This window comes from Cygnus olor, chromosome 9, assembly GCF_009769625.2.
Source record: "Cygnus olor isolate bCygOlo1 chromosome 9, bCygOlo1.pri.v2, whole genome shotgun sequence".
NCBI classification, from domain to species: domain Eukaryota; kingdom Metazoa; phylum Chordata; class Aves; order Anseriformes; family Anatidae; genus Cygnus; species Cygnus olor.
Window position 1 is genome coordinate 4,961,426 of NC_049177.1, and position 142,769 is coordinate 5,104,194.

Genomic DNA, 142,769 nt, shown 5'->3' on the forward strand with positions numbered 1-142,769 from the left:
GAGGTCACTAAGGCACTTAGGGAGAAAGTTTGATAGAACGTGTCTCATTGTATTTTGCAGGAAACAAATTCAGAGAAACATCACAAATTTTAGCAACATGTAAAACATTGTAAAACAGGTTAGCTGTCAGAGAAACTGAGTGTACAAAGGTAACAAGAATTTCATGATCCCAGCATACTTCAGTGGAACACCTCTTCCTCTTTGCACTGCACAAGGCCTCTTCACAGGCTTTCTCTATTTGTGAAACTTACCTTTATGATATAGAGGGAAACTAAAAAGGATATGGTTCTTCTTTTACTTACTCTTTTAGATTGATACACTTATCCAGCACATTCATATTTTAAGTAAATTTCCTCCTTTTTCTCTTATCTTCTTTTTCTACAGCCATGTTCTGTCTGTAGAACTGAGAAAAGACAAGGGGCTGCTGGATCTGCACTACAGGCAGCACTCCAGCAGCTTAGCTGACACCGAATTGATACAACCATAAGAAATATCAGCTGAAAAGCTGTCTACATCCTTCAGCCACCAAATTCCCTTCACGGTCAACTACTTCAATATGGAGGTAACATTATTTAGCAATTACAAGCACCTGTGATCAGCATTTGTGTCTCTGAAGCAGTTCAGAAAGCAAGAAAATTCAGTTGCACTCCATTCCTCATTTTTCTCTCTTTCTTGCTTTATGGGTGTAACTTGTTTCTTTTTAGTATTTCAATAAAACTAAAATGTGATGTTGATGCATTGATAAACCGTGACATACCTCCCAATTACACACACAGGTGTAATGAGACTACTTCAAAGCAATCCAAGGCCACTGCTTTTTATTCTTTATTCCCTTTATGGTATGCAGAGATGCAAAGTGGGATCCTTCCATAAAGAAAATATTAAAACAGTAAAAAACCATCCTCAGCCTTTCTCAGGCTTAGGGATTCATACTTGCCAGCGGAGCTGTTAGTATAAGCATTGTTTTGTTTGTTTGTTTCGTTTTGTTTTTTTAATATAAAAACTAAAAGGCATCGCTGTTTTAAGGTGGTTGTTTTTCCTCTTCCTGATAGAAAAATGCTATGTTTTGCTGTTGTTTATTTGTTTTTAATTTAATTTAATTTATTTTACTTCAAGCCGCTATTTTGTTCCCCAGTTTCTAGAGTTTTCTAAGTGTTTCTAAGTGGAGCCTCTACAGGGTTTGTTCTTCTTTCTGGGGTTCTGATACTAACAGTTTGACTCATCAATACAAGTTTAACCTAAAATTCAAACTTATTCTTGAACTCAGTTGAATTCAACTCTAAAAGCTCTATCACCAGTTCTTCAGGGGAGTCCACCCACCCTCCTGTGCTCTGGCTTGCCTGTTGCATCTCCCTGGAACTGCGTTCCTGGCTGCGGATAGCTGCAGCTCAGCCTTTTCCCTGCCATGGATCCCTTCTTCCTCAAGCCCTTTTGGACCATCAGCAGGAACCTGGCTTCAGGTGATTGCTCAGAAGTTTGCAGCAAGCAATCCATCCATCTTCACTGACCCCTTATTTAAGCCTTATAGCTAGTCTAATATGACCTCGAGTTTGGTTAGGCTCCTGGTGTCCGACGGATGAAGTACAAATCCTTTATCGAATAGTAGTGATAAATATTTGAATTCCAGTCCACACAAGCATTCTTTGGTACAAACTTTTATTATCTCACACCATCTTGCCACATCTATCATTGATACAACTGACATTCATATTTTTCTGGTGCCATACAGAGTTACAAAGAGTGTAAAATATGCTTTGTAGTTCAGAAAGTAAAAAATCTTAAGGACTGATGCTTAAAGACTTTTTGTGAATCGAATTTGGTAGAGATGTTCACTCACAAGGCAACAGGCAGGCATTGCCAGCTTGAGCACATCAGAGAAGCAGTATTTGCATGGTAAAAATGCAGAGCATCTATCTTTTTAATAGATGACTAGCATCCCTGGGATTACCCATCTCATTAAAAGGCACTAAGAGTAACACACCACAATGCAGGTCACAGTAAGTGTGGGCATCCCACCAAAAATCTGAGCACTACCTGATCTTCTGATCACAGATGGGGCAGGGGTTCGTCACCATTGCTACTAGCTGCCTGCTCTTGCTTTGTCAAGCATGAACTGCAACTGGAAACTACAATGATATTCTGATGAATGTGGGAAGCCTCCCTATGGCTGCAGCAGGTGAAGCTATTCACAACAGATCTACAGTTTCCAGGTTGCTCTGAACCAACCTGGTGTTCAAGCAGGGCTGTTTTACAAATGCAAATACTAACACAGAGGTAAATATTTTAGAAGACAGCATGCCTATTAGAGATTGATATTCTATTTTAAAATAGTCCTAGACATATGGAAAATTTAATAAAAGGTAGTTTGTAAGGACCATCACAGGCAATATGCAGTAGTTATTGAGCAAGAATATATACTTATATTGCTCAAAGACTTCTTTTTTCCTCCATCTTCCTGTGTTATAAAGCATAACAAATGCTAGTAGTCACAGTAACACAATCCGTACTTGTTCTAACTATGCCAGTTATGAATGATATTCAGAGCCCACAAATAATTTTCTCATGGAATTCAGAAGTAAGCCTATTTGTGGAGTACCCTCTGGACCAGGTATTGCCCCCAAATCAGTATCTTTATATTCCTCAGAATTTTTAGCTAAATTGATTTTATTACAACCCAAACACTTCCCACCCTCATCCCAATGCTAATGTTTTCAAATTTACCTTAATGATATAGAAGCTCAGGATGTATTAGGAAAAGAGCAGGTTGAAAATGAGAGGAAATATCTCACTAGAGCAGATGATCTAGGACGGAAGCCTGACACAGACTCCAAATTCTTCTTTCATGACTGTATCAGCACTCCTCATCAGGACAGGCAGCAAAAAACAAAACCAAAGGAAATTTCACATAGCTGGCTAAGCCAAAATGGGTCAGTGACTATTCAGGGCTCATCACTTACTACAGCATTCAGGATGCTGGAGACCTCTTCCCAGGTATCAAACCTGCCATGTTTGACTTCCCTAGACACATGCCCTTCCAAGAGCTGAAACAGTCCTGATCTTAAGTTCATGTTAAACATGCACACTCACAGTGCTTCCTCTTCTCAAGCTCTGCTCGTAAGTCCCCTGTTTCTCCTGAATGATAAGCCAATATTCATTCTTTTGTATGCATACACAGTTCTTCAGAGATCTTAACCCAGGGAGAGATGGACAAAGCAGGAAGAAGTAATATGTCTACACCACAGTGATCATCAGGCACCAAAAGCATTGGGAAGGCAACGGCAAGAATTCCAGCTCTCATCCTGGCTCCCAGAGAGACATCTGTAGTCCTAAAGAAAGTGAGAGCAGGATTCACTGGCTGGTCACCTCTGAATGACTGCTATATACCAGAAGGTATACATCGGCCCTCCTAAGGAAATCAATCTGCTGCTGGAGGTTTTCTAGAACTCCAGACCAACATACATCTGGTCTGTCTGGCAATAGCTACACAGTTTTGGGGCTTTGGTTCATAAGGAATCCACTCCTCAGGAGTCAAAATATTTTGACCCTTTTCCTTGAAGACCTTAATTCTGCTAAGATCTTTTCTTTTCAAAGGTTTAACTTTTCCCAAAATGCCAACTGCGTTTCTCCTGAGGAGAATCAGATGTGTCCAATGTAACTGTGTTTATGGAGCCAGCCCCACCATTCCCAGAGCACACCTGTGCTGAGCCAGCCCAGCTGCAGATGCCCCATGCTGCCCAATGAGCAAAAACTGCTTACAGCAAACCAAACACTTCAGTAAAACCAGGTCTGCTAAGTCCACACACAGATGAAAAGCATTTACAAATACAAGAATTTCATTTAAATATATATATATTTATACTATAATTCTCTTTACAAACCATCTCAGAAACCTAGGCACTTTAATTGAAAAAGAGTTTGGCTAAGATATTTTTTCTTCTTCTCTTAGATGGATATCCACATTTAAGATAAACCTCTCAAATCTAGGCAGCTGGTTTGTACACCAAGCATCCTCTTAACCTGCCGCACCCTGCAGCTGTCCTCCCACTGCTTTGGCAGTTATAGCTGTCACTCCAAGGCACTGCTTTCCACGTACTTCCCCACATCTATCTGTGGGGAAGAAGAGATAAATCAAGTACACTTTCCTTGGTAAAATTTCGGAACTAGACAGAACAAATTGGGCTCCCCTTCCTTGTGTGGAAGTGCTTGGCATATGATAACTTTTTATTTGCAGAAGAGGTGAAATTCACAGGATTCCCACACTAGCTTCCTTGCTATACTTCTGTCCTGTGCCTGCCATCTCCTTTGAGACTAAAACTACCGAACAAAGCTGATTCATCTTACAAACCGATGATCCAAAGTACAGCTTGTCCAAAAAAGTCACATTATTCAGTGCTTCCCACCACCCAGCACATACATGCGCACAGAATAACCCAACACTCTGTTCTTCCTGCAAACAGCGTTTGGTCTGCTCTAATAGTTGGACAAATTAATTTTGCTGATATCCTGTTCAGGGCAGAAAACTCTTATTTATTCGTGATTTCACATGCAAATGGCTTGTAATAGCCATCTACTGAAAATATACAACTTTGTTTGGAAGAGCAGCAGGGTGTGGTTTTTTTTTTTTTTAACATTAAGAGGACAACTTGCGTTTGATACATGTTGGTTATAGTCCCAATGTCTAACGACAGACCTCTGTGGTATATACACTTTTCCTGCTCTTGCTCTCATGCTGGGGCAATTTCCTCTGCTCAAGCTATGGTAAAGTACCGTGGTAGTAAGAACGTCAGGGTTGAGTCTCTCACTGGCATTTCTAGTACAGATGAACCTAAAAGGACAACTCGAAACAGCACTGGCTTCGAGGCTCGCACCCTAAAGATGCTTTTTTTGTATCCATAAAATAAAGATCAATAAACTATTTAATAATCCCTTCTTAAAATTATTCCTTACACAAGGATAATTACAGATTGCAAAATACAGATTGCAAGAAAACTCTTTCGGCATACAATATTTTTTTCCATGAGATTTAGAATTACAGATTGTGGTTTACTACTCAAAGATAAGAGTTTTATGCTCAGGGATCCCATAATTTCCTTTATGTTCTTCAAACAATTTTCTTAGTTCCTGTAGATATATCGCATGTAGCTGTTCAATCTCTTCAGTGGTGGGATTCAAGTTCCGTTTTACAGGGATGGGGCTTCCCACTGGAAGTCAAACACAATAGCAGGATTAGCTTCATTGACATCTCTTTTCGAGTAAAACTGCTCTCTCTCCTGTAATGGCTCTGCCCCAGCTCCCAGCAAGCTGGCAGAGTCACAGCACAGTTCTCTTGCTCTCAGGCCTCATCCTGCCTTTCACAAACCTAGGCTCTGGGTCTGTTTTTTCCCTCTCTGTTGTTCAAATTCAGATAAAAGAGTGAGGCCTGCAACCTCGCAAACACACGAACACTGAAGGAAATAGAGTTTATTTATACAATTATACAATTTATACAATTTATACAAAATGGGCGTCACTGCACCTGTGCCAGAAATTTCATCGGTTACCTCAGCTTAGGGAGTGGTAGCACTTAAAACCCCCAAACACTGTAAGGTGTCTCTGAACCAAAAGTTGCTCACAAATATCATTCCAACCTAAACATTCCCCACACATGAGACACCGTGTGAAGCCTGCTATCACACTTCTTCAGTTGGAGTAAGGTCTGGAGGGAACATGAGGTAAGCCCACAGAAGTCCAGAGGGCCGTCTCCTCCACAAAATGCTTTAGTTAAAAAAACTCCAATTTGCTGACAGAGACTTCCCACGACCTCAGTCTTACGTTGTTCAATCACAATTTTTGACAGCTGCTCTTCTTTCACTGGAAATAAATGGAGGCACTGAGAGCATAATAGACTTGACAAAGATTGCAGAGGAAGTAATCTTTAAATCTTCTTTTAACTTCCTTCTAGAAAAACAGAGAGTTAAAAGCACTCTCCAGGAGCCTTTACAAAAGCACCTGAAAATCCCTTTCAACACATATTGCCACTTCAAATTGGGTGGTGTTGACTAACGGGAAAGAAAGTGCAGCCAGAGCCACTCTGCATATTCCTGCTGCAGGTTCAGCTGCCAGGAGCTCTCAGGGCCTCTCACCGGGTGAGAACCCAGCCCAGGCTGGAGCAATACTTTGAAGGGGGGGGAATCACTACACATCAGACGCAGAAGTTCTTGGAGCTTGACTGGAAACATCAAACCACCCCCCAAGCCTTTCTGCAGAAGTCTGTTCTCCTGGGAGCAGAGAATTTCTTGTGGAATTAGAAATTACAGAGATCTCCCTCAGATTCAGCTTTAAGCAAAATGCTCAAATCAATACTCCAGAGCTGATTCTATTTCTGAAAAGCAGTAATAATTTTCCGGAAAAGCAAAGTTACTCCACTCGTGAAGCCCTAAACATGCACACTTAGACTTCAGGGACCTTGCTTTTACTGAATTGTCTCTCTTTGCTTTAGGGACAACAGCTTTTGAGCTAGCATCTGCTCCAGGAGGAGGAAACTCAGATACCTGGCCACATCGTTAACACAGCTAACCGGCTTGGGTGGAGGTCAGTAAAACTCTGCAGCTTTCAGTAGGTGAGCTAACGCTTTCAAGCCTGCTTTGAGCCATACCACAATCCCCCCCCACAAATGCAGGGAGATGGTAATAAATCGTTTTCAAACATGAGGAAACAGAGACACCAAAGGTAAAGGATTTCATGAGATCGTACAAGTTTTGTTGCAAGAAAAATCTCTTCCAAACTGCCTGTCAACATGGCATGCATGTTCTTAATTAAACATGGATCTTTCCATAGAAAAAAAAAAGGGGGGGGGGGAAGGAAACACCACAGGGAGCTGAAGGCCATCTAAGCAGCAGCCTGCTGAAGGGCTGCAGCAGAGCTACTGCAAGGCGCCCTCTCTCTTCCCTCCTCCGTCCCCCTCAGTCCCAGTGAGCACCAGCTCAGAACAACACCAGCTCCTTCCAGCAGCCTTGCCCCGGAGTGCCGCTGCAGTAGCTGTGCAATACCAGGAACATCCAACTGCTGCTTCTCTGCAGGGCTAAGAAATGAAGATGCTGGGCATCTTACAAAGTAACTGCAGCACCCAGAATCCACAGCAGTGGCTGCAGAGCTGTGCCAGCCCTCTGGTATGGACTGGACAACCTCTTTGGTTTCCTTGAGGACTGCTGCAGCTATAAGCCTGGGAATAACTGTGAATGAACAATACTATTTGTTCTGGGACAGCAAGGGAAAAGGGAGAAAGGATTTCCTCCTTTGACATGGGGGAGGAGAGGAATTATATATATGTATGGAAAGGTATATTTTAAACCTCACATACTTGTTTTCGCTGCACAGTAGCCAGATATTTGTTAGATTTATAAATTTACACAGATATTAGTAGAACATCTATGCATTTTTAAACATTTGCAAAAGCATTAGAAAAGGCACAAGGAACTTACCAACAGTATGAATAGGTTGTCTGAAGGGTATTAAGCCAAAACTGTATTGAAATATTCCTCTAGCATGAAACAATGGTAAAGCAAAGCCCATTATCTTTTGCAGCTTCTCCTGTACATTTCTGAGCCATGAACCTTTGGGGTTTGCAACTTGCTTGAACAGCTCATTTTCGCCAAAGGAAAACACCGGGACCAAATGAGCCCTGTAAAGCAACACAATGAACAGTGAGGATCCCACGCCAGCCAGCATTTGCACTGTGGTTCACATCAGCAGTGTGGAAACTTTCCCAATAACCAACACAGAAATCTTCAGCAGCTCTAGTATTTATCAGTAGCAGGTATTCAGTTCTTCTGATGGGGAGCCGCTTTTTGGCTGTGTAGGGTTTTTGGGGTTGTTTCAAAAAAAAAAAAAAAAAAAAGAGTCATTCACACACAAGTAGCATTGAGTATTTGGACAGTATTTAGCTGTTTGCTACCCATTACAACCTTTTATGATCATTCATAATAATAAAAATGAATAATTGTATCCATCATAATTATGGTTTTATCCACCACTATTTCAGCAAGTCCACTCTTGTTCCACTGCATTTTCTCCTTTGGCAAGGAAAGAAGTCTCATTGCTAACCTTATAATGCTCCCAGCTGGGTGGTGTCAGAAACAGACCTTAGCCTTCCTCTGCCTTTTGACTAGAATAATGCATGCACTTGATTTCAGCACAAAAAGCATGATAAAAAACAGACATCCATACAAACATGAGTACAATGCCAAACTCCCCCACTGTCCAACTCCCAGTGAAATCCTACTTCCTCCAGACTTCTTCGAAAACTAGCCTTGATCTATTTTTATCAGGGGTCAAATCATACTCACAGAAATTATATTAACTCACTCTGGCTCCTTCACAGCCTAATGAATTTTCATTCCATTCATGAACTGGCTGGGAGGAAGGGCACTGACTAGCTCCTGGACAAACAAACAGCTTAGGCAGATGGAATCAGTGCAATCATCTCCAACAGGCAAAAGCATCACTATATTTAAAGCCTCAACTGCAGTATGTTTTAGATAAATTCTTAGCTTGATCAAACAGTATTCTACACAGTTTAAGCTTAAAAAACAAAAACGAAACAACAAAAAACCTACCAGAGTAATCCCAAGCAGTCTCTGAAGGATACTGAGAGGTTTTATTTGCTTTACTGAAGTCTTAGTTTCATTCATTCCATTCAGCTCACACTATCTTTCAGAAAACACTTACTGTAAAATAATAGCATTGCCATAATATTGTTGAGATGAGTTATCACAAAGCTCTGAATGCCTGAGGAGGATACATTTAGGACAGAGCTGTCTGGAAAGTACTGTGGACAACCAAAACTCTCCCGTATGGACAAAACAACTGCTTCTATAGTTTCTCAAGTGTGAGGATCCCCAAATACAGTCATTCCCACTCACTATCCTGAATGGTGTCTTCTCATACAACATATGACCCAGCCACCTGTAAAGAAAATATTGGAAAGCCTGGTACATAGTGTGCTGTGTAAATACTCCATTTTTTACTACAACATTAAGACAAACAGGAAAATCTGGTGGTGCAATAGCACCCCGAGACTGAGAGATTTCTTCTAATCGGGATGGTAAAGACTTTTGCAAGACACTATGTAGGAGGTTGTGACAGAGAAATAAGTAACTTCTGATTGTGAAACTAAGGATAAGTTAGCTGATTCATCACTTCTTTCATATCTTTAGAATTTCTTCACTTCATATCAGATATCTGTATTACCTTGGACCAAAATGTCTTCCAGAAGTGCAGAGGACTTCAGCTTTCATACATAAGAGCAAATTTGACAAGTTCCCAGCTGAGGAATGAGAACTTCTCTGTACCGGCAGTGTAAGAGCCGGGGCCAGGGAGCATAGGACTCCTGGTCTGTGCACTGCCCTTTCCTCTCCTGGTATTTGATGCTGTGGATCACAAGCACCAGAAAGATATGCAGGCACTTACAGCATGTGTTCTTTTCACCCTCCTCACACTGCAAACCTCCCTTGCCCTTTCATTTCCACAAGTTGGAAACTCATTTCAGATTCTGTTAGCTGTTAGAAACAAATTATAAAAGCAGAAGCGACTACTGGATGCCTTTGGCACAGGATCTCAGGTCTGCCTACAGTGCTGCAAGAGCTGTAGCTGCTAGAGTCTCATCATGTCCTATCGTCACACAGTCTAAAACCAGGACAGAAATACAGAAATGAAGTCAGGTTTCCTACAGTTCACATAGAGGCTGTTTGTCTTGAAGGTGCTCAGACCCAGAATAACTCATAGTCTAGTGGTTAGGATGATCGTGTGTGAGGTGTAGGTAAGTCAGTCAGGTAGGGCATTATTTCTGGACACTAGGCCTTTCTTAAAGAGGAGAACCATTACTTGAAGCACTGAACTTAATACAGAACAAAGTGGCCATTATTGTGTTTTGTAAGTGCCCTGATAGTGTTGTCATGTGGTGGGGATGCTCTTGAAATCAAGGCCCTGAAAGGCAGAGGAGTATCCAGTTTCTCAATCCAAATCAGTTTAGATGAGAGATAAATACCAACCTTTGTGAACTGACAGATCAGACATGCTCAAAAAAAAAAAAGGACTTAAATAATCTTCCAAACATTATGGTAATAAATAAAAACTACTCATAAATTTAGTAGTGGTTGACCAGAGATTAGTACCTATATGTATCTTTGATCAAAGTCCCAATTTAAATACACAAGTGTTGTTTCTGGGTACAAATTCCATTAAAATGTTACTTTATCAGGGTACAGCTCTTTTCTGAAAATCCTAGTGACATATATAGAAAAAACCCTCTTGGAATATTCTGACACATAACAGTTTCTAGAAAAAATTTACCTAAGCATCCTTTGTGAAAGCAGAGCACTTCTCAGAGCCCACCTTTTTTCTTCTAATTAGTAATTTAAAAACTGTTACAGATCCGTCAAGGATTAATATTGTTTTCTTATCGTTTTGCATGTCAATGTATAATCCTGGGAGCTTAATAGACAGCTTAGCAGGAATAAGTCATTGGTTCGAATACTTCCAGTACATTAGATTTCTAGACTAGTTCAGTATAAACAGCAGCTCACGCTGTGTAAAGCATTCAAAAGATATTAATGCTCTCTCTGTTTAGTTACATACTGATAGATGTTTGATAGTAAAAAGTAAGCTAGTTTTTCTTGAGATTCATTCCAAATTTCCCCAAAACTTACTTTTGTAAACAACCATCTTCAAAAACAAAAAAAGTCTTCAGAATAAAGGTGAAAAGAAATCTTCCTGGAATACATTTTACAGTGATTTAATAAAACAGGGTCTAGCTTTCTAAATTTTTTTGGCTTGGAGTGGTAAGAAAATTCTATCTTATTATAACTCCAATTTACATAAGAGAAAACAACGTCTGCATCGGTCAGCAATAAAAGCCAAGGTTTACTGATATTGTTTCACAATTCTTACTTTTTGCTACTGCAACATAGAACAACTAAAACAGATCACCAAGATATGCTAATAACTCCACCTACTGCTCATAAATTATGAAAGACAAAAGGGATTTTTCGACACACAGATTGGATCTAGGTGTACAGACTAGCTCTTATGTCAGATATTTGCATGTTCATACACAAATAGCTCTTTCAAATTCTAATTCTGAGTTTACTACATACAATTTGTACTATATTTAAGACTCTGTATTCAAAGCGTGCTTACTGGGACAGTCCAGACGGGAAACCTACCCATGTTTCAAGGCCATTTTAATAAAGCCTTTCCTCTTGAGGATGTTCAAAGTCAAACTTCCAGGATGTGCATTCAGGGATTCCTCGGCTCCTCCGATCACAATGATGGACGCATGGCCACCTCCTTCATTATTCAGCACGTACGAGACGCTCTCCTTGGAGGCAGAAACCATTCCTTTAGGAGCAAACATTCCGAGAGTCACTCACTGATGCTTCACTTACAAGTACAGTGGAATATATAAATTATGTCTAAATCATGTTTCTAAATAGTTACAGCACGACTGATTTGAAAGATTTGGGTTCAACACCCTCACTCTGTGACAGATTTGGTCTTAGTTAAGTCCTTTAATTTCACACTGATGAGCTAAAATGCTGCTTGCCTACCACAGAAATTTGAGATCTTTAGGAAGAGTCAACTTTCTGTCTCAGCTGGCTGTCTGCTCAACTCCACCTCAGGTTCTATGTCCGAGAACAGTACAGCTAAACTGAAGCAGCAGCTAAAGCCATAAAGCACAGAGGGTTTAAGAGAATGACTAGAAGACTTGTTAAGTCAAATGAGGATCTACAGTGCCAAGCTGTACCCCTTCTCAAAGCTACAAGCAGCAGCTCCACCTCAGGCAATGGACACAGCAGCGTCCGAAGAAGCAGGAAAGGCTCAGCTGCATTATTCCCAATGATTGCATTGGCTTATTCTCTAGTAACCAGGACCTGTCACTCAAATTTATTCAGGCTAATCTCTTTAGGCTAGAATAGCAGTAGTTTCCTGGTGCTCCTGCCAATACTAATACTTCTAATCAGCGGCACACTGATGTATGAATCTGTAGCATCGACTCAGACCTTGCTCTGAAATTGACATTCCGAAAAGTGTCCTTTCTAACAGAAATAGCTGACCCCTCCAGAGCAACCTTGTGCCATAAGTCCTATTTAAAAGGCTCATAGCGGTACCACTCACCCAGAAGCCATATTTAGTTATATTGTGTTGAATTAATATATTCTAAATGACAATCTAGAGATCAAATCTAGGTTGTTGTGGTTTTTTTTTTCCATTTTGTGTGTTTTTTGGTTGGTTGGTTGTTTTTTTTTGTTGTTGTTGTTGTAGTGTTTTGGGTTTGTTTTTGTGTTGTTTTTACAGGGCTAGTATCAAACTGTGCTCTTCTGGATGCTGAGTGAAGGATTCACCTCCTTTTTTCCCCATTACCGACATTACAAAATGGATTATGAACATGTCACAACAAAGACAATGACTGTGATCTAGTTTTGAGAGCTAGCCACCAAGAGAAATAGCTGGATCTTGGGGCAAGTTCAGAGAACTCAGTAAAAAGCTATTTCCATTTGCCATATACTCCTTCACAGTCACTGTTACTCTGAAGAAGGCAGCTGACCCAGGACACAAATCATGTGAGTGATGCTCATTCACTAGTCAGCATGCATTTTCCCTGGAAGAGAAAGCTAGAGGCACTGTCTTTCCCCAGGACCAACTCTTCTCCTTGCTGAAGTGGAGGCAGGGGACTGCTCCCCTCTCTCTCTCCCTTGCACAGCAGCTTGGGTAATGCTGTGACTGGTCTTCCAAAAGACAACTGGCAGACTTGAGGCGGGGAGCAAAAGATCCCCTTTGGTATAATACAGGTTATGAGCCAAATTATAAAACACTGGTTTATCAGCTACACACTGGTGAAAAACAAGCTAACTATTTATTTAATGCTGACTATTCTTTTGCATGATTTTTACTCAAGTCATTTCTCATCTAGCACAAATGCTTGTTTCTACAGGTCAAGATGGCAAAAAGAGGTAAACTGACCTCCAGGCTACGCAATGTTCAAATTTGTCATCTTGCAACATTACTAATCCCTTAACCTTGCAAGCCTTAGAAAAACTCTAACAATAACACTTGCACTGAAATGCGCTTCTGGTATGCTGAAGTGTACGTGGATTTGCAATTCTGGTATCAATCTGGGCACCCTTGGCATGTTTCCACGCATGGAGCAGATAGTTAGTCTGAAATCACAGTGTCCATGTTGTAGTCAGGACTGAAAGCTAGATCTGTCTCCCAAACCTTCTCTTGTCCAGCAGACCGTACTTACTCAAATGCTGTAGTTTAATGAATTTAAGTAAAATAATTCCCGTATTAAACCACTGTAGAGGAACACTAGTCCTGATCCACTATATATTTTTCTATTCCCTAAACTCTATTACTTATTATTTGTATCTTTTATTACTGCAGTACCAATGACAACCATGACCCTTTTATATATAACAAGTGCTGGAGGCTCCATTCTCCTTCGCTGTTGGGCCGGGGAAAGTCAGCAGATGAAATCAGTTCAGCCACCGGCTCCTTAGCTCCTGTTCCTGCTCCCCTTTCTACCCTTCTTGCCACATCTATAAGTATTAGGCAAAATTTTGCAGTAATACTCTAATGACCAGCAATTACTTGACCTTATCTGTTTAACTCAGATGGTGTTGTAAAGGGTAGAAATATGGTGTTTGACCATAACATTTCAGATTTAATAACTATCATTAACACCCAACAAAATCAAACTATTAATAGACCTTATTCTCTGAGTAGTCTTGCAAGAAGAACAACTACTGTGAACCGTTCCTGCTGTAAAGCTCTTCCTTGCACTGGACCCACCTGCATTGCATATGCCACATACGACGCAATAGAGTAACTCAGACTTCCGGTAGGTTCAATTTTAAATATCGATGCACGATACAGTTTAGCAAAATTAATAAAACCTTTCAAAGTTATTTTGCAACAACAGTTCATCATATAACAGTTAGCGCCAGTGCTCTAAATTCAGTACTGATCATTTGAAGTGAAATAACTTATAGGTATAGCTTATAGGTACAGGAGAAGACCTTACGTTTGAAGCAGAAGCTCTAATATGGAGAACAGCTGAGACACTCTGATTTTACCTACCAGCACTCATTATGTATTCTCTGAAGAAGGGACAGCTGAACCAGATGGGCATAATATGAAGATACGGAGTAAGCCCAGGAAATAAATTTTTGAAACTTGGGCCAGTGCAAAAGTTTCCAAAGGCTCCAGCTACCAGGACCCCATGAGGGTGAAAGCCAAGTAAGTAGTTGTGATTTGGATTTAAATCTGAAGTTTTTATAAGCTGAAAAAGAGAGATGGTGGAGGACGTTTTAATATTCGTTTCACAGGGATTCTCAAAAACAACGTGTGGAAATTGCAGGTTGACGGGATACAGAACCAATGACAATTCATTTCTTTCTTCCAAGCACTTTACTGGTCTGTTTTAGAGCTGAACAAAGTTTAAATAGATAAATCTCAAAAAATCACCTCTGAAGCATTTACTGTGCTGAGGCACTGTCTTGTGACCCAACAGTCCAAGCAGAAATCCAGCCCGTTCCCCCTCCCCTGCCCCTTTCTGACACTAAATCTCAGGTTTCCCATGTTTTAAAAAGATTTTAAATGGCATAACCATTAAAAACATACCGAAGATGAGTCCTAGGCATTAGTCCATGTTCATGGCTATTCAAATTGTCTCTGTTCAAATGTTTACAGTTCAGTGAGAAACCTTTTACTCACTTGAATGGGGAAGTATTCCCTGAAGTACTTCCAGACAGTCCAGCTCCTGACCCACTGGGACCGTCTGCCCCCAGCGCATGGTGTTTCCCAGTCGAGGTAGAGCCACAGAAGGTACAGAACAGCAAGGAACCAGAAGTTGCCCAAAATCAAGATCACAAAGAATCCACAGCAAAACTGTGCTGCAAAAGAAAAAAAAAAAAAAAAAGACATCACAACTACCATTAATCACGACTGTCTTTTTCAAGATCTTGAATTCCCAGCCCTCACATTCTTACCGGGGATGCTACTGAAAACGTACACAAATTGAAGTTAGCTTGTTTCACGTTGTGTGAATGTTGTTTCACTGAGGCAATTACCTACAAGGATGCATCATCTCAGTCTATATTTCTTACTCTGCACAACGGGGGGAATCAGCCTAAGATGATGCTTGCTTTTTCTAATAGAACAAAAGCACGAGCTGAGAACCAACACACCTGTCTTCTCCCTGTGGTGAGGATGAACACTAACATTTGATAGATAACATCTGGATTATCTAGGACAGACTAAAAGGAGACAGCAAGAGCTAACAAAGATGTGATGCTCCCGTGAACAAGAAGATGGGAGGAGGGGTTTGAAAGGAGGGGGCTGCAGCAAGATTTCTTTTCTAATAGGAATGCTGCTGGGCAATCATTTTCCCTTTCTGCTTCTTAATTTCTCTACTTATATAGTAGGGATAGTGCTTCTACTCCCTGCAGAAAGTGCTCTGGGGCTGACGAAGAAGATGTGCTAGACAAGACCAAAACATTAAGAGGTTTCATTTCAGCCTCTGAACATGTCACTGCAATCAGAAACTCACCATTTCTGTGGGAGCACAGTATCAGTTTTAAGCCCTGCTACTTTCAGACACAGGTTAATGAGGATTGTAGCATCCTACTACAATACCAATATGCAAGAAGTGTATTATACACAATTCAAAAAGACAGAAAAAAAAAATTATTACACGGAATGTGTTACTTTGGGGCTCAAACCTGAAATTCAGGGAAACTCCCTACGGAGACATTAACCTTTGTAGGATTTGCAGAATTTTGCACTCTTGCAGCAAATTAGGCAGATATAAGCAGTGAGGTAAAGCCCGTGCAGAGGTGCACGCTGCTCTCTGCCCTATAGTACACCTTACATCAGCCTGCTGACTCTGGCTTCTTGTGAGCAAAAGGCATCAGGTCATGGATCAGAGTACGGCAGCAGATGCTGAATTCCAGGGAGCCTGGGCTTTGGCACCCTATATTTGTATGACGGCAAGCAAAACAGGACCCAGTCCTCACTGGCAGACTCAACAGGCAGAGTCGCACAAAAGAGGCATTATTCTATGGCATTTTACACGGCAGATTTTTAAGAACTGTTTTGTATGTCCCACATTTGACTGGCTTTCATGAGGGCAATATCCTGGTATGTCCTAAAAGGTGAAACATATTGGGCCAGGCACCTAAGTGAGGAGAGAGGAGTGAAACCTTGAAAGAATTACATCAGGCAATAATTTGACTAATACAGCGTTAACCTTGGCAGAACCAAAAACTTTGGAATAAGCAGATGAACCAACAATAAAAACCAGTTGTCCTACTTAAGATCAGCCTCATTAAAGATTTTCTCTAGCAGGGTTTATTTGGGAGTTGAAAACTCTCAGCAAATTCCCTCAAGCAGGTTTTGAGCTGCTGAAATCAGAGCCTAACTTGGCCTATGCACACTCCTGTATTTCTTCCAACGCGAATACTTATTTTTTTCTGAACTTCTCCCAGCTTATCCCTGCTTCTAGTCTGACTGTGCCTTCAGCACAGAACAGGATATATTGTTACGAGGTAGCTGAGAAGCGAAGAAAGCAGGCAAAGCTTGCCTGTTAGACTGTGTAGGAAAGGAATGAATGAATATTCCCATTTCTGACAGGAATCAGCAGAAAAATAAGGAATTGCATTTGCTCAAAGGAAAGAAGGGAACAACCCTAAGTCAAAACAAAAGCAGGATCAAACGCCACTGTTTGAAGGACACTCCGTGCTTCGGTACTATCAGTACAGAAGCCCACTGCTTCCTGCTTAAACAGGCAAACCTGGTCTCACGCAAAGAAACACCTCAGCAAAAGCTCTAGAAAAATACCACAGCTAACTGAGACCCACAGACCTTCAAAGTCAATGTGGAAAACTCCCCCAAACTGCAACAGTGAGTTCTAGGGAACACTTTTAACAGAGGACAAGTAACGTGGGTGAAGGATGACACTCACCTGCACTGCTCCCAAGGGAGAACTCCCTGGGTACCCCACACTGGCAACACTTCAAAATAGGGAACAGGAGTATTTGGAGGAAAAGTCATTATCTATTCTTTAAAAAATGAATCCTGAAACTACAGAAATTCATAGCAATGATAATCTGGACAAGATGACAAGGTTCATGCACTAAGCTGGAATAAGCACAAGAAGTTTTTCAATTGCCCTAAGTCAATGAGTTTCAAGTTCTCGTGAAGAGTCGGTGAGTATTTGTATTTCTGAGCCTTCCTTTCAGAAGGACTTTTGGCTCAGTGCAGAATCACGTGGCTTTTAAGTATCTGTTACCTAGCCAAATAGCTGAAAGGGGCTTTGGATCAAAGCATCCTTGCTGTGAGAGCTAATTAAATCAGCAGCGAGAAGTGCAAGATAGCACTATTCAATGCTGTGCAGGCAAACATGCCGTGGAGATCAGCACGCTTGCTGCTTTGCTTTAGCAAGAATAGAGCTGGAGGCAACGTTACTGTGTGCATCTAAGGGGCAGGGAGTTCAGTGTGCTCTCTGCATCTCCTGAGAGAAGCTCAGCGTGCTGTAGGACAAAACCCATTTATTATTGCACTCACAATGAGACATGCAAAGCAAATTCCTTGTACCATACCTCCTCATTATTTCAGCGCATTAACTCATAGCAAGGTGAGCTGAGCACCGATGACTCAAAACCAACGTGCCTATAAACACAAAACCAGTGTTTTCTCCTTCAGAGAAGACATTGAGCAAAAAAATGGCAGCCGCTTTACCTTATTTTATAAACAAACTCTAGGCAAAAGGTAAGTGACTTGGAATTTGTCACTTTTTTGTATCCTCCTGAGATGTACTTCCAGTGTACACTGCGAGTGCAACTGTTTTGCTTGAACCTGAATTAATAACAATAGTGTTAGGTAGCAGCACCAGCAACTGTACTGCCCAATGATGCTCAAACACCTGATGCTTCGCTCATTAAATAGGTTCTGAGATTGCAGCAGTGGGCACGAAACTCATAAAACAGCTAAACACCACAGAGAAAGGAAGTAGGAAACCAGCACAGTGGGTGGGGAAATAAAGGTGGCCTAGGCAGGTGGAAGCTCCAAACCTATTTGCAGTTACTAAGGAGTCAAAACCGTCTGAGCAATACCTATTGTGATGGCCACCAAACCTAAGCTCACCCACTGGAAGAAAGCCTCCCGTTACTTTCAGAGCAGCCACAGACCACGTCCAGCCGATGCAGGCGTATCCTCAGTGGCCAGGGTGCTGGTCTCAATCCAACCTGCATTACGGGCTCCCCAGAGCACTGGGGTAACAAGCGACTTCAGCCCATTTGCTTTCCAAAGCCGAGCCGCTCACACCGAGACCTCTGGATTGCTCGACAGCTCAGGTCTGAAGTACGCCACAGGTCCTGCTGTAACAACAGCACGCGGATGCCCTTAGCAAAGCTTTTTGGAAACACATTGTGCTGCCACGGCTTACATCAGTTGGAGGCTTTCAGAGTTGACCGATTTGAAGCTCATCCCACAAAGGATGCGATAAGCAGGACATCTTTATGCCACTGGCGTTCCGGTGAACACACACGTAGAGATGTGATTTTTAATATTGCTACTCCTCTGGGCTTTGAGCGCATGTGCACGCAAATACATAAAGCATGCCTAGGGAAGAAAGCAAGCTGAAAATCTTGTGTCTTACTTCTATGGCCACAGGGGAAAAATGAAAGATGGCATTTTCTTTAACAAGCACAGTGACGTACCTAGGGCAGAACAGACCTTTCTTCAGCCTTATTCTTCAGAGCAGCAATGCTTCCAAGCTGGCTGCTTGAGGAACAGAACATTGGAGGGAAAGCAGAGAGTTGCACAGTGATGATTTAGTCCCTAATGAGCACTTTTTCCTGTCTATTATCTCTCAAGGTAACAGTGATAAGTTGATTTTGGCATTACAAAATAGTTCTGCCTGCTAGTGGCTTCTTTCATTAGAGAAACAAACAAACAAACAAACAAACAAACAAACAAGCCATCAACCTTAGCTTCTGGAAATACTTTCTGAGTTATGTACAAATGGTAAAGCAAGGGGTAGAAATTCAAATGAAGTAATGCATACAGCAAATGAACTCCTACAGTCGCACCCAAGGAAGACTTAACAGGAGGCAGTCTGCAAAGACAACAGTGAGCAAGCTCATGCCCCTGCAGAGTACTGCTCTGCAGCTTTTACCCTCAAAGTCTCTAAAATATGGAGTATGTGACGTTAATACCACCCTGTTTAGATGCTACTAGTCTGTACAATTCCACCTACAAGCACGTTTCCACCAGAAGCACTTGAACTTGCTGCCTCTTCCTACCTGTGGCAGACTGCCAAATAAAAAATATTACCCCAGCAAAAATAAGGTGGGAATTTATTTAAAGTAACTGCACTGGAAAATTGTTGAAATCCATGTGAAATTAGTAGCCATCTGCAGGACTGAGGTGGTAAGGAGGTGAGCATGTGTTGAATACGTACGTACCCGTCCCTTCTCAGTGTATCTGTCACAGTCAGGAGCCCCAGTCACAAAGATATTTCAGCATTCCTACCAAGTGAGCTGTATTTCAACACTACTGTGATAACAAATACAAACCCTCGGATGCCAAGGTTCGGAGGCTGGTTTAAGGGCTTGTTTACTCTGGAATTTGGTTGCTGTTCCCAAGGAAGCAGACCTTCCATTGATAAATACTGATAAACAAGAGATATGGAGCATTAGGCACTATTGACTGTTAGATAGAGCGGCCTGGATACAGTAAATCCCCGAGTTACTGATTACCAAATCCTGAGACAGCAAGCCAAATAATGTATTAGTCTACATATTTCCTTAGGCATTCAGTACTAGTTATGCTCACATACATGATGCCACAGTAGATGGTCCTCATGCCTGATGCAGCACTGCCATTTTTCTGCACTTACATACCCACAGACATGGCTAAATTCCCTCCCTGAGACGTAGGTAACAGAGCTAGCATTCCTAGAAATACTAGTCAGTCAGGCATCGGCAAGTACCCTGTTATTCCCTGCGATCACACATCGATCCCTGCCCGAGGGCCAGCAGTGCACGTCAGGGAGAGATGAGCACAGAGAGGCGTGAAAACAAGCAGCAATATCAGCCAGCTTGCCAGGAAGGGCTCGGAGTACTGAAAGCAAGTTTAAAAAAAAATGAATAGTGGCTTTAGTTAGCCAGCTACAGCTGATGAATCAAACCAGCACCAGATAACAAAACATCAAGACATGTTTGGGGAAAAGGATTTTTTTTTTCCCCGCTTTAGCACATCCCACTGCACACCTGCTTTCTCACCACTGAAGTCACTTATTATTACAGCGGCAATATCTCACTCTGTGGCAAATGTTTCATCACTTCTGTTATTTTGGGGAAGCCGGAGCCATAACTCAAAGTTGTCTCCAGCCAAATTCAGAGTGTTTCATCCTACATGCTGCATGCACAGAAGTTTAATCACTAGAAAACAGGATGCACATTAATATACACCAGTGCCTTTAGCATATTATTTTGTGGCTTCATGCATACTAAAGTATAGCTTTTATTCTGTATTGATTTTGTATTATTAAGTATTTTGCAAATAAACACGGGTACATACACAACAGTCACTTCCTAGATCCCCAGTAAGGACAAGACCAGCCCCACCACTGCTGGACGTAGAAAACGAGCCGTGAAAGAGGTACCATGCTTCCCTACCACCTCCTCACCTCAAAACAAAATCCCAGTAACCTTGTCTGACAAGGTTAAAAACACTCTCTCCCCCACCTCTCACCATCTGCACCAAGAACCACCCCTGCCAAGTTACTTAGTTCTGCACCTGATTTTGTACATGCCCAAATCCCTCTGTCCCTTCTTGCACCACGTGCACAGAAGCCGACAGAGGAGAAGCTCAGCAGCTCGCCTCCTAGCTTTATGTGGTCCAATTGTCATTTGATTTCTGCAGATCAGAGAGCATGAAAAACAAAAGGTACAGCACCTGCAAAGCAGCACCGTAAGCAAATCTCACTGACTTTTGTTTACGTTGCTTTGTCTTGAAAGGAACACTTCGACCTACCTGCTGCTGCCCAGGCACTGAGCACCTCCTGAAACAAAGCGAACCTCGCGCACAGGTGGGCAGTGCTCAGGCACACGGCTCGCCTGTGTAACTCGTGTACGTACTACGGGTGAAGTGCTGCTCGGTTACTGTGCAAGAGAAAGAAAACCTACACTGGTTCCTAGCGGGAGGATATCAGATGTTCTACTAACTGTAGTGAAACGCGCTCAGTCAGGACTCTTAAGGAAAGGATTTCCAAGCTTAAAAACAAAGATTTCGCACTGAACACCAGTGACACCTGTTGCATTTATTGCCTGTCACAGTTGCTTTTGGGAATGGGATGCAAGATGGGAGCGGTGCAACCTCTCTGCTCTTGCCCCTGCTCATCTCAGCAGCACTTGTGGGCTTGCAGGTCTCCTTTCTCCAGGTGACTTTCTGCCTGGGGTTCGGCTGGACAACAGCACAGGCAGAGCAGAGGCAGACCCCAGCGCGCAGCATCAGGCGCTGCAGGAGCTCGGCACGGGGCCAGACCTGCCCTGGGACTGTCAGTCCCTGGCCAAGCCGATGAACATCCAGTGACAGTAATTACAGACAGAAAAATGCATTTATCTAAGTTGTAGCTTGCAGCTTTTTTTCCAAAATAGGTACTCTGAAATTGCAACACTTCACATACTTGCTGTTTCAGCAGTGAAACCCTTATGACTTGAAATTATGCTCGAGTCTGAAGCTTTTTTGGATTTCTGCTTAACACAGCAAGAAACAGCAGTTTTTGTCTTTCTTGTTTTTCAATTTTGATAGCTTTAGTTTCCTAGACTCCAGGCTGGCAGTTTTCTTTTAAAAGCAACAAGCCCATTTGAGACACTTTTCTCTTTCATGGAACTTTACCTAAACTATTTTAGCCTGTTGCACTTCCACATGGCAGTTTCAAACAGCACAGTGTAGGAAATTGTTAGACTAGCTCCTAGACATCGCTTACAGTATTTTAGAGGTCATTTTTGCTTCTGGACTCATGCTCCTGGATAACCAACAGAAGACCCACTGCTACAATAAAAACTCGTCTTTTCTGCTTGAGGGGAAATGTTGGCAGCTTACAGTAACAGAGCAGGAAAGCACGGGAACTTACACCCTGAATTTTAAGGAGGTTCCTTTTGTATCTAATGAAACGCTGTGTACATCTATGCAGCTTTTTGGAGGCAGAGGCAGGTTTATTCTGCCTACGCTCTAAAGCAGAAGCAACGCATTTGTAGCGCAGACCTAGCCCAGGCCAGTAAGCAGTGCGAAGGAGCAGAACTTAACCAGTTGTTCGTTGACTGATTAGCTCTTTCTCCGAGTGGTGGTAAGCAACTGCAAACTGAGGTTTGCCGTCTGAGGCAGCTATCGCGTGCACGTACTTCAGGCCAAATTGTGCAAAGCCTTTAGCCACACAAGCAGGAGGGCATTTTCAAACATCAGCTCCAGGATCTAAGAAAACCATGCAGCATTGCAACCAAGGTGCTGGGGAGAACAAGGTGCAAACACCACCACAATGTACTTTTTACATTAAATTTAGCTACTCTTAAGGGTCTGAGCCAGGAAGAGAAAAACAATGCTGGATTTCCAGAGTTTTCTATCCAAGTCACATCACAGATTCAAAGTTACAACCTACTCGCATCCCCCTTACAGCTTAGTCTGCACAACAAACCACATTTTCCCATGCCACCTACCAGATTTAAAGGATGTCATTACCTGCTTCAGCTTCTGTCTTTCCAGGCACTAATTTTTAGAGTTCTCTTACTTTATGATTCATCCTACTAGACTATTTTATTCAGCTATGGCACCTCACCACATCCTCAATGGACAACTTTATGGACTAAGCCAGTACCCTATTTATTCGTTGCTCTAAACAGAAACACTATATGATACCTGTGATACAAATCACTGGTTATCATCTGGTGTTACCAACTGATTTTTATATAAGAAACACTGAATCTGCAGAAAAGTCTTGCTTGGTATAAACTAGTTCCAGCCATATTAGAAAAATAATGATAACACCCACCCAAACACCACCAACCCCCCTCAGAATTCCCTGTGAATTCGTACAGTATTTCATTTGTGCCTGGGTATCGCCTGCACGATCTGGAAGAGTCACTTTTGAATTCGAGAGCTTAAACAAACACTCTTTCCACATCTGTTAGCTCAGCAGACACAAAAGGGTAAAGGACATCTACGTATAACTGCAATCCAGGACATTAGGAACCAACATCTTTTTCAGTTCTTACAGTCACTTACAGTTACTAAAGCCAACCAACTGATTTTTCCTGGATCCAAATGAAATTTTTTAACCAGACCATCCTGACTGACTTGTAACTGCAAGGATGCACATACAAAATGACAAAGTCACCCCAGAAAGCTCTAAAGATAAATGAAAGCAGATTATTATTAGCATCAATTTGTCCTCTGTGGGGGCATTTGCCAACAGAATTTTTCATGGTCACGTGCACTCACTGTATTCAGTTTAAGCAGCTGTAAGACCCCCTCCTTGTTGACTTTCCTTGACACTTATTCCCAGGCAGTGCCAGCTGCAGAAGACAGCTGCCTGCTGCCCCCATTAACTGCAGCAAGGGGGAATTCTCGGCTGCCCACTCACTTCAAGTGAGCACAGAGGGATGGGACTTCACATATTCCTCAAAGAGGTGGCAGCATCGGTACCACACATGCCAGGATAAAAATTGTTTCCTTCCACTGACGCTCATATCCACTGCATTATTTAGACGGGAATAATGAGATGTGCGAGAATTAATTCAATAACAGAGAATAAAAAGCACAGGCTATTTACAGGGCAGCCACAAACATAAACAGTTTATAGTCCAACCCCATATAATTTAGAGGTAACATAAACCAGCCAAATGCTAGGGATAAGTCTGTGAAGATGCTCCATATCCTCCGTGCTTCCCTCACGTACATAAATGACCTGGGTATGGCCAAATAACCTAACAGTTGTCTGAAACACATCAGAGCAGCATCTGAATGATAATGGATTTCCAAGATGTACAAGGAAGATATGCATGCAGTCCTTTTCTCCTTGTAACCCTAAAGCACAGGTTACTGTAAGGTGTTCCAACGTTGCCAGCTAGGCACAGGCAGGCAGTCACTCCACCCCTCGGGTCGGGGCTGTCCCACACACGGCTCTCCCTGACGCCTTGCCAGCCTGCACGGTCGGGGACCTGGTCCCAGGGGATTAAGGGTCAGTTTACCTCATCGAGTGGCTCATTTCAACAAGTTCCAGATAACTACCCGTGAGATTTGCTGTTGTGATTAGATGTTTAATGATAAGAGTCTGTTAAGATATTAGGAAAGTTCACTACAGAAGAACAATCAGTGGAATAAGTTTACTAGGTAAAATTGTTAGGAAAGCTTTCTTAAAGTGTATTTTGCATAAGTTTACCGAAGTGGTCACGTTACTGGCTCTCAGTCCACTGCCAATCTTAATTCAAATTCATCACGTATTTAAACAAAAAGTTTATTGAACTATGGTACACAAAGTTATTTGACAGGATCAGTAACGAGCAGCATTAGTGATGTAGCAGTCTTTATGGTGACAATCATTAAACATTTCTCTCAGAAACCCAGTGGGCAGCCCAACGAGATTCTGTCACTAGCATTTTAGGAACGTATTTTTAAAGGATTCCACGGGAAGAAAGAGACCCAGAGGAGGAAAGGCATCCAGAGCTCCCCGCGAAGAGAAGACCCCGAGCCCAGGAGCCAGGGGCAGCCCCGGCACCTCTCTGTCCCGCCGTGGAAGCAGAGCACGAAGCAGCCCGACGCCCGGGGGTGCCGGCAGTTAGGGAAAAAGAAGGAAAACCCTCTCCTTTCCCCTTCCTTCTGGGGCAAGGCGGGGGGAGGAAGGCTGTTACCCAGCAGCAGGAACGAGAAGATCCACTGCAGCACCGCGACCGTCTGGATCCTCCTCTGCAGGGGGACGTTGACGGGGGCGAAGCGGAGCTCCATGCTCGGCGCACGGCACCGCGGGGCTCCGCGCCGCCACCACCTGTCCCGGGCCGGGACGCGCCCCTCACGCCAACGGCCCGGGCGCGGCTCCGGCGGGCGGGGACGGGGAGGTGGCTCCGGGCACGGCTCGGCACGGCTCCGGAGACGGCTCAGGGCACGGCACGGCTCGGCTCCGGGAACGGCTCCGGGAACGGCCCGGCCCGGCCCCGCACCCGCAGCTCCCCCCTCAGCCGAGCCCCCGCTGCCACCCCCCGGTGCCCTCGCAGCCGGGCCGCCTCACGATAAGGCGGCGCTCAGCCTCGTGTTTTTAACCCATAACACATACACACAGCCCCCCCCCAGGCATGCAGACGACGCAATTAAGGAATAAAATAATTTATTTACAAAACACACCCCCGTTCCTCTCAGCTCCCCTCATCGCGCTCCTGCAGGCGGCAGCGCTGCGGCGAGCGGCCGCGCAGGCGCGGGGCGGGCAGGGGCGGGCCGGGTGCCGCCATGCCGACCGTCAGCGTGCGGCGGGAGCTGCTCTTCCAGGCGCTGGGCCGCAGCTACAGTGAGTGCGGGCACGGCCCCGGGGGGCTGCAGGGATCGGGGGCCGAGCACGGAGCCGGCACGGCCCGGCCGCGGCACCGGGGCACGGCCGCAGGGCGGCCCCGCGGGCCCGGGCCTCCCGCCGGCGGCTCGCCGGGCGCGGGCGGAACCGGGCGATCCCACAGCGTGGCTTATAGGGGCAGCGCGAGGAACGGGTCGGGGGGGAGGCACAAGCCCTGTGCTCGCGTCTCTTCAGAAACGCGACTGGAGAACTCGTTTCCTGGCCGAAGCAGCGGGTTTAGTTCCCCAACGCGCGCCGGTGGCTGTAGGCTCCTAAGGCACGGCGGGCATGTGCTGCCCTGCCGCAGCGGGGCGGTGTCACGGCGGGGCTCCGCTCAGGGGCGAGCCCGGCCCGGAGCGAGGGGCTGCCGGTACAGGGTGCCCCGCTGTGCCACCGCGTCCTCGTGTCTGAGCGGGCCGGGGTGACTCCGGCACGCAGCCGAACAGCTGGCAGCAGAGCTGGGCTCTGACACGCAGAGGCCCTCGCTGTAACTGTGAAAATAGCGTGTCAATAAATACACGTACTAAAGAAACTGCTACTCAAATGCAGACAAACAAAATTCTTTACGTGACTTTCGCCCCCTTTTCAAAATTGCCTGTTACCTGCTTTGAAAACGTTCAAAATAAATGCAACAAAATAAACGCAACAAAATTTTGTTTTAGAGTTCTCAGCGCTGCTTGTAAACCAAAACTCACTTTTTTTCCCGCCCCCCACAGCTGATGAAGAATTTGATGAGCTTTGCTTTGAGTTTGGTCTGGAGCTCGATGACGTTGTAAGTCATGTTTTTGTTACTTGATCAATAGATGGAGCAGAATGACAGCATATGTATTTGGTAAGAGCCTGCACTGCATATTGCCACTGGATTCCCCAGTATAGTGCTGGACAATGCCCTCCACTATGCACCAAAAAAAATATCTAGGCAAGGTCTGGAGGGTACCATGCCCATGGGGCTGTTCTGAAAAAGTGATGTGGACAGGACTTCAGTGTCCCCTTTAACCTGCACAATCCCTCAGCAGTATTGCAGCAAGCTTTTCAACCGGAAACGTTCTCATATATCTTTGTAGCACAGTCCAGAGTATGTAATACATACCTTTAGGGTCTTGTATAAAATACTATTGTAACAGATTGTTTTAACACAGGTGGTTTGAATCTGAAAAGGAGACCCCAAAATTACTGTTTTAGGGGGCAAGAGACCCCAATGTGGCATAGTGCTACAGTTTGTGAAGGTTGCCAATCTTGGTTGACAAATAATTTGTTTAATTTAGCAGCATAAATAAGGCCACAAGGCAAGTATGGCAAATATTAAACATATTTGCAAGGTCTTACTGGCTGTGTTTTGTATGCATTTTTGTGTGCAATACCACAAGAATGTTTGCCCTGGACATTCTATTTTCTGAGTTGTAACTCATTTACATTTCAAGTTTTGAACTAGATTCTGTACTTGTGAAAGTTTGCTGACCCTCTTGCTTGTATCAACATAAATCTTGTTCCAGTAGACCCCATTCTGTTTTTGCTTTTTGAATTAACTGCTCTTTTAATTAGGTTTTTCAAAAGACATCTAAACACTATACGTTATGTTGTATTTCAGAATAGACCTGATAATACCAATCTTTCCTGATCTGTAGCTGTAAATAAGGTCCTAGTTCTCTACTGGGATCTGCTAGCCTGCAGACTCGTGCTTCTATCTCTGTTTTAACAATTCAAATTCTAATAGTGATTTTTTTCTTTTGATATGTTGCATTACAATCTTTACATCTGAGAAGGATATTGATTTTACATTATTTTAGATACTTGGCATGTATACTTGCTATATAAATCCAAATTATAAACTTCTACTTAATGGTTTTTCCATTTATATTATTTCACTGTCATAGTGCTGTCAATGTCAAGATATTTCAGGTTAAAAACATTTTTTTTGCTTAATTTCAGACATCTGAGAAAGACATTATAAGTAAAGAAAAAGGTGAAGGAAAGGCAGAGGGTGCATCTGACACCATTCTCTATAAAATCGATGTTCCTGCCAATCGATACGATCTTCTTTGCCTCGAAGGGTTGGTCCGAGGACTGCAGGTCTTTAAAGAAAGGTAACAGAGTTGTGAGATCTGTGTGTGTTTTGTTACTTGTTTGAATACCCGTCCATTTCTGGTCGATAACCTTGCCACTTGACTGGATTTTGAGGACAGTCTGATGTATCGATCAGCTGGATTTGTCAGATGTCCATATGCTTCCCTGTTGTTCCTCTGGAGAGGGCCTGTTACATACTTCTAAGAGACTAGACTAGAATCTTGCTACATTTTGGATCTGTTCTACAATTTTTTCAACTGCTGTTCCAGTTGATACTCATCCTCTGTAAACAACGACTGCAGAGGCATTTTGTTGTGCTCCTGTGTAATAAATACTGATACAAATAATTTATTTCACTTTTCTGCTATGACTTTATCTTCATGAAGGCATCCTTTCTATTTTAGTTATCTGTTCACTATTCAATAGAAAACTTAATGTTTAAGCAGCATAAATAAAATCTACATGCCCAAATCCCAATGTCCAAAACCAGGACAGTTGCTAACAAAATTTTCTACATACAGTTGTTGCCACATTTCTAAAGTTTCCTGCATTTTGCAAATATTCTGTTTTTCAGTTACAGACTTACTTCTATTTTTATTCTAGGATAAATCTCCCTAGGTATGAAAAGATAATACCAGCTAAAGGTGAAGGTCAGAGGCTGATTATCACTGAAGAGGTAAAAGTGTTTACTGCACTGTGGTATATTTATTGAACATTTCTCAACCACGAAGATAGCTATGGAATTGATTATCAGGACTGATTTTATAGCGGCAGTGAGACTGGAAATCTTATTTGCAGAACAAGAGCTAAAGAAATTTAAATATTTCTACTTAGTGTGATTTATTTTTAGGGAAGGGGAGTGGGGAGGAACAGACAAATTTTTCTGGGTGAATTTAGTAGCAGGTCAAATCAAAGTTTCAGGTAGTCAGATTGCGTTTCCCTTCTGGGCTGTTACAGGGTACATTGAAAACCTCATTGCCTCTACCAGACTTGTTTTGTTAGCTTTTTTTTTTCCCTTGGATTTCTAATGTATTTTCATGATTTTTCATTTTGATTACTACTTTATAAAAGGGGATTTTATGAAGGAAAGGGCATATTTCATCAGTTTTAAGTTTTGTATATTGTATACTTGAAATCTATAATCTGTTGCAGACTGCCAAAGTCCGTCCTCATGCTGTAGCTGCAGTTCTTCGTAACATAACTTTTACCAAAGAACGTTATGACAGTTTCATTGACCTCCAAGAAAAGCTACACCAAAATATTTGCAGGTTAGTGCTTAAACTTAAAGTAGCATATAGTGTTTGTGTATGGTTTGATCGCATTAAGGTTTCACAGGCCTGTTGGAGAGAAGCATTACATTTATATTTGTGCTAAGGAAAATCTTTTACAACAGCTCTCTTGATCCTTCTCATTTCCTTCCCTGTTTCTGCCTGTTCTCAATACATTTCAGCATAAATAGCTGCTACATTTTCTGCAACAGTTGAGGAAAAATCCTTTTGCAGTAGTCCTATTGGATATGCCTTTGACTGTTGTGTGGGTTGTTAACATTTGTATCTCGTCAGTAGCATGCAGAGTGAAATTAATTTCTAGGCTTCTCAACACTGTCCATCTGCTTTTTTCAGTAAGATCTATGAATGTACAGGAATATTGAGCATCATATCATCTCAAATGAACTCCAGCTATTAGTAGCAAAGTCATTATTTTGCCTTCTTTCTCTAGGAGAAGAGCATTAGTAGCAATAGGTACCCATGACTTGGACACCATTGCTGGTCCATTTACTTTTACGGCTAAATCACCTTCTGAAATTAAATTCAGGCCCTTGAACCAATCGCAGGAGTACACAGCTTCACAAATGATGGATCTGTATAGGGTAAGTGTCATTTTTCAGAGCTGCTGTGCTAAAGACAGGAAGCTAAGTTCCCAAGAATTTACATCTTGTATACCCCTGGCATTAAGGGTTGTTCTAACAAGAAAAACCCAGCCATCTTCTGTACCTTCAGCCAATCAACATTCCACATTTTGGTTACTCAAGAGAAATGCATGGTAATATGTAAATCATATTGCCCATGAAAGATATATCATGTTGTTTGATGTCTAAACATAACTCTTAAAATAGTGAATTCGATGTTAGCCTCCCAATTTATCAACACAAAGATTGCTTTTCATGATACTCTTCATAGTACTGTAAAAGGTTTATGTATTTGCCTTTACTGTGAAGATATTCACTGTACAAAGCTGAGAAAAAAGTGGATGTAAATAATATTTTTTTAAATGTTATTTTAATTGGGCCAACTTACTTGGTGGCAACATTAAATTATTTACTCAGCTACATACTGTGCAGGCGTAGCACTGCTCTTGGCCCAGTATCCTGATGAAACCAGGTAAGCATTAGGAAAAGATTCTAACAGGTCTAATTTTACAGGATTTATTTAAGCCACTTTAAGCATCGGTACTTGAAAATGATACTATTATTAAAATATAGAGCTCTGTTGGAGCACACATACAGAGGTAAAAGAAACTCTCAAAGATATCTGACTGAAGGCAAGTGAAAGCTAGAGAACAAGGCATCAGACAGACTAAAAGTAAACTATTTTTGGTAGAGCATGTACCCATGTCATTGGAACAGATGCAAATTTTGAATCAAATTTAAGTGTAAACATGTCAATATTCAGCAATTCATCATGAAAAGTGTCATAGTGAACATTTTTAGCAGTTTTAAGGAATGTTCTGATAAACTAAGGATGGGTGCTTTTGGGTTTGGCAGTAGAAGGTCTGCTGTGGTGAACAAGGGCATTGTTTGGGTAGCATGTGTTACACATTTTTGAGAGAATCCTTAAATAAATAAAAGTTAAATAACATTTTTGAAGAAAACAAAAAACAAGCTCTCTGATTTCCAAGTTTTCCTGCTTTTGACAGTGCATAGCTTTTGCTAGTGAAGTACCTAGATGTAAGCCCAATCCTGCCCTCTTTAAAAGTTCCCATTAATATCTCAGCAGAGGACTGTGGTAGAATGGAAAATTCGTAAGTGAGCTAATGTGAAATTTAGGGTTATGCTTTATTTTTCCAGACTGACAGCCATCTTCGACACTATTTACACCTGATTGAAAACAAACCACTTTATCCTGTCATATATGACAGCAATGGTGTTGTTCTGTCCATGCCACCGATCATCAATGGTAAGATTTCTTATGACTAGTTTATGCTGTTGCTGCTGTTTTTTGAGTCGGGGTGTCTAACAGAAACGTTGATGAGCAATATCGTTTATTTTCTTCTATTCAAATTGTTTCACTTACAACTTCACATGGAATTCTGTATTTCTTTCAGTTTAAACAAGGCCACATTTTTTGTTTCCTCGGGCTCCTAGTATTCCTCTTTTCTCAGACAAGACAATGTAGAAGTCCCACTGCAAACCTCTGCACTTAGTTTCTCATATCCTTCTACATTTTTATAATATAAACTCAAGACAGGTTCCTTGTGGTAGGAACCTTTGTTAGAAAAGCATTTTGTATACCTAGACATGTCATTTGTTCATCAGTGATTTAGCTAAAAGAAGTAAGAAATTATTTTGTAAACCGGTAACTAGCATAGTCTGCTTTGTAGCGTTTTAAATGGTTAGAACAGGGATCTTTATCTACATCTTAAGCCCAGTGTATTTAGCAGCAGTGTGAAGCAGTTCTTGTGAATCCTTTTGGTATCACAAGTAACTTCAAGAAGTCTTTAATGGGTTAAAAAAATAAATTGGTCTAAACTCTTTTTTGCAGTGTTTCCAAACATGAATTTCCTCTGAATGCAAAAGAAGCTTTGGGGTGATTTTTGAGAACCATGTTTACTGAAACCAATTAATGACATGGCAAAAACTACTCCCTTAACAGAGATATTTCAGTATATCTATACATCTATAGACCAATATAGGTAAAAAATTAGTAACCATTTCCCTACAGTGACTGATAAAATCTGCAGGGATAATCTCAATGGATGTATTTTTCCTGAAAATCTTTATCCAAATCTTAAACAGCTAACCTAAATCATCTTAAAGGGCAGCTCAAATTCTGTGACAGAGTCTGGTTAAGAACAACTGTTCTGAATTTGAAGCTGCTGTCAACAACCGTATCTGATCCTTCTCGGTTAGGCTTACTCCAGCCTCAGTGTGTTCCACGTATAAACATTGCACATTGTTTACATTTTATCAGAAAGGTTAAGCTAAATTTCTTAAAACTGTCCGTACTTTAAAGAGGAGTATTTGAGAGAAGCTTCCAGGTTAACAGTTCTTTTTAGACAGATAATGAAATGTAAATATTTGCTTTTTTTTTTTTTTTCATTATCTACAAGTACTTAAAAGAAAGGTTATATGGGCTTTGAAGTGAGTCTAGAAGAGCTGAGTACATTTCAGTTCTAAAGGGGTACAGCATAGCATCCTGGAAAGGGTGTCCAGCATCCCTCCCTCCCTCAGTCTTCACCTTGCCACTGTACCTGACTGTCAGTCTAGCTGTGACCTAGTTTCCCAGGTAGGAAACGGAAAAACAGAAGCTAAGTGACTTGTTTGGGAGGGAGCAAGAATGCCTGTGTATAGCTAAGCGTGTGCTTCCCTTTGCCTCCTGTGGGGTGCATCTGCATCAGGGAATGGGGCAATGAAAGGTGAGAAGGACTAAGGTTTTATTTGACACCACCTCAAACAATTCTAGGACTGCATATGTCCACACCATTTGGTGACTAGCAATGAACTTCTTTCAAGGTATGCACTGGACATCTATGCCTAACAGGCAGTATGAGACAGATTTCTGTTCAGCCTCCTCAGATAACTTGCCATTTACTAACAGAACCCCAGTTTTTAAAGGAATTGACTACTGGGGACTTGGCATCCAATTTGGAAGGAAAATATTTTAGATGATGCCCCTAAGTGCATTGTCCACCTTGCTTTTTCAAGATGAAAAAGTTTTGAGTGCATCAGTGATGTGGTGCAGGGCATACCCCACAACAGCAAGTACGGGCAAAAAACAAATCCATGCTTAAAAGGAACCCATCCTATGCACTAGGCCACTAATGTAGACAAAAGCCAGAGTAGCTCAGATGACAGTCGAGATCTTGGTTATTTGCAGAAGCAGCTATGGATGTTTATCAGTGTAAATCACTTTTTAAAAAAACACTTCAATCTTCCCTATCCAAGGCTGCTTTCTTATGCGTGTTACAAAGGCAGATGTGTTGCCAAAGCCAGGAAAGGCGAGATGCTCTGGAAGTGAAGAACCACTCTGCCACCAGCAGATGGCTGCTATTCTGCTAGCTTGCTTTTTTGACTGGATACAGAGAGTGGCAGTAGATTTGTGTACCTTCCAATGTAGAAGGACAGCTGGGTCAGCAAGTCTGGTCTGCCTTTTCTGATAGAACGTGCAGTATTTTTCCCCTTCTTGATTTATAATTTGATAATAGAAAGTGCTGCTGTTCTGATAAGAATTCTGAGTGTTGGTGCAGTTGACATAGCGGTTTTTAAGCTGGGGAAGATGATGATCTTTTCTGACTCACAAAAGTAATCAGTGTCTTTGCAAGATAAGTAATACCATTTCTTAATTTGTTATTCTCTTCATGTTTTAGGAGATCATTCAAAAATAAGCCTAAACACCAGAAATGTTTTTGTTGAATGTACAGGCACAGATATGACAAAGGTAAGTTAATCTTTTCTGCTTTTGATATACTGTAATGTCATTGTTTTCCCTTTGGGTAATAATGCTCAAAGACCTGCAGTAGACAGGCATTTACAGAGCAGACCTCCCATTTCAAAGGGACAGGATAAGTTGTGGGACTACGTGGAATTCCCTCAATAGAGTTTTAGACTTGCTTTGTGGACAATATTGTGTTTTCAGTGGGCTTTGTTTTTACTAGGTCTTTATGATGACAGTATGTGTTCAGTTTGTACTAGAAAATATAAGTGAACTCGGTTTATTTTTGGTTTTGAGCACTTTTTCTAGGTCTGAAAGGCTTCAAAAAGAGGAAAGTTCGTTAAGACTGCTTACTTCGATGGAATACTCTTTGTAAAAAATCATTTGGTCTCCACCTTAAAATTTGGGCTGAGGGAAGGGAGAAGACTTTTTCTTCTTAGTTATCTTTTTCAAGCAGGGATGCTGTGCAAATAATTGTCAAATGGAAGTCCTTCCATATGCAAATTCCGTAACTCAAAGCTGAAGCATGAAAGCCCAGCGGTTATAATTGCCTATTCTTGAATATAGGTTGTGCATTCATTGATAGTTTCCCTAAAATGTGTACGTTGATGCTTAAGAGCAAAAAATGCTTTTAATTTACCCAACTACACAATGATGTGTTATTGACGCAAATTTGCATAGTGGGGAATGGCTTCTAAGCAAACTAAAAAATAAATACTTCTTGCTGCTGCTTACTTTGATAGTAAAAAATAGTGCTGTTCTGTTTACATGAAGAAAATTATACTGTGAGGCATCAAAAAACAGTATTTGTAGATTGAGAAGTTGAGCTGAATCTCATGGTTATGTTCTATTATACTAATGTCTTAAAATATCAACTATTCACTGAAAAATTTTGCAAGTGAAGCTAATTAACAATATTTTTTTAAACAATGCACAATCCTTCAACCTCTATATTCTCACTTGTACTTGAGTGAAGTAACTAATTAAACTAAAGGTTTGAAAGATGCAAGTCCACCTGGTAATAAAGATCTCTGTGTATCTTCAGAACAGTTTAACAAAAACATACAAGTGTTTCAGAGCCTTGAAGAGCAAAGATTTCCATTTTTCAAGCTTTAGTGTAAATGTCTTTGCAGCAGAAGCAAAACATTTCTTAAAATTTGGTCTGGTATTTTAGACTGCTAGGATTTTGGATTCTAAGTTACTAAATAGTACAGAGAGAACAGAACGTAAGATTTTTTTCCCTTTTTTATTATACTTTGCCTTCAGTAGAAGTAGAGGACAGATTTCAATGTGATTATCATCTTTATTTTGTAGGCAAAAATTGTTCTTGATACTATAGTCACGATGTTTAGTGAATATTGTGAGAAGCCATTCACGTGAGTATGAATCAGGTCAGAAAGACATTACATTTGGGCCACATTTAAAAAAAACATTTTTAGTTCTGTTTTTCTGTCTCTCACAGTGTTGAAGCAGTAGAAGTAATTCTTCCTAATGGGAAGACCCACATCTATCCGGTAAGCATAGTGAGATGGTATCTTACTATCCTCGGGGAAAGGATTTTATTTACATGAAGTGTAAGAGTGATATTATCGATATTATCATCTTTTCTGTAGAGGTAACAAGTGAGTCAGGGCCTTCTCTAACCCCCCACAAAAAAAGAACACTGCCTCAGTTTCCCCTGATGTTGAAAACTCATTCTGAAGCTCCACTAATTTATGATGGGGCTAAAAATAGTCTCACAGTTTGATACTCAAGAAAGAAAGCTAGGCTTTAAAGTTATGTGTGGTAACCACTACTGTGGGTTTAGAGTTTATGTGATACAGACATTTTGGGAAACAAGTAGAGATTGCAATCAAATGTCATAATCTGTGTCTACAGCCTTTAAAACCTACCTGTTCCATATCAGGAAAAAAGGAATGCAGAAAGAGGTCCTTCAGGCTGAGACCAGCGGGCAGCTGAAATCAGCCTCAGCATAACTTATTATCAGATCAGGAAGCTTTAATACCTATGAGTTAAAATAACCTTTTAACACTGGATTTTTCAGTCCTTCATTTTATAAACTCCAACTATATAAAAGCCTATTAGGCAGTGTGTTGACTACAAGTGCAGGTTTGCCTGTATTAGGAGTGCCAGGTATATCTCTGTGCAGTAGCAGTCTCTTTAGGAGAACAAAAAAGCATAAAGAGCGCAATCCCTCCTGTTTCCTGGAAGCGACTGAAGACAGAGATCTTGTTGGGTTCATAAAATTAGATGTATCAAGCAAGTACAAATTAATTAGGGAGAAAGAAACCTTTTTGTTGTTGAGACTTTTTCTAGTCGTATCTTAGGTCTTTCTTTTACCAATGGTAACTGCAGTCTTCAGAGGAAAGACCTAGAAGCTAAAAGTGACATCCAACAAAACAAATCACTGTATTAGGCAATGCAATTTCCCTACATAAAATAGAGCTAAAAATTCACGGAGTTCTAGATGCTAAGGTTTTTATGGATTTGTTTATCTAGAAGTTTAGAAACACTTTAAATATATACATACACAACAGCTTTCTATAGATATGTTACAAACTTCCTAGGCTAAATAATGGTAAACATTGCTGTGCCAATACAGAGGTAACAAGTTTTCCTTCCTTTTCCTCCAAAAAGTCATTTGATCTGTACTAGACCATGCAGTCTCATGCATGACCATTCACTGCTTTAGGGCTTTGACTTAAGATGAACCGGTGACTGGAAACTTTCAGAAACTCTGTTACTTGCATTTATCTGAAATTATCAGAAGTTTCAATAACAGTGATTTCATGCTGCATTCAAACTCCTGGCTTAACTGAGAACAGCTTTTGCATCGTGTACTGTAATATTATTTTCAAGAATCATGTTATCATAAAATACTGACTTTAACATAATATTCCACACCTGTCTTCTGTGGATGGCATTTGAGTATCACAGAAGAAGATAGATTAGCAAGATGTCAAAACTGAATCCTTTTAGAGGTAGCAAGGGTTCTGTATGCTGAAAAGCTTTGCCTTTCTTTTTAGGAACTGGCTTACCGAAAAGAGAAGGTGAAACCTGAACTCATTAACAAGAAGATAGGAATCAGGTGTGTTACTGCAAATAAAAGCTTTTTTTATTAAAGCATTAATCGTGAAAAAGGTACTTAAACACTGATTATTACGTTGTTTTAAAAATGTTTACACCATGATTTTTAATCTATGAAAAAATTCTGGGGTTAACTTCGGTAATTAGATCAACTCTGTAGGACTTTCTTCGCTGTTTTCAAAAAAGAGGAATGGTTCTTCATGGCCTCACACAACTGTTAAGAAGTAAAGAAAAATGACTGTCTCAGAGTCAGTATCTGAGCTGGTTTTGTTGGAATGCTGAGTTTACGTACAGTCTGTAAAGCACTTAGAGATTATTCAGGAAATAAGGCAACATAGCAGAAACACTGATTACTTTAAAAAGTATAGTGTAAGATCAGTAAATTACTACTCTTTTGTTTTGTTTCAGTGAAACTCCATCAAACCTTGCAAAGCTGCTGACTAGGATGTGTTTGAAGTCACACGTCATAGGGAATGGGAACAATATAGAGATTGAAATCCCTCCTACCAGAGCGGACATTATCCATGCATGTGATATCGTAGAAGATGCAGCAATAGCTTATGGTTATAACAACATTCAGATGACTATTCCGAAAACGTACACCATAGCTAATCAAGTAAGATTGCCCCTTCAAATAAGCGCTTTGTTGTCAGTAAATGACTAGTGCATGCCAGAAGGGCTTTGGGGAAAACAGAACGTAGGAATTAAATATTTTGACATGCTTTGCCTTGAGAAGTATTTACCATGGATAGGATACAAAACAGATGCCCCACTGATTTGAATAAGTCCAAGACCAGTGGTCGCTGGTACTTGAAAAAAGACAGGGTTTAAGCAGGGAGCCCATATTAAATCTCTAATTGGGAGATTCATTTCCTCAGGCAAGCCTAAAGGCAGCTGGCTGATGCTTTCAAAAATTTTAAGCACACAAGCAGAGTACCTCCCTAGTGAATTCACCGTAATGTAACAGGCAGAATCACCTCGGGAAAGAACAGAAGAGTGTTTTTAGATGGAAGTCAAAAACTTTTTTTTGTTTCATTTTAGCTCCCCCTCAATAAGCTCACAGAACTTCTGAGACTGGACTTGGCGGCCGCTGGATTCACTGAAGCACTCACTTTTGCCCTGGTATATTGTGTTGATTTAACATTTTCTTACTTGCATGTTTGAAAGGCAATGCACAGAAACTGTAGAGGATGGTTGAGACTATGCTGTTGTATAAATGTACCAGTATTACCTGTTACTGTTTTAAGCAGGTGACTGCTTACTAGTGCTTTGGAATTATAGTGTAATATTTTGTGAGTTTGTAAGTCAGAGAAATTGAGTAAGTCACTGCTAATGTGGCATGCAATTCGACGTATAAAGGCAAAAATAGTTGCTAAAGTACTGTTTTTAGTTTAACTTGACAGTATGAAATTGTAGGACAACAACTGTCTTTAGAGATTTTGATCACCCAATGTGAAATTCATCATAGTTTGATAATCTGGAAAACAATTTATCAAAATTTATTAATTTCTGGTGGATATTACTACAGTTCGGAGATGACACTTTCTATTTGTCTCTTCCCAGTATTGTCACCTGCCCATGATTCCTTGGATTAGATACCAAGTTGGTATATAATTATTCAGTCAGAGTTTATTTTAAGAATCACTGTAGGTGCTATATAATGCAGATTAAGGAATCACGAGTGAAGTTTTGATAACGTACTCAAAGATTTTAGGATATGGTGATGCAGGCTCCTAAAACATTTGCATGCATTTGAAAAGTTTAGGTATTGCAACTGAGGTTGGTAATCCAAATGGATCAAATAAAATTTTAACACCTTCACATTTTATAGAGCTTAAAATGCAAAATTTGTAGTTACTCTAAAGCCTGAAAAATATATTTCAGTTTTAATATTTTATTACTTGTTAAACGTTACTCATTTAAGAAACAGGTCAATAATAACTGATGTTACTTCCTGCAGTGCTAGTATTTGACGAAGATTACCTGTGGTAGTACCATCTTGGGGAACTACTGTGTAAAACATGGTCAAACTTTTATAATTCACAGCATAAGCAAAAGTCTCTGTATAATTCTTTTTTTGTTTCAGCACTGAATAGTTGATATGCTCAAAAACGTTGAGTATATTTTATCACTACAATAGAGAACCGTTATGAACTGCCACAGCAGAAGATCACACAGTATATTATTTTATCACATTACATACTGTATTTTTGCTATGGCACGATGAAACCCACAGTCTGCTGTCACCAACACTTCATTGAAACAGCAACGTGAGGTCTGTCCCTGTAGCAAACATCAGTTCTGCTACAACATTCTGTGACCCTGTGCTATATGGCAAGCACTGCTTCCATATTTGTGAATGTAATCCTCATTTTGGTTTGAGCCCTAAATTATCACTCCTACAGAGTAAAATTGCTTTCTGTGGGGGCTTCAAATTTAGCCAAAATGCACTTAGTTGCATCGTAGTAACATACTGCAGTTTAGATACACATCTGCAAACTTGAACACAATTTTATCCTCCTAAGGTCAGCTTTCATTTAAGATTTTCTTTTTTAGTCAACATCTGAAAGAGTAGACTATTATCATCTGCTCGTTTTCCTCACATTTAGACTATCAACACACTTCTCGGAATGCTGCCAGTGCAAAGGGAGACTGCAGTATACTGGCAAATCCTCAATTACATGCCTAGTCTGCTATTGGTTTCTGAATGCATTAATAAAGCTATAAATTCTGAAAATTTGCAGTGTGGGTCTTATCAGTCGCATCTGTTGCTGTATGTGCACAGACATTGTCTGAGCCTGATAAAGTACATGTGTATTGCTTTGCTGATCAGCTTAAAACTACACCTTGAGAATATGGGCTTGAGAAATATTCCAGCTCAGAAAAACAAAAACAGAGCTATGAGAATCTTACATAGCTATGAAAATTGAAGACTTAGATATATGACCTTTTTTGTTTGTTTGTCTGAGATAGTACTTTACTTTCTGTCAGTAGCCCCAAAGGGATTGTTTTCTTTGTGAGAAAGCTTGGGTGCCGTTCCTGTACTATTTTCTGAATAAGGCATTTTTTTCCACTGCAAGTCAGCCTCCGACAGCAAATTATGACAGAAGCTTAATAAACACTACTTTTTTTAACTAGCTTTATTTTGGTTAGTAATTAACATTTGAAGATAAACCAGTTTGCCTACTTTGTCTCAAGACTGGGACTCAATTTGTATTATAAGAAGGTGTTGTACATGAGGGCCTCAGCGCAACAGCTATGCTTGCATTGTTCATCATAGATGTCAAGTTCTGTCATTGGCTCACTGTTTTAACTATTTGACCTTTTTTTTTTTCTTTCATCTCTTCTTCTCAGTGTTCTCAAGAAGACATTGCAGATAAACTTGGCACGGATATCTCTACAACAAAAGCAGTACACATAGCAAACCCCAAAACTGCAGAATTTCAGGTGAAGTAACTTAATTCAGGTCAAGTTTGGAAGCAACAGTGTCACAGATTCTGTGTATAAAGAGGAAAGAAAGGAACTAACAGAAAACAATTTACAGAGCTATAGAGCTACTTTTTCTTGCAGCAAAGAGGATGTGGGTATGCACTGAACTTGCTAGCAGTCATTTTCTGTTATACCTTCACTAAGAAATAACTTACTCAGTGTGAAACACTATTAGCTTTTCAGTGAAGTAAAATACCATATTCAGTATGATGGCGTGTAGCAAAATTGAGCTATCTTATTACAGAAAATTCCACCCAGATTATTGATCAACACCTGCATTTAGAAAAGCTAGTAAGTATAAATAGAAATATTGGACCTGCAGTTACCTTCTGAGCTCTGAATGGGAAGGGTTTTTTTGTTTTTGTTTGTTTTTTAAAGTAGCTGTTATCACACTTATTTTTTTTCTGGAGATATATATATATATATGTATTAGAGCTTCTTTTTTTGAATCTGAAATTTATCAGTGGTGTGAATACATGAATGTTTGATTGGGAAGATGGACCTCAGGTTAATTTTGAAAGCATCTGTTTGTCTTTGAAATCTGCTCCAGAGAAAATAAGCAGGGGATTTTTACTACTGTATTTATCATCATACTTGTTTTATTTCAAATAATTATCCAAATATGTTAACTGTCAGTGATAGTCTGGTAACATTCCTTCTGCTTTTCCTTGGTGATCCTGAGTGGATCCATCTGAACAGAGGCAAACAAGCGTATTTTATCTGTACCTGAGATAATCATGACAAATTATCTTTTTGTCAGGGGAGATAAATCAGCACTTACTTACAAGTTACAATGTTACAAGTTAACAATGTTAGTTCAAGAAGTGTTTTGCGGTCAGACACATGGTCTGATTTTTTGGGTGGTCCTTTGGGGACCCAGGAGTTGGACTCGATCTCTGTGGGTCCCTTCCAATTTGGGATATTTTATGATTTAGCTTATAGGGAAAATGACTAGATATTATGAGATCTGTAAAATAAATGGAAAACAATTTTGAGGCATATTTTGTTTCTAACCTAAGAAATACAAAGGTAAACACTTTACAGAAAGGCTTAAAGTTTCAGTAAACTGTGGTATCTTCCTTCTAAGCCCTCTGGTAAGTCTGATTTCTCTGAATATCAGAGATACCTTTCCAGGTCTTTCCTCTAATGGTAAAAACATTCTTCTGCTGTGAAAAACATTCTAATTAAGGAACATAATTTTGGGGAAACTTCATGTATTTTCTGTTCTATTTGCTACCACAACTAAACAGTCCTATAAAGCCCCTGTCATAAGGTGTTTAGACTATTTTCACCTGTTTGTATACATCATTTTGCATGGTAATTACAACTGCTCAATACAGAATGTACCACAAACATAACAGGTACTGACCAAGAACAAAAACAGCTCATGCATACAGTCTTTCAGGCTATACAGTACAAAGAACATACAGAGAATGTACATTTTCAGTTCTAATAATTCTAAAACAAAGATGATGAAGCATAAGAGATTAGTACAGTATTTGCACCTGACTGCTTCTGAATTCTGGCAAAACATGAAGAACTGTAGCATTAGCTATTTTGCAATGTATTTCACTTGCAGCATCCATGTTTGTCCTGCAGGTGGCACGTACTACCCTCCTTCCTGGGCTACTGAAAACTATTGCTGCTAACCGAAAGATGCCCTTGCCTTTAAAGCTCTTTGAGATTTCTGACATTGTAGTGAAAGATCCTAGTAAAGGTAAGAAAAACTTCCTCAGCATTCATAACTCTTAAATTTCTTCTTGGAAAGGATTGTAGGCCCAGGTTAGTTTCAGAAGCTTTCTGGGAAACTAGTTAAGATTACCATTGTGCAAGCTTGGGAAAAATTAGGAATTTCCAGCAGAATGATACCTATGAAAGTAGATCCAGCTTTTTAAAGAAACAGAAGGAATGACTAAGAACTGCGGGGTCAGCTTGACCTGGACCCCAAGTAAGTTCCCAGATGGCAGCACTGGGTTTGTCTGCAACACTGATCTGCTGGTACAACACCCAGAGGAATAGAAGGGGGATTGATTTGACATAATCAGTTACAGTTCCAAGACTTTATTTATTATAGCTATATTGCATCTTTCCTAGCAATGCTGTTTACTCCAATAGCCAGTGGTAGGGTACACACTGCACAGCTACTGGAGGATTTCGTGTCCACGTTGCAAGGGGACTGCTCCAGCTGGTAGCCCTGACTGTGACTGCTTCCCAGTTGTGCATACAAGGATAAACTCAAGGCAATTTTACACCAAAAAGAACCTGCTCTAAACGTATTTAAGGTATGTTGCTATTAGAGTACTAGAGCCTGCTTAAACTGCTGCAGTCTCAAAGAAGCGCAGTGTTACCAGTTGAAAAGCAAGATGTCTTGAGTCAGGGAACGGCAGGTTGTATTTGCAGCGTGATTCTAATCTGGACAACTATAACTCAAAAATGTGGGTGTCAGGGCAGTTATCTTACCAACCAATTATCTTATCCAACCTTAATGATTCTGTGGTCTATCTTAACGTGAATCCCCTTTCCATCACCTTGAAACAGGATTGCTATTATTCGTTCCCCATATTTGTGTTCTGGATTATTGACAACCAATACAAAGAATCAGATTTGTAGCACGCATACTGGGTAAAGATCAGAGCAAGTCTTTGTTTAAAAGTGTATAAATAAACAAAAAGCCCAACAGTATAAAATTTCCCCACTCCTGCATAAAAAGATTTTCCTTATCTTTCCTTTTCATCCAACTATGCTAAGAAAGCATGGCTGCCTTTGAACTGCTCTGTAACGTTAATTATTTACATGAAACAGCAAAAGCAGCTAGATCACTTTTCAAAAGCTTCAGTGAAAGCCTTCCTGTGCGATGGGGCCTCTGTGCACTGATTTCACTGTACAGTGTCAAAATTTCAGATTATCTTCTTTATCAGGAAAAATGTACCAAAGTAAAATGAAATGTAAAAATGGATTTTTAAAATAATAAACATTTTTCTAAAGAAATTTACCAATTCCTTTTTACATGGTATACCAAGGGAAAAAGAGTACACAGCTACAATTCTTGGGAGTATGTGCTTGTACAGTAGGTTACAACTTGGGATGAAATTTTGCCTCTCAGTGGAAAAGGCTGACATTACTTTAAATTCAGCAGCAGAAATGGTTTTGTTGTTTCATTATCTGGTTTCAGATTTTAGTGGTTTTGTTTAAGGTATCTGGGATCTGCAAAACAAAGGTTTATATAAGGCGTAAACAGAAAGGCAAGTAAATTGCTTTGGTGATGATTTTAATTTGTAGATTACTTTTTTTTTTTTAAAAAAAAAAGGGGGGAAAGCCTTGCCAAACTAAACAAGCAGTTTTAGGAAAACATGTACCTTTTTTTTTTTTAGGTAAATACAAACATTTTGGTGCTGTAGTTCATTCCTTGTTGGGGGGCATAAGTTAGCTGAAGTGCAAAAAACTTGGTACAGATGGCAGAATAGCATTAGTATTCCTCAGAACCAAGAGAGGGGCTATTTATCTTGGAATAAGGAGCGTGTTTATCCTGGCTTTATAAAATTTGCAAGTTAAATTGATTACTTTTATTTTGTTCATGTTAATTGTAGCTCTTGAAAGCTTTCATTTACGTGGATGGCTGCTTCACAATTTTGTAAACAGTGATGTTGTAGCGTGCTTCATTTTGATGGGAATCACTGCAACAGATGTACGAAACGCTTCTGGGGCCGCAGCTTTGTACCCTGTGCTCGTAGGCAGCCCTCTCACGGGCTGAGAACTTGCAGGCTGTGAACAATATCTAAAATTGTTTTAATGGAGTCTGTAGAATAACTACTGTTTTTCCCAAACTTTGAAAATTAAACTTGCCTAATAAACAGTTTGAAAGGGAAGGGGAGAAAGAAATAACTGGTAACTGCAAACACTGAAAAATGTGGGATTGTCCTCTCACATATGGAATGAGATTTCCTGCAGAAGGCTTATGTCAGACTGACTAATTTAATTTTATTATTTCATGATTTTGGCATGCAGAATTTCCAATTAATAATGTAAGAAGTATGAGTCAAAAGTATACTGACATTAACTGTATTTGAAATGCCATCTTGTAGTCATTCATGTGTGAATGAACCTAGCTTTTAAACACTGGTTTTTAATAAAATGCCTACTTACACAGAACCTACGCTTACCAAGGTGAACAGAACTTATTTCTCTTCAGACATATCTGGCAGAAAGTCTTGACGTACTAAATTAGCAAAATGTGTGCCAGATTTAATATAACTAAATGGAACCAAATCTGAGCAGAAATGTTTCTTCTCAAGGCAAGAGGAAATGTGCTGATTTTGAGCAAGTTACATAGCATTTGTGTAGTTAACTTGTAACCCTAGAATAGTCACTTCCAGTAGGATAGTTATACTGCTTCAGTGTATAAATGATTACCTTACACTGCTACCCCTAACACAGAATACCTTTTCTTGCTCATCACAATGAAAGACATGAATCCATCATAAAATCACCTCAGATTAGTGATCCTGTGGAACCTGGCAAGCTTATGGTAGCATATTTTTAACATAATTTACATCATTTGAGAAGAGCTGATGCCTAATTTGGAGCATTTTTCCAAACTCTGCTTGGAAGTGTTAGTTACAAGCAGAAAATAGCTGTGGATTTTCATGAAGCTGTGATACAAGTTTAAATGAGCAGGTGCCCCCTTTCAGATTAAGTTATTTTTCTGAAGCATCCGTAAGGTGGAAGGGGGCAGCATACAGCACTGCTTTATCTTCCCCTGCACCCTTTGGCTCACATATTCCTAACCAGCTGTCCATCCTTTGGACTGTTTTTCAGCAGCATCTCAAGGAAGTGCTTTGAAGTCTCAGAAATATATATATATAATTTAGGTTGACGTACTTGGCAGGCCAATTTAAAAAATAGAATTACTTCATGGCATGACACAAGAGATCTCTTAAGTGAGTTATAAGGAACTGAAGCATTTCTAACATCCGCCAGCTTTTACATACAATTCCTAATACTTTTTCTCTCCTATTGTCTGCAGTGAATGAACTTCTTGTGTCGTAGCTGTAAAGGAATAAGTTCTATAACACAGCTTTTTGGAATGCTTCAATATGCGTCCTTTACTTTACCAAAGATCTTCACAGTTGGCTTGAAATCATGAGATATAAGAGTTGTTGTATACATTTCTTTCTGAATCTTTACTTAAGAAGAGTGATCTGAAGACACCACCGACTCTGAATAGTAATGAAATAAAGTTCAGATAGTTGTCGCTTTCTGCTGGCGTAATGATCGGAGAAAAGTGAAATCATGCTACTGAATATCTAGCCCAGAAAGCTTGCTTTCTTAGGAACAAATGAAGACTTGAGGAAGGGAAGAACACTTCCTTCTTTTCCATTGGACAACACAACATGAAAATAGATTATCCACCATTCGTGACTGTAGTACTGACTGGCACCTTATTAGAGCCAGCAAACTGAGACACACAATAATGATGCGACTGAACAGCCAGCTTGCTATGAGAACAAAAGTCAGATGTCGTGTTTATCGACATTTTCTCTGCAACCTTTACTTTTCTGTGTTGCTGTTGTAATACAAAACTTCAGGATTGAATTCTCCATCATTATTTAATACTGCAAGTTATAATAATGACAGTAAAGGTTTCCCAAGTGACAAAACGCAGAATTACTGTCACAGTAAGTCCAGCTTTCAGTGACTGTCAAGAAAACTTGTGGCTATATTGCCAGGTTGCTGCTCTAGAAGTTTTAAATGACTTTTGGCTCAAAAAGGCTGTGCTTTCATCTTTTGTGTAGGCTCTTGCTCCTGTATTTTGTGTTCCTTTTGAATCCCCTTTTCTCTGTCCACTTAGTAAACTTTTTCCTGTTTAGTTTTTGATTATTTTTCTTACTAAATGGTCAGTCAGACCAAATAAGCAAGATGTAGATTTACTCGGTGTCTAACTTCTTATGTGGTAGGCATTACCAGCTCAGGGAACACCCAGTGAACGCTGGAGTTTCTGCTTGTGCTTAAGCTTACTGTACTTCAAAGATCAGCTAGGGTGGATCAGACCAAAGGCTCACTTAGCCTAATATCCCGTCTGTAACAATAGCTAGGCGTGTTTATCGAGGGAAAAGTACAAGATCAAGTAAGTATATATAATATTTTCCATTCTCTGGCCAATTGTAGCCCAGGGACGTACCAATTCAGATTCGGTTCTTTGGCTTCAGTAAGATGTGATAGATTTCTCCCTATGAGCTTCCACTGTAACCAAGGAGCTGTGTGAACTTCTGGCATCCCCAAAATCTTGTGAGTGAGAGATTTCACTGCTTAACTAGGTGATGCCTGAAAAAACCTCTTATTATTTGAAGCTTGGCACCTGCTATTTTTGATGTCCACTAATGCTTCTATTGAAGGCAGCAAACAGTTAAACCCTGTAGAAAAAGAATTATCTCAAGGTCTGAGGTACTCAGTTCTGATACTTCCGTCCAGAACCTCCATACAGTTTAGACTGCGGGTGCAGCTGTACCTCCTGTGAATTAAGTAGCTGACCACGTAGGGATCTTCAACCACGCTGTCTCCCTGGGCAGCACGCAGCGCAGCTCCTTTTTTCCTGGGAACTCTGAGTTTGACTGAGATGCTTTGTGATCAGAAGTCCTGAGAAATGCCCATTGTGCACACAATTTCACTGTATAAAGAACATAATTCACCCTGTAATATACTAGATTTCATGTGCATTGCTTTCGGCTGATTTCCAGGAAAGAAATATGAAAGCCCTACTCATGCAGCTTTATGGCAGGTGGTACAGGCCTGCCTTAACTTGCAGGCCAGGTGGAGTTGTTCTTTTTACTCCTTCATTCCTTCACTACTGAAGAAGCTCTTATTCCCCTTTTCCTCTCAAACATTACAATTAGCCAGAGGTGTTAAGGATTTCTATTATGATTTTTTTTAAGCAATTACTGTCAGTAAATAAATTTTTCCCTATATCTAACTACCACTAAGAGGAAGAGGTGAAGATGAGAGGGTCTGTCTAGATATGAACAACTAAAAGTCCGCAGATACCAGAGGACTTTCTAGAATGGGAAGAAATTTACACACAGAAATCTGGCTGCAACTTGTTGCACTGTGTCAATACCACAAAGCAGTGCAGTACAAAAGGAGCTCAGCCAATGACTTGCAGTCCATATTGTAAAAAAAACAAGCTGTGTTTTTGACTAGCTGTAGTGAAAATGTGCTGAATGCCCTTTAGTGCTTTAAGCTATTTTGGTGTCCTTCTGGAACACCTTTCCCAGCCAAACTGCAACTGAAGGACTCCAGTTTATGTGCTGCAGGATTGCTTCACAGTGAACAGAAGCATGATAAGTGGGGATGATCAGGAGATTGCCTTAAGAGCTGCAGGTCTGGTCCAAACTGAAACGTAATGTACCTTTATACTGAAGATAGTTCTAAAGCATATGAGTTTCCAGAGGAAGAAGATAGTTATGTAGAGAGTTACTACCCTGCTTTGAACAAATTTCTCCCTTGTTAAACCAACTTTGCTGAACACGCACTTGCTGTTCAACTTTGAGAAGGTGAAGACCTGAAGGCAATAAATGAATTCACTACATTAATCAGTATTTTGCATTTCACCATAGCAGAATTGGCAGCTGTGACCATCAGCTTGTTACTCTGTTCCTAGATCATTTCTTTCAAAAGACTAAAAACCCTGAATTCTGCAGTGAGTAAAGCTTCTAAACAGACCGCAGTAGTCCTAGGTGGTGTATATATAGCAACGGTATAGCCTGAAGGTACAAGTATAGGAACATACAACTACATATTCCATTTGAAAGTATAAAAATATATATTTTTGATAAGTAATGTAAGAAAATCTACAGTAGGAAGAAAGTAGGGTTTTGAGTTAAGGAACTGTCCAAAGTGGGACACATTTGTATCACAGTCTCAAGTTCATAGGAAGTTGCACATAGTCACTTGGTTTCAGGGATGTCCAAGATGATGGAAAACACCAGTTGTGATTTGGAAACCTGTGTGAATTTAGATCTTGCCATAGATTACCTTGTTAATGTTATTAGGCATTTCAAGTTGTGGGCCAGTTGTTTTATATAGGTAATTATTCTGCAACTGAGTTTTATCAATATCTAGTTTTCCCAGCAACACCACTAGTCAAAATGCAAAAACTCAGTAAGAAAACTTGTCTGTTTTGAATGTTTTTTTTAGCGCTTAACTATATGCCTGGTACTTGTCATTGTGTAGAGATGCTTGTATTTAACAACACTATTTCCTGCCCAAGACATGGGACACTTGAAATCTACATTTATGATTGTGAGAGCTAGTAGGTTAAAGAAATCCCCTTATTTCCTTAGATAGGTGCATGAGAGCGCCGTTTTGTGTTCTTATTTCTCCTTTCAGCTACAGGTACCTCAGTCAGTAGCAGAAGAAAACAGATGAAAAAGGCAAGGTTGAAAGCATATGGTTTCCCAGATCATGTAATTACTTTCTTCTTCTTCAGATGTAGGTGCAAGAAACTACAGACATTTATGTGCCATTTATTACAACAAGAGCCCTGGGTTTGAGATTATCCATGGTTTGCTGGACAGGGTCATGCAACTTCTGGAAGTACCACCAAGCGAGGAGAATGGATATGTGATCAAGGCAACTGAAGGTAAGGAATACACTACATCTGTGTCCTGCAGAGCTTGTTGTTGAGCTCAGGTGTTCCCCTACAACGTGAGGTGAACTTCCCATTGTCAGCAGTAGGCACTAAGAGATTTTTATTATATGCTACCACACCACAGTATAAATGAAAAGGCATTAACTGCATTCACTGATTGTAAAACAGGCTTAGCGTTTTTCTGCAAGCTGTTGTTTATATAAACTACAAGTTGACAGCTTTTTAAGGAGAGGAGGAGACTCATAGTAAAGTGTATGCCATAAGCTTCAGAGAGTGTTTACAGTGAATTAATCCAATGATAAGGTAAATAGGAATTTACTGAATTAATGTGCATGCCAGATACCCACTATGTTCTCTTTGGGTAACAATGCCTGGAAAAGAAAGCTTCTTACATCTGATCTTTTAGTTTATAGCTTTATCTGTACCCTGTATTTATATATGCAACTTTTATTTCTATATTCATGTGAAGATATACGTCTTTTATTCAAAGACCTGCTTGCTGTCTTTGAGACTGCTTAGACAAGCAGTTGTTTAACAGGCCACTTCATTCTCCATACAGAGTAAGCTGCCCATGAATTAAAAATAACATCCTTAAGTGCAAAGACTCTTCTGTGCACGTACATGCATATGCATGCAAGAGATAAAGAAAGCAAGCTGACCATACTGCTTTATTGAAGGAGTAATGAGGTTGATGTAAGAGAACAAGCACCAGCAGCTAATCTATTCTGTTAACTAAAATAACAGTGTAATAATTACGCTACAGAAAAGCGAGACTGCAGGGATGGCAGCTTGCAATTATACTTCTCTCTGAGCACCAGTGCACGGATGCGTATACAATAGTGACATAAATTGGCTCAGCTTGGAGAAGTGCCCTTTTTCTGCACTTACAGGATCCCCGACAGCCTGATGAGCTTGCCTATTTGTAAAACTGTAACGCAAAGTTGGTAGATGCCTCCTTGTTTCACAGTGTGCTGCCAGAAATGCCAAACGTAACACTTCAACCAAAGGGTCTCCTGGCACATTTTTAATGCACAGTTGTAATACATTCATTCCCTGCCCCTCTCCTCCCATTTTTTTCCACAAAGTAGTTTGCTCAGTACGATTTAGGCAGACTTTCAAAGATTTTCCTAATTAAAACCGTTATGATTTTCAGGTTGACCAGAGGGCTCTTTAAACAATTGTGGGTTTTGTTCTAATTCTGCCAAGTACAGAACAGGTAACAGCAAGTGTTATTTGGGGCATTTAGAAGAGCCTTAAGGAGCTGGGTACTCAGCTGCCATTGAAGTGACAGTCAAACCTAACTGTCAGATTCTCTCTCAAAACCCCTCTGTAACTTGTTTTGAATAGACATACCAAGTTTGCCGTAGTAAAAATACTTGCAAATGTTTTATATTCTGTATTATAGCACTTCAATAACGTATGACTGACTTAAGCAACTGGGAAAAAGATCTCAAAGAATAGTCCTAATACAATGAAGAAGTTATTTCTAGATCCTAGTACTGTTTAGTATTCCTGATGCTGTGGATTTGCAATATCCTTTCAAAATCCCTGCATTCCCATGATGTTACTACACAATGCATTTAGTGTAAAGGATGGATTATGCCTTGTCATATGCAATATATTACAAGCAGTTTGTGGCTTTTGGCTGTAGACAAAAGTGCCTACTACTTTCTGTTTCACCAGTGATTCAGAAATTCCCGTGGGATGGCATGTAGATCCTTGCAGTTCTCCTGACATTGGAATTTAACCTCAGTAACAATGCAGATGGCTGATACTCTGGTGCCAAAGGGAATGCAGTGTCACTGCACCAACTTACTTAAAAGACCTTGACTGCAGAGATGGCTGGAAGTCAAAGTAGTTTAGAGGGGTTTGTTTGTTTTTGACTTGCTTTGCAATCTCTGAGTTAAGCGTGCGTGAGAGAAAATATCAGCAGATGATGGAGTAAGGTCAATTGCAGAGTCGGGGGGAGGAGGGAGGCAGAAAGATATCCTATAACATCTTAAGAGACTGCAGCATACTGAAATAATTCAGAAAGAGAGCAGTACTAGTTACTTCAGGCTTTAAATCAGGACATTACACATGGCATGGATTTTTAGATGCATCTTTATGGAGCATGCTTTTTTATTGCCTGTGCCAAATTAACGTTTATGCACTGAGAAATGGGTTTATCCCACAACACTGATTCTGATTTAGAAAGATTCCAGGTACATTTTCTGTATGTGATCTTAAGCAAAACTTGAGCCTAGTTTGCAACACAGTGTGAAGGTAGGGCTTTAGTCCAGCTTTATTCCTTGTGTGACTGATTAAAATGGCTCCAGTGATTACTGGAAAACAATACTGGAAAAAATGTTTGAGTAAGCAACAAAGAGTAGATAGAAGAGAGATGTATTGCGCACATATTTGCCTCTTTCCCAAATACACTTTATAGCAGAGGCGTTTCGTTTTTCATTCTTCTTTGATCCATACGTGCAAATCATGGTCATTTAAGCCCCTGCTGTCTACCAACACCTAAGCACCCTGTGATTTGACCTTAAGGTCAGAGCCTTTTTGCCTTTATAGCAACACCTGTGGAAAAAAGTACAGATGCTGGAAAATATGGGTGAAATTGTGACGGTCCCCTGGCCTTTGCACTACTCTTTGGTGTAATTTGAGCTAGGTAATAAATGAAGTGTTTAGGGCAGCCTTAAGGAAGGGAGGGTTTTGAGTGGATGAATTCAAGGATTTCAGTATACATTTGGTACTCAGTACTTTTCCGTTTCTTAAAGTTACTGAGGATACTTTCTTCCTTATTACCACTATATATAGAAAATTATAAAATTTCAAAGACAGAACTCTGAAATGCTACCCATTGATTTAAAATACACAGAGTAGACTTGCTGAACTCTACAATTACTGGCCTAGAAGCATTTTGGGTATATTTTAGAAAAGCCAAACAGATGAGTACAAATACTGCATCACTCCTCAAATCTGTGTATTATGGAGCATACCTTTTTTTGCATAAAAAAATCTCAAAATTTTAGCCAGTTCCATATCATTAATAAAGTGTACAGGTCACTATGAATGTGTATGACTAGGAAGTAAACAAAATAAGATCAAAACTTTTTTTTAAAGAACAAAACTACAAATAGAAGGAGCCAACAAATGTTAGGTAATCCTATGTAATGGAATTGTGTCTTTTTTTTTTTTTTTTTTTACATGACCTTAATTGGTTTCACTTCCCTTGAAGTGAAAACTAGTGACATTCTGATAACTATATTGGAAGGTATTCTTAATTTCAAGTTTTAGTCTCTGCAGAAACGGGTACGTTTTTTGCCACATTTTGGTCATCCTGTGTCCTAGATGACTATTCTCTTCCAGAAATCAGGACTGGGATCACAAAAGGCAATGTTACTCGTGGGATTTGGGTCCACAGTAAAGTTTTACTTAAGCTAAAAAAGAGTTTATGCATAGTAAATACTAATGGTGGATTCTCTATCATAGCCTTCAAGGGTGTGGTGTGAGGTATACAGTATAATTACCCTCACTCACCTTAAAATATTTGAATGACTGTCCCTGATTTAAGGAAAGAAGCCCTATTTTTGCAGTACCTTCTAAGTGTCTCTTTACCTTCCAAATGTAAATGAATTAGGCACAAACTGTTTAAGAAGGGAAAATACCCGTATTTTATGAAAGTAAAGCAACTTGACATGTTCACAGAAAATGTTAATGGTAAATCTGTGAATCAGGACTGCTTCACTGTGTCACACTGCCTTCCCTGACTATTGATATGTGATGAAATAATAGTGTTCATGGGAAAACAATCCATGAATAGCATGAGGTTATGACATCAGCTACTTTTTTGTACATTTTTGACTCGTAAATTTCAGCTAAAGTCTTACATACATATACGTTGTGTGGTTTTTTTTTTTTTTTTTTTAAATGTTTATGCCATTCATTCTTTTAGGGTAATCAACAGTTTAGTAAGGTTGGGAAGTCAGCCAGTTTGTGTTCAACATAAATGCATACTTAATAAATGCATACTTACATGCCTACTAAGTCTCATTTCCTTTAGTAATTGACAGTTGTCTTGAAAAAAAATTCCTTTCTTTTTACTGCCCTTAATTAAACAAAAGGTGTGGTAAAGTGTAGAAAATTTTAATTCCACAGTAAATCATAGCAATAGCTTCTCATTTAATAAGGCTTAGCTGTGAAATCAGAGGTGTAATAGTTATCTCCATAACTAAGGACATAAATAAACATTTATAATAATAATTATACAACGAATCACAGTCTAAATCTCTGTTCAAAGTTAATCTCAATTCACAAGACAAGAGGAGGGAAGTCCAGGACTAATTCTGAGTTACGTGTATAGAATTGAGCCCCTGCATGTATCTCTGGTGATCAGTTTAGATTAGGAGATTGTAACACACAGAGGTTTAGTACCCATGTTGAACTTGGCATTGTTAATACCTGTTCTGGTTTAATGAATTCAAGCTTGATTGCTCTCAGTAGCAATCCTGGCTTTTCAGTTTCCTGTCTTGGCAAGCATTGCATCATTCGTGAGTGTCAATGATTGTGTGTTTACTCATAGATAAATAAAGGAAATGTGTGCTCCTGTTTAGATTTTTTTCTTACAGTCAATTCATGCATTGACAGGACTAAGAGGTAGGGACAGGTTTTTTGTGTTTGTTTTTATCCGATTCATTTTACTACTTTTAAACATATTACCCTAATTCTGCAAGGATTTTTAGGAATTCTACCACTGGGCGCTACAATGGCTTAACTATAAAGCATCTTGCAAAATTAGCTATTTGTCACTAGTTCTCTTGGCTTTCCTACTTCCAGGCCTTATGACTTTCCAATTAGTTTCTCACACTTGCTCTTGAGCAATTTTCCTTGCAGCATCAATAGAGCTTAGTTATATGAAAAATTACAGTTCTAGCAGCTGAAGTCAAATTATCTAATGGATTGGGTGTGGCAGTTCACTTAATGTCCTTTTAATTACCTATCATCTCTGCTCTTTATTTCCTTCCTGTAAATACACTACTTCCAGTTTATAGGAACTAAATCCCTACAAAGTTAAGCCAGGTGCTATCAAGCGTCTTCCCACACCAGCGTTGATACTTCACATTTGACTGTAATTGAATTAACACCCAAGGAGGTACCTGGCAAAGATGCAGAACAGGAGAGAGTTGCTTATTTTATTTAATTAGCCAAGTCGGGAGTCTGCAGTGTCTGGAGTTTCTACAGATGAATGCAATCTATCAAGATTTGACAGAACGCTGTATCGCTGGACATCTCAGAGGTGCCTTGCTAGTGGCAGTGAAGCAGTTGTGGCAAGCAACACTGAAACAGTTTTGTGGCAAAACCCTTGGTTAGTTTCTGGAAATAAGTCTCATTTCATTAGCTTTGTGTTACATAATTCTTCTCTATAATAGAGAAAAAAAAATAGAGGTTATCAAATGTAAGTTTGAGGAGGGCTTTTTTCTATTCCTATGGTCATTTCAGTTCCTCTACTGGAAGTTCTTGAATGTGCCTTCATGACACCCTATAATGTTTGCACAAAGCTTATCCCAAAAAAAAAAAAAAAAAGAGATGATAGGGTAGAAGAAAAGTGTGTTCTTTTAGCGCAGCATGGAGCAACAAGAGGTTAGATTCCTCTTTTAAACTTCCATTACCAAGCCATGTTTGACAGATGGTTTTTCCCCGCGTATGAAATGTTGTGTAAGAACAAAGAAAATACTTGTTTCTTGAATTCGGATGATGATTTCAGATGGCAAACACCTTCAAATTGCCTCACACAGAGCTGTTTCCTGTGGTATAATAGTGGGAGGAAAAAAAATCCGTGGAAACTACAGAAATATTTTGGGGAAGGGTGTCAAGTCAGCTTGCAAGGAGACAAGTTATGTTCTCGTACCATCCTCTTTTTTCAAGTACTAACCAATAAAGGTTACATTTCTTTATTCTCATTGCCTTTTGTTCTGACTGTTCAGGGATGCTCCAAACGGTAGCAGTGCTTCTCAAGATGCTTAGACTTTATTTCTGCCAGTTTCTGTCACCTCACAGAGCCATCTGAAACATTGGCGCTTGCGTTTGAGCCCGAGACGTTGGTTTCTCCTCCCTAGCATTTAGTCTTTGCTCTTCTGCTGTTCCTTTACTGGGGAGGCCTCTTCAGAGTTACATTGGTTTTTTGCCCCCGAAGGCAACTGTCTTTTTTAATCACACATCATAGCAAGTCTAAGATAAAAATTTTCCTTGCATCAAGAATTTTTGAAGTCTGGCACAACTTGCATTACACAACACAGAGTTAGGTCATTTGTTTTTTGTGGTTTTTGTTTTTTGTTTTTTTTAATACTGTCTCCTTACATTTTGAAATAGAAAATTATTTCTTCATCAGAAACTGTTTTCAGCGTAGCTGTTGCAAAGCCCTCTCTATAAGAGATGATTCATCCAAGCCGGTAAGCAGAAATAGCAGCAAATTGCGGACCTTGCTCAGCGGGCAGGGGCAGTGCCGGCGAGCTGACAGGCGGGCGCAGCGCCGGTTGCGCCGGCTTCCCTGGCACAGCATCGCCCTGCTCCAACTAGAGGCCGGCTAAGTGTTCCTCTGATCTCATCTTCACTACAACAGTAATGCTGTGATCGGGGGTCTTATTAAATTTGTAGCCATAGTAATCACCGCAGTACGTTGGGCTTTTAAAATAATTCTGGTTTTATTTATCCTCGCTGTTATAGCTTTGAGCTGGGGGGGCGGGGAGGGTTTTTTGTTTGTTTTTTTTTTTTTTAATTTTGGTTTTGTTTTTGAAGTGAAGGGCTTCTTTTATGATCCAATGAAAACCTCTTCCCACATACGCATCTGTTTTAATAAAGATGCAGAGAAATGCTGCTGGCTGGCAGTTACGAAACCAGTGTTTAGGGCGGCATCAGCCCAGAGCCCGGTGGCTGATAACAACACAACGTCAGGTGCATAAGTCATCCGTTCTCATCAGGGCCCTACGTGAAGGCCCAATGGTGTGCTGGCACATCTTGAAATCGCTGTGACACTGTAGCTAAGCAGTTCTCTGGTTTGGCTTGATTTTTGGACTGTGGTACAGAGGCAGTGACAGCGCTTCAAATTTAGTATGACATACATTTTCTCCCAGTTAGATATGCAACAAAATTTTAAACATGAGTTTGTAAGATTTTTGTCTCAAACTTTTACGTCTGTGTAAATGCAGGATATTAAGATTAGTGAGTCTCATGCCTCTGGTAGAGGAATTGACTTTACCTTCACTTGTACTGCACGAATTAGAAAACAGTAGATAGCAAAGACGTGCTGAGCTGGAGCAGACTCAGCCTAGGCAAAGACTTCCCTTGTTTGGGTCCAGAAGCAAACAGCCACGTTTATTATAGTCACAGCCTTGCTTCTGGTCCCGGGCTGGCTGACAGTCGGCTGGTTCAAGCAGTTCTGTTCCTAGGGGTACAGCCACGTGCTTTGACCAGAGGGCTCTGGTCAACAAAAGAAGGCTTAGTTGCTAACACTGACTAACAGTTTCAGCATCCACTGAGACTCATATCTTAATTATGTACCATTTCGTGGAAGTTTAAGTCATTTTCTGAACCGCATGAAATGTGGTAGCCATAAAAGCATATCGTCAGGTGGCTGCTGTCTATCTCAGCAAGTGGTGTCAGGTCATACTGGGAGGGGAACACAGCTTGGTCCAGGGCATGGGATGCACAAACATCATGCAAACTGCCATGTATTAACGGAGACTTGCAGACTGACAGTGCTGGTTCTTGTTATCCTCTAATGCCTCTGTGAAAGCAGAGCCCAAAGGCTAAAACCTACTGGCTTACTGTGCAACGTGGAGTATTCTGCACCCCTCCACCATAGAATACGACTTATTGTTTCCTCGTTTTTGAAGGATTCTTATGCAAAAGGTGAATTTTTCTCTTGATACTTAAAGAGGGACAAAAGCAGTCACGGAACAAAAAGTTAGCTGTGACATGATATCAACTTGGGTTTGGGACTTTTAGACAGGACAAACTAACATTTCAGATAAAGCTGGATTTCAGAACTGGCCGAAAAACGAAGATGAGCTATGTAATGGTATCTCTACAGTGCAGCTCAAGTCCAGCGAAGAATTGCTGTTTCTTGCAACTGCCACACAAATGCAAATTTATTGAGCTTGGTACACAAATATTGATTTATAGAAAAATATATGAACGGTAAAATTCTTTCTAGGTTTTCTACTCACTTTTTCTGTAAACATTATGTAAGTAGTCACAATGATACTTCATCACTGACTGTGTGATATCCTATTACCTGGATCAGTGACCCAGGATGTCTGCTTTCCTTAGCCTCAGCATCCATCCACATGTTGCCTTCCATTAGAAAGGGCAGGAACATACTGCTGTTACCCACATAATCTTAACTAGTTCTGACAGTACTGTAATCCGGAGAACAACAAAAGAATTAAGAGGAGCTCTGAACCTGTTATGTTCTTGACAACCTCTGGACATCCACTGACACCCAACACATCCTCTGCCACAACAAGAATGAAAAATAAAGTTAGAGCCTAGAAGTCTGCATTGCTCTCTGTTCTCAAGGCAGATGAGGGGAAAAGACTGCTACCTCCCCAGTTTCAGTGCAACTCTCTCTTAACATGACTGTAACAGCTGACTCCAGGCTCAAGCAGTATTACAATTACTCCACACTGTTTACAGTTAAAAGTTATTGCAGGCATTGTAAAAGTAACTGACATTTAACAGCCGATCACAGAGAAATATTTACAAGAGGAGGGTTTTTTGTTTGCGCTTTTTAATTTCAGACAAATCAGAATAGAGGACAGTATTTCAAAGATGTATGTTCTAAGTTTGTATTTGCAGAACAGTATCATTGATCTCTAAATAGCCTTAAATACTATCAAGTTTGCTTCTCGCTGAAAAGAGAAATTAGCCTTACAGTGTTCCAGAAATCATGCAAGAGTTGAGGTCTCTGATTTTTAAGGAGTAGCTTAAGGTAGATCATCCCATGACAAGATGTGATTTTGAGGTTGCTGCAGTTTGGGAGCTTTTTGCATAAGGTTTTGGGAACCTGACTGCACTGCATACACGCACAAGAAAAGATAGTTGCCTATTTTAAAGAAAAAAAAAAAAAAGTACTGTCTAGTCTGATGGCATACTGTGAGTTTGTACTTGAATGCACCTACCTAAAGAAGGAATTAGCCAAAAGCGCAAAGAACCTGATCCTAAAAAGAAAAACAACCACTAACCTCAAAACTAAATTCCATACAATGTAGCACAGGTAAAATACTTGGACAGGTGAGTCAGAATGAGCCAGTCACACCAGCTGCCCTTTCACTAAGGGCATGGGGAATTAAGATGAAAGACTTCAGAGGCCACATGAGCTCCTCTCTATTACCTTCTTAAGCTTCAGCTTCCGATGTTCCTTCAAATTATAGGAACAAACAAGTAGGTTTGAAGGCTTAGTGCAACTGTAGGCCTATAATACTACTTTAATCAATTTCTTTTTGAAAAGGAGGGAGAGTAAAGCAGAGAAAAGAAACTGTGCAAGGTGTTTGACAACAAAGAGTGCAGGGAACTCGGAGCTTTTTGAGGGTCAATTAGCCAGAAAACGTGCTAAAGACTACATGCTCTATTGGATTACTGGCCAAAGAATTACCCCAAAGCAATCAAAGTGGCCCCATTGCCTGAATACAGAAAGGCAATTACAGATTTTTGAGGACATGCTACAGAAGCTTTAATTAAAGGTATTACTTCTACATCACTGAACATTGGAAATTCAATTCTTACTTGCAGCCACGAGAAGTAGCTTTTGTCTTTCACTTGCGTGTAGGATATCAGCATAAAACATGACTGGCTTTGGCATCTCTTCTTTAGGAATGCATATTGTGTTTCACCCCACCCCTTCTTGCAACCAGCAATTATAATGTTGACATATTAATAGGTGGATTTCCATTGCTAGACCTTCTGGTTTCCTCTGACATTGTGTAAGTCTCTATCAGCAAGGACAATACGATCCCTGGCTGGATTCCAAGGTGAAGTTTGTGAAGTACTATTTGTGTGCAGAACAGAAAGGATTGTATGAAAAGAGCGAGGAGTTTGTTGTCCTTAAAGTGGTTGGTATAGTAAATCGCAACTTTTAAATGAATTTTCACTCAGCATGCTTGATAGCACAAGCAACCGGTTCTAGAAGAGCAGACTTTGGATATTTTGCACCAGCACGCATGCAGTCACCTCCTGACACACTCACTGATAACCGTGCCTTCAGGTGTGCTTTAGGCTCTGGCTAGCCAGGTAGCTGCTTTCTCGGCCTTTCTCTGTCTTTCACAGCCATACGGTTCTTAACAATGCTACACAGACAGGACAACAGACACCACTGTCAGCTTTCAGTTCCTGCTCAAAGTTGTAGGTCACTGCACTAACCTTTCACAGAAGGCACCCTCTGGATTCCTTTTGGCATCAAGGCTTTACTGGGGCTTAAGAGTGCAAGGCGTCAGCTTACCGCGTGGTACGTTCAAGCAACACAATGGTGCAATTTTTGCTGACTCCCTGTATGTGCAAGCAGTGTAAGCACCTATCTTTCCTACAGCCTTAACTCTCACTCTGAGGTTTGTACCTTACTCCAAGAGTCGACACAATGGCCTAGGACACAACGCACATGCAAGCTTTGCTAGGAGCCTAAAACACCACTGCTATTTCCTTAGTATTACAAGGAACACGCAAAGCAAGAAAAATCACTTACCTTTGTTCTATGGTTATTTTGATGCCTCCTGTGGGTCACTGTCCTGCTGCAAGGACTGGCCAGGCCCTGCTGCAGCTGCTGGCTTGCCCAGCCCAGGGAGGTGCCCCTACCTTAGATCTCCTTTTCTAGGCTTGGGTGGTCCTTCACTCCAATCACACCCCTGGCTACAAAACGCCTGTGTCCCTTTTTCCCCTCTTTCTGCTCACATTTGTTTATGTTTCTTCTGTGGTTTATCTTTCTTTATGTGCTTCCCTTTCAATATCAATATTTTTAATCTGAAATTTACATTTGCTCCAAGTTGTGGTGGCCTGTTAGAGACACGCGGACCACCACCCAGTCCCAGGTGTGAGCTCAGCTCCCTCGTTTACCACCTGTGGGAGAATCACTCAGCTCAGGGAACTTCAGGTCCCCCATGTGTTGGATGCAGGCTGGAGGCCATTCAGGGAAACAGGGATATCCTCCAAGGCATGCCGTGGTGCAGCCAGTTGACACAATAATAGTTTCATTATTAACTAGAGTTCATAAACTATCTGTAAACCTATTCCTCAGCTCAGGTTTCTCTGGTGCAAGAGCCAAGTGTTAGCCAGACAGATGGGATCCTAAAGCTTTTAACAGGTTCTTTCATTTTAATTGGCTCATTGTCTGAGCTCTGCCAGTCGGACAAGAACAATACTGCCCAAGCACCGTGTCTGTGAAGCACCACGCACACGGTGCAGTGAGTGTCCTGCAAAGTTATGAACACTTCGGGGTTAGCACAGCTAGAAGTGAAGAGGTGGTTTGAAGGTCCTACACTTTGTGGAGCAAAGTGTTTCCTCTTGATATTAATTGTGTATTTACATCTTTGCAGCAAGGAATCTCAAAGTAAATAACGTCGTGGTCATTGCCCAGCAATGGCTGTGCACAGGAGACCGAGCACGTGGCCAAGTGCCTCAGGCGCGGCCTGCAGCAGGCAGGCCTCCTGAACGCGTGGTGTCTGGTACACGCTTGAGCCAAGTCAGCAGCTTTTCCCCTTCCTCCCTCTCAGGTGGAGAGCCACCACCTCCTCTTTGGGGGTTGCAAGTCACTAATCCTGCTCAGTTTACCTGCTTCAGCCTACCGAAGTGACCCTTCTGTGGAGGTTCTGTGGCTGTGAGCGCTGGGTATGGCCTCATGTCCCCACCTGGCCGTGTTCGGCCTCACTGCTGACTGACTGGCTGTGCCCTGCGTAACATAACAGCGTTTCCTTGCCTGAAATTACAGAACTGTGTGGTACCATGGGACACAGCGCAGGTCTTAGAAGCTGCCTTCAGCATGGTGCCCTCTTCACCCCAGTGAACACGGTGTCACATCCCATGGCTGAGCTGGTCTCTGTGAGAAGCCTGTGGCTCAGCCTATCTCGCTGGGTGCTAGAGGTGAAACCGTAATGAGGAAAAACGTGTATAATTGTTACAAAGATGCAGGGACAGTAACTGGCTTTGCAGTGGATTGATTCAGTGCAGTATTATTTTTGACTCCATTCAAATATCTAAAGTTTAAAAATGGTTAAGTCTCATGATACATTTGGGACGAGATGTGCGAGAAGATAAAGTAACTTTCCCAAAGCTACACACAAGCTCAAAAGAACAGACAAATTAGACTCAGTATTTTAATTAACCGTATTGTCAAAGCTTTTTTTCATTTTTTTCCCATAGTTTTGTAGGGTGGTACCATGCCAACATTATTAACATATGCTTAGTTCTTGCTGTTGTGCCAGTATAAGCTTACACACAAGTTTCTAAAAGAATGTCACTGTATGCTGCTCACATCCGTGGTACAATACCAGCTTTATGCTCAAATAGAAAAGCCTTTACCACTAACTACAAGGGTACTTTATTTTTAGACTGTGTTTTCTCCCGCAATCTGCAGAGTGATCTGTATATGCGACATTTGTTTCTTTTCTAAACTTGTTTTGTCAAGTTTTATTTTAACGCTCATTCTGAATACTGCAGCTTGGCAGTGGAAAGTGTCGGTTTGGCCAGAGTCACGTGTCAGTAAAATTCAGGGCTTAAATAATTCCACTTTTGTATGTCCAGTGGAAGCAGTTGGTTTGTATTCACAGCTAAGATTGGAACTGGACGATTTAAAATGTACCGGTTCAGAATATTCTTCAAAACAACCTTTACTTAATGTTCCTGTGATCATTTACTACTGCCATCACACTTCATGAGGCAGCCAAAACTGAAGTACCCACTGAAGTAAAGTCAATTCACACTTGCAGCCTGCTGGACATAGAAGAGACCCAGTTGCTGCTCTCATTCCTGGAGCTGCAAGTTACTACTACAGACCTTACAGGAGACACAGCTTAAATGAGGTGCTTCCACCGGGGAGCTGGCAAAGATCGCATCTCTGGGCCTGGCCACTAGTGAGCAGAGTGCCATCAAAATGGTCCCGAGGTTTGAGGTTAATTTGGCCCTTTAGGGCCTTTTTAAATAGCTCCTGGTAAATACATTGAAACGTCCTGGGCTGGTCCTGATCCTGAAGCTTAAACAGCATTTGGTGCGATCAGAGTGTGGGTTGTCAGTAAGAAATGAAATTACTGTGATTCCTTTGCAGGATCCAGGGCTGAGCACCGTGGCAGTAACAGGCAAGGGCTGACTGTGGAGCAGCTCCTGGGCTGTCTCCACACCGCTCAGAGGCAGCTGGCGCAGGGATGTCCCCAGCCGCGCTGACGCAGCCTCGCTCCTACCCACCCACCGACTCCTCTTGCAGGAGATGCTGTGTTGGATTTTGGGATACTGAGAAAAAGATGCAGAGCAAGGGGAGAGGGCAGGGCAGCTGGCTGTTCTCTGATGCTGACTTGTCTGATATCTGAGTGGCAATCCCAGAGAGACCCCTTCTCTCTGTGCAGGCCACTACCATAAAGCCACAGCTGAGGCAGCTTGCTACAAGGGCAGCAGGGAGCCTGGGCTCCAGCAGCCTCGTGTCATCCTCTCCCCTTTCCTCCTTTGAGGCCACAGCACTGTCTGCAGCACTGCTAGCTGGCGGCCCCGCACACCATGCCTTGCTTCTGTGACATCCAGCCCTCTTCTCATTTTCAGGATTAAAATAATTGAAGGAAGTAACAAAATAATATATATATATATATACACAAGCTTCATATTTCAGCTTAGGCTACAGAGCCCATTTTTTCTAGTGTAATGCAGTTTCTTTTGGAGCATCACAGTACTCGAATCGTGCTGGAGCTGAACCACAAAAAGAGAAGGGAGATTTTTTTTTTTTCCTCTGTGAAGATTTTCCCACCTTGGAACATACATTCTGCAGTTTTCCTCTAGGGAAAGGCATTTAAAACATCCTAAATCTTACTAAATTTGAACAAATGGCAGGTGGTACTTGCCTACAGCTGTTGTGATGAATTCTGGTAGTGTCAGTAGCAGCACACTTGGGCAGTACCACCTGCAGCGTCGGTTCCATCAGGAGGTGTTGATGTGGGTACCACATACCTCATTATTAGAGAACTTAGAAGAAAATGTTTATCAAAACTGGAAGGGGAGTAGAGCTTTCTGGGTGCACAGCAGTGGAGCCTTTCCTTGTCCTCACAGAAGTGCCTGCTTTTGCTTTTGTTGCTCCCAGGTGGACACACTTGCTCTGAAAGAGGTGGATTGAGAAGAAGCTTGCTGGTTTGGTTTGGCTCGCTCTTCCGAAGGGCTATCAGATAAAAATGCTGCTCAGCTCAGAACAGGGACAAAAAATGCAAATGGAGCTGCTGTTAGGAGAGTTGTTCATTGTTCCTCAGTTTTACAGTGTATATGAATCTGCTTAAAAGCTCTTCTCCAGATGAGGAATGTAGTTTGTTTCTAATTATGTGACATGTAATCAAGCGTGACGTGCCTACTTACCCCTTAGATGACAGCAAGCTTTATTTCCTTAAACAGAGTAAGGTGGGAAACATTCAGGTATTAAACAGTGCCTAAAGCCTGCAAAAGTTCTTAATTTCAGTATCCCTCTGACTTGACTTATCTGTGCTAATTCCTTCTGCAAGAGTAACTTAGTCAAAACAACTGGAGTGCGAAAAATGCCCACGCTTTGGGCTTCACATTTTATTTTTAACTCAAATGGTTTCCTTGTTCGCTATCAATCATGACAACTGTTAATACAAGAAAGCGAGAGCCCATTCTTAGCATCTTAGCACAGAGAACTGTTTAATACTGAGCGCTTTGTTCTCCATGTTAAATGCCTATTGACTTCTTTGGCCCAGAGAAATATTGATTTTTCTCTTGCTTTCTTTACAGGCTCTGCTTTCTTCCCTGGTCGCTGTGCTGAGATCTTTGCCAAAGGTCAGAGCGTTGGGAAACTTGGAGTCCTACACCCTGATGTTATCACCAAATTTGAGCTCACCATGCCGTGCTCTGCCCTAGAGATCAGTATTGAGCCTTTCCTGTGAAGACCAGACTTCTGTCCTCCTACAGATGTCCACTTTCACATGCAGCATCCTCTGCTCCTCTGTCTTTCTCTGCAGGGAACATCCGCTTATGCTTTTAAGTTTCAATAAACTAAAAAAAACAACTCTGGCTCCATGGGTAAATATGTTCCTTACAGTGCAATTAGGCAGGCTTCTACAGTATAAGAATGTGGCATCAAGGATGAGACTGTGCCACCGATGTTTTTAAGGGAGGGAAAAAAAGCATCAAGTTGGGTGAAAGCCCAGTGTTTTACAAGAGAAATGTAATGGCAGAGCACGTGATTAGTTTTCAAAATCAGAAATGTTCCACAGACACAGCTTCATACTGTAACTGATTATGGCTGCATAACAGGAATCTCATTCTTTTCTTATTGCGTGAAATAAGATAATTGATTAGAGCAAATGTTGAGTGAATGTGAGCAGAACTAAGGAGTTGAGCTTTTATTCTGTACGGTTGTCATGTGCTCATCAATGGCTGGGGGAGGAAAATAAACTTGTTTCATGAAAACCAGAGATATTTTGTAAGCAAGATGTGTGTAATATTTGCTTCCCTACTCCAGACATAACTGTTGCTCCTTTATCATTCTAAATTCAGAAAGGGGAGTGGGTGGAATTAAATTTTTCCATGGTTGATGTAAGCCTAGCAGTTTTTGAAGCTCCAAACCAAATTGGAGCAATGCATTTAAGAGCATATGCCAGTGGTCTTTTGCACAAGGAGCTGAAAAATATCAAAGCTTTTGTTGGACTGAGGGATATTGGTCTGTACAAGCCAGCATGGTCCCTACTGCACTTGCGTAGCCCTACCAGTGGGTTCCTTAACCGCAGGGGCCAAGCAGCTTTGGGCAGTTTGATTTTCTTGCAGCCTTGCCCCTGACGTTATACTAAAACGTCTCACTGATCAGGATTTTCATCTAGGTGGATTTCTGGCACTAGTTATAGCACGGTGCACTGTGCCTCCGCTCCCCTGGAAACCGAGGAGCTCCATCCAGACACAGCAGCGCTCGATGTGTCCACTCTGGTGCAAGGCAGCTGCGTGGGTGGCCAGCTCAGTGCGCTTCAGCAGGCTCCTTACCAGCTTTTAATGAAGTTGGCTATCGCTCATTTGCAATCTTATAACCATTGCTAATGTTGCACACTAACAATAGTAAGCAGTTTGCATTAGGCCAATTTAGTGTGGCTCGTTTCCATTACGGAGCCAGATAGCCTCCGGCCCCGGGAGGAGCAGTGCCGGGTTAGAGCTCCGGGTGCTGGAGGAGGACGTAATGGCCGCTGCCTAATGGGAGAAGAAGTGAGGTGCAACGGTGAGGACAAGGTAAGAGGACAGCTCTGCGAGCTGCGCCTGCACACCCCTACCTCTGGAACCCTGCGGGCTTTTCAGTGGGAGCTCGGTCACTCGTCTCAGCAGGCGGGGGGGCAGCAGGCAAGGCTGGGGGGTGCAAGTGCTAATACATCACGAAAAATGCCCGACAGCTACCCATCTGGGAACGCTGCGGTTCCCCTCAGATGGCAGCGTAGTTTTTACTTATCCCTGCGTGACAGACGTGAAATGAGAGCACAGACATTGCACAACCGACTTGAGTGCACACGGAGAGTGAGAAAACTGCAGCCCGCCTTTCCGAGCCTCCCGAGGGACTATCCAGCTTGCCGTGTGCAGGATCTCTCTCTCCCCGGTGCCTACACAACTGTAACCAAGCAAGCTCACAGTGTGGGAAGCAATCTGTACCACAGATGGTAAGTATTAAAAAACCCTCTTTATTAGTGTGTCATGCATGGGGATTAGGACGACAATAAGGCAGATTTGCATTTCAGCAGAGTGCAGGCATACTTGTGTGCACTAAATATATCTCTGTATGCACGATTTTCTGACTCTGGGTGCCCCAATTCTCCCGTGAATTTACTGTCCTTTGAGTGTAAAGTCTAACTTAGGTTGGCACTAAGGGCTTGAGCTGCAGGGGCATGCGTCGCACGGCTTTCAGGGATCAGTTCTCCCGGTTCTTGTTGTTTCACGTCAGTAGCCAAGTACTCCACGAGCAGGACACCAGCTCGTTGCTGGGGAAGCAGCACTGCTTGCCAAGAGCAGAGGAGCAGAGTCAACAGTGAGGTTAAATTTGAAGCCTCTTCAGAGCCACTGAACCCCCTCCCAGCTGCCCGCGATGCCAGCAGCGCCTGCAAGGCTGCTCCGGCTCTGAAACCCAAGCTTCGCAGGAGCGTCGTGCTCAGGATGATCTGTGCGCCTGGACAGGCGGGGAACGGCATGTAATTCTAGCATAGTTACCGCATGGCCCAAACCCAACTGTCTGATATTTACAAACTGCTCATAGTTGTATTCGACGACCCAGGCACCTAACGCAAAGCTAGAGAAGGCCTCTGCAATCTTTATTTTTCTTCTCCTGCCCCTCAGTGATATGTGCAAGTGAATTTATAATGGGGGCTTCGGGGTTAATTAGCACCACAAGCTTGGTACAGGATACGTGTACTCTGAGCATTAGCTTTTTACAACAAAAACCACGGTGGAAAAAAGTGATGCAAGGTAGCAAGATTTATGGAAAATGAACCCTTTTGTTCCCTTTCATCTGGCAAAACTACAGGAAAATAAAAGGATTTTTCCAAATTTCCAGTGTCTAGGTCAAATATTAATGACTTCCTTGTTTAATCTTCTTTTGTCTTGGGAGGCTTCACTCCCCTCCAGGGTCCCTGGTACTGTGTCCTCTCGGGTTTTCTGTTCTTCCTCAGATCTTCCAACGCCTCTCACCAGAACAGCTCTCCCTCCACCTCCAGCAGACAGAGCAGCGTGTTGGCAGATCACGAGCAGGTTGTACGGGGGGACCTTATCAAACTGCGAGTCATTCCCCTTCTACCAGTCATTTACAAGTAGGAACAGGACAAGACGAACACAACCACACCAAATCTTGCAAAATATCTGTATTTTAAAATTTGAACCAAGTACAGTTTGCATGTATTGCACAAACCACATGCAGGTGAATACTATAAAAGATAAAAATATTTATTTAGTATTTAACATATAAGTGCTTGGATTTATCAAGTATAATTTATAAAATTCTCATAGCATAAAATAGCCGTGATTCAGAAGTGAAGTTTTACACACAAAACTGCACAGACGTCCCCGCCAAACCGTGCCTTTCTCGAGACTCGAGACCACCCAATTCCACACCGTGGGCCCAACACCCGACCCGCTGGGAGGCTTCTCCCGGTTTTTGTCCCAGCTGCTGTGACACGGCACCGCTGCCAGGCTGCGGCGCCTTCGCTCTCATGCAGTGGGCATCAAAGAGCATCCTGGGTGGGGCCAGAGCCAGGATGCTATCTGATGGTGGGATATGAGGAGAAGACCAAGAGCATCCCAGCTGAGCACGGACCCATCAGTTTTGGTGGCTCAAACGAGGTACAAGTGCGCTCATGCCCTGCTAGAAAATTTGTTTAAGCTGTTTGCATGCACACGTGGAGACAGACGTGTCCACAACCCCCTTTTAAAATAGTTGAGCCACGGCCTGGGCAAATCTACAAATGGCTAACATTTCTGCCTGCACTTCTTCTGGAGATTACTGCCCATATTTTAAAGTCATTCAGCTCTTGCAAGTGCTCCAACCGCTCAGCCAAAACTCTACCAGCTACGGTGTTTGAACTTGATTCTATTTGTACAAGCAGCCAACGGATGGCAAAGCACCTCCTTTACATTCTTCAAGTTATTTTATTTATTTTTTTGCAGCCAAGAACACAAATGTACATAGTTAAAACTCTTTTACTATACACTGTCAGGAAAAGGCACAGCAGCCATCCTTGAAGCTCTGCAGTCGCAGCATTACGTTTTCCTAGCCAAGCAGACCACGTTCACCACTGTATTTCTCAACAGCTCATCGGTCCTGAAGCAGATATACATTTACCAATGTGCAGCCTGAGAATTAAAGCCACAACAGCCCTAACTACTATCCTACAGGTTTATACAGGTATTGCAAGGTGCGTGGAAGACCAATCACAATGCTGTGCAGCACCAGAAAGTTACAGCAGCTCAGCACCACCTCTCACCGTACCCCGGTCACCCCCAGCACCGGCCACGAGGCGTTTTGAGGGCACTGCCTGTCCCCCAGCCCCGGCACCGCGGGGACGGCCTCATCCCGGCCCCAACAGGGGAGCAAGGTCAGGGGCAAACAGGCTGAACGCGAGCCTCACCACTGCGGTAACTCTGCTCTGCTGTTCAGCACAAGAATCTCTCAGTGGAAGCTGGTCAACGTTAGAGAGATTTGTTAGAAATCACTTAACATGCTTTGGGTTGGGTTTTTCTTTCTTCTGCTTTACTTTTTTTTTTTTTTTTTTAAATAAAATGGGATTGCAATGGGTAAAACCAGGCCTGGAGAAATGGCTTGGCTATCAGAAGACGGTATGAAAAGCAACAAGCACACCCACCACTGCATTTCCCCAAGGGAATGCACAGGCATACCCGAGCTGGGCTGTCCCTGGCCGTGGAAGCAGCCGGGCAGATGCTCCCACTGCTCACAGCACCAGCACGGCACCAGCCCCACGTCCCGGCACCGCTGACCTGCAGCGAGGCGGTTCCGTGGGGATGGGGCTTCGTGCTCTGTGCTTGTCACATACATCATCTGGAACATGGGTCTCCGTCACAGGGTGTGGCGAGATCAGTGATTTCTAACTCAGTTATTTGTGTTCAGTGATTCCCCTCAATCTTCAGAATCGGGCATTTTGGGCCAGTGCAGAAAGGCACAAGTGCTTTTTGATCAAGTTACCCGCCTTGAACAACTTCTCCCTGAAATGCTGATGCTATGATTTACTTTTCAAGGAGGGAAATGTGCTCAGATCAATCCTAACAGCCCATGCAATAGTGGCACGATGACTGTAGCAGTGAAGCCCACTGATGAGTATGTTACGAATTTATACGGCACTTCAACCTCCAGCCTCCTCCGGGCTTCCAGGTCACTGATGGGGAACTTGTAGCAGTAACATAACGTGCCGAGGACCACGCTCTTCATCAGCTGACGTGTCAGCAGGATAACAGAGAGCCCTGTGAAGAACCTGGCCAGCACGAGCACCACCGTCGTACCGGTAATGAGAGGAAACCCCAAATTTTCACTGGTGTAGGCTGGCGCCGCATACTGGTTATTTAACCAAAATCCCACGGTTGCTCCAGCTCCGGCTCCTAAAATAGTCGTGGTGTCTCCCCTGGTAGGGCTGTAATAGTCTAGTTTGGGGTAGTTGTAACACAGGACGAGAGGCACGGCTATGGACAGCAGCGGGCAGAAGGGGCTGGTGAGCAGCAGGTGATCTATGCTGTCCCACGCAGGGTACAAGAGCACGAGCAGCACAGCCGAGATCAACGCCCCACCGATCACGTCCTGTAAAGAGATCACATTCAAAAGCTCGGTGAAAGGCCAAACATGGGTTCCCAGACGACTGCAAAACACCAACACCTGCATTCGTAAGCACGCAACAGCAGCAGCACTGCCTGAACTCAGCACCTACTGATGCCTTCAAGTTCACAGATAAGGAATGAGGGGTGGTTTTGCAAACAGCTACGAAGCAGAAGCGAGAGGGGGCATAAGCATTAGAGCACCCTTTGTGCTTCTTCCCACCGCTGCCTCCTGCTCAGGTGCAGGCTCACACAGCCACAACTCCACCACCAGCTCCCTGCCGTCACCTCCGTGCCCACAGCAGCCGGGGTAAGAAACCTGCCCTTCCCTCCCACCCATCGCCCCCTCCAGCCCTGCCAGCCGCTCACAGGGAGGCTGCTGCCTCCCTCCCCACCCCAGCAACCCCATGCCATCAGTGGGCGGCTCTGTTCCCCTCCAGCTTTCCACAAGGGGAAAGCACCTCTGGCTTCAGTCGCCTTCCCTCTGCACCCAGTGGTTCCCAGCTCGGGGAGTAACACGGCTGCTCCCAGGCTTGGCAGCGGGGTCCCCATTTTTACCCAGAACAAACTCATTTTCGCCCAGAACAAGAGACTCTCCCTCTCCCCTGCTCTCACATTTTACAGGCACTCTGTACATCACTTGAATGGCAGAAGCAGACACCCAACTGCATCTCACAGACGATCTTACAATAAGCTGCCTCAGCACAAACCTTACTTGTAGGATTATGAGAGAAATTTCATCACACCGATCGGATTATCACTCGCTTTGCATAAATAGAAGGATGCTGTCCTTTGTTGGAGACAGCCCCCAGGAAGTGGGGCGGCAACGCTCGGTGTGGATGCGATGAGCGCCGCCAGCCCGGCCAGAGGTGGGCACCTCCAGGCAGGAATAAACCCGTGAGAAAGCTCTGGCCCAAGCCTCCGAAATCTGGCTGGTATTTAAGTGCCTGAGGCAAGCCCGTAGTTAAAACCTGATTTATTAACAGAGGCAAATCAGGTGTTTGGAGAACTTGATTGTTGTCAACAACAATGCTGGGAAAGCAGACGGAAGCCAGCCCAAAACAGCAGCTCTGTATGAAAGCAGGCAAATAGAGAGCAGTGTACGAAGTGTCACCGTGCTGCCCCAGGTATTGTTCGGGATGCAACAGACTTTGTATTCTGACCATGAAATTCACTATCAATGCTACAGCTAATCACATACAGCAATGTCCTGTTCTCTAGATTGTACCTTCCTCAGCAAGTCGTGACAGTTGACTACTTCTATGCTGGGTCACAGACCAACATGAATTATTTATGAGAACTTACCTCTAGTTATGCAGGAGTGAGAGGACCTGTTCACAACTGAAATATTTAATGAATTTCTGGTAAGCGCATTACTCAAGTACACCCAAACTTCAGCTGTTTACAACTACCAGGTAATGAATTCACAGCACACTTGGTTTTAAGCAACTCCAAGTGCCATTTTGCATATTCCTCATACAGATTTCCACCTACGTTTATCTCCTTATCCATTACACTAGGATAGTCACGGAAATACATGAAGTTGTTTACGGATAACTAAAATGTAAAATAATATTAGGTGTCAATATTTCACAAAATAATCCATCTTCCGATACCGACTTTTAGATGAGGATATTACACACAAAGCCACGCTTGGGCCTGGCCCTAGCACACGGATCTGACACAGAGGAGCTGGGGCTTGTTCCCAGCACAGACATCCCAAAATCCCACCACTGCTGTGGAGGTCACTTCCCACCCCGCTATCTGTCTACCTTACATTAGAAGAAAGTCCTGACATCCCAATGCCTCCTCCCTGTGTGATCAAGGACAGAAATTCAGCAGCTCTTCACATGCTCTTCTGTCCCAGCTGTATGTACTTAACCAAACTGGGATGCCCGCGGGCTCCATCCCCATGGACACCTCTGCATTTTGCACCTTCTCCCCAGCTAACCCTTGCATTGTTCTGGCACTAGAGCTTTCGTCACCCTCTGCTTAGGGACCTGATTAAAGCTCCCCAAGTGGTACAGCGCCGTCCCCTTGCTGACTCCCTGTGCAGCAACACAGCTTGGGTGGTTCTCACGCAGACCCAAACAGCCTACTCTGCTCCAGTTTGTACCTGGGGTCCCCAGTGTGGGTGCCCGAGGTGATTATCTGGGTGTGGGAAGAAAATATATATATTTATTACTGGTAGAAATATATATATATATATATATATATATATTCAAAAAGCAGTGCTAACTTCTTTAAGGGTTTCTAATTAAATCAGCACTAGTTTCTATTTTTGTGTATGTTGTAATGTAGACATGCATTAGTACAGTAGCACATGTATATAACCTATAAATACACATATATTGGGGTGCATGGTCAAAAATCTCTTACTGGTAGGGGTGTGCAACCAAAAGAGCTCAGAGAGCAGTGATTTATACCGCTTGCAGTATACAGGCTTGGCCCTCCTCCTTTGGGAGGCTCCTTAGGAGACACTGCTGTGAAGCCAGGATGGGACGTGCCCCACGGCCCCACCAGGCGCCGGACGCACCTCGCTTGTCCCTCGGGTCCAGCGCCGCAGGGGACAGGCTTGTGCCGAGAGCACAGGGAGGTGAGGCCAAGCCCCAGCGCAGGGCTGTACAACATTTGGCAGCGCAGGATTAATGGTTCTTCCCCCTCCTCTGTCCAGCTAGGGGGAAGACCAGCAGAGGAAGGGTTACCCCGATGTCTGAGAGGAAAATTTGCTTTTGTGAGATCTCCACGCTTTGTTTAGGAGAGGGACTCTAGCTTCTCCCTGTGGTGGGGACGTGTCCAGTGCTGGCAGAAGCACATTCTTCACCCCCTCTCCTCCAGCCTGCAATTACAAAGGAATTCTCACATTGGGCAGGCGCGAATTTTGCCCGAGGCAGTGACATTTATTTAAAGCCTTCCCCAGGGATGCTGCAGCTGGCTCAGCACCAGCCAGCGCTGCGCCAGCCCCATGTGGCCACTTCCACCCCAAAACAGCCCCCGCTGCCACACAGCACCCGGCCCCAACCAGAGGGACCTCACATACATCACGCTGGGCTGGGAAGCCCTCGTTTTGGTTTGCCCTCTAACCCTCACTACTGGCCCTTCAGGGTCCTGCTGCTGCTTGGCTTGTTTTTATTTCACAAGGCCTTACAGCACTATTTTTTATTTTTTAAGGACTGCAAAAGCACATGGTCTGGCTTTCTGAAGGCCAGACCCTGCTATACGCCTCCTGTTAAAACCAAGCTAATGCCACAGCTTGGAACTGGAAGCACCAAAAAAGCCCCCAGAACATCGACCCAGCACCCCAAACACAGCAGCACTCAAAAATATTACTTTGATTGAACGATCAGGGAAAAAGCAGTTCTGTTCTGCTCTGTACACAGCCACTTACTGCCAGAATTCCCTGGCTTCATTCAGCACTGGTGTGACACAACACTCCCCCTTCCACCCTGAAATGCCTTACTTGTGTTCCATCCCACGAGGACGGTACTGCTAGCGCATGTGAAGTGCCACTGTTTGTTTACCAGCTTTACAATATTTAAAGATAATTTCAGGATGAATGGTGTTATTAAAAACCTGAGATTCCACACGTAAACGAGCAGGACGAGCATCACAGAGCAGCCCGTCCCCAGGGGAGTGCTCTGGGCAAAATAAAGGCATCAGCCTGACCCTGTACTTTCAGAAAAGGAAAAAACAATTACCTGTGTTTACAGAAACAGCTTTCAGGCTTCTTTTTGGTGATAAAAGGCATCCTTTTGACTTCCCCAGCATCGGGCAGTACTGCTTTCCCATTAGGGAAAGCCGGGCATGGCTCTGTCTGCACTGCAGCCAGGAGAAACCCAGCAGCGCAGCGCGTTCACAAGGTCCCACGGCTGGCCACAAAGGGTAAAGGGGAGATGAAAGCCTGCCACGTTGCTTTGGGGGCTGCCCTCAGCTGAGGAAGCCCTTCTGAACACGATCTGCCGTGGTATTTCTCCTATCTATTTGGGATACTGCATGCCAAGGAGAACACCATCACTCAGCTGTTCCAACATCGGATGACTCCAACATGCCCTGGCAGCGGTGAGACCAAAATCTGTTCATCCCACTGAGATGGGGATCAAAAACTGGGCCATAGTTTTAAGAGGGAGAGGAAATATATACGTACATTTCCAAAATACAGTTGTCTGGGGAAAACAAAACAAAGACAATCCACCAACAACAAACCCCAGTCCTAGTTTCTCCCATTGCTTCTTTTTTTTTTCCTCAAAAATAATCTCAGTAAAATCACAGATTGTCTGCTTCAAAGTGCACCCCGATTTTTGCTTTTTCCTTTCCGGGTAACTCCTATTCCCACTTTTTACCTCCTCAGGCCCCAAAACTAGAGATGCACGAGGAAGTGACAGACCCTGCCTCTCCTCCGCTTCCTACAAACGGGGAATACTCTCAGGCAGTGAAGGCAGGTTTTGTAATTAAATTCTCTCTGAACAAGGCAACCGTGTCATTTCCATCCCTTTCCAAGGCAGAAGCTCCCCTGGTAACAGCCGAGGCCATTGGTGCTTATTCCCTTTCCTCTAATCATCGTATTCCTTCTGGTGTGAATACACAACAGACAGCTCTCACACCACTGAGTGCATCTGCAGAGGGCCTTTAATGGTAACCCCTTTCCGACTGAAGTGGCTGTGCTCTTTGAGGCCCCCCGGCCCAGCAGCACTGCCAGCAATGCTGACACAGGCTCGTTTTACGGCTGGGGCTGCCCCACAGCACGAGCCTGAGCCGCAGCAAAGCTCAGGAGAACTGCCTTGCCCTTGGTGCTCTGGGTCCTTAAATGGGAAAACCCAGTTACGCTCCATGTGGATACGTTTTACCTGTTCATTTGCTTTACTAAAACATTATGACTGCTTAATTACACCCTCCGGTATTCACTTCTAGGAGGAGCTCAGTTAAGAAGCCAGGAGGCAGCACCACCAGCAGCGGGTACGGGGTGCTGTAGGGACAGCGTGTGGCTGGCCCGAACAAGCTTGGGCACGGCCCCGAGCCCCAATCCTCCCTCCAGAAGCACCTGTGGCTGCACACAAGAGGCTGATGCATGGCGAGAGGTCACGTTCATGCAGCTTGCCCAGCACTGCCCCAGCTCCCTGCACAGAGAAGCCCCTGGTGAAGGATGCTTGGCCCTCTGAAAGGCAGCATTTCTCACGGTGACACGGAGCAGCTTTTTTTTTCCCCTTAATTTTAAAGCCCTTTTTAATAGTGTCAGAGGCACAAAGGACTTTTTCTTCTTTACCCTAAAAATCCATCTATATTTAGAGGAGTCTTTCATTATCATGGAACAGCAAGGGAAATATGCCAAGAATTTTTACTGATTGACTTAAGGTCACTGGTGAAGAAAGGATGGCTCCAGATCAGATTTAAGATATTGTTTTGATCCAGTAGGCCTGGGCAGGGAGGTCAGACTATATTTTATAGACAACCATCACACAAAGGGCTTTCTTTCTTACACTCATCTATTTTCCTCATTACAGCATCATTATTAGTTATAAAAAATGCACTATTTCTTCACATGCAGCCAACAAGCAATGCATCTCCAGCTGCTGGTGGAGGCTGCTGTTCACTCTGCAGAAGCCGGCTCCCCGACAGCTCCCTAACAGGGCAGTAATGTTCCCCCATCAGGTACTGCATGATGTAAGTTACACTGAAATCTGTCCTCAGAGCAGGGCTGACACCTCTAAACAAGTGGCCAACCAGCTCGTCCTGCGTCACAGATTTCCGATGATTATTTTCAGACAACATATTTGTGCATCTCAGCCCCGTAGGGATGAGTTTCCTACAGGTTTGACTCCTAGCAGCTCTCTGCAATGCTGTTCGGTGTCACTGCAGCCCTGTAGGCCCAAGGAACCTGGCTCTCCCCCTGCCGGGGGGGTCCCCGACTCTGATCGCCCCCCTCGCTCCCCGGCATGCCCAGCCCAGGCCATGCCTCCTGCCGAGGACACGGGTGCTCTTGCACCACCAGCCTCGCTAGGGAGCCCTGCCAGTTGCCCGAGTGCATTCCTTGCAATTAACGTCTCAAAATACGGAGTGACAACCCACATCCCGCACCAACCTCACCCGGCCTTTAAACCCACACGTGGCAGTGCTGGCTGTGTCAGTAATTGCCCTTCAGATTCAAGCAGCAATAGCCCCAGGGTTTCCTCGCAGCTGCCTCTGAAGGCACAGCTTACATATTCCCACAGTGGCACGGGCGAGGCGAGTCACCCGTCACGGGAGGACGGGCGGCCAGAGCGCGCCGTGTGCGTGGCGAGGGCAGGGGACAGCAGGGGACAGGGCAGCGTGGCTCACCAGCACGGTGTGCATCCCCGTGTACAGCCTGCTCAGACACACCAGCGTGGAGAACACGAACGCCGCCGTCAGGCCGAGCTCGAAGGGGTACTGCGGAAAGAAAGAAAGAAAAGCGCACGTTAGGCCGTTACCCACTTCCACAGGGGTACGGAATCAAACGGCCTGGGACCTCACACACCGTAGCTGTCCAAAGAGATCCGTGTGAGCTGAGACAAGACCCTGACAGGGGCAGGCCAGGGAAATAGGTGGCACCTGCAGGATTTCGCCCCTCAACGTCCGCCTGCTGCGAGGCCTTAGCGCTGAGGGCCTCCAGAAGAGAGGCGCAGCGCGTCCTACAGGCGATCCCCGAGGTTTCGCTGCCGCCTCGCAGCCCGAGGGGAGCCGAGAGCCATGCTGTCTGCCCAGAAGGCAGCGGGATCGATAGTGCTGCGGCAGCAGGGCGGGGGGAAATCGATGTCTGGGCTGAAGCGGCCATCCAGCTGCTAGAGCAGTCAGGGCCGCTCTTCCCTCCGGCATTTAAGGTTTAATCAGCCTCTTACAAAGCTGCTTTTACATAATTCCCTCTCTGAGTTGCCTACTAGCATGAGGAGAAGTATTGAAATAAATCAACATTTTTTTTGTAAAAAAATCACATTAGATAAAGAATAAGCTTAACACATTAGCCCTTCACTCCACTCATTCAAATCCCATTTTAGGGCTCCACTGAAAACATGTCCAATGGGTTCATTTCACTCTCTAAAGGGCAGTTTTCTGGAGGATAAAAAAATAAAGTGAGATGCATTCACCCAATGTAACCCAGCCTCCATCTATTCCCAGAGCCTGGCACCTGACCAGGCTGGCCGTAGGTCAGTGCAGAAAAGCTCCCGCAGCATCGTCGGGCGCACAAGCTCCTGCCGAGCCTTCCCTCAGTCGTGCCCCAGCGCAGACAGCTCAGACCCGCTGCAGATGTCCCCCCCGGTTCATGCAGTGCTATTTCCAACTCGCTCCTCCAAGCCCCCAGCGTATTTACGCCCACTTCACTCCCCCTGCAGCCTGGGAGCTGGTCCAGGCCAGTAATTGATGACGAGGGCAGCTCTGGAAAACAGCGCTATAACGTACAGGGAGATTTTTCCTTCTTAATGGAGGCAATTAAACCATTTAATTATTTTACAGCAGCTTTGTTTGTTTCATGGCAGTTTCCAACAAGCACAAGGCAGCCTGTGAAGAGCTGCATGCTCCACTCTCAGCTTATCAATCAAGGAGGAGAAAGCACTGCTGACCAGGTCTTTTTGGCAGACCCAGCACAAAGTACCACGGGCAGGGGTGATGGAGTGACTCCTGACAGCGGGTACCCCCGCACGGTTGTATCACAACTCCCCGACGAACAGAGGAGACGTGCTGCTTTTATACCAGGAGGCTCAGCCCCTGCAAGCAGCTCCACATCTGCATCTGGATGGCAGTACAACCAGCAGGGAGCAGACGGCTGGCAGCACGGCCTCTGAGGAACCCGATAGGACCTCCCGGCCAGGCCATGAGTCCTCTTGACTGATTATAGGGGTTTACCTTTGAAATGCACTTGAGGAGAACGAGAAACATGCTTAAAAATGATGCAGCCAGGAAGTTATTATTGCTAAAGTACAGGAAATGCCTGTTAGGATTCATAAAATGACCATCACAGAGCAATGGTTTTCCAGGAAAAAACTTTCAGGAAGATGAAAGGTTGAAGGTTTGGGAAAAATAATAATTATAGGATCACCCCAAGCAGCCTACAGCAGCAGTGCAGTGAAACTTATGCTACTTCTGCAATAAACAGGCTTTTAAATTGTGTTATGCACTATTAGCCTAACACAAGCAATAGTCAGGGCATTTCCAAGGATGCTTCTCCTTGCATCAGACAAAAATAGGTGACATGTGGTTCCCTCAGTGTCACCAGGAAGGCGACAACCTCCAAACCGCAGTGCATCTCTGAACTGGGTTTGTGCTAAAGCAGGGAGACTTCCACCCAAATTATTCTTGTATCTGTTATCAGCCAGCTACAGATAACAGGGAGAAGTGTGCAGCAGTGGAAATGAACATAGCTCCTCTGGAAGTGGCAACAGCTTTGGATTTGTGGAGGTTTCTGCAGTTTGCTAGAAGGAGACTAGTAGGCTTGTTTTCTGTTGCTGTTTATGGTTTTTTGTTTAACACTTTTTCTTTTAGCCCTTACCTTGTACTGGTTCATGGTTGCAATGAGAAAGGAGAAGGAGATGGCAGTAGCTGCCATGGCATGGGTGGAAGGCATCCCGTACTCCGCATCCGTCCGCACCTCCAGCTTCACAACAGGTGGCGAGAGGGGACGAGGCCACTTCAGGATGTCCTTGGAGACCTGCCCTATGTACATCACGATCTAGGGAGAGGAACCGCCACAGGCTGTCAGCCCACACAGGGAATTCCCACCCTGCCCATCCCAGAACCATGGCTATCTAAGCTTTTCTGCCGCAAAATCCACCGCCCCAAGAGTAGAGTTCATCCCCTGAATTATTAAAGGATTTTCCATTATCCTGGTCAGCGAAGGCAGCAGCTGTTTTCCTACACAGCACTGTAACTCGATCACAGCTGGGACCACAAGCAGGTCTCGCTGACACGTCACCGCAGTAGCACAGTGCAAGGAGGAGAGCTGGCTCCCGTCCCACACTAGCCAAGTGTAAGTCCCCAACCCGTCCCTTCTAACCCCTGTCCTGCAAAGCAGAGACACCTGAGACGTTCTTCTGCCACCACCCCAAACCACCACACGCCCCAGCCGGTCCCTCCCAGCATCACAGCAGCTCCACGGGGCCACCAGGGCTGTCCTGCTGCTGGCAGCTCCTGCTCCACCCAAGCACAACGCGCCCCACGCAGCCACCCGGGCATCCCTGGGCAGGCAGCAGGGAGAAAACTGAACGAACAGCACAACCGACCAGTTCTCCTGCCTCGGTCCCTGATCACAAAGCACCTGCTCGGGGTGCCGGTGGCTTCAGCAAGGGCTCTGTGAGCTACCTGCTGAGCTCTGCACGAGTGAGTTGCTGTGAGATCCCAAAGGGACCTAATGCTAGGAACAGGTGCAAGCGGCAGCACAACAAGGACACGAACAAAAAAGAAGGCATTTGCTTTCTTGTATCCCCACCCCTCCCCGGATAGTACACCCAGATATGTGCAAAACAAGCTCTGCAACTCAAAACTTCTTTTTTAGGACACAAATCAGGGTAATTGACACCTGTCGTGAAAGCTACTGCTCAGCTGCTGCACAAGACAGCTCACCGTTCTGCTTCTTGCACTTCCAGTAGGAAAGGAGAGCTCTTAAAATAACATCCTTCCTTGGCTTGCTGCTCTGGCACGTGGCTAGCAGCATGCCCATCCGCTGCCACATTCACCGCCAGCTGCACTGCATCCATCTCTCCCATCAGCCACTTAAAAAATACTTTCACCTTACGAGCAAGATGTTGGGACTGAGGGTTCACAAACCAGACCCAGAAAAAAGAACAGAGTTCCACATTCCTTCATCCTCCCTACAGCAAAGGGCACACCGAGGGGAGTCCCTGACACCCAGCCAGCCCCGGCAGAAGTGCCTGCTGCTGCAGCCTCTGCTCCTCATTGCACGATAACCAAACGCCAGGGTTGAAAGCAAAATCACCCTGCAGCAGAAGATCGAGTGTTGAGGCTACCAGGTGCGATACCACCTCCGAGGCAAGGTCGGACAAGCCAGTTTATCAGCAGTCCTCTCTAATAACGACTTCCAGTTGTAGAAGTATTATTAGCCCTAATACTCAAAGGTATTACCGAAAGGGAAGTGAGTCACCTTGGAAATGAAGGCTGTGCTCGGGCTCCTCTGATGGCCACAAACACGCTGGCTGCTGGAGGGGGTACGGGTAAGCAAAAATATCAGGTGTTCTCACAACACGTTTCTTCCTTTCATTCCAGGATAATTTCTGACCCTTATATATTTCTTAAAAACACATCGTATAGCCACGTATGGCAGGGAGAGGTGAGACAGCCTCTGCAGGGCAGCAAGGGGAGCCCAGCATGCTCAGGCTGAGCGCTGCCCTCTGCAGTGCCAGACCCTCACCTTCAGCTCCCCTGGGCTTTATGTGCAACGTCCTGCACCGGTGAGCAGAAGCAGCACCCACGGGTGCAGTAGGACATCCCAGCAGCCGAGCTGACGGGTTGCTCCGACAAGCACACCACTGCTAAAAGCTGCCCAGTGCTGCCCTTTTATTTACCTGCCTTTCAGTGCGCTGCTGCAGCACGGAGCTCCCAGACGTGAGGCAGAGCACAGGGGCACAGGACCACTGGGGCAGTGGGTGCTCGCCGCATGGTGAGGAGCACCACGGCGCCCCACAAGGTGCGGGGACACCACGGGGACAGCCACTGCCTTGCAGGTGTCGCACCAGCACAGGCTCACAGCGTGGTGGCTCACTGCAAGGAGCATCTGAGCTGTGCTCCGGGAGGCTCTCATCCTCCGAGGACAGTAAGAGTCCGTCTCGTTTAAGCGGTGTGTTCTCTTACGCCACACTTCATTAGTTCCTGACCTTATTTCTCTGTCATTTTGGATTTATTCTCCAGCAGCCCCAGGAAAGAAAGCAAGCAGCCTGCAGCAGCTTTTTCCAACATAGCAGGTGAGAAAGGCCCTGTAACAAACCCTCAAATCATAAACATTGGAGCACTGGAAAGAAGAAGGGAGATGGAAAGGTGAGCACAGGCTAAAGATGAACACAGAGCTAAGCTTCCCCCACAGGACTTAACTTGAATTACTTGTCTGCACAACACCAGATACCCTTGACGGCCCAGAACAAATTTAACATGGGTAGAAATTACCACAGCCTCAGACCCTCAGTAACTCAGCATCGCTTAGGTCGCAAAGCCAGGATCAGAGGACTGGGTGGCTTTGCTGCGGCTCCCAGCCTACCCTACAGGAGGCAAACCGCACGCTTATGGTGGCTGTGGACAAAGAGGGAACAGTGGGTCAAGGCATGGCCCTGCAGCACGTCACCCTACAGCACCTGACCACCAGCACGGGTATGCATTTCCAAACCTAAACACCCTAGAAGGCATCATTTGATCTGTTGTAGACCAGGGACAAGAAAAGGAACCTTGACGCAAGTCATCTCTTTGTGCTCTATTGTTCTGTTTGCTTCTTCCTTACATCCCTGACATTTGTGTCCACCTCGTGTCTCACGCCGTGGCTCCTGGTGCTGTTCTGCGTGCAGCTCTGGTACCAGCTGTGTTTCACCCAGCACCAGCCACAGACCAGAGGGATTTTCTGCAGCGCTGGTGGAAAACTGTTTGCAGGCATCTTCAGCATAAATAATTTTAATTTGCATATTAAAAAGTACCTCTGCTTTTGCATGGGGAAGTTTGTCTGAACCTGGAGACTTTTCCATTACTGAAGCAACAAAGTCAAAACCGTGATGGATGGCGTAGGATGTAATTAACTGCGGATAGCTAGGAAGGGATGCACAGGAAGCTGGCTGAGACAAGAAGCATTAACAAAACACTCGGGCAAAGACTTCCTTGCTGTCCCCCTCTCCAGGAGCCGTCCTGCAGCACCAGAAGCAACACAGAAATAGGACTGTCCCCGTGCCATGCTGCCCACCAGGCAAAGTCCTTTCCCGGTGAGGACAGGGCAAGGCTTTGTCGCTGCTGTGGGTCAGCCGCCTTACATTTTACTCCACGAACGCAATTAGCAGTTGCTATAGCAGCACAACGGCCTCCGGGTCCTTTTCCTGTGACTTTCCTGCTCCGAGTCACACGCGGTCCCTCTCCACGCACACATTCCCACCTGAGCCGGGGAAACCAAGACGACTGCTGGCATTTTGGCAGAAGGTGTGGGTGGGGAGCGGGGCACATCCTCCTCCCGTGTCAGGTCCCCGGCCTCCACCCCGGCCTCAGCGCAGGGAGGCTCCCAGCCGTCCCACCCGCCCGGGAGGGTTGGCAGGAGCAGTCGGGCTGGTTCTTCGTTTCGCACTCTCGTATCTGGTCTGCCAAGGGTGAACCAGAACACATCTGTTTTAAACTCACCATTTTGCAGCTCTCCTGGCCGTGCTCTCGATCTACTAAAGGGAGCGGATGAAATTCCAGAGATGTGGGGTCAAAGAGCATCGGCAGCTCCTTCCCCGAGACTCACGCTGTGCCAGTCTGACTCAGAACCCACCGGTTTTGTTTCCAAAATAGCAACTCAATCTGGCTCTGGAAACCCTGGATGGACTGCAGAAGTATTTGTCACCTTCCCAGGAAGGAAATTTACTGCTTGAAAATGATGTTGCTTTTGTTTTCCCTCGTACTCACTGTATGCTGATAGGAGTGACAGAGCACATCAGGAACACAGTGGAGAGGGGAAAAAAAATAAGGATGCACTAATAATAAACTGGCATTTGCAGCAGATTAGCCAAGCAGAAGCAAAGACTGCATCCTGGAAGTGCCAGCTCCTTTCCAGGGCTGTCAAGGCAGGCGTGACTTCGATTCAAGGCAGAGGCACTGAGCCAAGCACCCAGCCGGCGCCGCTCGCAGCCCCTGCGCTCAGCAGCCGCAGCCTAGGGTGGCAGATGAGCGGGGCAGCAGCAAGGTGCCCCTCGGGGAGCTCCGTGCTCCCCCTGAGAGGGCCACGCACGGTGAGGACGGGCAGGCTGGGGAGCCCCGGCACCCCCAGTGCAGGGACACAAGGCCACCCCTTGGAGCTGCCCTTGGGCACCTCTCAGGGTGCAGTGACCAACGTGCCCGAAGCAGCCAGACAGCTTCTCACACGGCATAACATGAGAGCTCATGTTTGGGGCAGGTGCGCTGACCAGCTGTCAGGGGCTTGTTTTGGAGAAACGTCACAAAAACAGAGACGGAACCAGCAACAAAAGCAAGGCTTGCTGCAAAGCAGCTTTTCAAAGCGGCAGCCAGGAACCCAGCTGCCATACAGCCACAGCAGCGGCAGGGTGAACGCAGGCAGATTCCTGCTCGCTGTCGGAGCGCTGAGCTTTGAACTGGGGCCAGCCAGCACTTCCGAGGGGTTAAAGCCTCTGGAGGGCTGCTCCTCCACGCCGCCAGGCGAGGCAGCAGGCTGCAGTGTCCTCAGGCCCACGGCTGCAGGCACCCGGCCGCTCGCTTATCGCCCCGGCACACCCTCGGCTCCACACCTGCCCCAAAGTCCACGCTGGGCGGTTATTTATATTGTACAATTGGTTGTTATTTATATTGTGCAAATTGAAGTTCCATGGGCTTAAAAGAGGTGTGGGTACACTTTACATTTATGCACTCTAAAGAAAAAAAATACTCAAGTGAGCTTTCACCTTTTAAGCTGAGATGCGGTGAGCTTAAAGCGTGCCCGAGAGCTGTTTTATTTGAAGCTGTTTTATTTGAAGCTGTTTTCCATCTCCGGACTTCCTGGCTGAGGCAGGAGCACTAAGCATCAAAGCTACCTTTGTGCAGGTTGAGGAGCGTCCCCCCTTCAAAGGGCTGAGGAAGGGAAGCGCAGACATCAGGATGCCTTCAACACCAGCCCCGCGCCTTGCTCTCAGACACCAGGCAGGTATTTCACTTGTCTGCCCGTGAAGAAAAAGGCAAAGCCCACAGACGTGCTATGAATCCCCAGACGAAGGGCACCGTGGAAGCATCATGCATGGTTTAAGCTCCCAGAACACCTGGATGTGACCGCAGCCCATATTTCCCAGAACCACCCCACTGAACCGACCTGAACAGCTGGTTTTGAGGACCTAGGACTGGGGAACACAACCAAGGCACCAAGGGCAGCCTCACCTGCTGCTGAAATGCACTTTCCACGATCCTTCTTACTGCCCTCCTGCAGCTATGAACCTGGCCCTTGTGTTTCAAAGCTTCCAGCTTCAATGTAGCTTATTCGCGACTATCTTGCACACATCTACTCTTGTGACTGTTTTTATTTTAAGCAGCTCCTTCCCTCCCCTGGCATTCCCAGCCAGCATCCTTCTGTCTCCGACTTCATTTGGTTAGGGGCTCATCTCAGCTTTCAGTCTCTGCTCAGAAAATAGCCTGTTCCCTAGCCATCCCTGGCCCTGCTCCAGCTGGAATTTGTCCATCTCAAATGTGGGTGACTGGCTCTGCAGAAACTACTGCAGATGTCGCGAAGGCCTTGCAAACAGCATTAACACTTCTAATTTTTAAGGGAAGAATCCCCCTGATTCAGCCTGGTACCCCGATTCTATCATTTCCAGCTTGGAGCAGAAGCTCCCAAGTTTAATTCCTAAACCCACGGGATGAAGTACCGCAATTAACGTTGCCAGGGATGACGAACACCACCAGTGGTGTCTCTTCATCCCAGCAGCACGAGGAGGAACCCTACTCCCTCCTGCTCAGCCCTCGGTGCGGTACCAGCCCCATGCTCCAGCTGCTCCATGCCATCAGACACCAGCCTCAGCGTACCTGCCCTGTCCTCAACACAGACAGCTTTCTTCCCTGCTGCTTTCCCTGCTCTGCTAGTAGCTGTTGTCAGACACCGCTGGGCTACGTTTGTTTTCCTCTATGGCTGTTCGCAGCCCATCATCACCATCCGCACAGAAAGAGAAGAGTGTTCAGATCTCGGTAGGGCAGGTAGCCTGCAGACCCGCACCCCTTCCACCACAGGCAGGTACCTTTCCAGTGCCATTGCCAAAAAGCTCTGAGTAAGCTGAAAAGCACAGATGCGTCACACCGAACACCTTGGCACTCCCCTGCAGCTAAGCCGATCCCGCTGTAGCACGTGTTAGCGACGTGTCTCGGACCAACCCAGACCCCTTACAGCACCATGAACCAATTCCTGCTCAAAAGCAAATAAGCCATCCAGCTGAGCTTGCCATAACACTAATGCCAAGCCTACATAATACTTCGAACCATTTCATCCTTAATATAATTAAAATGTTTCTAAAGCTACAGATTGTCAGAAGTCTGCATATGTAAAACAGCTTCCCCTTTTCAGTATAAAAAATGAAACCCCACAACTCCCTTGGTAACTGAGAAATAATGTTAATAGTCATAATATCAGATGTTTGCGTACTCTAATTAAGCCAGGCTAGATCTGGCCAGTAATCAGGTAGCCTCCTTGCCAGGTAAAGGCAAGGCAAGTCTTCAGAAGCACACAAGCAGCTTGGAAGAGTCACTTTTGAGCAATATGCAAAACCAGAAGGCAGTGACTACCAATTATCATTCTGTGGCACACTTCCAGAAGCAGTAGGTGTACTCCTGGCCAAAACCCAGCTCTAATTACACAGCGTCCACCTACTTCTGAATTTCATCTGCAAGTTATTTTTCCTGTTCTCTTTATAAAAAATTATTGACTAGGGTTACTGGCACAGAAGAACTGATGCCTTCCATCCAAGTCTGGATGCATTTTAAGTGTATGACCCAATTCAAATTGTTTTTATTATTTCTAATCACGTTATTTGGACAAAAGACAGAATATTATTAACCAGAATTGACTAAGTCAAGGAGAAGCATTGTTGTAATGAAAAAAGCTAAGTATCGCATCCAAGTTGTCGTCAAGTTTCAATTTCTCAAATCAGTGTAGATTGACAAACAAATCTCCAGGGTCCATCATCTACCAGAGATGCTTCCTACCTCCCTTCTTTAGTCTAAAACAATCTTATTTGGGCAAAGATGTAATAAATATCAAGATAGGCAATGGCAGTGACAGAATAGACATTCCTGTATAGAATATCCAGTGGTTTTCAGAGCCAGAATAGAAACCCATTACTCTGGATCCCCTACAATGCGTTTAGGAAGGCTGAAACAATGCTGAAGCCTGTTAATTTGAGAATGCTTCAGTATTTCTGATGGACAACACCGCAAGTAACACCCCAGGTAGCGAGGAGGGGAGCAGTAGTCAAAGATATTGCCAGGTCCATGTTCAAACGTTCACCCTAGCAAGGCTGAAGACACTGAGAACCATATAAATAGTGTTGGGTTCTTTTGTTTGTTTGAAGAGGTTTTGTTTGTTTGAAAGGTTATTCTTACTCTTAAATACTCATTTGCTACAGCAACAGAATTAAGTACGTGCTTAAGTGTTTTAAATACTTACAGACCAAATGATTATCATCCTTCTAGACACAGAGTGATCGATGTTCCAGTAGGTAAATGGAAGGAAAGTGATATAAAAGATCTCTTCACCCAGAGCAGCTGAAAACTTGAATAAGTAGTAGTAGAAGTAGTTCTTCACAACATATTTCTGCGGACAGCCCTGAAAACAACAGGATGTTTAATGAGTTAGAAAACTATATCAAACATCCAAGGTATTTCACTGCTATGGTTCCCAAGCCTTAAACTAAATAATTTGTTAGAACAAATGTCAAGAAAAAATGCAATTTTTGTACTCAAAGACCATTGTAACAGCTCAATTACACTTTGCAGAGATCAGAAATCCATTAGGACTAATTAAGGGTAACAGTCACATCTACAAAGGCTTTCCAGAGATCAGATCAATCTTTGCTTCAGGGAAATTATCTACATTTAATAAAAGGGTACTGATGCTTTTATTTCCAAGTTTCTACATCTGCAGTTAAAAAGAGCCACCACCACTTTCGCTGGGAGTGTGTTTTGAGATGAAATCAGTAAACTGGAATTACTGGACTACGTCTTTTAAAATGTGCCTCATTAAGTCAGACAAATTTACTTCAACAGTCCTGGAAATTTTACTCTTCTCTCTTCTAAGTGGCAGGCAGCCCGCTGGAGCTGGGAAGCCACATGGAGCTGCGTGTAGCACAGAGGACGCGAGGGTTTGCTGATGATGATGTCTGGGACTGGGACATCACCAAGCAGCCTGCTACAGCAGCTGCAACATGCAGTCAGGTTGTAAGCAAACACCTGTATGCTTCTGGAAGAAAGGGGATGATGTGTATGAAGAGGATTTGGGAGGCAAGAGAGCCAAACTCTCTTCATCTCTCCCAAGAAAAAAGACATGCATGGGATTTGGCTGGGTAAATAGGGGCTGAAAGAACATCCTACAGATGAGGGCTGCGAAGGGAACACAAAGGTTTCAGAGACTCCCTAGGTAAAACAGCTTTGATGTGAACTCCTAAAGCTCAGAGGAAAGCTACCATGCTTGGAGTTGATTGTGAGCCTAATCTACCAGAGAGAAAACCTCATCCTACGTGACAGTGGGAAAGCATAAAAATTGTCTAGGAAGTCTAGACATTCAGTTGTGACTCATTTTAAGAGCAATTAGATGTTCGAGTCCCGTAATCTGCCCTCAGTATGGAGACAAGGCAAACTGCATAAAAACCACCAAAGCAGGATGGAAAAAGACTACGTTCATTCACCTATTGCAGAAAAAATTGTATATTAAATTGATTTTTGCATCAATAAAGAGAAAAGATGAGTCAACACTTCTGAAGCGCTCGGGTTGCAGGAGCGTTCCCCCATGCATTAGTAATGGAGGTCACAGATCAGTTACCGGCACCGCTCTCAGGAAATCTAGCGGCGTGCGATGGCTGGCTGGGCAACGGAGCTCCCAGCCGAAACGTCTCGAGCCTACACACCAGTGAGAAAACACCCCCGGTGCAATTAGCAGCTCTGATGCCCCTGCCTGAGATCATTAAACCATCTTTGGTCATATCTGTGTGTCCCAAAAGAATGCTTTCTGCCAGCACTGTTAATTCCTCAATTAGGCGACTGTCTCCAGTGTACCAGGAATTACGGGCTTTAGATAAGAGATGATCAGACATGTCCCCAGGGTAATTCTTTTCTACTTGAAACCTCGCGGGGTGAGGGATAAGATTTTCTAATTACAATAATCTGTTTTGCAGGGGAAAAAAAAGCAATTTTATAATTATTCAGGTTCTAAAAGAAATTGGAGCTAAAAATACTTTGAGGCAGAAGGCAGGGCCAAATCCTTCCACACTGGTTTTTATAAGCCTTTCTTTTTCTCTCTTCTTCTCCATCACAAGTCATCTCCCACTTGTTAGTTTGACTTTTTTAAATGCTTTTTTTTTTTTTTTAATAACACACCAGCAGTTCTGAACAGGCTCACGCACGAGGCGTGAGACAAAGCCCACAGCTGTGACAGGTGACGGCAACAGCCAGAGGATAGGCGTGAAAGGGATCTCGGAATAGCTCCGCTTGCTTTCAGAGAGCATGTGGTAATTAAAGTTCGCAATCATCATGATCCTAAGGTCGTAAATACAGAAAGCCCACCAACCTGCTCCTCGTGCCTTAGGACAGCAGCCCACAAGAGGTCCCTGCCTGGTTCCAGCAGCAGGGCCGAAGCCCAGCACTCAGCTAACGCTTACTCCCCATGTCCCTTTTTTCCTGACAAAAGCAACTATTACTGTATTTCACAAAGCGTGTTCCCTTCTCATTCCCATTCTAACCTCAGCGCAGGAAGACGCCATCACAATTAATTTGTGTGAACGTTTAGCATCTTCCAACACTCAGAAGTTTTTCAGGCTGCACTTTTACATGACTGAGCTTTAGCAGACGAGTTTATGCTTAACGTACTGACGTGACTCGCTGCCTCCCGTAACCTCCGAGCACTCGCAGTGAGTCAGCCCCTCCATCCATCTCTGTCACTACCCGGTCAGAAGCAGAGAGCTTTTAATGGACAGTAATTAAGGCTGTAGGGAAAGCCAGAATTTTAAGGACATTTCAGAAGAAAAGTATAATAAGCCGCAGCATTCCCAGACACGGGAGATGGATAATTTCAAACAAGTGACCCTTCTCATCTACTTAGAAAAAAATCAGCTGCTCAAATTATAAGCGATGCACATGAGTGTGCAAGTCTCCCTGAACGAAGCACCTGCCCAAAATAAATATCCGCACAAAGCAGCTATTACAGCTCAGCCCGACTTTCCCATCTCCACACGCTGGCGGTGGGCAGGAGGGTGCCCACCGGGGCCGTCCCCACAGGATGCAGCCACCCAGCCGGCCCCGAGCCACCACCAGCACCTCAGGGACCCCGGGGGCACCAGCACGCTGCCCACAGTACAACGGGAACCCAGCGTTTGGCAATGTATGTACTTCAGGGACACTGAGCTTCTATAGCTGAGGTAAAGCAACAGCAGCTGAACGGCTAATGACAAGTATTTTAAATGTATTTTTACCCCACGCAAGAGGAAAGAAGCTGTGCAAAGATACCACCCCCTTTCCAAGTCCTGTAGGATCTCTCGTGTAAGAGCTGAACAGGCACTGGCTTTTCTGCCCCACCTCCCAGGGACCAGCCCTAAGGCTCAGAGCCTGACCCAGAGACACCATTAACCAACGTTTTGGTACCAGCACTCGATTACTTGGGATCTTTCAGGAGATGAGCACGATTAATTAAGGTTCTTGAAGTCGCTACATTACTTCACTTGCAACAGAAACTTGGCACAAGATTGGGAATTTCTCCCCCCGAGACCCTACTTAATGCACTGTGATTCTTCTCACTTGAGGGATTTTTTACACTATAAAAAGTCACAAAGTTTAGAGAAGCTGCTGAAGACAAGGCACATGAAAAAAAGCCCCAAATTCCTGTCTAGGTGCTGCTGTACGTGCAGACACAAGAAGCCAGGCAGCTCAGTCCTGCAATGCAGTACGGCACGGAGCATAAATCTGGGGGGAAACATTGGTGCTGCAGTACCGTCTGTAAGCAGTCGGTTTTATGTCGCTTACGTTTATTAGCTGTACCTAGTTAATATGACAACCTACCAAGTCACAAGAAAACATTAGGGATCAGATTTTGGAAATGAAGGCAAAGAACACAGCATCAGAGACTTCAGCCCTCCCACCCATCCGCACAGCTGGGCGCCACCAAGCAGCGGAGAGCAGCCAGCAACACCCCCAGCACACCTGCGTTCACCTCCCTCGGGAGCACCAGCCTGGACACTCGCCGCTCCGAGGTGGGACAGGGTGCCAGGACAAGGGGGCCGTGTCCCCAGGAGGAGGCCCTGCATGGCTGCAGCACCATAAGCCCCTCTCAGGGATGGGTTGGAGGACACAGCACCAGCAGTAACATGAGAAACAGGGCAAGGAGGAACAGAAGCATGGAAACAATCGCAGAGATGTTGGAAAGATTGGAGAGGGGAAAGCGGTGGCACACAGCCTACGAAATGTAAATTAGGAGCCCCAAGGCTTGACAAATCTCACCTAACCAAATTCATGAGCATGCAGCTCCCTGCTCTACTCAGGCACTTTTAATTAGGTTGTGATTGCCCCCTCCAGAATGTGATGCAGCCAGGGCACGAGAGCTGCCCAGGTTTGTGCAGCGTTCTTGTCCCTGGGGAGAGACCTGCAGCTAACTGAAACTTGAGAGACCATGGGACGGAGAAAAACCAAGCAGGGGAAAACCCTCTTTAAATGCGACAAAGTTCTGCCCGTTCCCAGAAATGGCTCGTCTGCCCCGTCGGTTTGTACACAGACAGGCATCACCCAGCTTGCAGCTGCTGTGCACGTATTTATAGTGGCATGCACTGATGGCATAATTATTAGGGACAGCCCTGAATCATCGTTTAATGCAGACGCAAGAGGTAACAGTGGGAGAGCTTCCAGCCAGCCAGCCACGGTGCTTTCAATGGTCTCAGACAAACAAGCAGTCTGAAAGTCAGGGGGATTTCTGGTAGCATTTCAGCAGCTTAATTCATCCCAAGCACCAAAGAAAAACAAAAAGCCATTATGCAAAGCTCTCAGCAAGGTGCCTTAGCAGTTCCCTAGCCAATGTCTCTCGCACCACTCATCACAACTTCCATCAGCGTATATTGATCCAACGTTCCCACTTCATCCCCAAAGGATGGATGCACGCACGTCATCAACAGCATGGCCAGCACAGGTCCAGGACACAGAGAAGACACCTCAGCTCTCTCATCTTCAGATTCTTTTCCCTTCTGCCCTGATTAGTACTTGGGAGGCAGGCTTAATTATATATTTCTGTACATCGTTCTAGAAGTAACATAATTAGGCCTCCTTGCTTCACTGAAAGGGCACAAATAGATGTAACAATCTGCTGGGTTGTTTGAATATAAAATGGAATAAAGTGAGACTAGAGTTGACAGAGGACTTGCTTAGCAACTAATAGGAAGAATTAACGAAGGAAAAAGAATCATCTTCCTAAAAGAAAGCTTTCTTCATTAAAAAGAAAAAAACAGAAGTCTTTCAGAGACATAAGGCAGTGGCTGCCAACTAGGCAGATACCTCGTGAAGGACAGCGCCTGCAGCCAGCTGGAGGACACCCCATTGCTTTCTGCAAGACAGACTAACAGAAGCCTTGTCTGTCTGTCCACCCAGGACGGACAGATTGCACTCACGTCACTGACAGCAGGGTCTAACCTGTCCTCACCGACACCAGCGATGGAGGCTCCGCTGCTTGCTCCAGGCAATCTCACAGCGCTTTGCTCTCCCTGCCACCCAGCCCGACGCTTTCTCACTGAAATTTAAACCTATCACCATTATTTTAGCTACCACAGACAAGGAACAAAGTGTTTCCTTCCTCAGAAGGCTGACGGGGAGAAGCTAGTTACAGGCGAGCAGGAAGGACGTACCCAGCCTGATCTGGCACAGCACAGCCACCCGGTGCTTCCTGCAGAAGGTATTTGGTATTTCCCAGACACGGCACTTCGCACGCCTGTGGGCACCGTAACTCTAGACGGATCAGACATGACACAGCGATGCTGAAGGCACGGTCCTGCACCTTTTCATTCCTCTCGCAGGCTGCTTTCAGAACAGCATGGCATCCCTGGGCCATGCTCAGCCTGGGACCTGCTCCAATCATTGCCTCCACGAAGGCACTACCGAGCTAGTTGTTCTCCATTCTGTAGTTGAGTATTTACGATACCCCCTTGTTCAAAAGGCATTGAATAGAAGTCAGTTTTCTACCATACCTTCAACTTGACGAGATTATTTGATTTCTGTTCTTGTCCTCCAGCTCCTCCTAAATTCATTTCTCCAGCAGCAGCCCCCACACCCACATTTCCAGCTGATTCCTCCCATGTGGCTATGAAACCTCTTCTGAAAAGCCTCTGTACTCATTGCTTTCTGTCAAAAGAGGTTCCTCGGGGCACTCCAAAAACTCAAGCCATTTGACTTCATAAATTCCTTCCTCAGCAGAAGCCTGGAGACCTGATACCCCGATTCCTACCAGCTCCTACACTTCGGATTTCTAGATATTGTTAATAATAATACTTATCTGATCTTCCCCACACAGCGGTCTCCTGGTGTCACAATGGCACTCCTTTTCTCCTAACATCACTAGGAGAAGCCTGAAACAGGTCTGCCCTCCACCACAGCGTTCAGACCGCTGAGCGGCCACCTCCCTCCCCGACACAGAGGGCAGCAGCACCCTCACGCTTCCTTGCGTGCTCTGTGGGAACTTGTCCCTCTCGTGACTACTCTAGCTGCCCGAGAAATTCCTCAGGCTTCCAGCTCTTCAGCTTCTGGTTTTAACCACTGACAAGTGGCGGCAACAGCAGCCTCCTGCCAAGGAAGGCGCACACCACCAGCACTGCTTATGCATAGCGACTGCTTATCCACAAGCACTGGGAAGGCTTAGCTCAGCTCCTCCGTCCTCTCAGCAAGCCACCAGCCCTGCTGTCCCCACCAGAGGTCATGTAGGTTGGATGCAAGCTGCTCCAGGAGCCCTGATGGAGGCAGTAGGAGAGCTTCCCAAGAGCTTCAGCATCTTCCTTTCTCCAGGAGGACTGGCTCGCACAAAAAAAAAGGAAAGAACAGGGCACAAGAGAGGCAGGAGAGGGAAGGACAGAAGGAAAAGGCTGCCCTTCCTGCCTGATTTACAGTGGGAGAACAGGTTTGTGTAATTGCATTTTAATTCTCCAGAATTACACTGCAATTTCATGAGGTACACCACGGAGCCTACGCCTCAAAGTGGCAGAGGAAGATGTTTCAGGGGTTAGATAGCTGCAGCAGTACCTGCGGAGAGAGGAAAGAAACACGAGCTAAGAACCCAAGACGGCAAATTACCGACTGCTCAAGAGGACAGGGATTCCAGCCTCAAAACAGATCAAGAAACACCTCCAAAACTCAACGGCACTTCGTACCTCTGCAGGCTGAGTACCAGCAGCAGCATCTCTGGATGGGAGCGCTGCAGAATGCCAGCACCGGGCGCCCACCTGCCCACACGCCGACACCACCGCCTCCACTCCCTGCCAAGGCGCCTGAGTCAGAGCCGTCCTGGCACTGCCACGGCTGCTGGACACCCGGGCTGCTCCCGAGCTGGAGAAGGGGCCGGGAAGGAGGGGAAGCCCCACAGTGCTGCTTCCCCAGCACGCCTGGCTCCTGGTTGCTCCCAGCTGACCGCAGCCAAACCCACCAGAAGCACGAGAGCACGGCTCGGCGACCGCAGGAACCGGGACTCTGCTGTCATGTTTCAGAGCAAAAAGCCTGCTCTGGGGTGAAGACTCAGTTTTAGAAATACACCATCACCTGGAAACCCAAGATGAGCCCCTTAGTCCTACCCAGCAGCATGACGGACCCAGCCAAAGACTGTTTCCACAGCAGAAGTCTGTTTCGAGAGGCACGGAGCAGCAAGGCTCCTGGAGGACCAAGGGGCAGAGTGACACCATGCCATTTTCAGACAGTTCTGAATTTTTTTACGTGCTACAATCAACAGCGCAGGGAGAAGCGACCACTTCCCTGGCTAGGAGTCAAGTCAAAGCGCAGTTTTCTAAGGCAGTGCCGAGCAAGGCTTGGGGTTCACTAGGGCAACCCTGGTGGTAGCCACACAGACCCCCAGCAAGGCACGTGGCATTTGAACAGCAGCCAGGGCTGCAGAGGCAGCTCCGAGGCCACCTGAGCAGCCCTGGGGATGAGAGATGTAGATGGGATGTGTGCAGCTCATTCACTCCTAACCTCGTTTCTAGCTGCAATTAGTGCAAGCCGTGCTGATGCCAGCTCTTTCCGACGGGGACAGGCACAAGCAGAGCAGCAGCGACCCACCGAAGCCTGCTCGGTGGCACCAGTGGCTCCCACACCTCCACGCCGCTCGGCACGAACCAGCGGGTGCTGGCGGAGCTTAACAAACACCTCTCTCCGTGCCAGCTCGCTGCTCACCCCAGCACTGACCCCACAGGGACGTGCCCCTTCTGCTCCCCCGGGGGCTCCTCCTGTAGCGCCCGGGGTGGCGGGCAGCCTGGTCTTTGCTCTCCTGTGGCACGGCTGCGGTGCCCGACACTGACTTCTCCTGCAAAGTGAGGCACCTGCACGCTCTCCACACGCACACAGAATCATCGATAGGGAACGCTGAGGGCGATGCACCCAGTTAAGCTGTTAAGCAAACAGCTATGCCCCTGTCAGGTCTAACTAGCTGCAAAAGGGACAGACACGGGCTGCTGCTGGAGTGATGGCATCGCTCTGCGGGCACTTGTGCTGCCAGACTCCAGGAGCTCCGCAGCAGTACATTGCACTGCCACTTGCTTCCAAAAGGACAGATTAAACATCTTTTTCATCTAGTAATACATGTTGACTAATGTAGTACTAAAATGGTAATAAGTTAGCAACGTAACCCTGCGTGAAAGCATTCATGTACCTCTATATCTAGACCAATAGTTGTTTACCCTGGAAAAAATAAGTTACAGGTGCCAACTACACCGAATTGATATGGAGCCCCGTGAAGCAGGAACTGGAATAGTCTTCTTAAAAAAATAATTACATGTGATGTAGTTTCTCACGCTTTAGACAACACTGTGCACACATTCAAGACCTCAGATGTACTTGCCTGCAAGGCCATAGCAGTCAATAGTCCCCTTCCACTGCCCAGATGACCTGTAAATGCTTCCTATAAAACACATGCGGGAGGTAACCTAAGAACTGGCTGTCCAAAGGAATTTTCCAGGAGAAGAGATTTCCTCTGGCCCCTTGCCCACTGACCCTGCCCCAGACTCCAAAGATACAGAGGAGAAAAATGACGAGAGATGAACTCCTACTCTCCTGCTTGATAGCCGAACTAATGGCCTGAGACATTCAGCAGAATTACAAAGCAGCAAGTGGCTTGCCTCCAAGCAGGGGAATTAATCCCAGGATCCTCACAACTCCTCATTACGAGGTCCAGCAGCGTCCAAAGGGATGACTCAGGCTGTGCTGAGTCATGAAGCGCCCGATCCCAGCACCACCACGGCCCCTCACGTACCCCCACGCCAGCAGCAGCAGCCCTAACAGCACCACACAGCTACACACGATCCCTATTACCATCAGCGAGTGAAGTTTCACAAACGTTTATTAGCATAGGGTGCTTCTACAGCAAGATCTGCCAGGTCACCGAGCGCTGGTCACAAATGGCACGTGCTGGGCTTCGCTGCAGCTCTCCGGCCATCTCATCTTGGATGGGACTGTATGCCATCGCCAAAAGGGCCATCACAATCACCTCGTGAAAGCCTCTTGCACTTACAGACTGAAACATCCCTTAGTGGCTGCCTTCCACGGGAACCTTCAAACAAATCCCAGATGCAAAACCTATTGCAAGGGAACACTACAGAGGAGAGACCTCAAAGCTCTGGAACAAGTCTGCGTCATGCTGCCGGACACCCCACTTCAGCAAAAGCAGGGCTTTCATCTGTGTGCTGCCAGCAATTACCCACACTTCGAGGACATCAGTGCCCCAAGATGGATGCGCATTTTCATCCACCTTTTCCATTGCCCTTACCCTCGCCTCCCTGCCCCTGCCATCAGTCTCCGCACTACCCGATGCAAGGCAGAGCCATGCAATCAGTAACTGCGATCAGGCAGTCTGTAAACATCACACCCGCCCGGAGCAGTTCTGACAGTTAAGGTATAACTACAGAGTAAATATGAACTGCACTCGTTCACAGTCAGAAAGATAGATTGCAAGAGATGATAAAGCATCTCGGAAAAGGAAATGGGGAGAAGAAACGAGTAAATCTCTACAGGAAACTTGAAATAAGATTTTTTTTCCCCCTCTCTGTTGCCTTTAATTCAGGATATCAGCTTCAGGACCGAGCTTCCATCAGGAGCCTACAGATAAGCAGCGCTCTGCTTTTCAAATATACAAAACATTTTTTTAGCTATTCACTAAAACACTGAAAAAGCCTTTGGAAAGTTAGTATTTGTTTGTGTGCAACTTACAAATACAAAAACATAAAGCAACAAAGAAAATCAGGAAAAATACCTTCCAACCAGTTTCAGATGTAGATTCCCTGTAAATCAAACTAATTGTAGAAAGGAGTGCAGAAGAAGTACCAGCTAGAGACAGTGTAACTATAAGAAGTTATTGTCTTGTCTTCTGTAATAAGAAAACCCATCAGTACCGTCAATTAAAGCCCTTGGGTTCAATACTAAGCCTGAGCCAGGGCATAAATAGCACATTGCATTAGCAACACCATGAATTATCCTCAGATATCAGTGTTTTCACTTGAAGGTTTTTTTTTTGCTTGTTTGTTTTTTTTTTTTTTAAAAAAAGGAGTTTCTAATCTGGCAGGGAACACAAAGAACATGGACAAAGCAGCAGATCCAATGTTTAAGAAACACTTCACATCCAAGCACATCACTCCTTGCCTCACTATACCACAGCAGCTCCCGGGGCAGATGGGGCTGAGGGACGAAGCCCAGGAGCACAGACCAGGTGCTGCTGAGGGCAGCGACGAGGCCTTGCTGACTTAGAGAACGTGTCAGCTGCAGGTTATACCTGACAGAAGACACTGCTACACTATGAGCAGCACCACCAGCAACAAACATGTGGGTAATTAAAGGTCTCCCCCACAAGTCCTGCCTCACTGCCCTCCCTTGGGCTCCCCCATGAGCATCCAACCGTGCCAGGCATCTCCATCTCCTCCCAAACCACCACCAGCTGCACCCTCAGCACCCCTACCTCCATCCAGCCCACCTCGGATGGGGAGCTGGAGGGCCAGCACAGAAAAGGGGGTGCCGGGGTGATGGTGCTGCAGCCCCAGCAGCTGGCCAGCCACGGGCAGCAGCCTCACTCCAGCGCATAATTACGTACTCCGCAGGTATGACCAATCCCCTGGTCGTGCAACAGCTCACATAGGAGAACCTGAGAACTTCTAGACTACTGTATCATTGCAAGAAAGATGAAGTAGTATGGCAGTTATTACCTCAGAGAAGTCATCTGTCCCACTAACACAGCCTTTGGGACCCCCAAGCTTCAGGAAGGGATGCTCCAGCTGAGCACAGAGCCACCCAGGGTCACCAGGGGTGAGCCACAAGGGCGATGCTCTGGCACCTTTCTGCAAACGCCCACAGAGAAGAGCAAGGAAACGCCACTAATCATAAAAGCTAACAGCTGAGGACTTTGCTACTTGTATTAGGCTCCCAAACCCACCTTCTTTTTTTTCCAGATACATCAAGGCCAGCCCAGGCCATTTAGCAACAGAGAATGGAGTATGTTTGTTTAGCATAAGGAAAATCCACATTCAACTTTGCTTTCTACACCAGGATGGAAATGCTGGACCTCCCTGCTGGGACTGCCAGGGCCCATTCCCGAGGAGGCTCCTGGCAGGCTGCAGAAGACCCTCCTCACATAAATGGGTTCCACAAGAGCCAGGAACCTATCTTAACAATTCTAACACTGCACTGAAACATTTTTCAAGCCGTTACTTCCCTCTCCATTTTCTTTAGATCTAAATTTAACGTGTTTCAGAAGTGGGAAGTGAGCTTTTACGTGGAAAAAGACCCTCCCGCTCTCATGGCCAGGTGCTGTGCCCAGGATGCATTCGCCCTTCCAGCAAGGTACTTTCTGTTTTCCTTATTAATGTGGAAGCCACAGCGATTGCTCCAGGTGAAGTGAACGTCTCTATTGGCAGAGCATTACCTTGGGTAGGATTTTGGTGTCAACACTGCTCCATTAACCATGTTGCTGCAAAAGCAGGCAGCGAAAACAAATCTTTGGCCGCCTAATTTCCTTGAAACGCTTTGCTGGAGCTCGGCACGAAGAGACAAAGAGTACCCTAGTTCCCTTCTCTTCTAACCGAGAAGGCGCCGGGCAGGGCCGGACGAGGGCTCCCCACGCCCGGGATGGCGGTGCGAGCACGGCGTGCGGGTCGGGGCCGCGCACGGCAGCCCGAGGGGAGGCGCGGGGGGCAGCCCGCGTTTACCGGCAGGTAGCCGGCAGGCCACAGCCCCGCGCTGCGAGCGGCTGCGGCGCCGTGCGGGTACCCGGAGCATCGCGCACCCAGCCGGGGGGGAGCCCAGCACCCCCATCCCCCGGCCGCCCCCCTCCCGCCGCCGCACCCCGGGGGGGGGGGGCCCGGCCCGCGGCCCTGCTGAGTCACGGCCCCCCCCTTTCCCCCGCACTCACCCGCGAGCCGCGGCCGCTCCGCACCCCGTTGGGCGGCCGGCAGCCGGCGCTGCCCCCCCCGGCGGCGCTGCGGCCCCGCGGCGGCCCCGTTGCAGGCGGCGCGGAGCCGGGGCCCCTCGGCGGGGTCGCCGCCGCCTCCTCCGCCCTCGTCGCCGGCGGGGAAGAGCCCGCAGCAGCGCTGGAAGCGCGCCACGGGCTGGGAGCCGCGCAGGGCTTGCAGCAGGCGGGCCATGCTGCGCCCGGCCGGCCGCCGCTCCGCAGGTGCCCGGCCCCGCCCGGCCCCGCCCCCACAGGTGCGCCCGGCCACGCCCCGCTAAGCCACGCCCCGTTCGGACACACCCCGATAGGCCACGCCCCCTCCCGGCCACGCCCCGGGGTTTGGCTCCGCCCCGTAGGTGCGCCAGGCCCCGCCCACTGGCTCCACGAGCGCTTGTCCCTCAGCCCATAAAATGGCCGCCTGACAGGGTTTGGGGAAATAAATACACACGTGTATAGACGTGTCCGGGGAAATAAAGTCATACCTGTGTACATAGGTGTCTGGGTATTGCTTGTTTTAACCGGCGTGCCTCAAGTTGCGCCAGGGGAGGTTCAGGTTGGAAATGAGGAGGCATTTCTTCTCAAAGAGCAGTCAGGCATTGGGACGGGTTGCCCAGGGAGGTGGTGGAGTCGCCGTCCCTGGGGGTGTTCAAGGAAAGGTTGGACGTGGTGCTTAGGGACGTGGTTTAATGGGTGACATTGGTGGTAGTGTGATGGTTGGACCAGACGACCTTGGAGGTCTTTTCCAACCCTAATGATTCTATGATTTCCAGCTCTTGGTTTATTTTCTGTTCACTGTGGCCTCCACAAAAGCCAAGGAGGGATGTACTTTTAGGAATTTACCATTTTCCTGGCTGCGGCTTAGGACACCCATGGCATTAGATGACAGCAGCAGATTACTTCAACAGACACAGAGATTATTTTAGCAGAGGCAGTACTCTGCACAGCCTTACCCCCGTGTGTCCCTAGGGTAGCCTCAGTGACAAAAGGCTGGAGTCAGGCCCAAGCCCCTTCCCATGCTGTGTGGAAGGGGCAGCCCCAGAAGAAGTGAGGCAAGTGGTTCCCCACCCACACAGAAACCACTGGGAGAAAAAGCGAGGCCAGAAATGCGGTTTCATTGAAAATAAAAACCAAAATGGGTTTGAGGCATGCCTGGTCCTAAGGAACTTTAGGCATGCCTTCAGTCCTCAAGTCAGATGGGCGAGGTAAGTCTGCGCATGGGTAGGGCGCTGCCTGCCACGTCCCACAGAGCAGCGCTCCGACCCTCCAGGGGCACTGAGGTGCTGGGGGGCCCAAGGGTGCAAATATCCAGCAGAGGAGATCTGTGGGGATGCCTGGCGGGGCCAGATGTCTGAGCCTCGCTGAATCAGCATGGCAAGGGGTGCATTAGCTGCTGGTGGAAGTTCATGACCCCTTTTTTTGCTAAGGAAAGCAAAGGGATTTGTGAACACTATGTTCCTGACAGAGATTGATGTCCAGAATGAAAGAGACGATTCAGTTTAGATTGAGGTGACAGAGTTTTCAGGGAAGAAAACACCTGGTTGGCATTTGGCAATTTTCTCAGGAAGACAATGCCAATACGACCCTCCTGCCCCTACCACCAGGTGAACCACCGACACCTCGGAGCCACGGTCGGTGTGGGAGCAGAGGTCCCCAGGGAACTGCACTCCTGCAGTGTTTCAGAGAAATGGCACGGTGTGGGCCGCAGGGTGGCCCCATGCAGCTCATTTTTTTCCAGAAGGACAGGGACGCTTGCAGGGCAGATTATGGGATCACAGGAAGGACCACAGAGTAAAAGTGTAGGGCCACAGGGACGATGGAGAGTTTGATGAGAGAACTGAGAGCACAAAAGTGACTGTTGCAGTGGAAAGCTCGTAGTAACTTGGAATACACATCTATAGGAAGCTTGTTTTATCACTGGCACTGCTCATGGAACAACTTGTTTGTTCTTGTTCAAAGCAAGAGTATGAATCATTCCTCTTGATGTTCCTCTTACAGAGCAAGCCTCTAATACCCTTTTCCTGAGACCTGCCTCACATTATCTCTGACTGCCAACAAAAACACTCAGGATTTGGCTCCTTGAAAGATGAAAACACGAAAAAGAAACACAGAAATCTTCAGGAGGTGCCCATCCCACACTCTGTATGCCCCACGCAGGTTTTCTGGCATTTCAAAATGCAGTTTTCTGTAAAAGCAGTGGAAGCAGGACCACTGCAAAGGACGAGCTATGTAGCTCTGAGAGTGTGTAAAAGGACCAGCTGCAAAGAACATTCTAAAAGTTTTAACCGGTGAAACTACCTCATCTCGGGCCAAAACATCTCCCCAGGAGCTGGTCAGCACTCAGCGCCATTTTCATGAGGGAGGAAATTCACGTCTGGGCTGAGCACGCAAGATGGGAAAACAAAGGATAACTTTTCAGTAAGCTGAAAATAGTGCCTTGCACCGAAAGCATTTCCTTAACAACAACTCGTGTCGCTGTCATGCCAGCGTATCATTTTGCCTCCAGCATCAACAAAGCTGAGAGCTAAGTACGAATTCCACGACCGGGGGAGGATAATGCTGCCATAAGAACACAGCTCTGCTTTCAGATGCCAGCCTGTTTGCAGCCCTGACAGTCAGACGAGTCTTGTTTTGACTCATAAACTGAGGAAATGGGGCTGAAGGAGCAAACGCAGCCAGCAACCAGGCTTCACTCTGAAGGGCAGCACCTCAGCCCTGTTAGGTGGCGGCAGGTTGTCCTTGTGCCCACGAACACCACAACATTGCTTCTCCAAGGCAGACAGTGAGGGGGGAAATGGAGTGGACACCAGCACGCTCGGCACCCATAGAGCTCGCCACTGGGCTGCTGGGCTGCAATGCCTCTGCCGCACCATTTGCAGGCACCTACACAGGCTCCTTTGGCCACGCAGTGAAGAAAGAAATCCCAACGATGCGTTGGCGTCATGGCACGTTGTCTTTAAGCAGGTGTTGGCCACATTTTCTTCACCAGCATCATCCTGTATCTCTTCTTTATCCTCAGTCATTTTCTCTATATACTTCGGAGCCCAGCTCACTTTCATCTTCCTTCACTGTTTTTTGGTAATTTGCATTTTTCACTCTTCAAATTGCAAAGGAAACTGTTAAAAATTGTATAGTTTTAATACCAATGTCCTGACTACCCTTTTTATAAGTTTCCTGCAATTTCTTTTTTATTTAGTTGACACATTACTGAACACATTATTTTGGATAGGTGACTCCTCTACTGCATGTCAGACCCGACCACCCACCAACCTCCCAGGGAACAAACTGGAGCTTTCTCAGTTTATCTGGAAGAAGTGAAGATTGTGAAGTAAGCTGAAGAGATGGCAAAGTGCTGTTCAGTGTGCCCTTAGAAACCACCCCACCAGAAAACGTGGTTTTCACAGCACTTCAATCCTTCACTTTTGATTTAATGCATATCAAAGTTCAAATAAAATTCTATTTAAAGAAGGTTTCTGAGGGGAAAAAAAAAAAAAAAACTTTTGCAACGTAGGTCAATAAAAAACATGAAACACGAAGCTTCACCAGGCTTTGCTCTGCAGCAGCAGGAACAGCTACATGTCTGCCATGGGAAGCCCAGGATAGGCACTGTTCTCACTGGATCTCTCCCAGATTTGATCTCCATTTGAGAGGGTATAACACAAAACCAACTCAATTAAGAGCAACAGAAGTCCACACACCTGTAATGGGTTTCAAGCCTGCCCGTTTTGCATGGCTTTTCTGGCTTTGAGAAAGCATTTTCTACGCAAGTACCTTCTTCGTTAGCTTAGCTGAGCAGCACGGCGAGATCGAAACATGTTTCTGATACATCAGCTGCCTTCAGTGCCCTGAACACACAGCCAATTGTCTTTGCACAGATGGTCTCAAAAATGTGAAGCTCCAGCAGCACACGGTGTTGTGTGTGCTAAATATATCACTCCTGTAAGGTCCAAACAGCTCATCAACTCCTGGAAGTTTAGGCACAGAAAAAATGGAATTGCAGACCCTTGTTTTTATAACTTTCACGTAATTTTCTTATTAAATCCTTACCATATATATGGTCATCTTTCCAGTTTGAGAGAATGTTAAGTACAAAAAGAAAAGTGAATTTCAGAACTTGGAAAGATGAAAGCATCTCCAAAAGCTGCAGGAAGGAGAATGTGCTGAAGCTTCTGCTGCTGTTTTGGGTAGGAATAATTAACTTTTCTGTTTGTAGTGTAAGTAACCAGATAATGCTATGTAATTGCTTATGATTTGCATTGCTTGAAATGGTATTGCTAATTTCCAGCAATGATTAGCATGTCATTTAAATAATTATTCTGCACCATATCATTTGGACACTTCAATTGCATGCATCTCTACTGTGAAATTCCTGGAGGTGTTCTCAACATTTCTAGTTATTTGTAGGCTTATCCCACACCTTGGCTGTTTCAGTGTTTGGAGAAAATGATGACAAAATGGAATTTAATAACACTGTGTTTAAATAACTAACTTAACCCCTAAGAATTTTTAAAACCTTGACTATCAATAGAGTTGCATTGGTTTCATTCGCAATTCCATCTCATCCCTCTGGAAAAATTGTCACAACAAGAGCCCAGGCCTAAACTGGTGAAACCAGGGGAAGAGTTCCTGGCAGCTCTCACTGTGGTGCTCTGGCGCTGCCCAGCGTGTTCGTGCTCGGGGCAGTCAGTGCCTGGCCTGATGGACAGCACATTGGTACGGCAATTCGGCAACCCCTGCTAACCGGCCACGTAAAGCCATCTGTCTGGAGCATGGAGGGGCTCCTAGATCACGACAAATGGATTCCCTGAGAACCGCCAGTCTCGTGGGGCAGCTGCCCTGCAGAGATGCGGTCTCCGCTGAAAGAGGTCAGCTGAACAAACAGGCTTTCTGTTTGCTTGTTTTACTCCCAGAAATCTCTTAGCACGCTATCTTGAACAAACTCTCACTCGGCAGATGAAGAAATGGTGACAACATGACAGTTCTTGAGTAATTATTACCGAACGCGGTGTAACGCCCTTCTTTTTACAACTTCCCTGTCTTTCAAGCAAGCCATTATTCTTGAAAAGGTCGGTTTTGCTTGGCGCCCCTGTGCACAAACAGAGCATGACCACGGCGTGTTTTCTCTAAACTGTTGGCTGCTGATGGATGCCCTCACATCCAGCACGTACAAAACTGAGCGAAAACTGAAGGAAAGGAGTTGTTGATGTTAATCACATAATCTTCCCAGAGGAGAAGAAATTGATACCCACTGGTGTTGGGCAGCACTGGCTTATCCTGCCCCAGCAGAGACCACTGCCAGAGCCCTCTGTGCGCTGCACGTTGTTCCGTGGTTCTCCATCCTGTTCAGAGCTGAGGATTTAAAAGCCAGGTCCCATTCCCCCAGGCAGCTTCATAGTTTCTCTTCAGTGGCACCTTACATGTAGGAAACCTCAGCCATCATTCCTGAAGCTGCAGCATGATGTTTTCTAAGTGTTTATCAGTGGCATGAGTCACTGCTGCCAAGCATTTGTTAGGAATGCAACAGGCTGAGAGCTGTTCTTTCTTTCCCTTAAGCTCTGCGTATGCAACATGAAGCTGGGCATTGCCACTGCATGATAACCCGGACATCAGAACTGAATCCATTCTGCTGTGGTACAAAACCTCAGTTTCTGGCAAATGTTTTGGTCCGTTTTTCTATCCTATAAGAAGGAGAGAACCTGCAAACTGTCTGGGCTACTGATTTCTTTTACTTTGGCTCATTTTTTTCCCTCTGCTCAATTTTCTTCCCTGATTTTTTGCAGTCAGTCATAAACTAAGTATATCTTCATATTTTAGTTAGAGCTTTGTAAATGTACAGTGCCTAACACTAATCCTTTCTGAAAATCTTCTACTGACAGCACGTTAGTTCATAGGGTTTATTTTGCTTGTATGCATGAACCTTGGGTAACCACCACTTCTTAAACCACCAAAAATGTATGTTCAGTCTTTTCATTCAGCTACAGAGAGCCTTGAGATTCTCTGCTTTTCATTCTACTGCCACCCACCCTACAGATGCCATCCTAAAACCATAAATAGCTCTTGGGTTTTTTGCTTTATTTCTACTATTTACTTGACAAACCTTAATGTCATTGATCCTATTTTAAAGGCAGCAAAAAATCCCACACCCATATGTCAACTTTTTAACGTTGATTGACTGGCAGTACACCAAGAAGGATATATATGTACATCTTTTATGGGATAGTAGATAGAAACAACCATTAGGCAGTCTGACAGCGTTTGCCTTTGTTTTGGGTGACGTTAAGGCGATCTGCACCATTCCAGAGCAGGACTTTTACTGCCTGTGTCAGGACAGGCCTGGCCCAAGCACTGCAAGAAGCGTAAACCACGGCACAAACCCATGTATTTCCTGAGCATCACGCACCTTCTGAAGCAGGGTGCAACGTCCTCAGACTGGAGAAGGGAGGAAGGAAAAGGGACCCAAAAGAGAGACAGAAATATGGGGCTCTCCTGCCCTCACTGGCCTCTCCGTGGGGACAGCACTGGGGAGGCAGCTTGCCTGGGCAGCTCCATCATCCCACGTCAGATTGGAGCTAGCACTGAGCCTGCCTCTTGTAACTCACCACAGAAATGATTTTCTCCTGTGCCTCACTCTTAGAGCAGATGCTTTGCTGTTGAGATGCATCAAAATACCACCAAATGGCAGGTATTGTCAGTATTTTTTTGCAGGGGAGAATTGTGCTTTAGCTGTGCTAAGCCTTTAGTGTTCCTGAATACCCAGAGCCGTATCTGGCATGCTGGACCTTACTACTCATAAGGCACTGCTTTACGTTCCTGACCCACAAAATAATCCGAGAACAAGACTTCAGCCATTCCCTCATTGTTTTACAGAAGATATGCATGCCCAATAAATAGTTATCTCTATTTACTTGTGCTCATTTGGGGAATACACATTCTTTTGAAAGACAATGGTAGCAACTCCTGAGCATTTAACTACCACTGTTCACATCCCTCATGGGTCATCCATCTGGTCAGCAGCTTTCCTGGCAATGGCTGAAGACAAAATCAGGTTTTAACTCCCCTTCTTCATGGTTACGAGGTCTCTAGCAGTGCAAGAGCTGAGCAAAGATGCAATCCTTGGGTGCTTTCCTGCCTTGGTATCTACAAACCTGACCCACACTGCTAACTCAAAGTCCATGCTTCTAATAGAATTAATATAGAAACTTTGGATGAGCTTCTGAAATCTTATTTGAAGCTTCAGACAGTCAGAGACATGAGACAAGACTACAGAAATAAATAAGACAAAAATATTGATCTAAATAAATTGTGTAAAGACATTTCTCTGAGATTATGGGATGAGGTTTTTGAGGGCAGAAGACCTGAAGTGGCCCTAAGAAATCTCCCAAATACGGTATTTTTCCGTCATCGTGAAAAAGTCAGTATAGATCGCATCTCCCAGAATGAGTTATATGGTGATTCCTAGCATGAAGAATGAATTGCCTCTTCTGCTGTTGATAAAATCACCCAAGGTCTCTTTTAAAGTAACTGCCAAACCAAGCTTGTTTTTCAGTGATTTTATAATCTGCATATGAAAGACTTGATCTGGAATGGGATCTCAGCCTGGCTCCCGATTATATTCCCTCAGGTCTAAAAGTGGAGAAATTATGCACGCAGGGCCTGATTCTGTACTCACAAAGGAAGGTGCAAGCAGAGTAGCTGCAATGAATTCAGTGGAATTTTTCCAAATTGGCACTCACTAGTGGGAGTACAAATTTAGTCCACATTTTTGTGGGAAAAACAATTGTGTACCAAAAAAAAATTGCAATTGAATTCATTTCCAATTATTCCTACTCATAAAACTCAGGAACCATATACTCTTCAATTAAAGTAATTTAGATTTCAAATTGGGATAAAGGAGTCTCTTTCTTGACTCAGCTAGAACTGCATTTTCAGCTAATTGGAGGGCTTTTTCTCCAAATCTAACATCCTGAGTTCTCACCCCCATCAGAAAGACATCCCAGTTGCTAGCCTTTTTTGTTCCAAAATATTTAATATCTAATCAACCCATTAGAAGCAAGCTTCTCATCTTCCTTTCCAATATTATGAAAATGAGTGGGCCAGCATAACAGAATATACAGCGAAAGTATGCCAAGTAACAAATCAGATATCCCTTTCCCTCTAGAGTTACAGTCACCCTTGGCGGGGCCACTTTAAAAGTTGGCAGCCTCCCTTTTGGCAGTCTTCGGCCCTTTTAATGCCGGAGATTCATTTGCTATGTCTGAGCTGCTTGGCTGGTTGAGCAGAGACAACCAGACCACTATTGCATCCCCTCTGAGCTGCCTCTTCCTCAGGTCGTGCGGTTCCAGACCATTTGCTTCCCTTCCCCTGGAAGCTCTTCCCAGCCTCTCCTCCTCCCTTCTCTTCCTGAATATTTTCTGCCCTAGATGCCTTCCTAGAGAAGGGGCACCAGAAGCGCACGCAGTGAACATGCTGCTGATGGATACAGTAGAAAAATTAGGCTTTGTGTTGTGGTCTGTGGCAGTTCCTAATGTATCCTTAACACTTGGTACTTAAAGCTCCTGCTGCTCTGCAAGCCACCTCTCACAAGCTACCTTAGAGGAAGCTCAGGTGAACCTATGAAGTGTCTTCTCCCCTGCCAACATAGGAGCTTCTTGAGCATAAACCTGGAATATATCTACAATGGAAAATTGAAACGAACCTCAAGCCCAGAGAAATTGATAGAAATGGCCCCTTAGGTTCCAGCTAGCAATAGATCCAGTTTTAGGTTCACATCATGTGAATTTTAAATCTGATATTTCCTGTGAGATGTTAAAGTTTGTCTAAAAAATAAGAAACTCCCATGTGCTTGCTTCAGCTTAAAACAACAACAAAAAAACCACACAATTTTATTATCTGAACTGATGCAATAGTACAAATGCAAAAATCTCCAAATCCTTCATCTGTTTCTCATTCTGAATAAAATTGATTTAAGCACATATACATAATATTGTGGTCTGGGCAATAGCAGTTTTTTCCAAGCTGTGTTAAAAAAAATGTGTCCCTGTCATTACTAAGGATAAAAATTTGTCCCCTTTGAAGCTGATGAGAAAATGCTTACCAACTTCACTGGATCGGGACTTTAGTTTGAAGATAACCATCCTTATTTCAACTCAATGCCAATGATGTGCTGTAACAAAAGCTGTAACTGAAATCAGTATTGTGTATTGCAAATAAAGTTCCCAAAGCACTACATAATCTTTTTAAGTGATTCCACATAGAAATAACTTTTCTGTCTCAGTAGAATGCAAGGACAATTTGGGTAGCAGGAAGTTACTGCCCAACAGCAAATAGCCATGCTGCTATTCAGTAATTACACTAACCACTATTATTGGTAATTATTCATTTTAGCAGTATTTTCAAATGCGGGTGCTTTAATGTGGCCAGCAGAGCCCTAACCTGTAGCTAACATAAGCCCCAAGGTGCTACGTGAGGCGTGATGTCCCTCATCCCCAAACGCCCAGTCTCCTCGCTGAGCTCGCTGCAGCCACACGCTGCACCAGCCAAGCCAAATGCAGCTCTGCCAGCCCCGCGCCAGCACCTAAATTAACGCTCCAACATCAAATTCAGCGTTCACTATTACTATGCCATGCAGGAAACACACTACTGTCCAGACCAAAGGACTTCTCCCAGTTCAGTTTTTTCCCCTTTTTAGCTATTTTCTTTTTGGGAAAAAAAAAAAAACAAAACAGTTACATCAGTGCAATTCCTAGATTATTTTCTCAGCTATACCATCAATGAAGGGTTTGAAGAAGTGTGTTTCAGTAGAAGGCAAATTCTCAAAAAATACATTTGTTCCTAAAGCTGCAACTAACTTGGAAGTCTGCACCAATTTAAGAACAGTTACTAACTGTTTGATTAAATCACTGGAGTCCCCCTTGCCTGAAATGTAGGGTTAGCCCATGCCTGCCATCGGCTTAAGTAACATGTCCAGGATGAGTTCACTCTGGGTAGCAAGTCTAGTGATGATCCTTGTTGCCGTTCAACCTGGGCTATTTGAGAAGGATATTGCACTGATGGACGTACACCCCTAATTTTAAATGCTTCTTCATCTTGTCTTAATCAAATCTCACCATGCGGCTGCCTGTTTGTGACATGCAGAAAACACAGGGATGTGGAAAACCTATGGGTGGGAATAATCAGAAATGGTGTCGGATGTGTTCATTCCCAGCTGAAAGCCCACGTCCCTCACCCTTTTATTGCAAATGCGCCAGAGTTTTGTCAGGGCTTGCAAACAAGACACAATGTCAGTTCCTGGCCTTTCTCACCTTTCAGGAGGAGGCAGCTTCACTTTTAGAAAATCTGGGATGTTTCACACATTCCTCGTTGCTTGAGACAACTGACACAGGACCATATTTAGCAACTACAACACAACAAAGAGGGTTTTGGAGAGGAGAGGGGTGTCAAATATGGTACCCGCGCAGCCATTTACCTCTGCATCATTCATATCGTATGCATTAAGAGAACAACACATTTTGCTCTGACTGATGTGGAATTGCTCATAACTATAATCCTTTCTCTTTCCTTTTTCAGCTCCCCAAAATGGCACACAAATACTATTGGAAATTAGCATTCCCTTCTGTACTGAATGCAATAAACCACACATGCAATAGCTGCTAAAGTAGTTCCAGGACAGAAAAGGTAAAAAAAGCACTTTAATTATAAATTATTCAGAAATACATTATATGAAATAAAATGTTAACGTGAAGAAATCAGAAGATGATGTTGCAGCATCCCACAATCCAATTATAGGGCATAAATGTAATGTGCAGCTTCTGCTACCCCTGAAAGGTGAGTGGAAATGGGGCTGGAGGAGGAAACCCATGTAAATGAGTTTGAGTACAAGGATGAAAAGCAAGACGGTTCTCTTCTAAATATTTACCAAACGTGCTCTAGGCTTAGTTACGTAATGCACTCTAGAAACTCATACAATAAGCAGACTTTTATAAGACACTCTTGATCTTAAAATATTGGCAAAAAGCTTCTGTTGTCAACCACGATACCAAATTAAACCACAAGGACTTACCAAAGAGCTGTGCAACTTCAGTGATCTTCGCATCAGTCCTATACAAGCTACTTAATTGTTGAAATGTATGGAAAACATGGGTATCAAAAAGGGATTCGTAGCATTTTTACCTTGAATGGGCTGGCATCCGATCCACTCCTATCTTATGTATGCATCAGAGGTAGCGTCCTTCCTACCTACAAATAAAAAGCAAGATGTCAAGTTTCATTAAACATACTTATTGTACAGTAACACAGAAATTCTAAAGAATTAAAACAGCTAAATACTCTATTGCTATGCTAGAGATGCATGCCAGTACGTTCCTTGTGACCAACGTGAGGATTCTTCTGCGACATCTGGGGCTTGGCTCATCAGTGGGTTCATTTCTCACTGTTACAACTCCTCTGGGATCAAGGCTTACACCGGCACAGAACTGGCATGCTGCACTGGGTAAATCACGCACAATATTTAAAATGCTAAAAAATCAATTCTTACCAGCTGCGGGATGATTATTTTAAGTGGAAAAATGTGTATTTCATAAGGGTTGTTTGCCACTTTTGCTCAGAATTCATAACACAACCTCTGCTGAATAACATCCAAAGGCTCAGACACTGGTTCAGCCAAAAGTCAGCCCTCAGAATCAGCTCAGCTGCATTTCAGGTTTTTTTACAATAACCAATACAACTTTTCCATTAAAGAACAGGCCCTCCAAGCTGACAGTCCAAAAAACACATGCTAATTGCAATTAAAGCAACTAAAGGAGAGAGTACATCTGGACCTTGAGAATGACAGTAACTCTTCCAAAGTCTGGAGACATTTCTATTCTCTTCAGTTCCAGCCCACGAGACCTTTAATGAAAGGCCTATGAAAATGTTTACCTGTACTCATTGTCCAGTTCCTCCACCTGGAGAGAACGACGGGCCTGGACAAGGGAAGAATCCAGCCGGGATGGAGGCCAGGCGCCCTGGGAACCCGGGTGATGGAGCCCACGTCCGCGGGAGCAGCAGCCTGCCCACCAAAGCTGCTCGCCCTCACCGAGAAGGCTGCCAGCAGATGCGGGCAGGCAGCTCGTCCCGCAGGCTGCCATGCTGGTGTGCAAGCCTTGCTCCAGACCAGGCTGTCCCAATACGCAGGTGGCATGGCGCTGGGCTGACAAGAGGGCTAAAATCATTAGTGGTTTTGTTCCGCAGCGAGGTAAGTGTACATAAATCACAGCCGCTGTGGTCCCAGCCTCGTTTCCTCTCCTGACCACAGCCACCAGTGTTTCTCCTTGCGCTGGCTGCAGGCCTTGCACAACCAGGCAGCAGCAACCTGCTCTGCAGAGTTGGTCCAGCAGAAAAAAATAACAGAAAATGGGACGGTGTTCGGTTGTGCCTCTCACTATGTGACCACGATGCCCCATGCCAGCCAAAGGGTCAGGACAGACAGCACAAGAACCACTGGCCATACAAGCGGGTAAATACGAGCTGCATCCTTCTGCAGACAAAAGCAGTAGCTCACCACTCGCCGGGATGGGGACATCTGCTGCTGTCACAATTCTCCATCCTGCTTCTTCCTTCCATTAAGTCTTCTCTAGGACCTCGTGCCACAAGATAACCTTGCTTGGGTGTGATGGAGTTAGTTCCTGCGACAAAACACAAGTTTTTCTCATTCTTAGTTTTATCAAAAAAAGTAAAATTCATCCTAATTTCACCTCTAGCATTTTTATTTTTCAGTTATGCTCAGCTTTGCCATTTTTTTGCCTGTGTGCTTTTCATGCCTGAGTTACAGGAAGCTTTCCCAATGCTGACTTTCATATACTCATTAGGTGGAGTTTCAGTTGACCTCGAGGCAGATACAACTCAGATAAGAAAACTCAGAACACAAAAGACAGAGGCAAAGCAGTCTGAAACAGAAACACAGTTGATATATCTGGACTTTATTAAAGCATTTGATACAGTGCCTCAAATAATTTTCTTGAAAAATTAATTCCAATTTGCTTGGATCTAGGCACTTTCACGTGTCCTGAAAATTAACCAAAAGCTGGAGGGTTATGAAAATTGCAAAAATATTAAGTGAAAGGGTGGCACCTGGGATAATTTGACATACACCCATATTCAAGATCTCCTGAAACTTAACAATGAACTAATTAAATTAGAAGGCCAGGCTAAACTGGGAAGCAGTAGCAAACAAGCAAGCAGACAAAGACCCTTAAAAATATATATTTATATGACTTCAAGAATTCACAAGTAAATGAAATGAGGTGCAGTGTAAAAAATGGACTGTTTTCATCTAGCCCTTGTATATTCCAAATTCTCTAGGGATGCTATGCAGCACCAGAAAAGCTAACACTGAAAGGGTCCCTCAGGTGACTGTGGGCAGAATGCCCCTGAGGCTGCAGACCAGTGTGGGCTTTTAAAAAGGGGGGATTTTTGACTCCATTTGCAGAAGTGAAGTTCACGAAGGTGAGCTTACTTTCAAGAAGTAAGCTCACGAGAGGGAGTGGGGGTGCAGGTGCCGATCTGTTCTCTCTGGTGACCAGCGACAGGACCCCAGGAACGGTGTCAAGCTGCGGCAGGGGAAGTTCAGGCTGGACATCAGGAAGAGGCTCTTCACCGAGAGGGTGGTCGCGCACTGGAACAGGCTCCCCAGGGACGCAGTCATGGCACCGAGCCTGTCGGACTTCAAGAAGCGTTCCGGCTGTGCCCTCAGTCACACGGTCTGAATTTTGGGGTAGACCTGCGTGGAGCCAGGAGCTGCTCTCGGTGACCCTTACGGGTCCCTTCCAGCTCGGGCCGTTCCACGGCCCCAAGCACAACCAGGGCCCCCCGCAGCCCCCGGCCCTTCCCTCAGCGCCGCGGCCTTGCGGCCCGGGGCGGCCCCCGGCGGCGGGCAGCGCGCTCCGGCCGCCCCCCCGCGGCAGCCCGGCGGCACCCGCGGCCCGCCCGCCCCTCCCCGCCCCTCGCCTGCCGCCGGCCCGGCCCGGGCTCGCCGCAGCCCGCGGGGCGCGGCCAGGAGGCGGCGGCTGCCGCCCGCCCGCCCGGCAGGCGCGGCTCGGCCGAGGGGCGCCCGGGGCTCCCCCGCCATTCCGCGGCGCTCCGTCCCCCTCCGGCGACATGTTATGGCCGAGCCGGCGCAGAAGAAGGGCGGCGTAGGGCGCGGCGGGCGGCAGGACGATGAGGCGGTGGCGGCCGGGGGGGCGGCGGCGGCGGCCGCCCCCAGCTACGAGGACTACGAGTGCAAGATCTGCTACAACTACTTCGACCTGGAGCGGCGGGCGCCCAAGCTGCTGGAGTGCCTGCACACCTTCTGCCAGGAGTGCCTGAGCCAGCTGCACCTGCGGGCCGCCCAGCAGCCCCCGGCCGCCGCCGAGCAGGGACCGGCGGCGGGGCCGGCGGCGGGGCGGGCGGGCGGCGGCTCCCTCGCCTGCCCGCTGTGCCGCCACCGCACGGCGCTGCCCGAGCACCGCGTCCACGGCCTGCCCGTCAACACCAAGCTGGCCGCCGCCTGCCCGCCGCAGCTGCGGGCCCGCGACCCGCTGCCCCAGGACCGCCTGCCGCCGCTGCCGCCCCGCCGCCCGCCCCGCGCCCGGGAGGCGGCGGCCGCCCTGGCCCCGCCGCCCGCCGCCCCGAGCCGGGCCGGGCCGCGCTCCTCGGGCGGCGGCGGCGGGTGCGAGAGCTGCCAGAGCTGCAAGCGGGCGGCGCTGAGCGCCGGCTGCGTGTGCGTCGTCGTCTCCTTCCTCTCCATGGTGGTGCTGCTCTTCACCGGCCTCATCTTCGTCAACCAGTACGGCGCCGAGCCCGCCGGCTCGGCCTCGCCGTCGCCCGTGGGGCCCATCTGCCTGTCGGTCGCCAGCATCCTGGCCCTCTTCTCCGTCGTCGTCACCTGGCTCATCTGCTGGCTCAAGTACCGGCCCGAGGCGGCGGCCAACGCCGGCGGGGCTCCGGCCGACGGCACCCCGCGGGGCCGGGCGGCGGCCCGCAGGACCGACACGTAGCGCCCGCGGGCCGGGGGGAGCCGGGGGCGGCGGGGGGCGGCCGGGTGTGGGGCCGCGGCGGGGCCGGGGCCGGGGGCCGGGGCCGGGGCCGGGGCCGTGCTCCGCCTCTGCAGCCCCTGCTGCCCGGCTCCCGCAGGACGGAGCCCCGCACGAAGCTGGCTTGCTGTTGCCCCCACCTGGAAGGTACTCGGATGCTTCGCTGCCGGTGGGAGCAGGGCAGGACCACGGCGCTAACGATGCGTTTTGTATTTTTCCTTTCACGAGGCTGCAAAGTGCGTATAGAAGCTGTGACAGAGGCGTGTTGTCTTCACGAGGCTGAGCCAAAGCACCCCTCAGTGTATCGCGTACGGTTTTGTTATAATTCTATTGGAAGGCCGCCGGGCCCTCTGTTGGTTGCTTAAAATAAGCTTTATTATTTAATTCTTTGAAATTCTCATTTAATGTGGGAGACTGAAGCGCTACGTTGCACACTTGAAACAGTTTACAGAAGATGATTTAATTAATGGAGCTCTAACGCAGAGCTGGGAGGGTCCCGTGGTAGAGAACGATATTTCACTGGCCCCTTGAGTTCAGTTTTTATACAGTGAGAGAAACCCACATTAAAATACGGACTTCCAGCGTCGCTGTAAAGGTGGAATACAGTAGCGTAATCCGCGTCTCGAGCACTTACCTTCCGCCAAGGTAGCTGTCATAAGACGGTGTTTTTCCCCTCTTGGAAAGTTTCTCTTCTGTATTAGGAGTTTCTGTAAAGGCCAGTAGAAAATGCTTTTGTTTTGTGCGGTTGGCACGTCAGAGATGTATGGGAAACGCAATGAGACGCTCATACTATGAAATGAAAAATATTGCCATACAACTGATTTTGTAGTATGTTAAGGAGAGCACTCTATATAGGTACTATTCTATGTTGCAGGATAATTCATTTGGTGCCTGAATTTTTTTAACTTAATTAGTTGTTATAATCTATTACATGGGGAATAAGATGATGCTGCTTATTCCACGTTTCTACACAGTACTGTATTGGAATGAGGTAATTATTTTCGTGCTTAACAATTCAAGAATTTTAAAAGTGATCTTTTAGTATGTGTATTTTGCAAGCTGTCTGCATGAATTCTGACAAGTATCCTCTTAATAGACCTTTACTTGACCACTTCTATTTATCACAAGTGCAAAGGAATTTACTATGTAGACATGTAAAGACAGCAAGTGAAGATGTGTGATGTGTTTTATGACTGCACAAGTGATGTGTACTGTGCATAGTCTTAATTATCACAAATCTGTGGACCCCTCTCCCCCCCCAAAAAAAAAAAGAAAAAAAAAAAGAAACACCACTACCACAAACCCAAGTGGTATTTATACAGCCTTTGCTATGACGGACATAGTTTGTGGAAATAGTATATGATTTTTGTGTCACGTTTATTTACCAGATCCACACCAGCCTTTTAAAGTTATATTTAATAATATAAAGGCCCTGAGGAGATAAATCACTGGGATCGATTCTGGCTCTGACCGTGGGTTGTGTATTTAGACCAGTGTTTTCAAACTTGGAGTTGTTTGATGGCCATGTAAAAGGTATGCCTCCTAAAATCAGGCCTGACTATTAGCCCCTGTTGACTTCAGCAGTAGTTGTGGATGTTCGGCACCAAAGAAAACCACAAGACTTTTATTTAAGCATCTAAATGAGAATTTAGATGGTTGACTTCAGGTACAAACATTTGAAAATTTTGGCCTTAACCTCTCTGTTTTCAGTTAATGCATCTGTAAAGTTTGATAATAGCGTTGACCTACCTCACAGGCAAGATGTGAGGCTTTATTTATTAAAGTTTTTAAGCAATTGGAGATCCTTGAAGAGGAGGTGCTATAGAAGTGAAAGTATTATTATAAATGATACTGTAGTAAGAATAAATATATGTAAATTAATGGACATAAACAGCAGCAATGTTTTCTAAGAAAAATAAATATATCAAATATGTACGTGTGTACATCATACGCACCAATTTACGATTTACCTGCTTGTGCTTCTACTGCAAACGCAGCGTGTGTTCCGGCCTTTGTATGCAGTCAGGTAAGCTCCAGTAAGTCGCAGTTCAGGCTGGCCCGCCCAGCGGGCACTGCTCTAACTCCATCTCCTGTAAACATGCCGCAGCTGCCTTGGAGGGATCGGGGAGCTCAGCTGGAGCTCGTTCCTGCTCTGCTTTACTCCTGGGGGCTCTCTGGGTGTCGTGGATGTGCTGCCAGCGGTGTCTGAGCGAGCTCACGCCGACCCGGCCGTGTTTACAGGAGCTGCAGTCGCAACAGGAGCTGTTACGTAGCTGGGCCCTTAAATACTGATTACAGGAAGAAATTGATACTCCATCTTTCTCTTTTCTTTCCATATCATGGTTCTATTTTTGCCTTTTTTCTCTGTAAACAGTATTTGCCATTTTGTCTAAACCAATGGTTTCAACTGGGATCTGCGGACTACTTCTAAAGGATCTGCAAAAGGTAAGTAAGAAAAGCAAATCAATCACCAGAACCTTAAATTTGTTATGCGAGGGTCAACTTTAAATTGTTTAGAGGTTTGCACGTTACAAGAAGTTGAAGATCACAGGCCTAAGCAGGATTTTCAGGCTTATTTACAATTGAACAGTCATATTACATATCAGGTTCCTACCTATGCATTTCAAAATATTTCAGAGCCAAATTAAAATGGACAGTCTGACCACATGCCAAATCCTTCTCTGTACTTACGCAAATTTTGGGAAACTCCACTGGTTTCAGGAGCGTTTGTCTGGATCCACATCACAGTACTAGTCAGAAAAAAAATCATACATTGTATACATCTCTAGAATCCCAGTATTATATTTGTATTTTGGGTTCCTCCAAGTGTACAGATCACTTGTCCAAAGCCAAACTTTGCTCAAGTTTCAGTTTAAAAAAAAAAAAAAAGTAAAATACAGAAAAGAGAAAAACCGTGTCACTGGTGGTGTTTTGTTATTGTAATTATTTTAGTCAGAACACTTGTCTTTTCTGGTTGTTCATAAAATACGTGGAGATATGCAGCTGGAGGGGTATACATCAGTTACGCTATCCACACATCTAGCAGAAAAACAGCGCTCTGGGGCACGTGGGGGGAAAGCAGAGAAGGCAGGGTATGCCACAGCACCGTGGGGGAAAGCCATGGGAAATGCAAGCTGGTTTGTTTTGTATTTTCTTGTACTCTTTTTTTTTGCTATGCAACTCTGAGCTGCACAGCCTGTGGCAGGGGCTCCTGCAGCCAGTACATGGGAGCACCAGGAAAGTAAATGAAGACCTGAAGTTTTCCCAGGAATTGTTTGACCTCTGCGAGAGCACGGGCTACATGAGTTTTGAGAGATTACTGCAGTTTCCAGTCGTGCCAATAGATCTTAAATTTTGTGTCGTGGTAGCGCTCTGTTCCTGCACCGGATTGGAAGCGCGCTGGACTGCAGAGTGGGAGGTCAGATTAAATGGTACGCTGACGATGATTTGGAGTGGGCTGCTGGGCAGCAGTGGTGCCAGTCCAAGGGGGCAGAGCAGAGCAGGTACAAAGGCAGAGTTTAACTTGCCGACACTGCACCGAGGTGGCTGAAATACGGTCTTCAGCAGTTCAGTCCTGGGAAATGCTCCTCTCCATCGTACCTGGGATTTCTCAGCTGAGGAGTGCTCACAGGCTCACTGCAGCCGGGGATAAGGCTCAGTACGTGATACAGCCCTAGGGGCAGAGTGGAGCTTCTGCCCCTTCAGATGCAAGGGGACGTCCTAGCACGGTCACCACCGCATTACAACTTCTTTCAATTTTCAATTCAATTTTTTAAGGCACCATTATGTTCTTAACACACAGTGTGCACCATCGGTGCTATAGCAAAGGACTTTTTATTTCTGCTCTCTCATTTTAAGGTGTCCCTGATAAACACTGTGACTGCAGGGAAGAAATTATATTCCTTTCGGCATCGCTTAGCCCACAGGTAGCAAGTAATCATACGATGTTAATTTACCTAACAGCAGATATCATCTCATGAAAGTCAGGTTTGACAGAAAAACACTTGAGTGTTTTGTAAATGCATGGAAGGAATAAAAACCTTGATTATCTAGTTGGATTGGTTAAAAGGCCTGTGTAGAGAGGCACTTTTGTATTCCTTTATCATACAAATAGGGACAGAGCAGTTACTCTCCTGTACGGTTATTAGAAATGTGCCACAAAGCCAAATGATAAAAAAGGAGCTACCGGCAGCGGGTACCGAAGCACACATCACTGGAAGTTAGATCGATGACCTGAATTTCCAAAAGTGACTGGTGGTTTGGGTTCTATTTTTGCCTGGGCTGAGGCGGCAAAGTCTAATTTTTCCAAAAAGATATTTTGAAAATCAGGCTGTATAACAGTAATGCAGGCTGAGAATCCAAAAGAGCATCTTACTCTGGGAAGTGAATTCCTGTCTGGGTTCATACTTCAGAAACCAAAACAGAATAAACTTAATTATTTTTTCTTGCACTATAAAAGGCATGATTAAAGTTGGTAGATTACAGGTGCATATGGAAATACTGTTGCTTCTTACCTTAGTGCTCTTCTTTTGTAGCTCAAATTACCGTTCACAGGGATTCAGGTTTGTTTTCAAGGCTTAAGTCCAAAGTAGCTTGCTGTGCATTACACTGTATAAAATACCTTTTGCAAATGAAGGAAGAGTGAATTGTCCTCACAGCGAATTAGCACACTTAGGAATACAGATGTAGCTACAGAGTTAATGTGAATTCCCAGCTGAAATCCTGTTTTAGTGTCACTGGAGAAGCCGCGCTGTTCAACTGGCCAAGACTGGGGATTGTACCAAAAAAAAAACAACAAAAAAAAATCCTGCAGAGCTGGAATTTTGGATGTGTGTGAGCTACAAGTTTCCCTGGAAAATGGTGTGCAGTCCTGTACTGAGACCTGGCGCTGAGAGCAGTCACTTACGGGAACAGCAATTGCGAATGGCAACCAAAACTGCTGCTGCAGCTCCCTTGCTTGTGTTCGTGGCTGAAACAGTCTCTTTCCTATATCAGTGTGTTGTGCACATCAGTCAAAATTTAACAACTGCTGAAGAAACCAATATTTATATATGAATGTGTACATCATTCAGATAAATGGGTATTAATCAACTCTGCTTGCAGAGTCAGGGATAAGCAGTGCATTTGATACTAACACAGTGTGGGATATGTTTATGGACACTATATCGAGTGCCTGATACTGGAAATAAAAATGTAGGAGAATTGTTTGCCTAATGCTGTGGGAGTTCTTGGTGTACGCATAAATCCTCCTGAATTCACTGCCCCTTTTCCCTGTGCTAAGGACGTTTTGCAGCTCCGAGGTCCCTGTCTGGTCTAGAAAGTAGGTTTAATCTCACTGGAAGTTAGTTATTTTGTTAACATATTATATAGCCAAATAAAACTTGCATCTTTGTTTGTATTAACCTCTGACCACTTAAACCACGTGAGAGGCAGCTCCTGCAGTATCTGTACACAAACATTGCACGTTCTCTCATTATGTTACAAACGGGGCGAGGAAGCAGGTTGTGAGAGAGGTCTTTCATGGCTCTGATTTCTAATGTTTCTGACGGGCGTTTAAATTTGGTGGCTTGCTTGTAGTATCGCTAGACAGCCCCGTGACTTACCCTGTTTTTACCCCTCGATGCGGGTGTGCGTGGAGGTTGAGGTGTTTGGAAGAAATGCCACAGCTGCCTTAACAAAATGCGTGTATTGTCCTGGGGGATGCCTGTGTTGGTACCTGGTGTATTTAGCTACGCGGATCTCTGATCGGTGCAGCACAAAACACCTCTGCTCGTGTTGTGAGGAAGGAGCAGTACTGGGATCCGGTTGGCACACATCTCCTCTGCCCCCCAAAAAACACTTCTGACACCGGCCTTGCAGCCCTGATCCCGAGCTGGGCTCAGGCTTACTTTTAACTTTGGATTCGGGTGGTGGCATTTTGGATCGGGGTGGTTGTAATCTCTCCCAAATAGCTTCGGTTAAGAAACACCTCGGCTAGTTTAAGGGGATTTTTACAGTAAGATGAAATACTGTGAGGTTGATTGGTCTCACTGAAATACAGATTTTGGGAAGAATAGCCCAGAAGTTTTTGACATCTTTGTTTGAATTTACGCCCCAACCTACTTGTTCTTTATCCGGGAATCTAAATCTTAGATTTCAGCTCCTTACAGGTCCAGATCTAAGCAGTTTCCCCATCCTCCCTCTATGTTGTTTAGCCTTCCACCTTAACAAATCCATTCAGGTCGTTATTTTATAACCGTTTGATTAATAGTAATAGCAAGAAAATTATTTCGTTTGGTTTGGTTTTTTCAAGGACTGAAACCTGAGAAATACGCGCGAGATATAAATCAAAATTTGCTTTCCTTTAATGTGGAAATAATGAAACTTTTTACGGTGTAGAAAACTCGGAGATGAGCAATACTTGTGGCTTGCTTTCCACATTGTGAGTGAGGACTCTAGTCGCACAGTTAATGGTAGGGGATGGGAAAATACTCTTCTGACTGAAAAGAAGAAAAAAAGGAAAAACAAGCTGCTAGTATTGCAGGCTTTAAAGTAAATGAAATGAAACCGTACAAAATGCAGTGGAAGCCGCACTTACTTCTGGTTAGACAGCAAACGCCCCTCTCTGAGGACGGATTTACATCCCGCTCAGTTAGGGAAGGACCGAGCTCATGCGGGGAGCGAGTGGCGGTCTGGTGGCTCCGGCAGTTGCTGCTATCGCCTTCTGAAGGGGGGGAAGAGCCTCTGGTTAGGACCTCCGAGGTGCTCTGCCAGGTACCGGCGGGTCGCCTTGCCCCCCAATCCCGTTCTGCGTGCCGGGGGCCGGTCCCGGTTCTCCCCGCCGGCACCGGGGGCCGGGCAGGCTCTGTGCCGCCCGCGGCACCGTCGGCGAGCCTCGGGGGGCAGCAGCGAGCCCCGAGCCCCCCGGTCCCGCTGCCCTACCTGGGGCCGGGAGCAGGGGCTGCGCCGCCCTCGGGTCCTTGCGGCTGTGCCCGGGGGCAGAAATCCTGCGGGGAGGGGGACGGGGCCGTGCCGGCACCCCCGGGTTCGGCCCTGCTGCTGCTGCTGCTGCTGCTGCTGGTGCTGGTGCTGGTGATGCTGCTGCTGCTGCTGCTGGTGCTGCCCGGCCCGGCCCGGCCCCCAGCGGCCCCACGGGCGGCTCCCCTCCCGCTGGGGTCCGCTTTGCCTCCTGCCGGGCTTGTTTCTTGCTCCTCTCCTTCTCTTTGCTTTCCTTTCCTTTCTCGTTCTCTTCCCCTTTCCTTTCTTTTCTCTTTCCCTTCTTTTCCTTTCCTTTATTCTTTCATTTTCACTATCCTCCTCTCTCTTCTCTTCTCTTCTCTTCTCTTCTCTTCTCTTCTCTTCTCTTCTCTTCTCTTCTCTTCTCTTCTCTTCTCTTCTCTTCTCTTCTCTTCTCTTCTCTTCTCTTCTCTTCTCTTCTCTTCTCTTCTCTTCTCTTCTCTTCTCTTCTCCCCGTTCCCCCTTTCCTTCTTTCTCCCGCTCTTTCCCTCTCTTTTTCCTTCTCTCTCCCCCTTTCATTTTCTCTCCTCCCAGGTCCCAATCCAGTTCATCTTCAGAAGAACAACTGGTGAAATCCTCAATCTCTGGGCGAGACACCGATGAACGAACTCACCGTCGGAGCTCGGAGCGCTGCTTGGCTGCTTTCCCCCCCGCGCAGTCAGTCCCTGGCCCCATCGCGTTGGGTGCAGGGCGCGGAGGCCGGGGACGGCCCCGGAGTCCCCCGGGGACAGGGCTGGATGTCCACCTGTGCCCGCTGCCAGGGCTCTGCCTCCTCTGCCGTGGGTCACGCAGGGCCACGGGTGCTCCTCGTCCCCCCCCCAGCTCCGAACCGCCCCCCCCCCCGGCTCCCGGTGCGAGCCCCTTCGGCCCGTCCGAGCCTTCGGCGTGCCAAACCCTGACAGGACGGGCAGGACTGCAGGACGGCTCCCCGTGGAAATCCGCCGTGATGCCGCTGGAATTTAATCATCGCTGGTGTTTTCACAAGTAATTAACGAGGATTAGAGGCTTCGGTTTGAAACGCGGCTGTGAGCGAAGGGAGAGGCCGGGCCGGGGGGTGCCCCCCGCTGCTCGGCCCGGGGGCGCGGGGCTGCTGCGCCCGTGTGTCCCTGCGGCACCGGGGGGCAGAGAGACTTCCCTCCTTCCCTCCTTCCCTCCTTCCCTCCTTCCCTCCTTCCCTCCTTCCCTCCTTCCCTCCCTTCCTCCCTGTCTCCCTCATTCTCTCCTTCTCTCCTTTTCTCTTTCTCTCCTTTCCTTCCTCCTTCCCTTCCTCTCTCCCCCCTCCTTTCCTCCTTCCTTCCATCTTTCCCTCCTTCCCTCCCTCCCTCCCTCCCACCCCCGCAGGAGGCCACCAGCCCCTGCTCTCCGCCTCTTCCGGCGGCAGGGGAGACCCTCGGAGCTCTGGGGGGGGGGGGCCCATGTCCCTCGTGCCCCCCTGCACGGCCGAGTCCTGCCGGGCCGCTTCTCCCTCCGAGCCGTGGGGTTGTCCCCGTCCTCACCCCCGCAGCATCGCGTCCCGGCGGCTCCGGTGGGACCAGCGGGGCGAGGAGGTGGAGAAGGGCGCTCTGCCCTGTCCTGGGGCTCCGCAGTGGTCCCCAGGGCTGCTCGGGATGTTCGGGGGGGTCCTGTGCCCCGTCCCCGTCCTTGCACAGAGCATCCTCCGGTGCCGAGCCCTTCTCGGGCTGCCAGGCGCTGGGGCCGTGAATTGATGAAAACGGAACTCGAAAGGGGGAAAAAAACCTCAGACGCTGCTGAGGCGTGCGCACGGGACATAAAAGTGGAGGAAAAAGGTTCAAAGCTTTCGGTGATGACTTTTCAACCTTTATTTATGTGCCTATTAATGCAATATCCATCATGGAGATATGCATCTTTATCCTTTCAACTGATATGCTGGGAATCAATTGGATATGCAGATTACATTTCATAAGTTTCCAAACGTTAATCTCCCCGGCCCTTTGCTGGTAATTTTTTTTTTTTTTTTCGCCAAATAGTATTATGTTTCTGCCACCAAAAAAAAAAAAAAAAAGAGATAAAAAAACAATTAATGGGGACGGCGCTGCTGCTGGCCGCTCCCCGGCCACGTTCCTGGGTTTTGTCGCTGTTGGTTTGGTTTGTGCCTTTTTTGGTGGCGTTTCCCAACGTGCTGTCGTACGGAGGTCCCTCTGCTGAGGAGGTCCAGCCGAGCTGAATTTCAGCATCCCCGCCCCGCAGCACCCCGCAGAGCCCCGCAGCACTTCGCTGGGCGGGAGGGAAGGGGGGGCCGTGCTGGGAGAGAGGGGGACACCAGCCGGGGGGGGAACGTGGCCCCGGGACAGCGGGGGGGGTCCGCAGCCCCTCGGCCGGCTGTGGTGCGGGGTGGTTGTTGTGAGGGCAGCGGGGAACGCGAACCAGAAGTAACAGGCGGTCCTACACGCTCGGTGTGCTCGAAAATAGCCTGAAAATAAAATAACTGTTTTTTTCTCTCTCTCTTTCTTTAATTCCTTTAATTCCTTTAACTTCTTTAATTTTCTTTAATTTTTCTTTCTCTCTTTCTCTCATTCTCTCTTCTCTTCTCTTCTCTTCTCTTCTCTTCTCTTCTCTTCTCTTCTCTTCTCTTCTCTTCTCTTCTCTTCTCTTCTCTTCTCTTCTCTTCTCTTCTTTCTCTTCTCTTCTCTTCTCTTCTCTTCTCTTCTCTTCTCTTCTCTCCCCCTCCTTCTTTTTTCTTTCCATTTCCCCCCCCCAAGCGTTTCCACCCCCGAAGCCCGACGCCCTCTCCCCCGGCCCCCCCACGACACAGTTATGCGAAGATCCCCTCCGGAGTCCTTAGGAGAAATTAATGTATGCGCTCAAACCCGGAAACAGTGTAATTGATTTATTTCTAATAGAGGAGAAAACAGCAACGTTATCGTTCCGAAATGATTGCCTCTGTTCCTAATAGCTCTAATTTTCACTGTCCATTTGATGTGCTGCAGGTTTAATATAGAGCACTCACTAATCCAATTAAAAGTGCACCTGGCCTGGAAGGGCTCTGTAATTAGCAGGAGCGTTTTTGGCTATTTCCACTGGCAAACCGTGAAATCATCTCTGCTGGCCTAAAGGGCGGCAATGCGGGGGTGGGGGCGAGGAGGGGCGGAGGAGCGGGGCCAGGCGGCCGGGCCGGTCCCCTCCCGGGGCACCGCCACCGGGGCGCTGCGGGAGGACGGGGCCGCTCCGCCCGGTACCGCGGCGGCCCCGGCGTGGCTCTGGCGGCCCCGGGGGGGCGCAGCCCTCGGGGGGCAGCGCAGGGCTCGGCCCGGGTCCCCCGCGCACACCCCATGCACACGCTCCGTGCACACACCCCGCTCACACCCCACTCGCACCCGAATGACAGCGAAAGGCGACTCACGGCCGCTTCGCAGCCCCGGGGCTGAGGGACCCCGCTCCTCCGCCTCGTCCTGCGAGGGCTCCGAGCCGCCCCCACTCGCGGCCGCTCCCCGCGGGTGGGCATCGCCACGGGCTGTGCTCCCCGCCGGGCTGCGGGCGGCGGCACGCTGCTGGGCCCCTGCGCTCCCCGCGTCTGCCTGCGCTTCTCAAGCACCAAGGGTCTTAAAGAGTTCTTTTCTTTTCTTTTCTTCTTTTCTTTTTTCTTTTCTTTTCTTTTCTTTTCTTTTCTTTTCTTTTCTTTTCTTTTCTTTTCTTTTCTTTTCTTTTCTTTTCTTTTCTTTTCTTTTCTTTTCTTTTCTTTTCTTCCATTTTATTTTCTTCCATTTTCTTCCATTTTATTTTCTTCCATTTTCTTCCATTTTATTTTCTTACATTTTATTTTCTTCCATTTATTTTCTTCCATTTTCTTCCATTTTATTTTCTTACATTTTATTTTCTTCCATTTTCTTCTTTCTTCTTTCTCTCTCTTTCTTTCATTTTCTTTCCATTCTCTTATTCTCTCTCCTTCATTCTCTTTTTTCTCTTCCTCCTATCTCTTTCCTTCTTTCTTCCTCTTTAGTTTTCTTTCTTTCTTTCTTTCTTTCTTTCTTTCTTCTTTCCTTCTTTCTCTCATTCTCTTATTCTCTCTCCTTCATTCTCTTTTTTCTCTTCCTCCTATCTCTTTCCTTCTTTCTTCCTCTTTAGTTTTCTTTCTTTCTTTCTTTCTTTCTTTCTTTCTTTCTTTCTTTCTTTCCTTCTTTCTCTCATTCTCTTATTCTCTCTCCTTCATTCTCTTTTTTCTCTTCCTCCTATCTCTTTCCTTCTTTCTTCCTCTTTAGTTTTCTTTCTTCCTCTTTAGTTTTCTTTCTTTCTTTCTTTCTTTCTTTCTTTCTTTCTTTCTTTCTTTCTTTCTTTCTTTCTTTTCTCTCTCTCTCTCTCTTTCTCTTTTTTCTTCACTTTTTATTTTTTACTTTTTACTTTTTATTTTTTTAAAGGTGCTTCTTCCCTACTCCTCCGCCGAGAACGCGCAGGACAGAGGGCGGCGGAGCGGATCCCCCTGGAGACCCGCGCGGCTGCTGCGGGCCGGGGCCGGGGCCGGGGCCGGGGCTGGGGCCTCGCAGCCGCCCCTTGGCCAAGCTTCGGTGCCGGCGACGCCGTGCCGATCCCACACGAGCTTCCCTCTCCCCGCAGCTCCCCGCACCAACCTGTCCCCGAGCCCCGTCCCCTGCGGGCTCCGCCGGGCTGCGCGCTGCGGAGGGGCTGCGCCTCTGCATCCCAAAGCGCTTGGAAAAGCCGGGGGGCTGCGGGGCGCTGCGGGGCGGTGCGGGGCCGGTCGGCAGCTCCCCGTTTCCCCCCGCCCCGCCGCCCTTCCCTCCGGGGGGGGGTCGCTGGCGCCCGCCCCCGGCCCCGACCCGCGCCCCGCGCCCGGCGGAGGGGAAGCGGAGCCGCGGCCCGGCCGACATTGTTCGCTCCGTTTCAAAGGGGGAACCTGAGCGATTCTCATCCTTTTGATTGATTAAGGTCCTGAATAACTTGAAGCTCGGGAGTGACAGTTGCTGAATAGACTATTGCAAATAAAGAGCGCTGTGGAAAGCCGGGCTGGCACTTCAGAGTGTAAAGGAGGCGAGTTTGCTGGCACTTACCAAGTTATAAATAAAAGGCCGCGCACAATAGTACCTTCTTTAAGGACAGACAGTCTTTACAACACTCCTGGCGTCATATCCTGCTGTGGTCACTTCAGCTCCGAGGCAGACTTTACCTCTTTTATTTTTCCAGCAGTTTAGTTTGAATACTACAATAAATTCCTGGGAACAAACGCTCGTTAGTAAGGCTGTACCGCACAGCGCCCGCAGCCCCCCGCACACGCCGGTACCGCACACACCCGCGGCCCCGGGCCGCTCCTGCCGGCGGCGTTTGGCAGCGCCGAGCCCCGACGGCAGCTCCCGCTGAGGGCCCGGTGGCACCGCTCGGTCCCGGGAGGCTTCTTCGGCACGGCGAGGGGCTGCGGGGCGAAACGAATAAACGGGAGGGAGGGAGAAGGGGAGGTGCTGGGGGACAGAGGGGCCTCGTGCCCCCCGCCCGGAGCCCGGCGGGCCCCTGGGCTGCCGTCGGGGCACGGAGCGGCTCCGCGGTGCTGGCTAACGGGAGCCCAGCGCGGGGCCGAGCCGGGCCGGGCCGTGCCACCCCGTGCCGAGCCGCAGCGAGCTGCAGCGGGCTGTAGGCAGCCGTGCCGCGCCGGAGCCGAGCCGTGCCGAGCCGGTCACGCTGCCGGCGATGCGGGAGAGCCCCGGCCGTCGCCCAATCAGCTGGGGCGGCGCGGCCGGGCCGGGCGGAGGCGGCCAATCGCGGCGGTGCCGCCGCGGAGCCGCGCCGGGGCCGGAGCCGATAAATGCTCCCGGCCCCGCTCTGCCGCTCCCCGCCGCACCGGGCACAGCGACGCCGCCCCCGCCCGGCCCCCGGCCCCCGCAGCCCTCCCGGTGCGGGGCAGTGCCCGAGGGGCAGCGGGGAGCTGCCCCCTCCCCGCCCCCCGGCGGCAGCGCCCACCCCCTGCCGGCGGGGACCCCCCCGACAGCGCGGCTCTCCCCCAGCCCGGCCGCCCGCCGGATATAACCCCGGCCGCCCGCCGCGATGACAACTCTGGCCGGAGCCGTCCCCAGGATGATGCGGCCCGGGGCCGGGCAGAACTACCCCCGCAGCGGCTTCCCGCTGGAAGGTAAGGCCCGGCACCGGCGCCGGCACCGCGACGGGACGGGGGCCGCCCCGACGGCCGGCGGCGGGGGGGAGCCGGGGAGGGGGACGGGGGGGGTCCCGGAGCCCCGCCGCCCTTGCGGAAGCGGCGATCGGGGGAGAGGGAGCGGGGGGAAAAGTTAGAAAACGCAAATCGGCTGGCGGAGCCGAAAGGGGCCCCGGCGCTGCAGCGGTGCGCGCCCGTCCTGCGGCCGGCGGCCCCCGGCCCTGCTCGGCGGGGTCTCCGCAGCTTTTGGGTGCCCCCCCCCGGGGGCTGGTGACCCTCCCGGCGGGCCGGAGCACGGCCTGCGGGCGGCACCGGGGCTCAGGTGAAGCCTCCCGGCCCGGCCCTGCCCGCGGGCGGCTCGGCGGGGCTCCGGGCGCGCTGCGGGGCGGCTCGGCGGGGGGGGGCGGCGAGTTGCCTTCCAGAAAGCGACGGCAAAAAGAGAGCCAGCGGGATCCGAAGGAGACGTTAACGCCGTTTCCCCCCCCCCCGCCTCCCCTCCCCTCCTTTTCTAGTCTCTACTCCTCTAGGCCAGGGCAGAGTCAATCAGCTCGGAGGAGTGTTTATCAATGGCAGGCCTTTACCCAACCATATCCGACACAAGATAGTGGAGATGGCCCACCATGGCATAAGGCCCTGTGTCATCTCTCGCCAGCTGCGAGTGTCCCACGGCTGCGTCTCCAAAATTCTCTGCAGGTACCAGGAGACGGGCTCCATCCGGCCGGGGGCCATCGGCGGCAGCAAGCCCAAGGTGAGCCCCTCCGGAGCCGGGCAAAACCTGGGCACGACCCGGCTCTGCCCCGCTGCCCCCTGGCACGGCCCGACCGGGACGGGGCCGAGCCGGGACGCGCCGGGAGCGGGGCCGGGGGGAGCGGGGTGCGCCCGGCCCTGCCTGTTCCTGCGTCTTTACGGGAATTGTCGCTGGGCTTTGGCCGCTGTTTTATTTAAGAAAATGCTTTAAAATATTTATATCAAAAAAAAAAAAAGGAAACGAAACGAGGGCGAAGGGGGGCGTTTAGCGAGTGCTGTGCTCGCCCTGTGCTCGCCCTGGAGCCGCGCGGCGGCCGGGGAGCCTCGGGGGGCCGCCGGGGCTCGGCGGGGTCGGGCACCGCTCGGGTCACTGCGAATCGCAGCAGCGCCCTGTCTGTCCGTCTGTCTGTCCCTCTGCTGCGCCTTCTCCTGCCCCCTTTATTTTTCTGTTTGCTCCGAAGCTGCGTGTATTTATAGCGACACGGCTAAAAGTTCGCGCTCTCGGTAGCACAGAGAAACAGGGAAACTTGTCTCAGGGTTTGCCTCTTCCCTCGTTTTGTCTTTTCGTTTCCTCCAAAACAAAGCTTTCTTTTTTCTTTTTTTTTTCTTTTTTTTTCTTTTTTTTTCTTTTTTTTTCCTTTTTTTTCCTTTTTTTTTGTTGTTGTTGTTGAAAGTTGCCTCGCAGATTTTTTTCCTTTTGTTGCTTCCAAAGTAGCAAACGCTGAACTTTCTGTTCTGGTGTTCAATCGGCGGCGATTTTTTCCAAGCGCATTATCCGGACGAGAGGCTGTTCCCAGCCGGGACATCCTGGGTTCGTTTGAGCTCGGTTTCATTTTAAAAATCCCGAGGCTATCGGAGAAAGCTCTCCGTGTCGGTCCCGGTGCTGAGACCTCTTTATTTATTTATTTATTTACTGTGCGGCTTTTTCTCCGCTGCTGCCCGCTCGGCTCCCCCAGATGGGTCCGGGCGAGGAGCCCGTGCAGCACGGCCGCCTCCCCTGCCGCCCTCCGCCGCATCTCACCCCTCGGGCCCGGCCCCGGCGGCTTTCGGGGCGAGTTTTGGTTCCCGGGGGGCCGCCCTAAATGGGCCCGCCGTTATCCGTAATGCCCCCCCCTTTTTCCAGCCTCCCGCCCCACAAGCGGGGCGCGCTCGGGGCCGTGCCCGGTAAAGGGAGCGGGACCCTCGGGGGTCCCCCGCCGCCCCCGGCCGCACAAACCCTGCCCGCTCGCCTTGTCTTTACTGAAGCAGGTGACGACGCCGGACGTGGAGAAGAAAATCGAGGAATACAAGCGGGAAAACGCCGGCATGTTCAGCTGGGAGATCCGAGACAAGCTGCTGAAGGACGGCGTGTGCGACCGCAACACGGTGCCCTCGGGTACGGGCAGCCCCGGGGCGGCGCGGGGAGGGCGGCCCGGCGGCGGGGGGACCCCGGGACCGGCGGGGGGGGTTAATTAAAAAAGCGACCGGGGCCCCCTGTATGCTCCCCCCGGGCTGGGGCCGGCTGGGGGCTCGCCGAACCGGGGCTGGGAGGAGGGAGCCGGGTGGCGGTGGGGTTTTTTGGTCGCCCGCGCCCGGGGCACAAACCCACTCGTGGGGGCGGCCCGGCAGCGGTGCCCGGTGGGAAGGGCCGCGGGAGGGCAGCGGGCCCCCGGCAGCAGCGGGGCTCGGCTCCTCGGGGCTGGGGGCGGCCCGGTGCCAGCTCTCCGCTCCCCCCGAAGTGAGCTCCATCAGCCGCATCCTGCGGAGCAAGTTTGGGAAAGGCGAGGAGGAGGAGGCCGAGCTGGAGAGGAAGGAGGCGGAGGAAGGCGACAAGAAGGCGAAGCACAGCATCGACGGCATCCTCAGCGAGAGAGGTACACCCGGGGGACGTGCGGGGCGAGGAGCGGGCCCCGACGGGGCACCCGAGCCGCGCCGAGCCGGCCCCGGCAGCCGGTGGGGGCACAGCCCCCGAAGGGGCCGGCGGCAGCGGGGGGGGGGCCTGGAGCCGGCCCGGCGGGGGGCGGCGGGGGTCGCGCTGCCAGCCCCAGCCCAGCGCCAGGCTGCAGCTGCTCGGGGTCTGCAGCCGCGGGCAGGGCCGGGAGCCTCGCCCCCCGTCCCCGCTCCGCCGGGAAGGCTGCGGACGGCTCGGGGAGGGGGCGGGGGGGGGCCGGGGGCGGGCAGGGGGCTGCCCGCGGCGGCGGTGCCCACCCCGGCGGAGCGCAGCGCCGGGGCCGGGCCGGGCGGCAGGGCTGGGGCTGCCCGGCGCAGGCACAGGCGCTGGAGAAGGCGAGACAAAAGTAGCAAATGAGCTGGTCAAACATTTGTACAACTTTTCCAGCTTTTACAAAGAAGGCCTTCTATACACAATCTACACTTGGAGATGAACTTGGAAAACAAAGAGGGGGGAGTCCATTGAAACTCACACTTTGGCTTTGCGCAGACAAAGCTTCAGCTAGCAGCAGCTTGATGTGAACAAAAGAAGGCAACCTTTTTATAATTCAAGGAGAAAAGAAGAGAAAACAGCCCCACAAAAGGCCGAGAAAAGACATTATGGGCTTGCAATGAGGGATGAATTATTCAATGAGCCACTAATAGCTGACGCTCCACGCAGTTTTATGGACTCTCCACCGTGGAAAAAATAGCTGGTTTTACCTACAAAATGTTTGTAGCGTTTTTAGACATCTGGACATGCTGAGCGCCACTCGAGAGGACAACTGAAACCCTTTCTTTAAAAGAAGGGTGTCCCCTTGTAGCGTAGGAACGGACCTGAAAGCATTTCCCAAACTTACTTTTCGAGGCAGTTGTTGAAGCTCTCGGGGAAACTTCGTCTTCTGTGTCTGTGGGTGTGTGTAACACACACAAGATGCTGATGGAGGCACAGATTTTAAGGCCGGGAGGCACAGTTTGTCTGCCCCTGTACAGCGTGTCACAGTTTACCCCAGTACCTCCTGCAATGGAGAATTGTTCTGAGGGATGTGCACCAAGGGAAAACGGGCTAAACGCGGTGCCTTCAGCTGTTAAATAACTGTCTGTGCTGCCTTCCTGAATTTCTCTGCAGAGATTAAAACCAGAAGGTAGGGAACCTTGATAACATCCCAGCTTTATGGAGCAGAGTAATTAAGAGAGACAGCAAGAGAAAAAATATTATCAATATTACCCACCCCTCTACTTAAGAAAAATCTTCACAGTTTCTGACTCTGCTCTGTAAGGCAGGGATCCTGACCTGCCATCAGCTGGTTTCGGGAGCACGGGCGCTGCCTTGCAGCGTTTCCCCAGTGCAGCCCGTGCCGAGGCTGACCTCAGCCCTCCATGTACCTCTCCTTTACCTTCTGCTGCCATAATGAGCGTCCTATTTTGCTTCTTCTGCATTCAGTCAGCGGCCAAATTCCCCCGGAGTAGATGGGCTAGCACAGCCCTGTCCCATATCTGCTTATACAGGTTTTTGTTGGGTGAAGGGGGCCAGGCACTTCTGTGCAAACAGCGGCTTCAAATCCGGTCTGCTCCCTAAGTTTTGGGGAGGGCTCGGCGATGGGAGGGAGGGTCTGCTGACGCCTGCTCGCCTACCTGGGTGTCAGCCTGTTCCTTAAGCTTGTTACTGGGGTGGCTGGGGTGCTGCAGTGAGAGAGCTGCTGCAGGACGGATTTGTGACCGTACGCGTGCTGTACGTATAGCGTGGTGCTGTAGGGACACCATGCCGGAGAGCTCATTGCAAGAAAAAAGCATAAAATGAGTCCACCTCTCTGGCTGTATCTGGCCAAAAAAACCCCAAAAAGTTCTGCTTCGACTCCTGTCACCAGTGAAGGAGCTAGGATTTCACTCTTGTCTATAAAAATCCTCAGGTTGGGTCCTGCTGTTTGCACAGACGGCCCGACCCTCTTACTGAAATATCTGGCAGTGCTGCCGGGGATGGGGGTGCCGCAGGATCGTGGCTGCCTGCGTGTAGGGCCTGGAGCAACAACAGGCAACCGGGAGGTAGGCTGGCACCCCTGGGTCCCTGGTGTCACTTCTGAAGCACGTGGTACAACCCCTGCAGGGTAGCTCAGTGCTGAGCGCTCTCGGCAGGAGCACTGCACCCGTCCGAGCGAGAAAAGCGTGGTGTTTTGGAGTGCCTGAGCCTTTTCTGTAGCTGTGGTGGCAGGGCTGGAGGGCCCTGATCACTGGAGGGAAGGGGACGGGGGCACGGAACTGGGAATCACCACCAGTCCCGGAGCCATGGCCGTGGTGCCGCGGGGTGGCTGGAGGTGGCTGGTGTCCCCTGCTCGCGGCACGTGGGCGAGGTGGGGAGAGCCGGGGTTGTCTGGGCCGGAGGGAGGGAGGGAGGGATGGTGGGGCTGTGACTGTAACCGTGCGGGAGCTGGGGAGCTCCTGCAGCAGGGCAGGATCAGGGAGAAGAGAAATATGATATATATATTTTTTAAATGTGTGACAGAAACAGTACATCATGTGGCTTGGGCTTTCTCCCTCTGATCTTCACAGACGTAAGCGTAGGTAAACTTCCATCTGCCCTGCTGTATTTCTGTTTCAGCCCCTATTTACACGCGCTTAAACTTTTTGTTCTCACACGCCTTTGCAGATGTTGCACTGCTGCATTTCTGCATTTCTGCATTTCTGCCCGTGTCGTTCTCTCCCCTGGTTTTGGGTGTATGTTTAAAGTCAAACCTGGCTGTCATAACGCGTATCGGTGAGATTATCACCCCATAACAGCACATCTGCATTTCTGCGTGCCTGATATATTTTTCTTAACTGCTTAAGCTGTGAATAAACAACACAAAAGAGAAACTCCTGTGCCTTCCCTGGGCACATCAGGGTGTATTTTTAGAGACGAGGGAGCTGCCCGTACCTCCAGCTGCCGCTCCGGTCGGTGCCCATCCACGGGATCGCTGTCGTGTTCTGGCACAATCCGGCGGCCCCCAGCGCTGGCAGGACGGGGCCGGGAGCTGCTCACGGGCCGCTGCGAGCGGGCGGCGCTGGATGGGCCCGGGCTGGCGCTGGGGTCCCCCGGCCTCAAAGGGGGCCTCTGTTCCCGGCCCGGCGGAATTGGCCTCCAGGCCCTGTCCTGGCTGATCCTCCCCCAGTCATGCGCCCCTGTCCAGAAAGGGCCCTACTCATCCCCAGCCTCTACCCTGTGCTGCACTGAGAGCAATTCAGGCTACAGCCGACTAAATTGCCTCCTTTATTTCCTTCTGACTTTCATCTCGGACCAAACCCTTCCCCCCTCGCCCTCCTCTTCCTCTCTTCTCTCTCTTTTTTTTTTTTTTTCTGTGTGCCCGAGGCTCACATTAATACAATTTCGGCACCACCCTTATTTCTGTGCGTGTATGCGGGGAGCTCGGAGGGGGGGGAAGAGAAGGACCTCAGCACAAAAGCCCCGCTCAGCAGCTCCAAAGTTCAAGCTGCCGCTGCCTCTCTAGCAGAGCGATGCTTTTCCTGTTTGCAAGTTTTGGGAAACATTTTTGCTTTGTACTGTAATGGAATTAGAGGACAGATGCTGGCTGTAAATGGGGCACGCGACTACCAGCCCCTAGCTTAAATATTTAGATGCAATGCTACAATTACTGACTTGATGCGCGGGCTTTGAAGTGGTGGCACATGGTCTGGAGCGTAGGGGGGGCTAGCTGGGCCTGCAGATGTTTTGTTTAGGTTTGGTCAGTACCATGCAGCTGGTTATTTTTAGGTTGCTAAACTAATAAAGGCAGTTTGTGAAGGGAAGGGATTGACATGCAGGCATCAGATATCGGTTCGAGCCATCCCACTCCCTGCTGTATGGCAAAGCGTGGGGCAGGGTGGATGCTGCCTGGTGTTTTCGTTGTGGTTTTGATGCTGGGCTCATTGTGGTGTTGCTCCAGTATCCCCTCCCAGGTAACAGGGTGTCCTCGCTGTGTTAAATACCGGTGGGTTTTAGGTCTGAGGAGCACCACGTGTTCCCCCCGCTACATCTCCTGGTGAGCGGTCACCTCTGGGATGATGTGGGGACGGCGACTACAGGCAGGCACCTTCCTGAGCCTGGCATTCCGTGTTTTATGTTAAATATTCGGTCACCAGCAGGTCGAAGAAGCCTGCTCGTCCGATTTGAGCAGAGTTCTGCCTCTCGGGGTCTCAGAGCTGGTGTGGAAATAGTGCTTAATTAAGAAAAGCTCCTCAATGACTCCAGGATTTGGCTTGAGGCAGGTAGTGTGAACTGGGCTGTCTGTCTGCCTTTTCCCTGTTCTCCCCTCGCGTCCCAGTAGCAGGACATGGGTGGAAAAGCCAGGTGCTGCACAAAGTAAATCACCACAGGTCTTGTCACTGGACTGTGGCTCTGGGTTTGCTGCTCCTGCCTGGCCAGGGGCTCTGGTGCTTAGGACCAGGCTGCTACCAGCGGGGAGAGCAGGGGCCGCGGGAAGGTGCGGGTTCCCCGCATCCCGCAGCAGCCCCTCCTGACATCCTGATTTCTCTGCTGGTTTTGCACGGTTTGCCATCTCAGGAGCACTTTCCTTAGCTGTTCAAGCAGTACCACCGGGGACATCCTGTCCCTTTTTTCTAAATTCTTGTGCCCAGAACAAAGACAAAAGTTATTTTAGCAAATATCAGGATTGTTTCACACACATTGGTTGGAATTTGTACCCAAGTTTGCATCTGATCGGATTGTTCTGAAAATCTTAACTGATAATTGACTAAACATAGACAGTGTCATTCTGAAAAGACTGGGGCAGGAAACTAATGGACTTGCTCCCAAACCATGATTTGTATCCTTGGCTTTCTGGATTCTGCTGCGATTGCCAAATCCTTGACAGCAGTAGGAATTTAGCATGGTAAAGCTCAGGCTTGTCTTGAAAGCAGATTTCTAATGTGCTGAGCAACTGCAGCTCCTGGGGAAGTGCTCAGGATTGGGATGTGAGTTGGGTTTACAGGCTTGCAGATCAGACCCCTATATATATATATATATTTATATATAGGTGCTTATCACCATATTGATAAATGCTCTTTGGAACCACTCTGATGGCAGGGGTAAGAACAGGAGGTGGCCCCAGCATTTCTGTTTCCAACCAACTTTGAAAAAAATGTTGGTTGGAAAGCATCAGATGCGAGGGACAGCGAGGAGTGCCATTCAAAGGGCCCATTCATGTGTGTAAAGCTGCTCACGTGGCTGGGGCAGGCAGGAACGGGGCCTAAATTCGTCCTCTTCTGTTACGAGAAACTGCTGGCTGACTGCGAGCGTGGCTGCAATCCCAACTGAAACCGGCAAAACTCTCATCGAACTGAGGATTTCTGTAGCCGTGTTTGCACAAAGGTAGAGATGGTATCAGCAGGCAGCCAGACAGCGATTCTAATTAGATAAAAAATTAATTAGAAATTAATGCTGAAAGTAAAAGTTGATGCTGATGAAATCCCCAGAAGAGATTATTTTCGGGGTCCAATTTCAACTGGTAATTTTCTGTTGTATCTGTCCAAGATGCCTCTTTTATCTAACATTTACTCGGGAAAGGTTTAGTTTTGTATTGGGTTTACTTATTGATAAGGGCTGGAACGGGGTTTAGATGAGGGGAGCCAATAAAGTTGATAGTGACGAATTATCATGAGTCCCCAGGGCTGTGTAATAAAATGGCATTGGGAAATGAAGCAGAACTACAAAGTGCTCTCTGGTTAATTTAAGAAGAAATTGAGTGAAACGCAAAGCAATAAATCAGAGCAACCCAGTCAATGCGGATTTCTCCATGTAAATGTCACTTCAAATCCTATGTAACAAATGTGGCTACAGAGAGAACAAAATATATACATAAAAATGCAGGATACTTCCAAGTGTTCCCCAAATGCTGAGCTTTCTGGCTAATAAAAATGATGTACAGTAACATAACTCACCACAAGACCTCGCTCAGCGTAGCGCGAGCGCGTCGTTTTACTTTACTTGCCCTGGAGTACTCCTGCCCCATGCTGTTAAACTAATTCACTTTAAATCACTCTCCCTAGAAAAAAAAGTGAAACGTAATGAAATTAAAACTCACTGTGGGCACATTAGAGTTAGTGTGTCACGCGCTGAGATTACTTGGTTAGTGGAGTTTGATGTGATTGTCGACAGGTCATTTATTCATCCCGGTAAATAAAGATTCAAGAGCGATTAAGGATGTGCATATATAACTAGCAGGACAGTAAAAGGCAATTAAGCAGTCAGTTTAATGTCTTATCTTGCTGGTTGCCCTACAGTTGTTTTACAACTAGGAATTAAAATTTGAAAAGGAAGTTTTCAGTGGCCCTGGCCAAATATTGATTAAGTAGTTGTTTGCTGATGCCATTGTTGCAGATAAAAAGGCCAGTAGTCCTGCCCCGTGTTGTTCATCTTCCATTGTAACTGATTCTTAACCTCAGAGATCAAAGGAGGATCATTTCAGTTTATCTGTCCTGGAAAATCCTTCTTTGCTCCTAAAACCGTAGGATTAATGGCCAAATTGTCTTTAATGAGATGTGAAATTTGAGTGGAATCCTTATTTTGCCCGGGCTGTTGCCTGTATGCACTGTACAGTCCTGCAGTTTTGTGGAGGGTTTTTGTTTGGCATTATTGGGTTTGCAGTTGTGTGAATCACTGGTTTTAGTACAAAGTGCGCTGAAATTTTACTAAAACAACGGGAGAAAAATTGTGTATTTCACGGAATTTTAATGAAACTGATTTAGTTGCATGTAATTTTTTTTGATGGGTGTAGTATACAGAAAGTTTCTTTTTCTACACCAAATCAGAAAGATAAACGGTCCGGGGCTGCCACTGAAAGAAAGGGAGCTGGAAAAGCCTGTCAGTTCTCAAGGCTGGGCTCTCCGTGCAGGGGGAATACAAACAAGCTGGCAGAATTTCTTTGTGCATTTTCCTCAGTTTTGATTTTACAGTCCCCACTCGCATCAGGCAGGATAGTTGTGCTGTCCCCCCTCAAAAAAAGGGGGGAAAGTCAGATCGGCCAGGCTGTGCTGACAGGCAACGAGAGTGCTCGAGAATAATCGCTTCCTTGTTGCCGTACGGAGAGCTCTACTTACTTCAGAGACAGCAAACTCTGTTCAACCGCATCCTCAGCACAAGAGGCTGTGCAGCGTGGATGTGTTATGTTGGCTTGTAATTATGCTGTGGAATTCCAGCTGGACTGGAGGTCTGCGAGCATCAGATCCAGGTCCCGCTGCTTCCACGGGCACCTCTGAACAGAGACGTTCAGCTTCACCAGCAGTCGTAAGAAGCCAGGTAAAGCTGGAGAGCCTCTCCTGGTGTCGCATTTGTTTTACGTGGATGAGCCTCAGATGCTGTAGTGAAAGCAGCAGAGTAAAAAGCTGAAAAAGATTTTTTTATTTTTTTAAATCATCAGTTTCTCATTCCCTTTCTTAAATACGCTCTGTTTTTTGTTTTGTCTGAATAAAATACTAGTGCATACTTTGCAAGTGCCCAGCTACTTTAGAAGACATCTTGCCCTAGAATAATGGTTAAAATTCTTTGAAACCAGGTTAGGCACAAATTTCCTTGAAGTGCACGGACTCAACATGTTCATCGCAGCGGAGAGCTGCAGCAAGGACAGTGATGTGTGTTCCACCTCTTGATATTTTGTTTTTATGGGTATCTGCCTGGACGTAACCTTTCTGCCAAACATGTCCCAAGTTTCTGTCACACACAAGTCCTTATATGGACCTGTCTTAAGGATTTTTGTCCTTATGGCACGCCTCGTGTTGGATGCCTGATCCCAAAATGACTACGTAGTAATTTCTTTATCAGATGTAATGTCACATAGATCACTGTGGTTTGAGTTGTATGAGGGACGAACTGTCTGCAGCTGGCATTTCTGCAAGCAGTCAGTGTGTTCAGCCCCAGTCAAACGTTATCCACCTGGTTTAAATGAGCGGGACTGTTCATGCCAATACAATCAGGATCTGCTCCATACACTGCCCCAGAAAAGCAATAACCTTGACAATCTCCTGGCCGAATTACTCTGCTCTTCCGACATGTAATCCATAGAGCTCCGTGGGGCAGTAGCACCAGCATGCTCAGTGTAACTGGCCTGGATTATAGCCCCTCTGCATTGCTCCATTTTTTAGCGAGGTGCACATGGCCATGGGCAGGTTTTGCAGGAGGCAGGCAGCAGGGAGCGGTGCTGGAGCAAGTCCCGTTCCCTGAAGGAGCAACTCCTTTGTGTGTGGACCTGAGGGCTGTTGGTGTGGTCTGAAGTGCTGCAGGGCTGGAGTGCGAGCAGAGGGGCAGGGGGGACCCTGATGCTCACCCAGCCCCTCCACTCAGGCTGAGCGGCGAGAGAGCCAGGTGGAAGACAGGCTTCTCTGAGTCCTTGGGCAGCAAAATGCATTGGTTTTGGAAAAGAGAGGTTTGGGGAAAAAAAAGCAAACACACACAACAAATGGAGGTGTGGGGGGGGAGGGGGGGCACATGTTTAACTAAAGGAATAGGAAAATAGAAAGTGAAGTGCAGAATTTGCCTATTTTCACAATGTAATCCTGTCAAGTGTCTGTTTTGCCAAAATCCCCCAAATTACAGGAATTCCATTTATCAAAGGTGTAAATCATGACTACGTCCTCTGCAGCGGGTGGGCTGACGCAGGGGTGTGAGCGACACTGAGGGGGACCATGAGTATCCCCGGAGCAGCAGGCATCACTTCGGGTAACTACCGTCCTGCAGGTTCGCCTCACATAAGTGAGTTAAACAGCTTCACCAAATCTGGAGCAGTTATTGACCGAGGACTATTTGTACAAGGAGCAGTGATGTTTAGGTGAGTAGGCACCGAACATTTTTGGTGCTCTGTTTTGGAGGGAGGGAGTTCTACAAATATTTCCATAACACGTGCGGCGCAGAGCAAGGCATGGCACGCCCCAGCCTCTCTTGGTGCTTATGGTGGCTATTACGCACATGGTATAGGGCTCAGCTGTGCTCTTTGCCAACAGCTGTGGGACAGGAAAGTAATAGCAGCAAGCAAGCAGTTAGGAATTGGAGTGACCTAGTTATCTATTAAAAAATTGAACAATAAATGTTGCAGTTGGGAAAAAGCCCCGTGGGTTCGTCCCTGGTGTAGCACAGCTGATTGGACCTGCTCCCTTTCAATTTGGTGGGATCAGGCAAAAACGCTCAAATATTTGGCAGCTATACGGAAAGCCACACAAAAGCCTGTTGCTTTAGCATCCACAGTTTGTTTTCTAACAAATTCGGAGCCATCAGACCTGTGTGCTGGGTATTTCAGTGTTACCTTTTGAAAACCCCACAGAAGGAGTGACTTGTCCACCTCTCCTGCCCCGCAGTGGGACTGGCAGGAGGTGTGTGCTGTGTGTCTGTGGTGGGCAATCGCAGCCCCGCAGGCGCTCAGAATCATCACTTCCAGCAAAAGTTGCAAAATGGCCATGTATAGCAGACATTTTGTTCATCTTATTTCCTTCTCAGTGTATGTTAAAAAGGTCTGTGGGCCAAATTGTACCATCATTTACATCTGAGCAGCCCCCTGCTCTCAGCAGGGCCATACTGGTTACTCAGGGTGGAAGTTGGCCTTGATAGGAAGATCCCACTGCATTTCGGATTTGAGGGATCTCGCTCATTTGTCTGGCTTAGCAAGACGTTACAGCACTAAGTGTCTGTCTCAGCTGCTAAATAAGAGATGTGACATGGCTAGTAGGCGTAGTTAAAATAAAGCATTACAAGCAGAGCAAATTAAAAAGAGCTGTTTTAGCGAACTGCACTTAAAAGTTTTCTAACACATGATTTAGAAAAAAAAAAAAAAAAACAAAAAAAAAACAAATGGGCCTGTGCTGGAGCAGCTCTGTAAGCAATCTGCTCCATCAGCGCTGGCAGGATGGCAGGGAGAGCGCGCCTTGCTTGGCTTGATTTCTGGCTCCTCACTGGCTGAAGGCTATCGCAAGGGGAGGCACTCTCTTTCTTCCTAAACTGCATTCCTCCCCTCAACCTTTGATCCTAATCAACGCAGCAAATGAGATTTTGGGAAAGGAATCAGGAGCTCCGATTTGAATGGTTGTCAAACCCAAAGCTATGACAGGCACAAAGAGGATTTTTCTCCCAACTCTTAGAACTCCCTTGGCCAAGGGAGGACTTAAAACAAGCCGGGACTCAAAGTTGCCGTACTTCTCCTGTGCTGGCAGTGTTAAAGATGCAGCGATGATTGACGGCATAAATATTTCTCTTAATCTGACATCAGGAACAGACTTGTCAGCTCTGGAAGAGTATATCAGAGGCAAAAAGATTCAGAGCACATATTGAATGAGTCCTGAATACATCTAGTATCTGAATCCAGATAATGCTAGTTAAACGTAAATTTAAAAATACCCTAGAAAAGATTTGTAAGGGGAAAAAAAAGAGATCCTCCAGGTGATCAGAGCATGGAGAAGGGGCTCACCTGTTCCCAATAGCAGGTGTTAGCATGCAGAAAAATCACTACTGTAGGAACAGGCTATGTGGCAGGCACAGGGAGGGCACGACCCGGGATGGTGGCTCTCCTTTGGGTGCCCTTGGCTTTCCCTCCACGCTGCTCTTCCAGGTTCAGCCACAGGGGGGTTGAGGAGCGGTGCGCCCTTGGAGCCCCTTGGGTGCGTTCTGCAGAGCTGGGACCTTTGGTTACAGGACCCGTTGTGCTTCCCTGAGTGCCTTCAGCTTTAACGTGTGAGAGGTGAGCTAGGGATGGCTGAGGGCTGGCCATGCTACCCTCACGTCCCGGACTGCCAGCCCAGGCTGCTCCTTGCTCTGCTTCCTCTGCCCTTTTCTGGGATGCTTATAAGTGATGCTCATTTTTTTAATGCAAAGTTTGAAGCTTCCACAGGACTGCTGTGTTCTCTAGATGGAGACATTGTGGTCACAGTTGTGCTTTGAAGGTGGTATTTGCGCTTGGGGACATTCAGCTCTTTGAGTGGCTGCCTTAGGTCCCAGTATGCCTGGCTAAATGGCTCCCCCACTTGCACAGCTGGTGCTAGTTTGCTGCTGAAGTTCCCACAGCTGTGGGAAAGGGGCTGCCAAAGGCATCTTTCCATAGGCTTCAACAGTCTTTTGACTGGGCTGTGGTGAGTGTGGTTCTTCGTCTTTGGGGTGGGACAAGGGAGCTTTTTTATGCCCTTCTTGAGTAGGAAAGACTGATCTTGGTGACTAATGTGTTTATAAGTAAGTGATACCCCTAAATACAAGCAAACAAAAAAAAAGTGGTTGCAGAAGAATTAGTGCTAGAAGGGTTGGGTTTGGTTTGGATGAGAACTGGTTTGAGTTGGTACAATCTGCTCTGCCTTCCTGAGAGCCGTGCCCTGCATTGCCTGTGCCTGCAGCCGGCTGGGATGGGGCCATGCCCCCGCCCCGGTTTCTGGCCTTCGCCTGGCCACGGCCCTGGAGCAGGAAGAGGCAGCTACCTTCTGCTTTCTGTGCTCTTTTCTTTTTATTTTTCTCCTATTGCCGTGCGTCCTGGCAGCCTGTGCAGTGGAGATGGGGCTGGCGTGTAGGATATCTGCTTGTGTCAGCTGCTCCAGTTCAGGCGCACCTTACCTCTTTGCGTATTCCTTTCTTAGAAATGGGAACAATGGTGTTTTTTGCGCTGAATGGTATTTCCAAATGTCTAGGATGCAGAAATCAAAAATGTTGTATAGCACCGGCTGCCATAGCTCATCTGTCGAAACTGCATGCCCAGATGAAATGATGTTTTAAAACAAATGTATTGTGGCTAGAAAGGATTGTAACCTGTCCTGGGAAGCTGCAGGCTGGGGGTGGCAGGGCTAGGGGACATTGGGCTGCCCGCAGAAAGAGCGGTGAGCACCCACAGCCTATGCTGTGGGGCACCCAGTAACAGGACAGAGCCATGCCACAGCCCCTGGGTCACAGCAGCAGGTGAGTGCTTGTTAACGAGATGGACCGAGACTCAGTTCCTTATTTGTAGTGTTTTTATCACTATTATTTACAGCAAAAGCAGGTCCATAAGTGATACGGTCTGGGGTTAAGTTAATGAATTCAGAGGTGTTGCCTCAGTCTGCCCTGAGCCACGCCGGGTTTACACGTACACCCATTGATGGTACGTACTTTTTGCTGGGCTGCATACGAATAGCCTGCAAACTTTTTAATGTGGTGTGGAAAATCTATTCAAAAATATATGCAAATAGCTTTTGGTCCGAGCGAATATTCAATGCTTTAAATTTATATGGTTATGACTGGCACAGTAGTCTCGGGCTGTTTTCTTTGCTAGAACTGGGTGTTGCTATTGCAGTCACTAGAAGCATATAACTGCTAGATGGCTGCTTAAAACGTTTTATTTTTTTAAATGTATGTTTTACTAATGCCTTTTTTAAGATAGAAATATAAATTGTGCAGAAAAGGAGACAAAATCAACAAAAGTATGTTTAAAACATGTATATTGTTTGTATTTATTGTTTGTAATTTATTGTTTATAGTTTAAAACTGTAAGCTTTCAAAATCTTCCTGGAGAAGAAAGAGAAGAAATATACTTCTCAGTAGTGGCCTTTTGTGTTACACAGACTGATTAAAGATGGACTGTTTTGGTTTGATTTTCATCTTTTTCTTTTTCTTTTTTTTAATGAAATCTGTACTATTTTTTATAAAAATTCTTCCTGACAGAGAGCAATAGCCTAGTGACTAAGACAGGGAGCTAAGAGCCAAAAACTGAGAAGCTGGCTCCAGTTGATAAACTGGCTTGAACTTGTCAACAGGTCTTAAAAAAGAAAAATTTTCAGACGTGCAATTGCAGTACAACTTTCACACTAAGGCGAGACTTGCCTTTGGGAACTACTAATACAAAAACAGTTGTTACTAGTTTCTAGAGTTTCAAGCAAAGTGGCATTGTTGCAGTCAATTTTTTTTTTAACAGTAAAGTTGTGGGGTTTGTTTCTAATGCCACAGAATTCTTCTATTTAATAGTGTCAAATGTGAGATTTCACATAAACATCCAAAGAGATATTGAAGTCAATAGCAAGACTTGCATTGTCTTTAGGGTAAGATCCAAATTTCATTAAACTATTTGAGTTTTCTTTATTTTTTTTTCCCCTCTCCCTTCCTTGAGGGTGTGTGTGTTTCTTTTTTTGGTGGGAAACTGGGGAATTCTGGCATTCCTGGGCATGGGAGGGGAATAATGACTAGAGCCAGGCAGAGCAGGCAGGTGCTGAGCATGTTCCTCGCTTAACCCCCAGCCCTGACCCAGCACGCAGACCCTGCGAGCAGCAGCGAGCTGCCAGATGCTGGAGATGTTTTCGGTGAGACTGATTGCTTGCCAGGTCTCGTCCAAAGCCAGCGAGCTCCTACAGTGGTTGTATTTCATGTTTAAAGCTGGGCTGTGTAAGTGACTTGAGATTGTACTGGGGAAAAATGCAGCATTTCTGAGGATGGGAACTGGCTGTTCTGCTGCGAACTGCTGTGCGTCTGCGGCATCCGTTTGCAAAAAGTAGTACAAAAAGCTAACTAGCAGAGTAGATTGCCTGAGGGGGGAAAAGGCTGTCTATTTTTTAATGAACAAAAAGATTTTATGGTTTAGGAACAGTACAGCCTAAAGAGAGGTGTGTTTAAAAGTTAGACTCGCAAGCTTTTGTCTGGAGAATAATGCGCTTGGTGTAAAGAGCAGCACAATGGCAGTCTTTTCTTCCAGTTATGTATGGGCGAGCATCAGTCAGCCAAGGAAGAACTTCAAAGGCAAAACTCTCTAGACTCTTTCTTTCCTGACAGGTTTTTCTTGAGGTAAAATGGGGAAAGCTGTTTATGCCAGGAGCCAGCTCTCCCTGCAGAGGAGGCAGTGGATCATGTGCAAACTGATGCGCCCAGGCTGTACAACCTCTGTCCCCAGTAGAGTCAATGCACCTTTTTGGAAGCTGCTACACTGTCCCATCTCAAGGCTTTCATTGCTTATTCATGGAGAGGCTCAGAAATTCCACCTCCGCCTTGCTGGGAAGACGCAGGGCTGGGCGGGTGGGGAAGCCGTTCACTAGACCCGCTCCCGGGGCGGGTGATCTATATTTCTGCCTCCATAAAATGCTCGTAAATGCTCTAAAGTGCCTTTCAGCTGGGAGAATTGCCCCAATGTATTTTAATGTAATTAGTCCGAAAATATGACTGCTGTACATTAAAATAGCCACTGAACTTCGTGGCTGCATGTTGCAAAGCCTCAGGGTTTCTAGTGGGGTTGCTTGTGTGATGGGAAGAAGAAACTCTAAATTTAAACATCCAGAGAAAGGTCTTCAGCGTGACCTTACACCATCGTTTTGTTTGGAGAATTCTGAAGGGTTTTTTCACCTGATAATTTATTTCCATGATGTTAAGTGCAGCAGTCTAGGGTCACTTACCCAGGTTAAAAA

At 46.2% G+C, this 142,769-nt stretch overlaps 4 protein-coding genes and 1 long non-coding RNA gene across 7 annotated transcripts in view; 2 read left to right on the plus strand and 3 right to left on the minus strand.

The window, feature by feature from the left end:
* Window positions 1-1,647: 1,647 nt before the first annotated feature.
* On the minus strand, window positions 1,648-25,328 carry MOGAT1 (monoacylglycerol O-acyltransferase 1). The gene is made up of 6 exons (XM_040566680.1): window positions 24,951-25,328; window positions 14,755-14,933; window positions 14,119-14,320; window positions 11,202-11,376; window positions 7,461-7,660; window positions 1,648-5,201 (listed from the first exon to the last, which is right to left on the minus strand). The coding sequence occupies exons 1-6, from the start codon at window positions 25,042-25,044 to the stop codon at window positions 5,047-5,049; spliced, it is 1,005 nt and encodes a 334-aa protein (XP_040422614.1). The 5' UTR covers window positions 25,045-25,328; the 3' UTR covers window positions 1,648-5,046.
* Window positions 25,329-25,473: 145 nt separating this feature from the next.
* Window positions 25,474-63,815, plus strand: FARSB (phenylalanyl-tRNA synthetase subunit beta). The gene is made up of 17 exons (XM_040566678.1): window positions 25,474-25,597; window positions 26,353-26,408; window positions 27,566-27,720; window positions 28,304-28,376; window positions 28,853-28,968; window positions 29,420-29,570; window positions 30,768-30,876; window positions 33,287-33,357; window positions 34,666-34,727; window positions 34,814-34,865; window positions 36,378-36,439; window positions 36,847-37,054; window positions 37,480-37,560; window positions 39,793-39,885; window positions 41,527-41,644; window positions 48,410-48,562; window positions 63,542-63,815. Exons 1-17 carry the CDS (start codon window positions 25,540-25,542, stop codon window positions 63,691-63,693), a joined length of 1,770 nt encoding a protein of 589 aa, XP_040422612.1. The 5' UTR covers window positions 25,474-25,539; the 3' UTR covers window positions 63,694-63,815.
* A 4,226-nt stretch (window positions 63,816-68,041) lies between these two features.
* SGPP2 (sphingosine-1-phosphate phosphatase 2) lies at window positions 68,042-97,818 on the minus strand. Its single transcript, XM_040566681.1, is given in 6 exon segments — window positions 68,042-69,074; window positions 75,401-75,490; window positions 77,586-77,765; window positions 85,407-85,565; window positions 97,572-97,631; window positions 97,633-97,818. Coding segments are annotated over 6 exon segments (1,200 nt in total). The 5' UTR covers window positions 97,804-97,818; the 3' UTR covers window positions 68,042-68,534.
* A 10,537-nt stretch (window positions 97,819-108,355) lies between these two features.
* Window positions 108,356-111,253, minus strand: LOC121074659. The gene is made up of 3 exons (XR_005822463.1): window positions 111,100-111,253; window positions 109,524-110,269; window positions 108,356-108,842 (listed from the first exon to the last, which is right to left on the minus strand). It is a non-coding gene; the product is annotated as an uncharacterized LOC121074659 (long non-coding RNA).
* Window positions 111,254-125,464: 14,211 nt separating this feature from the next.
* The window catches only part of PAX3 (paired box 3), a 78,022-nt gene continuing 60,717 nt past the window's right edge, over window positions 125,465-142,769 (plus strand). Inside the window, exons 1-5 of one of the 3 annotated variants that reach the window (XM_040567326.1) lie at window positions 125,465-125,744; window positions 126,278-126,513; window positions 127,758-127,887; window positions 128,231-128,365; window positions 128,830-129,199. In XM_040567326.1, the coding sequence (XP_040423260.1) occupies window positions 125,660-125,744; window positions 126,278-126,513; window positions 127,758-127,887; window positions 128,231-128,365; window positions 128,830-128,963 (720 nt within the window). In that variant the 5' untranslated portion in view covers window positions 125,465-125,659 and the 3' untranslated portion in view covers window positions 128,964-129,199. Of the gene's footprint in view, window positions 125,745-126,277; window positions 126,514-127,757; window positions 127,888-128,230; window positions 128,366-128,829; window positions 129,200-142,769 lie in introns of those variants that run through there. The other 2 variants (XM_040567324.1, XM_040567325.1) reach the window with 2 other exon arrangements.

Excerpts from the sequence above, each read along its gene's own strand:
- MOGAT1 (XM_040566680.1), bottom strand. The coding sequence starts at position 25,044 with ATGGAGCTCCGCTTCGCCCCCGTCAACGTCCCCCTGCAGAGGAGGATC. Across the intron at positions 14,934-24,950 it reads CTTCTCGTTCCTGCTGCTGG|CACAGTTTTGCTGTGGATTC; the intron begins GTAACAGCCTTC and ends TTTCTTTTGCAG. Across the intron at positions 14,321-14,754 it reads GGGAATACTTCCCCATTCAA|CTTATAAAAACTTCAGATTT; the intron begins GTGAGTAAAAGG and ends TCTCTTTTTCAG.
- FARSB (XM_040566678.1), top strand. The coding sequence starts at position 25,540 with ATGCCGACCGTCAGCGTGCGGCGGGAGCTGCTCTTCCAGGCGCTGGGC. Across the intron at positions 34,728-34,813 it reads TATTGTGAGAAGCCATTCAC|TGTTGAAGCAGTAGAAGTAA; the intron begins GTGAGTATGAAT and ends TGTCTCTCACAG. Across the intron at positions 37,055-37,479 it reads CGTACACCATAGCTAATCAA|CTCCCCCTCAATAAGCTCAC; the intron begins GTAAGATTGCCC and ends GTTTCATTTTAG.